Consider the following 114,618-nt stretch of genomic DNA (forward strand, 5'->3'; position numbering starts at 1 on the left):
TGTTTGAAAAATGCAGGTACATAGAAACAGTTCATTCTTACCTGTTTCATGCAGCCCTGGAATTTCATTATTAAACGAGCAAGGCACTTTCCATTTTGCAAAGGGCACTTTCAGTTGAAACATTTAGAGTTTATGGGGATATTGTGAAGGAGCACCAAGGCCAAGACCAGGGGCCACAGAGGCATGACATGTGTAATAACAGTAGGCTATTTATCACTATTTTCTTGTGACGTGAATTTGAAGGGGGCAACATTTATTTAGTACATTGAAGGGTTTGTCTTTCAAAACTTAGTCTTTCATTTGAACTTCAATTGCACCATCATTTCCTAATTATATCCAACAAATAAATTACAGTTTTATTTCATTTCTTGATTGCTCATCCACTTATGGTGCAAAGGATTTAAGTCATCGAAAAGCGATAACAAATCTTGCAATCAATTTGATTTCATTTGCCCTTGGGTCTGGATAATCTATGATATAAATTATCAAAACAAATTTAAAGGGCAGCCTCCCCAAACCAGTTGCTAGTGATTTTGGTTAAAGGTTTACACATGAAGGCCTTCATCAGTGGGATGGCTGAAGCCCTCAGTCAAGGGCGCTGCATGGTTGACCACAGTACTCTAAAGTAATTAAATCCAGTAAATCAAGGAAGTTACGAGGGTTGTAGTATACCCTCATGGCCTGGAGGAAGGATGTGCCCTGACAGAACGGCACATCAATTTGACAATTTGGTATGCTCATTTAAGGTACACTGTATTAAATATCTGCACTCTCCCTAAATAAAAATAGAATTGGTCGGCTTGCCAAACTCCAGTTATAACTCCTGACGACTCGTCCAAATTCTGTCCAGGTGGACCTGCTCTGGCTTGTTCTTTGCTTCCAAAAGCTTCAGGCAAACCCTGTAGGCCCCTTTGTGTCTTGTTCTGTTGTTAAATAAAGTTGTTCCTATCCACTTTGGAGTTTAGAACAATCACATCCATGCAACCAATCTCAACAGATAAAGTGGGCAAACTTGTCATGGCTGAACAAAAAATACTTTTCTTTGTTTTGTTGTAGATTTTCTTTTTTTTTATACTACAATAGTATCTGTTTAAAGAAATAAGATTCAGAACAATAACAAAATTAATGCTTTTAATGAAGATATTAAAATCCACTTACAGTGTTTTGATAAATCCTTGCCAATCCTGTTCTCAAGGAGGCGATGGTGTACAGTTGTACCCAGGGGCTAAACTGCACTGTAAGTAAAACGTAACATACAAACGTGATGTTTTGATCCTATCGCAGGCTTTTACCATTTTTACCCTAGGCTACATGTAGTGTGCAAGGTGCTTTGAGGACGCTGCCAATCTCGCTGAATTCCACCTTTACACCTCGGGCCATTTTCTAATTCTTTTATTTTAAGTGCTCTTTATTTGATTGTTCATAATTGGTTTACAATCGTAATGTTGCTAATTTGAAGAGTGATAAAGTATGTCAAATAAAAAGGAAAAAATGCCCGAAACAACTTTGTGGTCTCAAGTAACAGTTTGACACCCCATAATTTTTGTAGGTGATTATTATACGCAAACCTGTGAGGTGCACACTTACATACATTTTTTCATTATACTAGGCTGAAGGGTACAATTAGACAAATCCAATAAGCCCCACAGCTCAACATACATGTAGCAACTGTCTACAGTATGTGTTAGATGGACCTCCCCTCACACAAGACAAGAGCACTGTGTCTCACCCAGTACCGAAGGGGGATGAACTTTTGGGCTTGTAGTCAGGGTAAAAAAAAAAGGCGCGTGGCTTATAAGATTGGTTCAAGTAACGAAAAATGGACTCGTCAAAATTCAAAGAAAAATATGTTTGGATCCCAGCATCTAAGGTCTTTTGTGCATGGCGTGCCGTAGGGTGAGACGCATTGTGTCATACTCGCAACCCATGTGGGTGCTGTTGATAGACAGTAGGGTACATATGAAGGTGGGTGTGTTCATCATGCGTAATTTTTAGTGGGCAATAATTAAAATGGAAATGCACGCAAAGCAATGGGCATTTTTTTAACGGATAGCACAGTATGCAATGCGGATACATGGAACTATATGCTCGGTGTGTGTCTTCATGTAAATACACATTGCGCACTACGCGTTATGCACAAAGCATGGCGGGCACAAAGATTTCCTGCTGAGTGTATCCTACAGGTCTATTTCAACATGTCCCTCCCCCTCCCCTCAGTCTACGTACATTGTACACGATACATGTACATTCGGAGTGCGATTCGTACTTTGTAATGCATGCATACTGTACTGTAGGCCCCATGATGACATTCTTACATGAATGTACCACATCAATTATGTGATTCATGAGGTTTTTTTTATACAAGGAGCACTCCTCGTGAGCGCACCACACAGACACATAGGGTCCTGTTATTGCAGAACATTCCTGGAGTGTAGCATGGGTGACTCATAGACTGCCATTGGTTAATGGGCAAGCCAATGATGAAATTAGCATTGGATGTGGTTTTGAAGGCTTTGTTATGTTTGTAGGGAGTACAGTCACTTAGTAAACAGGGCTGACCTTATTGGAAAACATAACAAAAAATCTTAATTCGTATTTTCTATTTGCAAAAGTTATTCTTTCTTTGCATGTTTTACATTTTGTACATTTATTACCTGTGCAGCCATATCCCAATTGTACAGTGTTTATGCCTACAGTGCCTACAGTATACAAGTAACAATTGTTTCAAAGGTTCGTTTTATTTGATTAGACATTGTACATTTATGTACATAATTAAGGTAAGAAAATGTACAAAAAGAAAATTTTAAATATGTAGGCCTAATGAGTGTATGTAAATCTGCATACATCATAAATGTGTAAACATTAACATAGAATTAACAGGACATCGTGACAGAATAGTAACAAGTTTTAATTTGTTATCATAGCCAAAATATTTGTTTTTTTTACAATTTGTTTTTTTATCTGCAAGTTATCATTGGTTGATTTTTTTCTTGCCATACCTTATGATAGCTTTATTTTTTCTTGAATCTATAAAAGTAACTTTCGTGTCAGATCAGCAACAAATTAGGCCCAGCAAAACTACTTGTATTTGTAGGCCTATGCATTGCATGTATGAATTGCATGTATGAAAGCTAATAAAGATACGTACTGAAGTGTTTTTCCTGTAGTACTTGACCTGGTGTTACAGAAAGTGATACGAAAAGAAGATTAACATTCCATGCTGTCATCGTTCTTGCTACACCAAAAAATGGCGATCAACAATTTTTGTTGTCGTGCATTCCAATTCTGAAAACTTGTAAATTGTATGTTGATTGACTGATTGAATTTATTTTGGTAAAAATACATTGTACAGTGCTCAAGAACATGTCAAAAATACAACCACAACAACAGGAGAAAAGACAATTACATTAGATTTAGCCGTAATAGAACACAAGGAAAAAACTAGTGTTTTTTAATAAAAAGTGCCTGAGTTTGTTGAATACAAGATCTGCAAAGAGTTACTCAACATTGCTCATTTTGGTGTATTTGTAATCAACAAGTGTTCCAATGATTTTGGCTGTGCACAAAAGCGTTGTAAGTTGTAGGTTGCTCCGTCTAATCAATCATTTTGCAGATTCATCAGTAAATTTATGACATGTTTCTGCTACTAAGTGGCCAGCAGATGCTACGAATGAGACTTGTTTTTACAGTGAACTATTTAAAACATACTATTGTCATTCATGCATGATTGTACATGTACAGTGATGTCTGTACATGACACCTTGTACACGTCACAATAATGCTTGTAGAATGCCATTTTTGCTGTTCGAATAATCCCAGTCTTTTGTGTACATTATCAATTAGTATACGGCAAGGTTTAAGAATATAAAAACTGGGTGTCCAAATTGTTTATTTACATACAATACATGCAAACGACAAGATGAAACGGGGTGTCCAAAACGACTATAATATACAGGTGCTTAAAAATTGCGGACCCCTCTGAGTTCAGTATTGAACAATTCACCTCAATTGCTTACAATGTAAATTCTTACCAGGGATGTCAATTGTGATTTGGAACAGGAATTCAAAGACCAATCTTCCCAATGTACTTAATTTACATTGATCGGTTTCAATTCAATATAATGCACATTCAAGCCAAACATTGGTTGATTAATCAAGCATTTTTAGCCCCCTTTTATTATCCGAGGCTCTTTTACACTGGAATTTCAGGGTGCTTACACATGTTTTCTCGCATACAACAAAACAAAAATTGCACATTTTTTGCGCTGTACAGGTGAAGAGAGTTATTGGGGTGGTTTCAATAATATTGTTGTGAATTTTGGTATATTTTGTGTCTTGTGGAGTTTTCACCCCAAAATGAGCCTTTAAACTGTTAGCATTTGATCAAGACTTGCACATTGTACTAAAGTTAACATAAATGAAAAATACACAATTTTGTGTTTTTCAGTGAATTTTGATGTGGCCTTTGCTGGCCTTGAACTTAGGAAAAGCAAGATAGTCTGTCCTCGACTTTGATTTTGAGGAGTCTGTATTCATCATTGCTACATGTATATTGAGCACAGTGGTGAGCGTGACAAAGGTGGTGGTAACTTGATTCAAAGCAGACACCTTTAATGTTCCATTGAATGACTGTGAGTTTAATCTGAATCCCATTGATGGGTCAAGGGCAGAATCCATTCCCAGCACAATGACTTCTTGTGTCTGCAAAACTACATGTATTGAGTTTTGATGTATGAATGTAGGTACTTGTATGTAGTCTATAACAGATATTCACGCCTTGGATGTTCAGAATACAGGCCTGAAATTGCACAGAGGCTATGAAGGCCATGGCATCCGTTGCCCTGGTCTTGGCCTTGGTGCCCCTTCAAAGGCTTCCCATACTTTAACATTTTCCAATGGAATTGCCCTTTGCAAAATGAAAACTGCCTTGCCCTCTCGAAGAGAAATTCCAGGCCTCCAAGTAGGCCTACATGTACGTATAGTACAATTTACCGTCTGTTGATTTTTACATCATGATAGTCACATACAATGTGACCTTGAAGAGTTTTTTACATAGCATGTTCACATCGTGGGCAGTGTCGTGATGTTTTCATTTTGCACCCTTGTTTGTTACGGACAGGCCATTTCCTTTGACTAAGGTTTATTGCCCAATCACCTTCAATGCCATGAGATTGTTAGTAATAAATGTAAATTCGGGGAAGCCGATGAGATGACGGTATTAAGCGGTTTAGAGATTCTAAACATTGTTGTCTGACCTTTCATCACTCTGCATACATGGAGGACATCCTTGTGCAAATATCATGTGGTAAACACTGGGTGCATTAGATGTGCTTCAAGTTTTATTTCACGAGTTGGTTTTCAGAATTGTACCCTTAATGTGTAGACAGACCAGGCTTGTTTTGTATTTGCTGTAGACACACTTTACAAATGTAACAATAAGTGGTTTACTGACAAGGTAACCCCTGGGGGAAAACTCTGACTCCAATTTGTTGGTGGCATCCCTTTGAAGTTTTCTCACAGAGGTGTACATTGTAGGCCCTACATGATACATACTGTTCACATACAAATAATGTGATACATTTATGGAAGTGTTGTGGACGAGCGGTTAAGAGCACCGAATTCAAACTCTGGTGTTTCTGATCAGGAGAGTGTGGGTTTGAATCCCCAGCCGCGACACTTGTGTCCTTAGATAAGACACTTAACCATTGCTTCGTCCTGAGCCGTGACACTTGTGTCCTTAAAGGAACACGTTGCCTTCGATTGGTCGAGTTGGTCTTTGAAAAGCGTTCTTTAACCGTTTGTTATAAAATGGATATGGGTAGAAAGATGTTGTAAGTAGAATACAATGATCTACACAAATATGCATCTAAATTGCGTGGTTTTCTTTTAACCTCGTTGACTAACATGGTCGGCCATTTATGGGAGTCAAACTGTTGACTCCCATTTAACTGTGGGAGTCAAATTGTTGACTCCCATAACTGGCCGACCGTGTTAGTTCATAAAGCAAAAGGAAAACCTTGCAATTTTGAGTGACACTTGTGTGGATCATTATGTTCTACTTTTAAAACATTTAAATGAAATATGCATTTCATATAAAAAGGTTTAAAACGCTTTTTATAGACCAACTTGTCCGATCCAAGCGACGTGTTCCTTTAAGTAAGACACTTAACCATTGCTTCGCCCTTCGGATGGGACGTAAAGCCGTTGGTCCCATGTGTTGTGTAACGCATGTAAAAGAACCCAGTGCGCTTATCGAAAAGAGAAGGGGTTCGCCCCGGTGTTCCTGGCTGTGGCTGCTGTATAAACCCTTATAAGGTGCTAAATAATTGGGTCTCAAAATTCATCACTATCAATTACCTATCTTTCTGAAAGTTTGTATACTCAGCGCCTCTAGGTAGATAACGTGCGCTATATAAAAATATAAGACTTCGTTATTATTATTATTACATATGCACTGAAATCCCATGCCTTTACTGTAATACTTTATATAACATTACCATACAATAAAGTTTTTAAAAACTAAAGTGTTATACAGTGTAATATCTTCATGCAGTATTGACATGCAATTTTGACATTGATGACCTAGATAAACTTTGGTTTTCACAGACACCATTGTTTACAGATTGGTTTGTAGACAGGACAGCTGCACAAACACACACCTCTTTTACTCAGTAATATCACAAAGAGACACTGTATTAAACAGTTCATTACTCAGTCCATTAAACTTATTATGATAAAGATATGATTGAAGATCTCCACTACTAATATTATACATGTAGGCCTACTTGTTAAAATGTCAAAGTTTAATGTCCAAAACAATGGTTTCATAAATAGTTTAATACAAATACATGGTTTTCTTCAAATATGAAACTTTTGCTGCAGAGGTTGGAGTGTCTCTTTGTGAAAATGTTGACGAAATAGTACATGTACGTGTGTGTTTGTAAATTGTTTTATTCTCAAGTGTTGCAGTTTCTTCATTGAGCGCCTTTGAACAACTCTTTGGTTTATTGCATTTTGTCGATAGGCCTACAGTATACAATTGTTGCACGCTTTGACGGGGTCAAATATTTGAATTTTAGAACAGTCTCGGAATGTAAGATACTCTACATGTAAGCAATTGTTGCCAAATGCACTCCAATGCAGTAGCATGGCTTGATGTTTATTTTCGGCAATAATTACACTGTACAGTAAATAGGGCCTATATTAAGTTGCACATTTACGCTCCCTACCCTACAAAAGAACAAACAGAATCCAGCAGCTTACAACAGAGTGATGTCAACAACAAAGCTGCTGTGGAGGTCGTCTCTAAAAGCCATGATTCAATTTTCATCAGGAGATAAAAGAAGGACAAAAGAACCTCAGTGACATGTTAAATTCCTTCCTCCATGTAGAAGCTTGAATTGGATAATCAGAAATGAAAACAGTCGGTGAAGGTCTCAATGGTTTTTTTCCTCTTTAAAGACACTGGACACCTTTGGTAATTGTCAAAGACCAGTCTTCTCACTTGCTATATCTAAACATATGCATAAAATTTGAGCTCAATTGGTCGTCGAAGTTGCGAGATAATAATGAAAGAAAAAACACGCTTGTCCCACAAAGTTGTGCGCTTTCAGATGCTTGATTTCGAGACCTCAAAATTTAATTCTCAGGTCCCGAAATCAAATTCGTGGAAAATTACCTCTTTTTAAAAAACTGTGTTACTTCAGAGGAAGCCGTTTCTCACAATGTTTTATACTGTCAACAGCTCTCCATTACCCGTTACCGAGTAAGCTTTTATGCTAACAATAATTTGAGTAAATTACCAATAGTGTCCAACGGCCTTTAAAACTGTCAGCTTTTCATCATAAGCCTTTGTCTCAAGTAGAATATCAAGTAATGCTGAACCATCCGTACTGGATAGTTTCTAAATGTACTAGCACACTTATACAAACTCAATTCCAACCAACCTTTTGTTAGGATTTTTGTGCAATTGTGCAAAAATAAAAGCTTAGGGTAAGTGTATAAGGTGTTGTAATTGTTAGCAAGATTTCTGTGACGCAAGGAAGTATTTAATATATTTCTCTGAAGGAATGGTGAACTTCATGATAATGAAATTGCATACAGTCATTGTAATTTCACCTTTGAGAGGGCAAGGCCATTTTCATTTTGAAAAGGGCTCTTCCATTGGAAAAAGTCTATTGGAAACGTTTGAAGGGGCACCAAGGCCAATACCAGGGCAATGGAGGACATGGCCTGGTGAGACTCCAGGCCTGTAATTTTTAGTGACTTTTGTACTTCCGGGTGCGTTGTTTAAAGGATTTGGGTACTTTTTCAAAATGTCCATGGGTTTACATTAAACTTACAGGGTTTGAAGTTAATGATAGTGGAAAGCTTCCCTTCAAATATTACTTACTAAAGTGCTGTAGTTTTTGAGAAATGAGTAAAAAAAATGTAATGAAAATACGTTTGTAAATGATTAAAATAATTTACGTCTCATTAGACGAAAATTATTTTCATGACATTGTTTTACTCATTTCCCCAAAACTACAGCACCTCAGCACGTAATATTTTCAGGGAAGCTTTCTGCTATCATTATCTTCAAACTGTGTAAGTTTAGTGTAAATCTGTGGACATTGTGTTTTTTGTCCTACAAAAGTTACATAGACCCTTTAAGGTGCGACTGTTCATTTATCGACATTCAAATTGCCCAGCCAGTATTCAATCTCCGTCTCACTGCAGTGTTCACTTTTCCCAGCAGCAGCCAGTGCTGTGGCAAACCGTTCACTGTCTGTGTGGCCCATGCTGTCATTTTGATTATTTCTCACCACACCATTGGATGATGAACACCCAGTGTACCTATACACAGCTGCTGTGATTTGTTTCGTTCAAACTACGAGGATCAACACTAATAACAAGCATCTAACTTGAACTTTAAAGATACATGTCCTTGTTTTTGGTTGTTTTGGCAGTTTTCTGATATTATTTTTTGTGGCAGTGAGTTATTTCTTTACTCAGCATGGCAGTAAATTATAGACAATTTATGATACACTTCGGAACTCAACTGTCAAAGTGTCAAAGGTAATCAAACAAATTACTTGTATTTCATAATTGGTTTATGGTACTTAAAAGCGCTGTTTATAGCAACAAGCATTCCTTAAAATCGCTAGAAAACGTTTTTGTCAATCACTTCTGAAAAAAATGGCTCATCAGCTATTTTTAAAGATTCATGAGGACTGATTGCATTTTTATTAAGCGGCTGTCTTGTCATGATCAAAGCAGGCTTGTGGCTGTACATGGAATTAGGAACGTTTACCCTGTCACTGCATGAGGGCGCCCTCCATCTGTATCAAAATATGCAGAGAGTGCGCACGCGTGCAGTAACTTGGCATTGAGTTCACAATTCTATGTTCAATTTACAGTGTATTTTTAAAGGAATTGAAAAGTATAATTGAAGCTCACAGGTTCTTGTTATTGTAAATCAGTGTATATTTTTTAATAGACCCCCTGCACTCACGCAACGCAGATCCTGTCTGCTATTTTGGGAGTCAAAATGTACACAAAAGAATTGACACCCAAAATGGTGGTAAAATGGTGGGCGGCAGTGTGCAGAGGTAATGTAGGTGCGTTCCTGCATTGAGTCTTTCATGGGGCTAATAAGCTAAACATTTATTTAAAGACACTGGACACTATTGGTAATTATCAAAGACCAGTCTTCTCACTTGGTGTATCTCAACATATTCATAAAATAACACACCTCCCCTGTTAAAATTTGAGCTCGATTGGTCGTCGGAGTTGCAAGATAACTATGAAAGAACAAACACACTTGTCACACAAAGTTATGTGCTTTCAGATACTTGATTTCGATTCCTCAAATTCTAAACTTGAGGTCTCAAAATCAAATTTGTGGAAAATTACTACTTTCTCGAAAACTATGTAACTTCGGAGGGAGCCATTTCTCGCAATGTTTTATACTACATGTATCAACCTCTCCCCATTACTCGTTACCAAGTAAGGTTTTATGCTAATAATTATTTTGAGTAATTACCAATAGTGTCCCCGGCATTTAAATCCACATGTGTAACATTTAATCAGTTAAAATTACCTTGGCAGCTGGTTCAATGAATATGTTGCCAGTTATTTCCGAAGTACAATTTATGTACATAACTTAGTATTTTTTCCTGGAAGCCAGACTAAACAACTTGATTATGTCTTTCCACCGTTCTGATCGATGTAATCAATCTGATGGCTTGAAGGGGAAACAAAAACCTGGTCCCTTTCCAGCAGAATTGAGAATCAATTTCTTTGCATAAAGTGCACAATGGAAGGAACATGACAACAATCCTGGTAACCTAATCATACAATCTGATAGAGTACCTTTATAAATAGGGTACCAGGGTAAATGCAATGCATTTTATATGTGGAACAGATTATAATGAAGAATGGTCTTGCATTTTATAATGGGGTGAACTGTATACTTGGACAATGTATACCACATCTATATTTTTCTCTGTCCATATTTATGTTAGCAATGACTTTGATTGACTTGATGTCAGAGTTATGCCAGACGTGGAATGCGGTCCCTGTTGACTCTGAAAACAGGCATAATAAATTGTTCTGAAATATTTGTATTGGAGGGGCTGCAGTGTCAACATGAGTGCAAATCATTGCGGAATATAATAATATACTGGACATAATGTGTGCTTATAAGTTATACTGTTGAATGCATGTAGAGACCGTAAATTGAACTGCAGGATAATGAGTCGTATGGAACACTCATCTACATGGTCTGATCTTAGAAGTGTCCAGGGCAATATTGTCGTGAAGTCTTTGACATCCAAGAACATGCATCTTACTGCTTAGATTACTGCTTACTGCTTGGGGATTTAGGAGACATACATTTAGGAGACATACACGTTTTGGCGACCGTTATTTTTAAAACTTTTATGCTCTCCTGGGCACCTCACTGTTGTTTTACTTTGTTTTCTTAAATATTTTTAATGTATGTACATGTGCTTGTGAATGTGATTGCCTGAATAAATATTATTAGAAAGTGAGGAAGTTTACCTTTAAAGAGACTGGACACTCTTGGTAATTGTCAAGGACCAGTGTTATAACTTGGTGTATCCCAACATAACATAACAATGTGAACATTTGGACTCAATTGGTCATTAGAGTTGCAAGAAAACAATGAAAGAAAACACAAATTTGTGTGCTGTCAGATGCCTAAAAATAATAAAATACTTCAGGCCTGAAGCTGAGAAGAAGTGAAAGTAGAATAAAATAATTATAAAAATGTTATTCAATCATAAAATATGTTATTCTTTTGTCTTTTTGAAATTATCATTCATAGGACAGACTATAAGGTGTTTCTTGCATACGTACGTGCATTTTGGAAACTTAAATAATGGATAAGTCTTTTTAATAGGCAATCATGGATAGCACACTTTATGTAAGTTTGCTATCAACTGTTAATATGACCTTGACTGCATGACAGCTCACAGCTCCAACTGGTAAAACAATTATGTTAGGAAGTGGTAAGATGCAATTAATACAGTTTTTGACATGTTTCCATTATAATTTCCTCAGAAAAAAATGTGAAAAACTCCCCCTAACATTTTAGTGAAAAACTCCCCCTAACATTTTAGGAAAGCGATGAGCACTATAAATGCAATGAAATCAGTTGACAGTTGCTTGCAAGTGTTCAGTCTCTAAGCTGTATGATTTCTAGTTGTTATGTCAAAATATTAAATGTCATTCCATTGTTTGTCATTCTGTAATCACGAACGCTTACTTGTCACGCGAAGTTGTGTGCTTTCATATGCTTGATTTCGAGACCTCAAGTTCTAGATCTGAGGTCTCGAGTGTGGAAAATTACTTCTTTCTCGAAAAGTATTCCACTTCAGAGGGAGCCGTTTTTCACAATGTTTTATACTACATGTACATGTACCAACCTCTCCCAATTACTCATTACCAAGTAAGGTTTTATGCTAATAACTATTTCAAGTAAATACCAATAGTGTCCACTGCCTTTTAAGTGAGGGAATATTTGATTAGATGCCCAGTTTTGTATAACTGTTTTCACTCCTTTCCTTGGCCATTGGCTGTGACGGACCTTTCAACAGAGTCATTTGAGTCTTCCAGGTTCAGTTTCAGTTGATATCTTCAAGGATATTTGGGAATACTTGCTTTGGTGGCTATTGACAGTAAACAATCTGAATATTGTCCAGAACACACTGTAGACCAGGCACTCTGCAAAATGCCACAAAATCTAAATTAGTCTGCGCAAAAGGCTGTGAAACATGCTAAACGTCTTATTAACCAATACTGGGGTGGATTTCACAAGTAAGACTAGTCTTATCTCGAGTTAGGAAGAGTTACTCGTCCAGCTTAGGACTAGCAATACGTTTTTAATATCTCCTAGGACTAGTCCTAACTCTTTGTGAAATCGACCCCAGGACTCCAATATTTAAAAGTTTTGGAGGGTCAAAACAGTTTGGCAAAATATAAGTACGGCAATGACATGTGACAAAACATATTCCACCAATTAAATTACATGAAACTAAAAACGTATACTGTTATTACTTGGTGTCCAAATGTAAGGCCTTGCCTGTAACGGTGGCTTCGGCTACAGCTGTAGCTAGATCAGCACACCTGCCAGTCGTTGCGGTACCTGCTGCCAAAACATAGGATTCAAACTGCCTCTAGCTACCGGGCAACCTTGGTAGTCTAGTTGGTAAAGGCCCATTCACACGAGCGCTGCAAACGAGGGTCCCGTGCGATTTCATAACATCGATGTTATGAAATCGCAAATCCACGTCGTGTGAATGCTATGTATGTTACGAAATTACCTGGGTCCCGTGTTGTTCATAACACAGATTGAGACCTCCTCCAAAAAATCGCATCGATGTTATAATCACGGGGAGCCATCGTCTGAACCGAATGCCTGCGATCGTAATGAGGGACCGCTGCGTTGACACGTGAAGAACTATGGAGGAAGAAATGGGCGAACTACAGCATGCATATGTACATGTACATACAGGTACATGTATATCTGCTCAACGCTGGACTACGATCCGTTTGGCTGGTGGGTTTTGTGGCCGGATGCTAGACCAGCCCAAACCTTGAAGCAAAAACATTGTTCAAACGGAAGCAGAACGTCATTTGGCAAAGCTTTTCGATGTTTTAATTCACCATTTGTTATGTCTCATCAATAATTTCATATCTAAAAAACATTTTCATTCAACAATGTAGCGTTTTTAACGTCCAAAAATCTATTTGAATCATGGAATTTTGTGTTTTTCTTCGACTCGATCATGACTCGACGTTGCTGGATCGCTGCATTTCAAGACAAGCTCAAACCTTGAAGCAAAAACATCGTTCAATCGCAAGCAGAATACGTCATTTGGCTAAGCTTTTCGATGTTTTAATTCATTATTTGGTATGTCTCATCAATAATTTCATATCTAAAAAACATTTCCATTCAACAATGTAGTATTTTTAACGTCCAAAAAGCTATTTGAATCGTGGAATTTTGTGTTTTTGATTTTTTTAGCTTCAAAAACGTAACCCCCTTCCCGCCGGCCGACGGGATGAGAGTTACGTTATCGCAAATGTTTTTAAAATATTCTACATTTTATGTGACTTAACTGATTTCAATGAAATTGATTTATTTTATTCCTTTTAACTGTAAGGTTTTTGTTTTAACTCAAGCCTCTTGCTTGTAGACTTTTGTCCATGCAGTACGCCTACCCAAACGAGGGACGTATGTTTACATGTGTGTGTGTGTGCGTGTCGTGTGAATGCTCGCTAAAAAAATCGCACGCGGTAAAGGTGACAGACGGCTGGCGCCCTTAACCAGGGACCCGCGTTTGCAGCGCTCGTGTGAAAGGGGCTTAAGACACTGCTCTAGAATTGCAAGGGTCGTGGGTTTTCGAATCCCATTCAAGTTAACATGCCTGTGATATTTTTTCACAGGACTCGGGAAGTACTGAGTATACAGTGCTAACACACATCGGTGTATGGGTAAAAAACCAAAATTAATATTCCTTATCCCTGATGCAAATTTAACATCGCTTACACCTGCCAGTGTTGAAGAATAGTCAGAGGTGTGCGATCTACATGTAGCCGTAGCTGTAGTCAAAGTGGCCGTTTCGGCCATGGCCTGAGAAAACCATTCACCAACTACATGCAAACAGACAACTTGTTAGAACTTACATGTAGTTAAAAACAAATCGGGGGTAAAGCTTCAATTCGTTGAATTACTAATACTGCCTGACATTTTGTAATGAGAATATATCATAGCTAAGACAACGCCAACAGTTGCACAATTCTTTGTGAGTTTTGATATGTGTAAATTGGGGCATCACGGAGAAGCTTCACATTTTAAGCACACAAAACAGGGGCCCAGTCTACTAAAGTACTAAAGCCACTCACGTTGTTCACTTTGACACTGTTATAATGTGAGGTTTATTTAACCAGTCAGGTTCTTTGGGCACTGCTTTGTATGCCAGGTGATAATTGATTGCCACCATGCTTGGTATGTATAAGCAAGGTATAAGTGGGCGCTAATACCTACCAATCACTGTACACACATGGACCCTGATAGGAGGAAAGTCAAATTGTATTGTTGTATTCATTGAGTGGTAGTGGTGGTTTGCTTACCAATTAGGGTATGGTTACTATCAGATTTAGCTGATAATGCACTTCTGTCATTGCATTGCAATGCAATTTACTAACTACATGTACACGTACGTTAGGCCTACTGGCTGTACACAATGAGTAGGTTATTTCTAAGACACTGGACACTATTCTCACTTGGTGTATCTCAACATGTAATGCATAAAATAACAAATCTGTGAAAATTTGGGCTCAATTAAATTGGTCGTTGAAGTTGCGAGATAATAATGGGAGAAAAAAACACCCTTGTCACATGAAGTTGTGTGCTTTCAGGACCTCAAAATCTAATTCTGAGATCTCGAAATCAAATTTGTGGAAAATTACTTCTTTCTTGATAACTATGTTAGTTCATCCGTGGGAGCCTTTTCTCACAATGTTTTATATTATCAACAGCTCTCCATTGCTTGTTACCAAGTAAGTTTTTATGCTAACAATTATTTTGAGTAATTGCCAATAGTGTCCAGTGCCTTTAATTAGTGCTATTGATTATCAATCTTTTTTCTATTGCTGTAGTCTTGTGTAGTCTTGGTTCTCAAGACGTTTATAATAATAATAATAATAATAATAATATTAATAATAATAATAATAATAATAATAATAATAATAATAAGACTTGTAATGCGCACATATCCACCCTGCTGGGTGTTCAAGGCGCTTGTTTAATTCATGGGGACTGTAGCAGGCCTGGAGGCAGAAAGTTATCTGAACAAAAAGTATTTCAGATACTTAATGGTTTAGTTTCCCTGCTCAATACTGATTAAAATTTTCCAACTGTATGAAAAATACATCAGTATCAAGTCAGTTAGTCGAATTGAGGTTATTCTGTGGCGTCGTCGCACTATATGTTTTTATTTTGCTGAATGGGCAGACATACCTGGCAATAATCCCATTGAAATGGTCTAATCCAATTACATTGAGCTATTGCGTGTCTCTCGGATCCGTTCATTTGATCCAAGTGTTTACAGGATTCAGAAAGTCAGACGAGTTTTTATTTTCATGGTTGGGTATGAGGCTGCATACTATACGCGGACATGAACCGGTACATGTTTCATAATTGTACATGTGAGCCTATCGCAGTGTCGCCTGACAATATACAGAACACAGTCGGGCATTTTTCCCCCTGAGTAGTAAGCAGTCTGATAATCTTTGCACATATAGTTTTGGAGTCTTATAGCACCAATAAGGTGCTCATGGGGCTTGATAAAAGATTAAAAACTTTCAAAGGTAGTCAGGTTTTGTAGTTTATGAATTATGACACCTATTTATGTAGTGCAACCTTAAGGGTTTAGAAAGAGCTGTTGCCACTGCTAGAAACACCGGGAAAAACCCTAGTGCTGGAATTTCTTTTTGAGAGGGCAAGGCCATATTTCATTTTGCAAAGGGCACTTCCTTTGGAAAACTATAGAGTCTATCATAAAGTTTGACTGATCACATCACCCTAATTGACTAAGTGACTAAATTGAGCTCTGTCAGTTCTGTCTGTAGATCCTTCTCTATCTGTTTCATTTTGATTACTGCCAAAAACTGCCAGTATGTTCTTTGGTAACATGTTGATTTTTATAATATCACATTACGTTGTGTACAACAAGTCTGAAACAGTCGAAATGGAAGTGCAGAATTGCCAAGAATTTCTTGTGAAAGTGAAAGGCAGGCCAATAATGTAGGTACCGGTAGTCCTCTCGACATTTGTAGGCTAAAAAGTACACAACCATAACCACAAAAGAAGTTTGTACTTGCATGTTTTCAGTTGATGAAAAATAAATTTTATGGTGTTTTCTTCTACTTGTCTTTTTTGGGTAATTTTCTTGGGGTGGGGCCATTTTAAATTATTCTTGACTATTAGACTCATTCCAGCTTTGCCAGAAAAGGGCACATGCACTTACATTCCTTTGCTTTGCCATTTGATGTATTGACCTGACTCTTCCTGTAATGTAATCTACCATAAATGGTGTGAAATTCCAACCAGTCATGCAGCGCAGAATTATGGCATAAAAATATTTTCCTAGTATTGTCATAATACGCTGTGTGCTAAAAAAGATAACATTTCATACAAAATTAAACAAAATTATGAGCGTGAAAAAGCATTTATTTCCCGAAAATGTTATTATATTTTTTTGTGTTCCATAATTTTTGATGTAATGTATACAGTTTCAATAAAGCGAGAAGAACACAAATTTTTGGAGGCAAACTTGGTGAAGTCACAAAAGTACATGCACAGCTTGCTTGGGGGTTCTATGCTTGTAAGTTGTAGGCTGTTCACTAACAGTGGTTAGTGCACAGAATTGTATACAAAGTTTAAAACAAATCATGGATCCGAAAATAATATTGTTAACAAAATACAAGTTATGTTACCGTGTTCCATCCGTTTATTGACCTATCAATATTTGAAAGAACTGAGACAAACAAGAAAAACACCTATTTTTGGAAAGCAAACTTTTGTTGAAGTCTACAAAGTGCAGCTTGGCAATACGGATAACTAGGGTTTATCTAGGGTGTTGACTAGCAGCGCTTCTTGTTGATGAAGTGAGGCATGCAAACTGATTGATTGTTGTCCATGATTGCATCAGGCAAAAGGGGATCCTCGATTGTCTCTGAATGGAAAGGATGGAATGGTGTAAGGAATCTCAACCAAGGTCCAGCCCAGGGTGAATCCACTCAATATAGTTTAAAGGCAGTGGACACTATTGGTAATTACTCAAAATAATTATGATCATAGAATCGTTCTTGATTACGAGTAATGGGGAGAGATTGATAGTATAAAACATTGTGAGAAACAGCTCCCTCTGAAGTGACATAGTTTTCGAGAAAGAATTGACTTTCCACGAATTTGATTTTGAGACCTCAAGTTTAGAGTTTGAGGTCTCGAAATCAAGCATCTGAAAGCACACAACTTCGTATGACAAGGGTGTTTTTTCTTTCATAGTTATCTTGCAACTCCGACGACCAGTCGAGCTCAAATTTTCACAGGTTTGTTATTTTATACATAAATGTTGAGATTTGTTATACCAAGTGAGAAGACTGGTCTTTGACAGTTACCAATAGTGTCTACTGTCTTTAATGGAATGAAACAAGTTATGTGTACATACATGTAGATACACATAAGAAGTAACTATAAACACTAAAAAGTAAACTTGCTGGTGTAACCATGTATAATATCTTTGTTGAGTGAGTGTTGGCTCTGAAAAGAGCCAAGGGTGTGGTCTTCGACAGTTCGAACAGTATACTCTGCTCATCTCCTGAAGACGAGCAGAGTGTACCGTTCGAAACGTTGAGACCTCACTGGCTCTTTTTGATTCCTGAAGACGAGCAGAATACTGTTCGACACGTTGAAACCACACTTAGGCCGTGTCCGAAACGACGACTTCGGCTACAGCTACGTCTAGATCAGCGCGTCTACCAGTGTTGAAGAATAGCAGACGCGCGCGATCTAGCCGTAGCTGTAGCCGAAGTCGCCGTTTCGGACACGGCCTGACTCTTTTTAGAGCCAACACTCCCTCAAAAGAGATATTAAACATGGTTGTACCCCCAAATTCACTATTTAGTATTACCAGTACTTCTTATTCTTCACACCATGGAAAGCTTCAAACACCATTTAGATAGACATAATTTATGCCAACCTTCACAGTGTACATGTAGCCTACTTTTAAAATGTAAAAACAAGAAAACTAAGAGCATCTTGGAACACAGGGCATTTTTTCAGCAGGCAATCTTTAGAAGCAGCAGTTGTAGTGTACCAGCATGTTTACAAACGTATCTAGGTTGGGGTTTACCCTGCAAAAGAGAGCGCAATTACATGTATGCCAGTGAACAATTGTGTATAAGATGTCTAATCATATATTCAAAGGCGATCAGGCTATGCATTACATAGTACCTAAACCACAGAGGTCAATATTGAAATGCAGGGGCATTTTGAATTAGTAATTTAACTAAATGTAATTCAAAATGCCCCCCTGCATTTCAAAATATCCACAGTCTCGAAACGATCTCATTTTTCAAAAAAATTATAATATTATGGAATATTTTACCACAGCCTCTAATACAATCATGTCAGACTCTAAAACTCATCAACTTTTCAAGGATAATTTGAGCAGTAACTTTAGGCTTACTAAAACCAGTGCGCAATTCATAGTTATTTATTAAGTGACATTCTCCCGACCTTGTTAATTTCCCTGGTTGAAGTTTTAGGAAGATTACCATAGGATAACCTACGTACCAAGTGCCAAGCAGTCAAAAAGCTGGTTAAAAGATATGTGCTAAAGAATGTATCAATCAGACAGCCAATGATTAGTTCAGATGGTTTGTCATCGTTGAGCAAATTCTAAAAAGTCTAGTTTCTTTTTGTTTCAATGACATGTTTTTACCCTGTTGATCAATTTCTATTATTTCGCTTTGCAGTATGTTGATAGGAATCCACAATGAACTATTAAATACAATGTACTATTTGTATCTTGCAATTAATGAGGCTCACTTCTTATGACCGTGAACTACAGTTTGTCCGTGCCATTTTGGTTTGAAAGCTGTTCAAGAAGATGTTTCTTTTGATGTTCTCAGATTCTTAAATTGGATGTCCATGACTTAAACAAATTCTCCATTGATGTCTGTGTTGAGTCTAGATCGGTGGATAATAATAATAAAATAATAACATGCATTTATATAGCGCTTAATACAAGGTTTCTAAGCGCTGAACAGGAAGTGTAAGATAACAAAAAATTACAATTAAAAGTGGGATGAAATAGCAGACACTGAATAGACTAGATGGATGATGTAAGGAACTCAATTATATGCGTGTAGCTCAGAGCAAGTGGAATTTAATATTCAGCTTCAGACAGAGATAGGCAGCCAAAACAAAATCTGAGATAAAGAAAACCTAGAGGTACAGTCAATGTCTGGGCCCGGGTAAATTGTAATTAATATCTGCCTGCGATTGAGCATCGGGAATGTCGTCCATGGTGGCTTGCAGCTATTTACGTATTGTGCGCACCCCACATGTTTTTTCTTCTTCATGGGTATCTGGAGACCCTCTAGCTACAACAGTTGTACAGTAATTTGTTTTATTCAAGAAAAAAAGGCAGCAGGGTTTGTTTGGGGGTTGATATTTGTTGAACTGTTTAATCTTTTGTTTGTTTCAAATGATTGTGAAGAGATTGAAACAAATTAGAGTAGTGCGAATGACGTAAATATTGAAGGAACATTTATGTGAAGATGTGAACATGTTGTATATTTCTGTTGTATTAAGGTAGAGGACACTATTGGTAATTACTCTAAATAATTGTTAGCATAAAACCTTATTTGGTAACGAGTAATGGTGAGCTGTTGATAGTATAAAACATTCTGAGAAACAGCTCCCTCTGAAGTAGCGTAGCGTAGTTTTCGAGAAAGAAGTAATTTTCCACAACTTTGATTGCTCAACTCTTTCATCACAGCCAAATTTTAAAGGAAGTGGACATTATTGGTAATTACTCAAAATAATTATTAGCATAAAACTTAACTTGGTAATGAGTAATGGGGAGAGGTTGATTGAAACATTGTGGGAAACAGCTCTCTCTGACGTACATGGTGTAGCATAGTTTTCGAGAAAGAAGTTATTTTCCGCGAATTTCATTTCGAGACATCAGAATTAAATTTTGAGGTCTCGAAATCAAGCAACTGAAAGCACACAACCTTCTGACAAAGGTGTTTTTTCTTTCAGTAGTATCTCGCAACTTCGATGACCAATTGAGTTCAAATTTTGTGCATGTTGAGATACACCAAGTGAGACTGGTCTTTGAGAATTACCGAAGGTGTCCAGTGTCTTTAAGACCTAATCATATTACAGAGCCAATTTCTTGGAAATCAAACCCCAGGAAATTCCAATGGTTGTTTCTCAGTATGGTGCAATGGAGTTTGTACGAGGGAAAACCAACATGAAGTCACTAGAGCTTTATGATCGGAAAGAAAGTCTCACTCCAGAGACAAATCAGACCAAAGCTGTATTTAAAGTAAAACTAATATTTTGAACCCTAGTTTCACATTGAAACTTATGTTTTATGTACAAGATCTCTCTAATTTTCATTATTGGATAACTGCTCAGGCTTGGAATTTCATCTCTGAAAGGGCAAGGCCAAGGCCATTTTCATTTTGTAAAGGGCACTGCCATTTGAAAAAAAACTTACAGTCAATGAGAAACTTTTGAAGGGGCACCGAGACCAAGACCAGAGGCAATGGCCTCCTTGGCCTGTGTATAATTCCCAGGCCTGATTGCTGTGAATGGTTTGATTTGGGAGGTAATTGTTTAAATGTTCTTCAAGACTCTGGCCAGACTCTTGGGGGCCCGATGGGAGGCAAGCACCTGCCCGAGCCCCTGAGACGCCTACGCTTCACGCCCCCACAAATACTGGTGAGCATCCCGGGGGTTTGAGAGTTATTTTTACTTCACGCTGCAAACAATCAGAGAGTAAATTCACTGCAAAAAAAAAGATAAGACAAAAACAATATTTTTAATATAATAAATATTATTTGCGTATGATTGTCTTAAATACGCAAAAATGTGTGATGATTTTCTTAAACAAACTCATTTATTAGTATACTCTGGGTGAAAAGAAAGTAGTTTGTTACATACATAGACTAATTGCACGTGATGTCACAAGACCCACGCAGTACCTTCACTAAGATCAATGACGACCTTTCATTGGCTGATAGTTGTGCGCAGTGCATACATGATGCGCGCATGTTTCCATTGTTTGGTCTCATTGTTTGGGGTCTTTTGCGTTTAGTTTGTCTCTGGGAGGAAATGAATACAGCCTATACACCATGTACACCATCATTACAGGTACAGTATGCGCATTGTGTACATCCTATGTACATGTACATAGGCCTACACACGTACATGTACGCTTATGAGGAATTTAAATTGCAGGCCTACGTATCACTACCTGCTTGGCCTACATGATCCTTGGAGTTTGAGCATGGAGGCTAAGCTTGGAGGTACCAGTATACGTGTCTGCAAACATTAAAACTAATCCATTTCATATTAAGAAATGACGAGATTAAAAATTATTTACTTATGCCTCCTTTCAGATGCATCTTCTTCACTACGCAGGCACCCAGGGGGGTGACTCACACATTTAAATAGAATTCAATTAACCACAGGCAACTTGTCCTATATCTCTTGCTATGAAGCCAGTGAGTGTTGACAGACTTGGGATGTATTATAACACACTTCATTAGGATGTCACTTACGCATTGGTGCACATGGTACTTGGCCAAGCCCTGGATCCTCAAACCAGGAATTTGGGGAGGAATTTTCACAGGCTCTGGGATTGTCCTTGGTCGTGGCAGGGGAGTATTGGAATTTTGTGATTTAGTTAGCATATTATTAGCATACATTTTGTGGGGGATTGAGATCGAATTGGGCAGTGAATGTAATCACAGGTGTCTGGTTAGACAGCTACATTGTACTTGTTAGGAAGGACTTCACAAAATCAACACTGTGATTGAAATTGGAGATTGTTTCACTCAGTGACTGCCTAAAGTTGTAAAACACATAAAGCCCGTTTCATGTGAGATCTCTAAACGGTGGTCAATTGCAACAAAATTGCATCGATGTAATCAAATCGCAAATGTGCGTCATGTGAGATGAATCTGTGTGATGAAATCGCCATGGTCCCGCCTTATAAACAACTGTGATCAAGACCTCAAAAAATCCAACCTGGTTTAGAATCGCCAATGCAAACTTTGGGACAGACAACGTGCACGCGACCCAAATAATGGTTGTTAGTTTTTGGTTCACGTGTGAGAGGGGCTTTCATGAAGTTACAGTATTTTACAAAATATAGCATTACATTTAAACAAAATAGCATTATTCAATACTGCACAAACTTGTGTTTGCTTATTTTGATTTCACTGCAAATTGAAATAGTAGGATTCTTCCCATGCACAAGCTGATATGGGCTGATATGCTCGGAGCCTCCAATTGCTGCCGATACTCAAACTTTTCGGCAGACTAGGAAGTGCCTGGTTTTGGAATGGAAGGACCATCTGTCCCTACATTTTTTAGTCTACAGTATACTATTTCATGACCCCTTTAACAACTGCATTACGAGTTTGTCTTGTTTAATGGCTATCAGTACACTTGAATTTGAACATTTGTGACATTCAGTTTGTAAAACTTTGTGTAAATCTGTTCCTCACTCTATGGTGGTGTAACTGTATGCTACATGCATGGTACAATGTGTGTACTGTTCATATTGTGCATAACTCCCACATTCAGAGTGGTTGAAGGGGGGGAGGGTTTGTACCCATCATGGATTTTAAGTTTCATCTTTTGATCATACTTGTAGCTTTAATACATATGATTGTACCATAGTGTATTTAAACAGCTATTCATAAGTACCTCAGACAATTTCGCTATTCCTATTGGTGGAGAGCGCGTCACATGGGTGTGTATAAACCTTTGTGTATGACCAGTAAAAAGTGTTGAAACATGGGCGTGACACGCGAGCTTGCACACCTGTGATAATAAGACAGTTTCTTCATTCCTATTGGTTGAGAGCAACTGCTGAAACAGTTGTGCCACATCACGCGATGCGTGCGACGCGCACAGCATTCCCTTATAAGGAGTTGTTTACCCGAGGGCGGCGGAGGGCTTTACCATTTCCTAGCTGAAGGGGTGTTGTGTTGAAACAAATCATTGAACAATTATAATTGTTGCATTTATTTTACTTTTTGACCAAAAAGTGTTGATGTGTTGACCGAAAAGGTATGAATGGGAATCAAAGTGTGTTGAATCGGTTTTCAACTAGTGGTTTAAACCCGTCGAGGCCTGGTTCTTTATAATTTACCTTGACTTAGTCTCGGTAAAATCATCAAGAACCAGGCCTCGTTTGTATTAAACTACTAGTAGAAAACCTCTTCACCACACATTGATTCCCTTATTTATAGAGAAGGAAAACAAATCAGTGCCATGTAATAATTTGAATACTCAACTCTAAATTGTCGACTCCAAAAACAAGGATTGAGGAAGGCATGGCTGGTTGGTGAACACGCATGCATTAATTTAAGGCTTATCTGCTTTGACTGCACAAAGCCTGTTGTTTAGGAAGATCATCAGCTTCTTCAATGTAGTACCTGTACATGTAGCTGGAGGGATAGTCCACTCTAGAGCTTCATGCATGCATTGCTTATTGATCCTATGTTGACCTGAATGTCAGGGTAACGTAAACACTTAAAACCTCTCCCTTTCCACTCCTATGAGTGTGGAGGCCTTCTAGCCTTGTGGATAACCAGTCAGATTTATTAACACTACATGTACATGTATGTGGGTTGTCAATGTTTGCTGTAATTAAATGTCAACTCGTTGGAAGGTCATAATCTCTGTGGTTGAATAATATTCATGATGTAGTTTACAATGTACCTGCTTCCTTGCTCTATGGTACCTGGGCACTACAAAGGCATTTTCTCCGTGGTAAGGGGCATGCTAATATGAGGAAATTGTAAATTTCTATTGGAGCATTTCAAGGGCACCAAGGCAATGACCAGGGTGTATGAGGCAGTCGCCATTACTGCCTCCGTAACGTACATGTATTAGGCTTGACTGTATGGTTAAACCTTTGCAGCACATTTGTAATTTATAAGCAAGGAATTTCATTCATTTACACAGTAACAGGTCTTTGAAATTCACCCTTGTAGGGGCACAGCAACTTTTTTCTGGGGCCCTTCTATGAGGACAATGTGAAGATGTACTGAAACATTGCAGAGGGCACCACAGCAAAAGCACAGGGCACCACGGCAATTGCTGTGAGTGCCGTGGGCTAATTGTGAGAACTGCAGCAGAGCCAATTTCAGATTTCAGACTTAATAGCCAAATATCCACCAGGCCACTGGCTAGAGTAGAGTTTAGTGATGTCATTTCAGCATTCCATCTTGCCTTGGTGCCATTCCTTTGCCCGATTGTCTGAGCATGGAGTCTGGAACTTTTCAGGCGTTGAACCAGTAATGCGCTCTCTAGTTCATGCACAGGATGATAATAATAATAATAATAACCCGTTTTTATATAGCGCTTTTCACACCCGGAGGGCATCCCAAAGCGCTTCACATTATTACCCCTGGTCACTGGGCCTTAAATCACTCCTTAAACCATCTCAGCTCCCTGGTGGGGAGTATGCAGCCTGTGCAACATAAATATGCGCTACTTGGCTAAATCAATCACAAGAACCATCTCTGCCCTCACAGGACCCATTTACCTCTGGGTGGAGAGAAGCAATTAGTTAAAGTGTCACGACCGGGATTCGAATCCACACTCTGCTGAACAGAAGCACTCTGCTGAACAGAAGCACCAGAGCTTGAGTTTGGTGCTCTTATCCGCTCGGCCACGCCACTAAATATTGTATCTAGTTCATTCTATTGTGATACAGACGCACACACACTCATTCTAGGCATGGATGGTGACAGACATTATGCTTTGAATCAGTGTACATGTACTGCTTGTGCGTTGTTGGTGCGTGGACCAACAAAGTGTGCCCAGAGAAATAGCACTGGAAATCAAGGCAACATTCTGTGTAACATCACAATCAAACAAGTACAAGTCCTGCATCAATGAAGGCTGACATATCCATTGAAACATTAAAAAAATACAAGGATGTTTGAAAAGGTGAAACTACATGTACCATGGTTTATAAAGGGCATAGGGTGACCTCGTACACATCAACATGTTTTCAGCAAACATTTGGACAAAGTGTTCTTCGGACTGTCTGTAGTAGTATACAGTATTTGTTAGATGTGTGCAGCTTGTAATTTTACCTTTAGTATCATGATTACAATGTTTGTTTCACTAAATATTGTATAGTTTATTCTATTGTGGTACATGTGTATAGATGGATGTTCATGGTGAGCACACCTGCGAGTGTGTTGATGCACCTTACAGAGTTGCTGTCAACAGAGGGGGCTATAACCATTTTGTTATACTTGTACTTGACATAAAAGCTGTGTATGGATAGTTGGCACAATAAAGCTCCAGCCGTATTGAACAATCAGGAGTCAAGAAAAGTAGGAAGAATTGAAGATCTTGAATGGACTCTGATATACCATTTGCCATACTGTACTGTACATGTAGTTGTAGCTGCAGCTTTTAAAATTAATATTCAATTTTCTAAATTTGTGTTACACAATTTTGTGACTTCTAGTCTACTTTTTGATCAACGTACACCATTTTCTGAACGCTTGTGTTGTGAAAGTAGGCCTACTTATCGGAAACTGGGTTTGCTTCCTGCTTTGGCAATGCATTTCATGTTAAAGGAGGATTTAAAATTTAAATAAGAAAACGATATTGGTAGGTCCAATGATTCTGGAACAACTACATCGTCAGAAAAAAATTGAAGAGCAAATGATTTCAGAATAAAGTTTAAATTAATACATGCAAAATTGAAGTGTAGAGGGCACTAAAACTTATACAGCGTGTTTTGTAAATTTGCCAAAAGAAAGTTACAAAATACAATCAAGTTGGCTTTACTAATTTTAATTAATTACTACTTGAAGAAATTGTTTAATTAAACACATATAGACAGTCGTGATGCTTAGGACATTCATACATTCCCATATGTGACCATCCACCACCAATGGGCTGTAAAGTTGACACTTTTACTGTTATGGGCTCAATGCATTTTTGGAGAGAGTGTGTAATCAGCTTCAAAATGATACCATCCACATTTAAATCAGACTTTTCTTGACGAAGTTATGATTTCTCAAAGCCACATATTTTTTTATTCAGATTTCTCAAAGATTTTTTGAAAACCCAAACAATTTAATAGGCTCTGCAATGTACAAGTGCGACTTTACAGCCTATTGGTGGTGGATGGTCACATATGTAAGAAACGTTTGGTACTACAATGACGATTTACTGTACAATTATGTTTCATGTTTCTTCGTTGAAATACTTCCTACTTGTACAATGGTGCATTAGACATTTGGATTTTTGCATAAGTTGGCCCTGTGCCTACTATTCTTTGAGTGAGCAGAAAACAGTTCTAGCGCCCTCTGTTGAAAGTTTTTAGTTATTATATTGCCCAAACCTTTACTGTTCAGGTAATAGTATTGGATGAACAGGTTCAAGTGATTACGTAGGATGCCTGATTGTTCTTGTGAGGGCAATGCAGTTTTTCCAAAGTAAAGGGCAACTTTACCTCTATTAGGGACATAAATGTTTCTTCTTGGAACACCAGGGCAATGACTCTGTTGCTTCTGAGTAATAATATAATATATAATATAATAATATAATATCGAAGTCTTATATAGCGCACGTACATGTATAACAAGGTACAGTACTCAAGGCGCTGAGTATATATATTTATACAAACTTTCAGAAAGATAGGTTATTGCAGTGATGAATTCTGAGACCCAATTATTTAGCACCTTATACGGGTTTACAAGGTGCTATGGCGCATACAGCGGCCACAGCCAGGAACACCGGGGCGAATGTTCTTTTACATGCATTACACAACACATCGGACCAACGGCTTTAAGTCCCATCCGAAGGGATGTTATTTGATAATTCATGGTATAGCCTACAGACTAAAGCCAAACTTCTAACATCTGAGTCCAGAATGCCCAGCAGTTTTTAAAAATCCTGGGGAGAATTCTGAGATTTCTCTGCAGAAGTAAAAAAAGGTGCTCTATATACCATGTGTACATGTATGTATAAAGGGTCTACTATACATGTTACCATGTGAAGTATCTGCAATATCTACTTGTCAGGGAACGATTTCATCCAGCAATTTTGCATAGCAAAATATTTTTTACTGAACAAAACTGAATACTGAATAAATTTTGTGCACACTGAATGGCAATAGTGAGTAGCAAATGATGAATTTTGATTTGCAACCGACACATTTTGCATAGCATTTTGCTCTGCTATACAAGGGAAATTGTTCACTGTATGTACCGGGCCTGGTGGTCCCTAGCAGCCACATTAATACATCACCAGTCAATGATAACAGTTCCCCTGGGCTGCCCATTTAATACACCTTTTGTTGGGCCCTATTCACCTTAGGGTCACCCAGCCATAATTTGTTCACAGGTTTGAGGATGTCTGGTGTTTGGGTCCTATTGTGTGGAAACCCAACTGAGCAAAATCTTGGGCTGTGATCAGAAGGGAATGGAATGCCAGCAAGCTTTGGCTGGATAGTTTGCAACCAAGAATCTCTCACAGTGTACTTTTTCTGTGGCTGACTGGACTTTTCAAAGCAGTTTGGGTGTCAAGTATTTTCAATGTCTGCCTGTATGTCATGTGGACGTATTGCAGGTTTTATAGCACTATGAAGTGAACTTTTGCTTTGTGTGTAGACAACATTTGATTTCATTTTATCACCCATTATTATGACAGTTAAAGACACTGGACACTATTGGTAATTGTCAAAGACTAGTCTTCTCACTTGCTGTATCTCAACTTATGCATAAAATAACGAACCTGGGCAAATTTGAGCTCAATTGGTCATGGAAGTTGCGAGATAATAATGAAAGTAAAAACACTGTTTTCAGATGCTTGATTTTGAGACCTTAAATTCTAAATCTGAGGTCTCTAAATCAAATTCATGGAAAATTACTTCTTTCTCAAAAACTATGTCACTTCAGAGGGAGCTGTTTCTAACAATGTTTTATACTACCAACCTCTCCCCATTACTCGTTACCAAGTAAGGTTTTATGCTAATAATTATTTTGAGTAATTACCAATAGTGTCCACTGCCTTTAAGAACGAATACTCCTGCTGCTACAATATTAACATAGCCTACTTACAACTTTTCTTTGAATTGATTGCCTTTATTAAAATGAGTTTTGGTTATGAAGGGAAGTTAAGAAAATTTCAAACATCGTATACATGTATGTGTTTCATTGTCACATACATGTATGGGAAACCAATTCATTGAAAAAGAATATACACAAGGGTATAATTACTACATACAGTATATGTGATAAACGCATCACTATTTACACCACATGGTAATCGATCTCACAGATGCTAAAAAAAACACAATGCCAGAGTCAGTGTCACCCATTGTGCATTATGCAGTTCATATTTTTACTCTGTGTTTTGTTTGTATAACATTGCATGTCCTTGTCCTCTCCTTGGGTCATCTTGTGTAGACATGATGCTGCAGGTATGTAAGGTCAGTACACTGTAATCACCAAGCTATCATAGACAATGAGACGTCTTGTTCACAAACCATAGGAGGTAGTCTTGGTGCAAGACTGTAGTATTATTGTTTAGTGCCAATTACCTTACCTTACATGACAATTTCAAGTTCAAAACTTTTTTGCTCAGTGCTTTTACAGGTTGCATTGTTGCTGGTTGATTGTATTGTTTTTCGGGAGGAAAGTTTGAGCATACATGTACATGTAGCAATGCCTGAAATTTCATCTTTGAACATTTGGAAAAGGGCCATTTTTATTTTGCAAATGGCACTTCCATTAGAAAATCTAAAAGTAAATTTATAGGAAACATTTTGAAGGGCACAAAGGTCAAGACGAGGGGCAACGGAGACCAATTGGCCCCCTGTGGCCTGCGTGTAATTCTAGGCCTGGCATAGGCTAAGAAATTCAACAAATTGAAACATCGGGTGGGGGGGGGGGGGGCATGTACATATAGGCAACTTGAAAATGTTGCTAAAAATTGCCCTTTTAGGCAGTATGTATACATGTATTTGTTGGTTGACAAGTACATGTACCATGTACATATGAAGAAGTTATAGCCTACACACAAATCTTCAACCCACAATGAACATAATTGTACACATTTATGTACACATACCAGGGCTGTATGCTTCGTTTTTGAACAGGCAAGGGCACCAAGGCATTTTCTCTTTGGCAAAGGGCACCCTATGAGGAAATTGTAAATTTCTACTGTTCAGCATTTCAAGGGCACCAAGGCAATGACAAGGGGCAACGGAGGCAAGTTGCCTTCGTGAAGTATGAGGACTGACCTACACATTCATGTACAGCCCCCTTCTGCTTGACAGTTGTACAGGAACAATTTGTTGGCCTACCAACATGACAAACATTACATTGTATACTGCATAAAAAAAGGGACTACACAGTGTAGTTGTACATGTAGGCAATGTAATGTTAATTTTGTGTACATGCCATCCATGTCTTAATACAATGTAATGCTCTCAAGATACATCACGTACATAATTACTTTATGAAAATGTCTACATCGTACTTTACTTGTTTCACCCTTTTGTACTGTAGGCTGATCAATAGGGCACTGAAAGCCAGCCCTCTGATTTAATGATTTGGTCCATTCCATTGAGGACTGAGGGGGGAACCAATTATCATGGCAGCGGGTGCCTCTCCCATGAATTATAAAACCCATAATATGTCATAATTGCAAGTGAAGGAGTAGGAGCACAAAGGGTATTTGACACATAGTGGCTGCAGTCAGACAGGAATGAGGTATCCCCCTTGTGTGGTGAGCTCACTAGGTACTGTTTACTCTGTAGGTTGGGGTGTCAGCTACCTTCGCTTCATCCCAATGCCCTTGTCACAACAGGATACATGTAATGCTCATACACACAATCCATTCATGGGATAGAATGGAATACACATGTGCATAATCAGTGCTAGGTGGTAGCAGTGTATTGCAGCAGCAACATACTACGATCTTGAGGTTTTTTTCCTTTGCTACTCTGCGTGGATAGAGCTGTGCTGTCACACAGTGGTCTCTGGAGATCGAGAAAGGAGTGTATGCATGCATGCATGGCGTGCTGATCAAGACATTCATTGGCACTTCAGTCTAAATCCCTTTCTGTCGGGGCGCTCGCTGCAGCATATTTCTCAACGGGGAAAATCAAGTTTGCTTTTTTATTCATTTGGAACACCTGTATGGAATTCCTGAATGGTGGTTTGCCGGCAAGCTTTCAAGTAGCCGGAGCCGTGTGTTTCAAAGGAGCGGGTTTGGTTCACGTTAACTGAGCATCGAGAAAGAGACAAATGGGATTTTAGAAGCTGAACAGCCGGCTCTCTGTACCCCGTTTTGATGTGGGCTGGATGCCTCAGCAAGGCTACGCTGACGCTATGAGCTTCCGCAGGAAGAAGAGAAATAAGCAGTTGCGCAAGACAAGATGTTATAGTGAAATAAATTACGGTAAGATTTGGGGGCGAAAGATTTGGATAGAAAACACCACCTGTCAGTCACTCCTTATTGTATTTAAAGGCACTGGACACTATATTACTCAAAGGAATTGTTTATATAAAAACTTACTGGGTAAGAGCATGGAGGAAGAAAATAAGAGCAAAGGAGAGCTGTTGATAGTATAAAGCATTGTGCAAATCGACTCCCTCTGAAGTTATTTACAGTAGTATTTGCGAAAGAGGTTTAATTTCTCACTAAAATATTAAAAGACTTCAGGCCTGGAGCCTTTCCCCCCAATTTTCTTTAGGCATCTGAAATCACACAAATTTGTGCAACAAGGGTGTTTGTTCTTTTATTAATAAGTATTCTCTTGCAACTTTGATGGTCCAATTGAGTCAGAGCAGCTTTTTTTTAATGCATATTGGGAATACTGGTTGTTGACAATTACCAAAGGTGTCTAGTGCCTTTAAACCTTGCGTCTCCAATTAATGTCCAATCGTTTATAATTCTTTGTGTAGAGGTATGGTGCTTAATGTATTACTTCTGCAGTCATGGTGCTCGCTTGAATGCAGATACTACATGGGAAAATGGCTGTCATTCTGGATGTAGTGCGTGATATTTGTTTTGTGGTCGAGACGCTCGGCACAATGACATTTGATAAGCTCTCACCTGTCACCATAATGTACCGTAGACTGATTGGGTTCATGTAGGGTGACTCACAAACCAATTGCTACGTCGTTTTTTATTTTTTTAATCTCTTGCCAAATAATTATACAATACATTATGCTGGAGTAGTCTTCTTCGTGAGTTTTAACGGGGCCGCCTTCATACACTGTGTTATGATGTTTCTTTTGGAAACAATATAATTTTTGCATTCAGACTTCCTCCTTGCAGAGTGAACGCAAATATTTTAAGCCAGATACAAAAATCAGGTGATGAGACTCAATGAACTGTTGTACACAGTAAACTTCAAAATTAATTTACTGACATCAAAACAGCAACCGAGTGAAAGTCTCTTGCAGCGTGTGTTCGCATTTCAGGCCTTGAATTTGAATCTTGAACGGGGCACAGCAAATTTTCCTCTGGTGTGGAAAGGGGCAACTACATGTACATATGTACTATGAGGAAAATTTAGATTTGTATTTTGAACTTTGCCAAGGGCACCAGAACAAAAGCACAGGGCACCAGGGCAATTGATGTGGTGCCATGAGTTATTTGGAACTAGAAGCCTGCCATTTAGTTTTGGTTTTGAAATGGTGTAAAGGAATTCCTGTTAAATGTAGTTTTGTTTTTCATTTTGATGTCTAAGAAGCAAAGTTTTCCATTTTCACCTGGACTCAGGTGTAGTTTTACACAGAAGGAGAAGACCAATGCACAACTATTCTTGTTTTCAACAATGTATGCTTGAATGTGAAACCAGGCTTTCTTTTTTGTTGTTGCCCATGCACTATAGCATGAGTCATTTCGTCAGCTTATTTCCATCTACTGTGCATTTCTTTTATCTATGGAAATCATGCGTGGTGCATGTTTCCCTACAATCATGTTTTAAGAGGAATAACAATCCCTATCTTCAGCTCGCCTGATTTATTTTCATCTTAAATATTTCCCATCATGGAAGCACCTACCAAGGAGTGGTTTCAAGCCTTTTTTTTGGGGGGGGGGGTAAACTTCCATAAACAAATGATGTGTAATAAATTAATGTTAAAAAGCTCATCACACATAATCAAAGCTCACAATAAGTAGAATTGAACTGTCATGGGCGACAAATTGTTATGTCATAATACCACTATGGATGTGTTCATAGTCTTTGCAGTATCATCTTGCATGATGATTCAGAGTGATGCTCCAAGTATGCCTGCATGGGATCACTTTAAAATTCACGCAGGTGCCTCAAGACGGGTAAAAAAATAAACAGCATTTTAATGCTAGTTTATTTTTCTGTACTTTTATACATGTGGACCTATAGCTGAATGATATTATGCCACGTCATTTGAAAGAGTGGACATTACATAATCTTATAATGAGGAACCGGCAGTCAGAAAGCAGGAAGTTGACTATATTATAATAGCAAGATAGGGAAGCCCCAAAACAACAAATTCCTTGAAATTTAGTGGGAAGACTGTTGGTTTAGGGTCAAATCTACAATGTTAATTAGACAGTATCTTGTGTTGCGTCAGATCGTGGAGGAATAAAGCCTGGTTCATGCTTCCTGCGAATGCGACACGAATGTTGACGCCACAAATTCGCAACTAATATATCGAAATTTAAATTGTTGTCAAATTAAAATTCCCCTTTTCATTAGTAAAATTGCTCTGGTGGCCCTTCAATCAAGAGAGAAATTCAAGGCCTGTATGAAGGCCTACAACTTGTAGCCCCCCCCCCCTCCCTTTTGTCCAGCTCTGGTCTGGGCTTCATGGATTCCATGTAGGCCTACTTTAAAAAACAAACAATATCAACAAATGGGGCTTTATATGGACGACTTGTTACCATGACTCCATCTCTGGTTTGGGCTTCATGGATTTACTTAAAACAGCACATGTATGGGGCTCTAAAAGCACTATCGGAGCCTGAGCGGAAGCCATGATGTCAACAAAGAGCCTTATTATAATCATTTAGTAATAACAATAAATATTATAGTGGCTTCTTATACAGTGCTCATGTCTGTGTATAATTTACTGGGTGGACCACACACCATACAAAGGGACATGTGCACCACACTAAAAACCACTTTGTCAGATGGAATCAGTCAAGGTCATCATCATTCATCATTCATACACAGTGACTGGGTAGAAATAGTCAGGAATAGAATCGCACAGACAGCATTTGGTGCCCATCTGGGCCCAATTTCATGGCTCTGCTTACCGCCGAATTCTGCGCTTACGATAACGGTTCTCCGCTTACGTGCAAGCGCCGAATTTCTGCGCTAGCCTTGTAAGCGTAGAATGCCTAGTAAAGTGGAGTACGCACGCGCAGAAGCCAAAATTCTACGCTGGCCCGTGAAACACGCTTGCCGTAAGCACAGAATTCTCTGCCTCCGTAAGCGCCAATTCTGTGCTTACGGTAAGCAGAGCCATGAAATTGGGCCCAGTATGATCATGGTGGAGGAATGTGCTTTAGCCAAGTGCCATAACACCACTAAATTTGTCTGGTAATATGAAGTCGTGACGATTCAACCAAGAAATGGAACTCCGTCCAGCAGCTCAAAATTGTTTTGGACTTTGAACGTAATGATGCAGAGGCACTGCACACTTACGTGTTCAGGTTGGCTCAGTTGTTTCAAGATTCCCTTTCTTTCACTTCTGTGGACCCTGGTTCGAACCCTGGACCTGGAGCCTTGCATGTGGATTGGGTTGAGTCCGTTTGTGTACACAAATATACAGTGTAATTGCATCAGTTTTCTGTATGTTGGGTACTTTTTTCCCACATCTAGAAACTGATATTTCTTCATCGTCTTCTCTGCACATATATTCAGACCTGGTTCTACATAGTACACACATGTACTGTAGAAATACAGGCCTGGAGTCTCATCTTTGAGAGGGAAATGCATGAAACTTTTGATGGGGCAACAAGGCCAAGACAAGGGCAATTCTCCTTGTTATTCCAGGTCTAGAAATATCAATATTTTAGTCCAGTATTTATTAAAACCATGCTACAGTCACTGAGGGCCTCCCACCCTCTCCCTGTTGTATTCTTTGTCACCATGATAATGTGATACATAAATGCTTTGGACAGCCACTTACATTACTTATGTGTGTCGTGACCATATTCTCACCACTACATGTAAAAATAGCAAAATAAAATGTAAATTGTTTGCCACTTGCAGAACGGTTCAATGCTCATCAGCAATGAGGTACAATGGAAGTACAATCGACAGGTGAATTTGCAGTTCACAATTGTTTACCCAATTGTAAACACCTGCACATTATATGTATTTTTAGAAGTTTTATGACTAATATTGCACACTCCGCTCACGTATTAAGAGTTTGTGGATTTGGCATGGAACTGAACCATGGAACATAAACTGTCAGCTCTATAAAACTTACTTTGTCTATTTTTTTCCAGTTTTGCAAAAGACATGAACAATTGCAGGTTTTTTTGCTTTTGACAGTTACATGTAATCACTTAACTCTGGTCTTCATTCTACAAACACATTTTTGTGTGATGAGTTAATTATCTTCTCTTGTTCAAAACCTTCAGTTAGTAATCACACTCTTAATTATATTTACACAATCCAAGAGACCCTTGAGAAACGTTGTATGCAATGTGCGGGAATTGCACAGCAAGAAAATATTTGCATTTCCTCCGACAAATCCGGCGCAAATCCAATGGACGTGTATTCTCTTGACTTGGTCGAGCGCTTGAATGTGTTGTGATAGATGAAAGATTGCGAGCAGCTCATCATTATGCATTAAACACTCCTCTGGGCTACCTGTGAGTCACTCTTTCATTGATTGCGTCACATAAGGAGTTGGATCATGGACTTGGTACCGTTCTTTTGTGCGTAAATATTGGTGGACGCACACTGTACAAATACTACCTGCACGGTTGGTAGGCATTGTACTAGTCGGTTGGCATACTTCCAGTCGGTTGTATGCATAAATTAGAGTACAAAGTTAAAGGATGTCTCAATTTTTTTTTTATATATAATAAGTTCACAATAGAATTGGATAGTTTTATTGGTATTGTGAAAGCGTCTGGTAACCCTATCAGCAAAGAATCAGCGCTTGCGGAAGCAGGGAAGTCTGTGCTTACGTCAAGCATATTTCATGGTGAGAAGGGATTTTTTGCTTGTGCGTATGTGTACTCTAAATACTAGGCATTCTTCGCTTACACAGCTAGAGCTAGGACAGGAATGAGGCGCTTGCACTGTAAGCAGAGAATCATGATCGTAAGCGCAGAATTCGGCGGCAAGCAGAGCCATGAATTTCAGCCCTGCAGATTAGGGTAAAGTTGAAGAGTAAAATAATGTCTTTCTTGATTTACGCCCAGAAAAAAAAAATCTACCAATTTGCTCTCTGATCACCCGTCTTCAGCCTTCATTGTCGTAATTTCATAATGTTTATAGGCTTATTCATTGCCCTGCACAATTTACACACATCAGTGTTTTTAGTGACAATTTCCCATGCAAAATGCATCAGTTGCTACTCCAAAATCTTGATTTTGCTGATCAGCATTCAGCGTGCACAAAGCGTGCTCAATCTTGCTCGAAATTGCTATGCAAAATTGCTGGATATACACAGTGTGGCCATGCCTTTAGAGTGGACGTATATATTTTCAGTACTATTTGCAGCATAAATGGCTCCAAGCAGTGAAATACACAATGTAGGCCTACCTTTACTTCTCATTTGTTTGTTCTTTTTGTACATTACATACTGTACGAGAGCAGTAATTTATCCAGGGTTTTCAAACTGCCGGCCCTTTCGGTCTGTGGCTTCTTTGGTGTTGCGGATAAATTTGTTTAGATAAAACCTCTAGAGGTAATGTAATTTTACTCTGCAGCTGTGAGAGTAGAACAGGATCGTCCTCCTGCCCAGGGCATGCAGGGAAGCATGCAATGCGAACGATAGTCAAATTTTTCTTTAACTAAAAAATAATTCATCTTACTCGAAAAGAATTTGCAACGTTGGCGTCTGAAATTCAGCAAAGGACCAAAGAGGTTGTAGTGTATGTTGTCCAATCTCAAATTAAAGGCAGTGGACACTATTGGTCATTACTCAAAACAAAACCTTTCTTGATTACGAGTAATGGGGAGAGGTTGACAGTATAAAACATTGTGAGAAACAGCTCCCTCTGAAGTGACGTAGTTTTCGAGAAAGATGTAAGTTTCCACGAATTTGATTTCGATACCTCAAGTTTAGAATTTGAGGTCTCAAAATCAAGAATCAGAAAGCACACAACTTCGTATATGACAAAGGTGATTTTTCTTTCATTATTATCTCGCAACTTCGACGACCAATTGAGCTCAAATTTTCACAGGTTTGTTATTTTATGCATATGTTGAGATACACCAACTGTGAAGAATAGTCTTTGACAATTACCAATAGTGTCCACTGTCTTTAAACACAAAAGTTGATTCAATTAAACTATTCTTGCCTAAAACTCAACCTGATTACAAAAGAAAGTATTGCAAATTAGTTTGTTTCTAGTAATTGTTTTGATGAGGTTAAATTTGAAGGCTTCTTGTTGAGTATAACCAACTCCTGCCTGTCCTAACTAGGGCCTATTGTATAAACGATGTGACCTCTGAGCTCTGACGTCACTAGTAAACCATAACATGAATCGCGCTATACTGCCGGGCAAAACCTTTGTGTTTTGGCAGCCAGCTAGAAAGTACACGCAATCTTACCACCTTTTTGCCCAGCAAAACATGGCGTATACAGTGTTTTGTCAACAGAGGGCGGTTTGAATGTAAACATAGGTCACATCGTCTATTGCCAGGCGATCATTTTACGTACAATTAAGGGGGAACGCTGATGTATAATTTCTATTGAAAAGTTGATGTTTTTATCCTGTAGTTTTTAGGAGACATGATATTCTTCCTACTTTAGTTTGTTTTCATTTTGTTTGTCCATGGAAAAATCTGGAAACATATTAGTATTAATATGGCCTCAAAAGTCTTTAAAGAGCCTACACCTTGGAAGTGTCGTGGCCGAGCGGTTAACAGCACCGAATTCAAACTCTGGTGTTTCTGATCAGCAGAGTGTGGGTTCAAATCCCAAGCCGTGACACTTGTGTCCTTAAGCAAGACACTTTACCATTGCTTCGTCCTTCGGATGGGATGTAAAGCCGTGTGTCCCATGTGTTGTGTAACGCATGTAAAAGAACCCAGTGCACTTTTCGAAAAGAGAAGGGGTTCGCCCCGGTGTTTCTGGCTGTGGCTGCTGTATGCACCGTAGCACCTTGTAAACACTTACAAGGTGCTAAATAATTGGGTTTCAAAATTCATCACTGCAATTACCTATCTTTCTGGAAGTTTGTATCAGCGCCTTGAGTACCTTGTTTGGTAGATACATGCGCTATTTTAAGACTTCGATATTATTATTATTATTACACCTTGTGCACATGTACATGTAGGTCAACCCTTGTATTAGTGAGGCGGCATAACACAACATTTAATAACAATCGTGCATTTTGTGATAAAAGCAAGGGATTTGGGATATAGGTCAATTAATATGGTACAAAAATATTTGGATATTGGGCCATTTCAATTTCTGCACGTAGTGGCTTTGGCGGCCATTTTAAAAAATGGCCGCCAAAAGCCACTTTTATCTCTATTTTTAATGCAAAACCTACTTAAATGTGAGCTTCTTTGAGGCTGTGATACTGTTGAACTGGTCTGCAAAGGTAGTGGCAACTATTAACAAGTGACTACGTACTTCCTTTAGAAGGAGAGGTCAATTTGGCAGCCATCTTTCAAAATGGCCGCCAAAAGCCACTTTTGTCTCTATTATTATGCAAATCTTCTTAAGGTGAGCTTCTATGAGGCTACGATACTGGTCTGCAAAGGTGTTGGCAACTATTAATAAGTGACTGCGCACTTTGTACGGTAGAGGAGTCATTTTGGCGGCCCTTTTTTTCAATATGGCCGCCAAAATGGCCGCCAAAAGCCATTTTTTTCACTATATTATTATGCAAAATCTTCTTAAATGTGAGCTTCTATGCGGCTACAAAATTGTTTAACTGGTCTGTAAAGGTGTTGGCAACTATTAATAGGTGACGACGTACCTTCTTTAGATAGAGGGGTAAATTTGGCAACCATTTTTCGAAATGGCCGCCAAAAGCCACTTTTGTCCCCATAGTATTGTGCAAAATCTTTTTAAATGGGAGCTTCTACGAGGCTACAACACTGGTCTGCAAAGGTGTTGGCAACTATTAATAAGTGACTGCGCACTTTGTACGGATAAAGGAGTCATTTTGGCGACCAATTTTCAAAGTGGCCGCCAATATGGCCGCCAAAAGCCAATGTTGTCTCTATATCATTATGCAAAATCTTCTTGAAAGTGAGCTTCTATTGCGGCTACGAAACTATTTAACAGGTCTGCAAAGTTGTTGGCAACTATCAATAAGTAACTACAAGCAGATAGAGGTGTCAAGCAGTTAGTTCCATGTCATTTGACACAGAGCTCTGCCACGTCTTATTGGTCGGCAAACTGAAGTGGGCCCACCCTCAATTATTCTGATACACCTCATGACCCAGTTTGCATCTTCCTATCTCTCCAAACGGCCAAATCACCTCAGCCTGTGCCTCCCCAATACGATGCTGATCCCGATGCTGACTCTCCTCATCAGTTCCTCACTTGACAGCCTGTCAGCCAGAGACGCCCCACACATCCACCTGATAATTCTCACCTCTGCTCGTTCCATCTGCTGGATGTGCCCCACCCCCATGGGCCATGTTTCGCAGCCGTACACCATGAAGCTTCAGTCATCACAGGTCGTGTATTACCTGGCCCATCATCTTCAGGGGCTGCGCCGTTGGTGTCAATTTTTTTTCTCCATCCACTCCTCATGCGTGATGTCAATGCTGCACCCAGCATGTCACCCAGTTAGCTCATACATGTCGCCGCAGACCTCTGGACCCGCTTCTCTCTTCCTCACGCTGTGAACTATCACCCCAACATCTCTTACAGGAGAACGTGACGCTGGCAGCATGAAGACTACCATCACGCCACCCTTCCCACACACACCACAATGCCATACACCAGAGCTTGTCATTGACCCATCCCTGACTTGACTAACCCTCACCTTGGTCTTCCCAGCACTGATCTTCAGACCCAGAAAATCTCTCCATGTTGCCATCTTTGCCTGTAACTGCTCTCTTGTCTCTGCTATAAGAACCAGGTCGTCCGCCATGTCCCAGGCAACTCGGCTCAGGTCTTTGTGACACCACATCTAAACAGTAGCAAGCACCAGGGGGCTCAGAACCGAGCCCTGATAACAACCTTCACCTTAAAACTCCTACTATCCCCTGTGCCTGTCCTCGCCACCGTACTAGCACCAAAGCACAACATCATCACAGCTCTTGTCAGCCATTCCTTCCCAACCCGCTTCCTTGGTACCCAGTCAAAAGCCTTCTCAAGATAAACAAATCTGAGGTATAGCGTCTTAATCCTGGCCAGAAATTGTTCCTGCATGGCAATGACAATGGCATCAGTAGTTCCTCTCCCGGCATAAAGCCAAACTGCATCTCATCAATCTCCACCTGCTTCTTCAGCCATACCTCATGTACTCTCTCCCACACATTCATCGCCTGATCCAGGATCTTGATTGCTCTGAAAGAGCCACACTCCAAAGGGTCACCCTCGCCATGAACAGGGGAACCAAGATGTTGTGCTGCAAATCTGTGGGAATGTGTCATTCTGCCAAAATGCCGTCAACCACTATAAGCTGACACCTGTAGAGGCCTTCAACTTCTCACCAACCATGACACTCCGGATAGACCAGCGGCCTTCCCAGATTTGGTGAGCTTCAGAGGAGGCAAAAAGGACCCTCCACACTCCACTTTCCACCTCCCTGTCTCACTCATTCTCCACATTGAGCAACCGCTCTGTGTATTTTCTCAACACCTGCTGGTGACGGATAGTGAAGGTCACTATCCGTCACCATGCTACAATCGTCATTATTGACACCGTTCGCACCAGTCACAGTCACATCCTGCCGCTCCTTGCCATCTGCTTGGCAATCTTAAAGAAGTGCATTATATCCTCACCACTCTGTAGATCCGCTGCAAACTCCCTTCTCTTGGCATCGTGTGCCATCCACACCTGTCTCTGTGATACCGGCTTTGCCTCGAGAATGGAGCACTGACCTCCTAGTAAGAGATTGCAGACCATGTTCAGAGTGTGCAACATGCTAAGAAAATGGTTAAGAACAGTTCAAAGGTTTCATCAGAGAATGTCTTATGGAAAGGTCAAACCTTCAACGATGTGATCCATCCAGTAAGCTGAAGCTGTTTAACGCTTTACTAAACCAACCACCATGAGCGGAAAGCAGCAGATAACTTCACTTAAATCTGACCTGGCACTCTTCTCGCTCAGTTGCTCTATATTGACTGTCAGAATAGATACGGAAACCTGGAAGAATTTTGTTGACACGAGAACCAAGCATTTCTCCAGCACTCTATGGTGGCAGAAACCTGTATCTATGTACCAAAAGTGATCTTCTTGTGTGCTTGGAACAATTTAGTGAGGAACACTCTGAAGCTCCTATGACTAGCAGCGTAGTTCTTGATGGATCAGTTATCATACTGATGATAAGGCCTGCTGCAGCTATTAAGGACTTTGAGAAATATACAAACAATACCTTCAATTACAAACATTTACCTCACAGTTTCATAAAGCGTCACGTGTCGATCTGGTATCGCATATATTGACAATTTCCTGATAGGTACAGCTAGAGCAAAGCGTGAGAAGGGCATACGCAGACGTGCAGTTGCAGAAACTGCCATACCAAGAATTTGCAAGAACGTCTTCGTGTAGACAGCATCAAGACAGAGCTCTTTAGATTCCTGTCTCATCACGCTTCTCAATCCAGCACTTCCTTTCACCAGATGGGGCTGGACCGAGACAGATGATGGTCTGTTTGAACCGTATTGGAAAACACTACCAGATGCCTCCCAAGCCTGCTATGAACTCGTAAGATAAACCTGCAACACAAGGTTGTGTGGAGAAAAGTGCACATGCATCATATCTGCATTTGAATGCACAGACGTGTGTGTGGAATTTGAAGGGGCCTTGCTGACAAGTTGATTTGAACTGACCACAATGGGAGATCGTAGCTTCAATATTTCCATCATGGTTGTGAGCCCCTATGGCCGAATAATAGTACAGCAATCCCGACATCAAAATTTTTAGTTGATAATGACTAGTGAACCATTTTTTAGGTTCTTGAGAAACAATCATAATATTATTGTACTGATCTTAACATAACTTATGAGTTAAAGGGGTGTTAATATTTAAAAAAAAAAATGCAATTTTTAATTTAATTGGATAAAAAGGATAGGTTTATCATTCCAGAGCTTTTTGCTGAGTTTTTTATTTTGCTGTGTTTTTATTATGTGAAAAAGACGATTGCAAAATGGAAGAATTTGATGACAAGTTGCTAAATACCCCCCTTAAAGATGCAACATACCCCTTTAATATGATTTTAACATTGCTTGAATTATTAAACAATCATTTCAGAAGATGTTAAGTACCTTTTAATGACATTAGTAAATGCTGGTGTTGATTTGTATGCAAACATGCCCCTAAAACGGGTATTTGGCGGTCTTTTTTGGTGAAAAGTGGCCAAATGCCCCTTTAAGATGCAAAATGCCTCTTTAATGTGCTTTTAACATTGCTTAAATTATTACACAATCATTTCAGAAGATGATAAGTGCCTATTAATGACATTTGTAAATTCTGGTGTTGATTTCTTAGCCAATATGCCCATAAAACAGTAGTACTTGGCGGCCATTTTTCAAAATGGCCGCCATGGCCTCTAGGGACGGAATTTGCGATGGCCCAATATCCAGTTTTGTTCAGAATACTATTCTCTACATCTGTGCCAAATTTGATGCTTTTATCACAAAATGCACGATAGGTTAGCTATGCCGCCCCACTATATGCGATAAAAGTTCCTACTTTTCCCCCAAGGAACAAATATCATGACGGTTTTAGCGTCACCCGTTCCAATGTAGTCAATTGATCACAATAGTCAGTTTGCTGTATTTTATTATTCAAAGAAACAAATTACCTGCCTTCCAGTAAGAATATCATGAATGCAATCTTGAATCAGAAAAGCCTTCAGTCAACCCTCAAAAGTACATGGATTAATGCTTAATGGGTTGCCGCTGGTACTTAAGTAAATTAGGAAACCATAATGTGCTTCCCTTTCCTGGTGGCACTGCCTGTGGGCATGGGAGCTGTTATAGGAATACATTGACCACATGCACAATAATTGAGTATAACCACAGGCATGTTCAGTACCTGGAACAAAAACATTCTCCTTCATAATCTGTTTATAATACATATTCTATAAGTGTTCGCATAATGTGAGTACAAAGTATTATTAGGTTAAAACCCAAGGTATATTTGTGTATGGTATGTTTTGCTTTGTGGTACGTACATGTACCTTGGGAAATGTCCTTTGGGAATGAGCAAAAGTTTAGTGTATTTTTGTATGTGTATTTTTGTTTTTTTCCCTTCTCTTTTTTTTGGTACAAACGGTAAATTTAAGGTTATTATGTAGGTGCATTTGTTTTTGTTGCAAGTATACGTGTGTTGTTTGTTAGCTTGCTGTTTTTGGTCAGTGGGCTAGCTTACTGTATCCACATTTTTTTTTGTCAGTGGTTATTTCAGTGCGAGCCCCATTTTAGTTCCTTAACATTATCCCATTGGCCCCTTATTGTTTTCTTTTCTTCAATCATGTCTTGATTGTCTTTAATTTAAACAGTATTTTCACCAGTATGGAAATCAATTTCAATCTAAATTGAATTTGATTTGTAATAAATGCTTCCAAAGTACAAATTGCAGTTGGTTTGTAATAAATGCTTCGAAAGTACAAATTGCAGTTGCCTAACTTGCTGTGGATCACTAACAGTTAGTCCCAAGATACTCCCCATCCCAGCAAGCTGCAGGGTTCAGGATCGAACATCTTGTCTTAATTGATCATGTTACACCAGACAGAAGTGTCTTGTGTCAAAGCCTTTGACTTTTGTGGTCTTCTATATCAGTTAGTATTACACTGTTCATGCACTGCACTATCAGCATTCTGCTGGGGAGCAATATAATGTACTGCGTGTACGTAAACTGTAAGTTACCGATCTACCAGACAGTTTCATTAATTTTAAGAATACAGAATGTCACTAAAATTAAAGTAGAATGTACTTCTTTTTGTTGTTGTAAGAACATGGTGGTCCTTTCTTGTTGTCTTGTAATGTTCAGGTCCCGAAATCTGTCAGGATGTGTCCTGATTTCTGGTTTTTTTCATGGGATTCTTTTTTTGTTGACTATTAAAATGAAAAAAGAAAAAAGTGAGCTGACCATCATATCAAGGGAAAACATACACACATCACTATGTAATGTACATTGTATTATTTCCAAAATTGATTTAGGCTTTTAAAAAAAATGTAGCACCCTTAAAACATGCTAAAACTTATGGGGTTTTGTCCCTTGACCAACAGATATTTTCTTTGTTTATAAAAATGTGAATTGATCTTGATTACATAGTACATGTACATGTATTGTGTTTATAATTGTCTAACTTTATGAAAAGAGAAAGTCATTGGTCTTTGGTGGTCATACTATTGTATCTGTTTGAGAAAAAAAATGACATTACAAAAATATCCGTCAGAGAAATGATTGATTGAAATTTCTTAAAATATATGTGAGACCACATGGCTAAAATTTTCAAAGAAATTTTGTATATTTTGGGTGTGGGAATCGTGAGGATATTTGGATTAAAAAAAAAAAAAAACATCCATGTGTTTAAAAGCTTGAGGTATGTTAACACTTTCTATTGTGAATAATTATATGCTTTGGTTGGGTTAATCAAAGGCTGAACATTTTTTTCTCACAAAGATGATATAATATTAGACCCTACACACCTCTGGTGTTGTAATTAAGTCCACACATGGGGAGTGGATCAGTGAACTCTGTTATTTGTTAATAACAGTCATTGAAATTTGACCACAATAGTAGATATTGTTGCTATAGTGCATTGTTATGAGGTAATTGTGTCAAAAAGTACTTCACTTAGTAGTTCAGGGTTGTTGTAACAATCGTTATGGATCAGTGACTCAAAGGCAGGCGGTACAAACAGACAAATTGTTGTGAACCAACGGCCTTGTTTGGTGGTTTTGTGCACAACTTTTGGAGGTCTGGTGCTACACCATAGCCCACGCGACAAAACCACTCAGTAAATCACATTACCACAAGCTCTCAATTTCTCAAAACCATGAATTGTTGTTTCTGCACCACAGAAGATTTATAGGCCCGAATCAACATTTTATACTAAAAAAAAAGTTCTGTTGTACCCTGTTTATGATGTAGTGTGAAATCTGACCTCAGACATGACGGATTAAACAATCTTTTGTCAAACAAAAGCCGTATTCCAAACCCATAAATTTGATGGGGACCCATGGTAAACTGTCCTCCTGTCAACTTACCGCGACCATGATGTAAAACTTTATGCAAACGTCTTGAAATATAAAGTCGAAGTGGGAACGCATGGTAAAGTTACACCAAAGCCAGTCACAGTAACTTAATTCTGGTGAGCATATTTGTTTTCAAGAGACTAGTCTTCTCAGTTGGTGTATATCAACATATATGCACAAAATAACAAACCTGTGAAAATTTGAATTCAGTTGGTCGTAGAAAGTTCCGAGATAATGTAATAATGGAAGAAAAAAAAACCTTGGCACACGAAGTTGTGTGCTTTCAGATGCTTGATTTCGAGACCTCAAAATCTAATTCTCAGGTCTTGAAATCAAATTCGTGGAAAATTACTTCTTTCTCAAAAAACTACGTTACTTCAGAGGGAGTTGTTTCTCACAATGTTTTATACTATCAACAGCTCTCCAATGCTCATTACCAAGTAAGTTTTTATGCTAACAATTCTGAGTAATTAACAATAGTGTCCACTGCCTTTTAAATGCTGCTCTGCTGAAAGAGTTGAGCAATCAAAAGAGACAAACCTTGGTAGTATGAGGCTCCATATTAGTGAGGAAGGCCTTCGGACTGGAGGCCCCCTGACTGGAGCCCTTTAGAAATTATTTAGGACACCATCAACGAAGAGGAAGAATCCTTCAGTTCTGTGTACACTGTCATACCATAGGAAAAGCTATTATGTGTAATGGAACATTGATTTTTTGCAAACGTGTAGTGTCCAGATTGCTAGAATTACAGCCGTAGTAAACTGTCTCTGCATAGAAAACGCAGGTGCTCCAATTATATGATGTAAGAACATGTTTACTTAATGGAAATGTACGTAGGAACTACCTTTGGTACAGCCGGTTTGTTTTTAAATGGGTAGGGCCTTTGTTGTCGTATTTTATTTTGAAAAGAATTTATTTATCTTTTTATTCGGGGGTTGGGGACACAGAGGGTTGTTCCTAAAAAATACTGTCATCGTTGATTGTGTAACTTTCTGACTTGTATGACACGTGTACATGTATGTAGTTCTCTTTGTGTGTTTATAAGGCACTGAAACGCGGTCAAATTTAAAATAATGATAAGAGGAAATTTTAGAGCGTTCTTGCACTGTGTGGATACCACAGCGCTTTACATGAAAACAGTACAATAAGCAAATAGATAACGGCACTTACACTGGGAAAGACAGTTGTTACTTAGAAATCAACAACATTTGATCAGAAAAGTTTGTAGATGTTTCTTGAAATCTTCCAGTGACTGAACAGGGCTGAATGTATCTTTTTACTGGAAATTAAATTTAGGCAGGTTGGATGGAGCTTACAGTGTTTGTAATGTGCCATTCAAAGCCATTGGACCCTTTCGGTAAACAGTATTGTCCAAGGCCCACACTTCGTGTATCACAACTTCTATCAAATAACAAACCTGTGAAAATTTAGGCTCAATCGGTCATCGGAGTCGGGAGAAAATAACGGGAAAACCCATCCTTGTATCCGCGCCGTGTCATGACATGTGTTTAAAATAAATCCGTAATTCTCGCTATCGAGAATTGATATTGTTTTACTGTTTTCTCAAAAAGTAAAGCATTTCACAGAATAATATTTCAAGAGAAGTCTTTCACCACTATCTTCTGTAAACCCTGTAAGATATATATCTGTGAACTTTTTTTTTTTTCCTGTACCGAAAGGGTCCAATGGCTTTAAGTTCGAGTTGAAAGTGATTTCGAAATTCATACATGTAAACAGGGCCCAATTGAATGGCTTAGCGCTTACGATCACCATTCTGCGCTTACGTGCAAGCACTAAATTTCTGCGCCAGCCTTGTAAGCGTTGAATGCCTAGTAACGTGAAGTACGCACGTGCGGAGGCCAAACTTCCCCGCTAACCGGTGAAATACGCTTGTCGTAAGCACAGCATTCCCTGTTTCCTTGAGCGCAGATTCCTTGCTCTTATGGTAAGCAAAGCCATGAACCTGGTCAGTTGAATACAAGCTATACAACTGAAAACACCTTGAAAGCCCACAGCACATCTATAGACATGATTGAGGTCACCTCTCAAAACAAACAACAAATTTTGACATTGTGGATTTGTGTACACAAATTAATGCAGCTTAAATGGCTGAGATCTGTAAATCCTGATGGACAGTTTGTACAATGCAAACAGAATGTGTCTATACAGCCTGGACAGACTGACAGCAGTTTAATTAAATCACAAACCATTGTGGATATTGCTTGTACTGTGTGATTGTTTTTAAGTGCTAAAGGACACAAGAGGACCATTGGATTTTTCCAGTGGAGTTTAATTTTTTTTATGACAGGTACATAAATGTACATTTTTATCACTGCACTTGGAATTTTCCATACCTGTGGACTTGTAAATTATGCACCATTTTCAAAGTAATTCCTACACTCTTGTGTCCTTGGCATTAGCAGGTCATTCCTCCTCAAGGCCAGAGTGGAGCTGGCTGAAAGGAAAGTGGGAATTAATGACACAGGGCTGGAAAAGCTGTGTGTAGTGGTGTACAACGTATGTAGGAATTCATTCAGTCTACTGGTTTGCAATTGTCAAAAGGATTACGATCTCATGAATAACTGTATGCCTTTAAGCATTTGATGGCTGCACTGTCAAGGAAATTGTGAATTGACACTGAGGTCCTTGCAGTTTGTATTAAGTGTGAATGGGGGAAGTGTGGGAAATATGGAGAAACTAAAAGACATGATGACCAATGTGAATAAAAGATGTTACATTTGCTCAGTACTTTACTTTTACAGGACAGACTATACACTGCTTTCTCCAGAAGACGATCAGAGCATACATGTACTGATCAAAACATCGAGTTGAAACCAATGGTTCTTTTCAGAACCAACCCCCCCCCCCCCCCAACTCATTAGAGATAGTCATTACATGGTGTTACCGCAAACCTTTCTACATGTATATCGTATTTCCACCATGCAAAGTTTCAAATCCTACTGAGTATCAATGCTTTACACACATTATAGTGTATGGGGAAAACCAAATGATATTCTTTATCCCCAAATGCAAAATTTGCAAGAAGTAATATATTAATATAAATTTAAACTGCCTCTAGCTACTGGTTAACCTTGGTGGTCTATTGGTTTGACATCTACTCTAGAATGGCAAGCTGATGGGTTCAAATCACACTCAAGTAATATGCATGCATGAATTCTTTTTAAAGGAAGTGGGTACTTTTTGTAACTAAAAAAACACAATGTCCACAGATGTACATTAAACTTACACCGTTTGAAGATAATGATAGTAGAAAGTGTACCTTAAAATATTAGTTGCATTGGTGCTGTAGTTTTTGAGAAATGAGTAAAATAATGTCATGAAAATACGTTTTTACATGTTAAAATAATTTTCGTCTCATGATCACTGAGACGAAAATTATTTTCATGACATTGTTTTACTCATTTACTCAAAAACTACAGCACTTCAGCAGGTAATATTTTCAGGGAAGCTTTCTACTATCATTATCTTCAAACTGTAAGTTTAGTGGAAATCTGTAGACATTGTGTTTTTTGTCCAACAAAAAGTACATAGACCCTTTAAAGGACTCTGAAAAATACTGAATAACACTGTGCATTCGAGTTAGAGTATGACCAAAGTATAGGAAACAAGACTTTTTCAGGTTGCTACAACATGTGGCCACGATGGCTACAAAGATACTGTGTTGAAATTCAATGTTTTGAAAATATAATTTATACGCATAATGAGAAAACGATGGATAACCAGATAGTATGACCGCTACTATTAAAGGAACACGTTGCCTTGGATCGGACGAGTTGGTCTATAAAAAGCGTTTGTAACCGTTTGTTTTAAAATGCATTGGTTGGAAAGATGTTTTAAAAGTAGAATGCAATGATCTACACAAATTTGCCTCGAAATTGCACGGTTTTCCTTTTACTTAACGAACTAACACGGTCGGCCACTTATGGGAGTCAAAAATTTGACTCCCATAAATGGCCGACCGTGGTAGTCGACAAGGCATGTTTGTGTGGATCATTGTATTCTACTTTTACAACATCTTTCTAACCATATGCATTTCGATCCAAAGCAACATGTTCCTATAAATCTAATTGTCTGATTGAAGCTTTGTGTCGTTTTTCTCTCTGTCTAAATTGCCTGGGTACTGCATGTGTTCACTGTTCATGTACAGATTTGATACATTTGTCTAAATAAATGATGACGGTGATGATGATGATCAATGATGATGACTGTTGATGATAGAGATTCGTGTCCCTCCGTTACCAAAACAATCATTGCTGACCTTTTCGTCATCGCCTACTCTCTCAATCCATGTCATCCCAAAGGATCCTTAACAGTAGAGTCCAATGATCCTTTTATTTAAGCGCTTGGGGCAGAAATTGCAGCCAATCCAGCACTACTAGGGAAAGGCTCCTCTCTTTCACATAAACTTTTAAGGTTCTTTAAAGTTTAAGTAGTGATCCTGCTCTAGCTTCCATGTGCCGAAAGAAAACCTGAGGATTTACACGCTAGGGTTATGGTTAAGACTAGAAAAACACACCAGGGGTGTCGGAACAAGGGGTTTTAGAAACATAAAGATGTTAAAACATACATGTAGGGGTGTCGAAACATAGGGAAGTTGGAACATAAGGGTGTAACCATTTAAATGTACATACATGTAGGCTACATCTGTACGTCAAGTATTACCGATACACGCAACCTACATGTACACTGTACCTAGGCTACAGCTATACGACTGTGTGGTTTTACAATTAGACCCCTTGCGTCTGGCATCACAAGACCAAAACAGCGACCTGACTGAGGTCAGTGAAGACCTATTATTGGTTGAGAGTTTGGAATAGCCATACACGCCTCCTCGTCCATTTTTCGACCTTGCCGATGGCGGCCAAATCGTGGGGCCTATTGGATCATCCAAATGTGGACACTGATGTGGACACTGGGGTGCCTTTTGGCGACCACAGCCAAAACCCAACTGTCTAAACAGCATCGTCACCGCGCTCAACTGAACACGCAAAAACGCTCAATCATTGACCAATGTTTCTGGTTGGGGTAGCCAAAATGCACTCCAGATTAACACCAGAGGACCCCAACATACTTCTGATTAAAACCCCAATAAGCCGGGGGACCAGGGTGGCCATGGTTGTGTTCCTTGGACCCTCTTCAATTCTTTATGTAGTGGCGTCCGTCCCATGGGGTCTGGACATGTGAAACTGACCATTCAAATGTTGGAGTAAATACATTGATTAAGTACAAATAAGGCAATAAGAACTGTTTGAAGCTTTGCATGGTGTGGAGAAATAAGTAGAAACTACAAATAACTAGTAAACTTGCGGGTACAACCAGTGTAAATCTCTTAGGGTGAGTGTTGGCTCTAAAAAGAGCCGGTTGGGTCTCGACGTTTCGAACAGTATACGCTGCTCGTCTTCAGGAGAACTTGAGGCAATGTACAGTACATGTACATTGATGATATGCTTGCCATTGTGCCTCATCTAAGTATTGACCAGCAGCCAACGGTGCCTAATAAATCATTTGCTGTTAGGATGAGCAATTCATTTCCACACATAATGTTTACGTACGGGCCACTGAAGTGTAAAAATGAAACACGACAGCAAGATTGTTGTTTTCGTGTTTCAATGCACCAGACCAAACTAACACCACCCTTTGCTCATCACCAAGTTCCAATTTCGCTTCCATCACTACCATATGTTAGCCCATCAGCGGAACCACTGATCGCAGCGTGAAGAGATTGCTCATCCATACAGCTTGCTAATGAGCATGATGAGGCTGGTAAGCCATGCAGAGGGAGTCAACATCGATGATGAGAGTACTGCGTTTGCCAGGTTGCAGTGCAGATCTGTGGCTATCTCATCATGTCTACATGTACGTCATGTACATTAGTGACACCTGCATTCAGGAATCTTGTAATTACATGTACATTGTACTCTTTATCGTTGCTGGGATGTCCTTTCCACTGATTACATTGATCCAGTACATGTTCATGTACCTTACATAAAAACCCTGTAGCCATGTACTCTAGCACGTATAAAGCATTAGTGGCAGTCTAACTGTAGGCCTGCTATGTATTTCTACAATGTACAAGACCTACCCTACATGTACATGTATAGACACAAATACAGAAGAGCCACAATTTAAACTTGTGCATGTTGAATGGTGAATCAGGTTGGCTTAGTGGTTTCTTTCACTGCCTTTCACCACTGTGGACTCTGGTTCGAATCCCACTACAGACCGGAGGTACATGTTGTAGGGATTGGGTTTGAATCCCTACATTGTACACAGTACCTGATTACATGGGTTTCCACCCATAATGTACATACAACACTCGAATGCTAAATTTCTACATGGATTCTCCTTTGTGACCTTTCTAGTGAAGACTATATTCAAGACCTTTCTGCGTGAGAAGATTGAATGAATGTAGCTTGGCTGTGTGTTGCATTACATGTGGGTATCTGAACTTGTTCATCATTATTCCCCTACTCGGACTTTACGATCATCTCAACAGTCATTGCTTTCTGCTACTAGAGCTTCTTCCATTTTTTATGGCCACAGATCTTTTTCTTACGCCGCACCGTTTCTTTGGAATAGTCTTCCTGTGCATATTCGCCAAGCTAATACTTTACAATGTTTTAAGTCCTTGTTGAAAACTCATTTGTTTAAAGCTTCTTTTTTGTAATTTGCCTATTTGTATCTTGTATCTTTCTCTAATTGTTTATTTTATTGTTTCTTTAATGCGCTTAGAGGCTTTTGCATTAGGCGCTTTACAAATGTCTTATTATTATTATTATTGTACATTGTACATAACGTGTACAATGTACAATGTATGTTATCTACATATAAATAATGTATGCTGTACATGTATGTATAATAAAACTTGAGTCGTGATCAGATCTTCCATTTACTAATGGTTCACAAGATTTTGATAAATGGCGCACGTACAGTGTCTTGTGATATTCAGGATTTGGCTCTTTCCTGTACTGATCTGTAGGCTATCCTTTGTTAAAAAAGCTTTGTTTACCTATCAATATGTAAGTTTACTCAGTCGTGCAAGGTGTCAAATTCTATGTTTTATTCCAGATGTGCACAGACCCTATAGACCTATTATCATGCTGCCTCCATCTTGGTCATGTTCCTCGTATCGAATAAACAAACTATAATCATCTTACAAATAGGAACCAGACTATTTTGTTCATCCAGCCTCTTTTTGGTACCATTGATCTTATAAATGGGAGAATTTCAAGATGGCTGCACCTTGATTGTCCATGAATTGAATAATAATTATATTTAAGCCTAAGTGCATGTGTACGTGTAGCTACCATTACCAATAAGGTACTCAAGGGAATTTAAAAAAGAGAAACATGAACGGTTCTCTAAGAGTTTTCTTGATTACTGTCCCGTCCGATGGTAAATTTCCATCATTGCTAAAATCACTTAACCAATGTCATAAATCCTTAATGCATCCTCCCAAGAACCTGCACTATGGAGAGCTCGGATCTTGTCAATTTTCTTTACATTTGGACCTCCATAAAAGGACTGGTTGTAAGAAAGGAAAATATACGCAGCTACATGATTGCAATTTGTTAGCCTAAATAAGACCCTTGTTTAGTACTATTATGACATTTTGTGTAAACACAGTTCCTCCCAGTGAATGACTGAATGTAAATAATTACATTTACAATTTATACACGCGCTCGGTTCTTGTGCTATTTCTTTGTGGCATGTCTTTTGTAGGGTGTTGTTTCCTTTGTGCTTGTTCTTGGTCCAGAAATGTCAGAAATGATTGAAAATGTACTTAGTGATGTCAAACATGCTGAATTCTTGAAATGATTTAATTGGTTTGAACACATTAATTAGTATTTTGGCAACGAGGACTGGACCAGATGTACTGGCTCTCAGTAGAGCATGTACCAGAACACAACACCAAATCTTGATTCGCCTTTGTTTACTCGTACATACATGTAGGCCCTACATGTATGTACAACAGTACTAAGGGCCTTGTCACACGAGGCAATTTTGACAGGCAACTTGCTGGCTACCAACTGCAGTGCATGCTACAGGAACACTTTGGTAGCCACGTAAGTCATTCTTCAAGCAATGTCTTACGAATCCCAAGAATAGTACATGTATGTGAACATTCAAATGTGAATTACTTTTCTTCTTGGAGGTTGCCTGGAACTGGTTGCCCGTAAATTGCCTCGTGTGACATGGTCTTTACTTAAAAACTGTATATGTACATGTACTTACTGCGTTATGCCAATGTTGGCATGAAGGGCAGCAACATAGTTCCTTCACTCTTAGCCAGTCTCTGAATGGTAGCCCAGGTTTGGTTGAAGGTCCTCATTTCACCTTCAACCACAGTTGTACCTAGGCCTGTGTGCTTCGTTTTTGAAAGGGCAAGGGCACCAAGGCATTTTCTCCTTGGTAAAGGGCACCCTACATGGATTGTTGTATGAGGAAATTGGAAATTTCTACTACATGCCAGAGCATTTCAAGGCCAAGGCAATGATTATGGGACATAGAGACAATAGACCGATCCATTAGGCTCCGCCCCATTGCATATTAACCAATTACAGCGCAACGAAGGTCCGACATGCGTGCGCATATTATGCTTGGCGCGCGCGGCAGAGTTGTGCAGAAAGCCCCACGTTTCTTGCTCACACGTGCATCGTAGGCGGAGCCTACTGGATCGGTCTATTGCCTCTGTTGCCTCCAAAGAAGTACTGTACTTGTACTGTAGGCCTACATGTACATGATGTATCAGGCCCGGGTACCCTGAAAAACGGGGGTAAAGTGAACAACCATTAGGCCTACCAAACTTTGTTTGTTGGAAGAGAAATGATCTATTAATTTTTTTTTAATGAAGAACTGCCATGCTTTCATTGGGCTTATCCTTCTGAAATTTGTCCGACTCATTGTCACATTTTGTGTACTTCAATTTCTAAATTGTCATGATTGCTTACCAAGTATTAATGGTGTCGCCTTTCTTTTTGCTTTGATGCAGATTCATTTGTAAACAGCCAAGAATGGACACTCAGCAGAACAGTTCCAGAACTCAAACTGGTGAGTATTGAAGAAGGACAACAACTTTCAGGTTCTGTTACTACAGAAAATACGTCAGCTCCGATACCTACAATTGCATTTACAATGCGCAAGCGCAAGCAACTCCGCTGAACAAAAACAAAGCACCCCTCACTGCACTGCACGTCCCAAGTGTATGCACAAAATATGCCTTTCTTTTTACAGCGCCCATAGTGTCAAGTCGTTTTTTTTCTCAGCTCTCGGAAAACAATTTAGCGTTACACACTACATACGTTATAGGCAAGCGGTCCAGTCTTCGGACATCTCCATCCAGGAGTGCATCTCAATGATGTGAAGAAAATTCATCAAAAGATCAAAGAAACAAGTGTCACCAAATACCCATCTCAACATATTCTTGATTTTGGAGATTGCACAAGGATCATACCTTTCTTGTACACTCCATTGCAGTTCTGTGTAGACTTCATGCCCCATGAGAGAAACCCCCCAAAAAGCAGGGTTAATCTCAGAGACTACTCCCCTAATGAAATTATGGCCGCCCATGGGACTTCACATATTGGATGTGTCCATGGTAGTAGTCTGTTCCAATTCACTTGCATTCACTCTGCGCTAAGGAGCAGGTGGTGGCTGAAAGAAACCAAATTAATTACCAATTGACTTGTTACTCTTGAGTACATGTACATGTAAATGTAGACCGCAATTGAGTTGTTACTGTTTGAGTGTGTACATGTCGGCCTTTCACTCAACTGAATCTTTCATAGTAGGACTTTTAAAATTTTGCCTATAAATCAATAAAACAGTTGATAAGAAACAATCTTTGACCCTAACTATAAAACAAAAATCACAATTTTTTGTGTGTGCAAGGAAACATGTACATGTGGAAGTCCTACAATTTAAAATAAAATAAAAATATGGTAAAAAAAAAAAAAAAAATTGCGCAAGAGTTTATAAAACCAATGCAAAGTCAACAAATTCTGTAAGGCCCCCACATGTGAGTGTACAATTTAAGCTCATTAGTACTAATTTATGTTGATAACAAGTAAATGGACAATCAGGAAGCACTGGCATGTCCGCAACTCCCTCCAAGGCTACTGTCTCTATTGCTGACTCATTCATAACAATCTCTGGCTGAAAAGCCATTCATCAGATTCAAATGTGTTTTTTTTGTCAAAATTTTTCCAAATTATATTCTTCAAAGGGATGCTTTCTCAAATTGTTTATACCGTGTGTCTAAAAAAAACACCCCAAAAACGATACACTTTTGAAATGGCTGCCGAATAAAAAATATATGATTAGGGAAAAAGGTTTGGATGTTAAGGAGAATGGACGAGAAAGTGTAGATTCGTGAATAGAATGTACGAGCCAAAGTACATTGTATTCACGAATCTACACAACGACGGTTGGTCACATTTTATGATTATTTTACAAAATAAGTGCTTGCAATATTATCGAATACAACGTCAGTTTGCTCAGCTAACAATAAATTGTGTTACTAAAGTGATTTTTCTGAGCTGGAAAATGTTACTGTAAATTGAAGGTAACATATTTTCAGCTGTGTTTTGTTGCTACATGTATATATTTCAGTTTGGAAAGACAGTAGTTTTCAAATTGAACTATTTACTTAAGTTTGTAATGAATCTTACACTCGACTGTAGATTATGTTAGGAATCGCCCTGTACATTAAATCATCAACAGCTGCAGTGCTTCTCACGTACAGTTTCTTATTTTGTTTTTGTGGTCATTATTTTTTGGGAGTACTGTAATTACCTATCTAATTGGCCCTATATTGCTCCGTGGCCTTACCTACTTGTAAACCATAAGGGTGAATGCACACTACCAGGCAGTCATGTTTGGAAGAGGGGGGTGGGGTCTAAGGCTTCACTGTTTTATTATATCCTTCCTCCATTTAAATATTAGCACAGATGGAGCTTCACACACAAAAACACAATCTAGAAACTGGCGTGCACAAATGGAAAGTAAACAGTGATCAGATGGTCAGCCCTTTCATTGCAAAATAGCTTAATTCGAAAATTACATTTTGAGAAAAGCTTAGAGATTAGCTGCTAAGCCATAAAACAAGATGAAAGTGTAAAGAGAGGCTCAGGCCTGTATGCTTCGTTGTTGAAATGGTAAGGGCACCAAGGCATTTTCTCCTTGGTTAAGGGCACCCTATGAGGACATTGTAAATGTCTTCTGAAACATTTCAAGGGCACCATGGCAATGACCAGGGGGCACAGAGGCAATCGCCTTTGTTGCCTCTGTGAAGTATCAGGCCTGGAGGCTGAGATGTAACAATTCACATCCATGTACATTCGCCCTTTAAACTTTGAAGCACCCTCTATTTACACCGAAATGATCTTATTGTAAGAAATCAAAATTTTCAAGTTATACTGTTTTGCAATGGAAATGCCATGGGGTGGTGCCCCCCCCCATCTCCTCTCTTCCCATAATGACAATGAAGTGTCTGTTTAATGTCCTCATTAGTGAATTGAGACATTGTTTCCTGATGTGAAAACTAAAGGATGTGTTGTTTCTTTGCTTGACAGGGTGTGGTGGGCAGCTTGACCAGTGGCAAGTCAGCTCTTGTGCACAGATATCTGACTGGATCCTACATGCAGGAAGAGTCTCCAGAAGGTATGCAATTTATTATTTGGTTGAATACACTCGCACCGAGTTAGTTCTGTGAAAAAAAAATCACAGCATATTACTCTGGTGTGGTTCGAACCCTTGACCTTTGCCAATCTAGAATACTTACCAACTAGACCACTGAGATTGCCCGGTAGCTAGAGGCAGTTCGAATCCTATATTTTAGCAAGAGAATAATTGAACAAAAACAAAATACACTATTAATGCACAAATTTGTGTGCTTTCAGGTGCCTTATAAAAGGCTTCAGGCCTGAAGTCTATTAATAGTTGAGTGAGAAATTGTCTCTTTCTCAAAAACTACGTTACTTCAGAGGGAGCCATGTAAAAAATATCAACAGCTCTCCATTGCTCGTTACCAATTAAGTTTTTATGCAAACAATTGTTTTGAGTAAACCATTAGTGTACAGTTGATGCCTATAAAGATACATAAGTTATAAATCCAAACAGATTTTGTTAATAATCCAACTCATTACCAAAAACAAGCAAGACCCTGTGAGATGGAGGAGTCAGTGTGAGTGAGCATTTATGGAGGGGATTCCCCTTTCCAATTTGCGGAATGCCCTTTTGTTGCCAACATTCTTGAACTCAATGGCCATGGTGGAAGGGGAACATTGTCCACAGTCATGAGTTCTTGCTTGGACCACACAAACCACAACCAAATCTTTTGTGGTTTTGCTAGCACTAGCAGTACAACCACCATGAAGTTACAAAAGGATCTGGGTTTTTTGTAAATGATTGCTGGGAAAGGACTTGATTAATTAAATCAGGAAGTTAGAACTCTGTAAGCTAGCGGGAATAAGAGCAAATATTTGCGGTATTGGCAGCTTAAATACCTGTTGAACACTACAGACACTTTGTTAGGAGTTCAAACTATTCTCGTTTAACAATTCTCACATAACAATTCGCTAAACAGTCATTTAAAAAACAATTGTATCATATATTCATCTGCTCCCATGAGACAAGTTCGGTCTTTTAAACATGTTGATATTTGCCCCAACCTCTCCGCGCAACTGGTGACAAATTATTGTATAAAATATTTTGATATCGCTGTTTTCCTCCCCATCCAGGTTGCAATTTCATGTAGCATACAGAGCCAAGAAACATAATGCGCACAGCACACTACATCTTTTCTTTTGGCATTTACAAGTATAACGCTTTCCCGTTTTTTGGGGATTAGACATTCTTCAGAAAATGTTTAGTAGAATACATTGTGTTTATAAGCCTACATGTAAACGTCGTACGTGACGGGGATGATGCGAGTGATTACGAGTGCCTCATTTTTCATGTGAAAACCCCATTGTCACTCATCGCAGTCAAAGTTTTTTCTTTTGATAGATCACTGTGCATTACATATATGTTGATGTTGCAGTTTCAAACGCGCGGTCGCGTCAACACCTTTGTGTATGTGTTTGTAATAAGCTGCTTAGCATTGATGTAATGTTATTATGGTGCTACAGAAAGAATAAAATTCTTTACAATGACAGACAGAAGAGCATTCTCCCTTATTTTGTGCCAGCTTTGTGTAATTGGCAAAAAAACTGCAAATTTCAACAAGGTCTTCAGAATGGTTTGTACTTAGTGTTTATCTATGTTTTAAGTGCCCTAATTTGCATTCTGGAGAATTATACATAATTTTGTTTTAGATTTTGGTGTAAATAGTAAGTTAAAAAAATAATTTGAACCCCCCCCCCCCAATAAAAACCCAAAACGTGTCAGCGCGTATTTGCACGCAAGTCGTACATTATCAGCCTGTTACGCTGACTTTTGCATTGGGAGAAGAACCCTTAGTTCTTTGACACTTACAGATTCCATGATACTGGTTTCGAATGAGAAATGCTTTTTTGAAACGAAAAAAAGTTTTCTGATTCTACCATCACAGGAGGGCGCTTCAAGAAAGAGATCGTCGTTGATGACCGGAGCTATCTCCTACTCATCAGAGACGAAGGGGGTCCCCCAGAGCTGCAGTTCTGCTCGTGGGTAGACGCCGTGATCTTGGTCTTCAGCGTCGAGGACGAAATGAGTTTCCAGCTGTTGTACAACTTCTACGCCAAAATCGCCCACTACAGAAACACGGCAGACTTACCGATGATTCTGGTTGGTACACAAGGTACGAATGTAAAGTTTTATTTCATTTCATTTATTCTTATTGCGAATCCAAGGACTCTCAGAAAAGTGAACTTTATCACTGTATGCTAAGACAGGTCTGATAATTTCACACTGTGGCAACAGAGTCGATTGCCTCCATTGCCTTGGTGCTCTTGAAATGCTCTGCAGTAGAACTTTACAATTTCCTCATAGGGTGCCAATTACCAAGTAGAAAGTGCCTTGGTGCCCCAAACGAAGCATACATGCATGCCAAGAGAATGTTTCCAGTCAGGTAGAGACTAAAATACATTTTACATTGATTACCGGCATGTATTGATTGTACCTTTAAATAAATGCCACGTGCAAGCCTGTGAGCTACGTCTATATTTAAACACTTTTTTTACTGTGTTTATCACACATTTAAATATGTCCACGTGATGCCCTCTCGGCCAATCAGAAATTGAATCAACTGCCCCGGGTATTTATGAATGTATTTACAAGTTTGTTGTGCAGATGCAAATCAACCTTGAACCAAACAAACAAACTTGAAGCACTCATACAATGTACAGTCGTTGCACATTATACTGATTGCTTAGAGACTTTCTTTTGGAGGTGTTATGCGATAGAAATGCAGTTGTTATTATTTTAATTATCCCATGCCCTTGTACGCGTTAAAGGAACACGTTGCCTTGGATCGGACGAGTTGGTCTATAAAAAGCGGTTGTAACCATTTTTTATAAAATGCATATGGTTGGAAAGATGTTTTAAAAGTAAAATACAATGATCCACACAAGTTTGCCTCGAAATTGCGTGGTTTTCCTCTTACTGCGCGAACTATCACGGTCGGCCATTTATGGGAGTCAAAAATTTGACTCCCATAAATGGCCGACCATGTTAGTTGACGAGGTAAAAGGAAAACCATGCAATTTCGAGGCATGTTTGTGTGGATCATTGTATTCTACTTTTACAACATCTTTCTACCCATATGCATTTTATAAAAAACAGTTACAAACGCTTTTCAAAGACCAACTCGACCGATCCAAGGCAACGTGTTCCTTTAATGCAATTCTGGCCCCCCAAAAAGAAAAAGATAATTAGTTAATATGCCCGACAAAAGGAAGAATGACCAGTGTATTGAATATTTCTATCGCAGCACATAATATTCCTTTCAGCTGACCATGCCCCCCTTTCACCAAGACCAGGAAGTCAACCTCGCCATGTTATGAACTCATCCCTCACAAAATTTGCCCCTCCCCATCCCTGCAAGGTCCTCTATGGCAGATGGTTCCTTCAATTGTAACCCGCAGTTTCATCTTGTCTACCCCCCCCCCCCCCCCTACTTCCATCTCATCATCTTTGGCTGGCATTTCAGCAGTTGGATACATTTCCTTAAGACTATGAGTCAGACTGCTTCAGAAACGGCTTCTCCCTTTTACTGAGTGCAGGCTGGCTGCGGAGAGCAGCGTTGCCATCTTGAAATGCGGTACTCTACTTTAAAGGGCAGGCATTGCCGTGAATGATTTCCCTTGTATATGGTATAATAGCAGAGCAAAATGCTACACAAGTTTTATCAGTTGCTACTCAAAAACTCAGTGCTGTTTTTATTTTTTTGCTGTGCGAAATTGATGGGACGAAATTGTTCCCTGCAATATGTTGAGCAATCACTCTGAATATAAATGTCATTGAATGATTTCGGTTAGAAGCCTATAGTATAAAGCGATAGTATAAAGCATTCCTGAGAATATTTCACTTTGAAGTAATGTGATAATAAATCATGTAAATGTAAAAAGATCTCAGTTTTTACATGTTTTTAGGCCCCAAAACTTGAAACTGAGAAGCTTTTACTGTCTGCTACGTTTCTCAGATTGTGTATTCCTATTGGGGATCATTTTCCTGTATTGACAAGACGTTCACTGCGGATTTTTGTCGATATCTCAAAAATATTATGTACATGTACATTTACTTTGACATGTACCTGTATAGGATAAAATCAATCGAACGATTCCAAATACCAAAGATATACCCTGCCTTAAAGGCACTGGACACTACTGGTAATTACTCAAAATGAACTTGTTAGCATAAAAATTACTTGGTAAAGAGCAATGGAGAGCTGTTGGTGTATCAAACACTGTGAGAAACACACTGTGAGTAACAAAGTTTTTGAGAAAGAGGTAATTTCTCACTCAAATATTTACAGGCCGAAGGGTGTTTTTTCTTTCATTATTCTCTTGCAACTTTGATGACCAATTGGGTCAGAATTTTCACAGATTTGTTTTTGTATGCAAATGTTGAGATACATGTACACCAAGTGAGAATACTGGCCTTTGACAATTACCAAGATGTCCAGTGCCTTTAAAGCTGGTCATAGTGTAGACTTCGTGGCTGCATTTGATCAAAGTAGGAGATGTCTGTTTTTGGGGTTCTGGAGTTCATCTTAAGTGCTTGGGTTAATCTTTGATTGCTTCATCCTGGCTGATTGTGAATGATGTGGATGGTGAATCGGGATGGCAATTATCTGTTTTGAAAGCAATGAAGCCCAGCAGTGCAATATTGTAGCTCAGAGAAAAGGTCATTCGTCTAAGATTCTAGGAAACCTAGTTTAAAAACAAACCTTTTTAAATGTCATTGATGTACAGTATGCACCGTGTGTTTTTGACTAGTATTTAACAAAAACTCCAACAAAACTTCCAAGACGAGGTGTAAAATCAGAATTGGCGTATAATCAGAATGAGTGTTTAATCAAAATTGGTGTAAAATCAGAATGGGTTTTGGTGTAAAAACAAAATGGGTATAAAATTCATTCAGGTGCAAACTCAGAGTGGGTAGTACAAACAGAATGGGTGTACAATCAGAACGGTGTAAAAACAGAATGTTTGCAAACTCGGGTGTAAAAAACAAAATGGGTATAAAATTCATACAGGTGCAAACTCAGTGTGGGTGTAAAAACAGAATGGGTGCAAACTCAGACAGGGTGTAAAAACAGAATGGGTGCAAACTCAGACAGGGTGTTAAAACGAAATGGGCAAAAAATTCATACAGGTGCAAAATTAGAGTGGGTGTAAAAGCAGAACAGTGTAAAATCAAAATGGGTGTACATGTTCTATCAAAATGGGTATAAAATCAGGACAGGTTAAATGTAGTTTTAATTACGTAAGATGTAGTTGTAACTGCTGGTTTAACTTCTTTGACTTCCACTTCTAGTTACATTTATCAGTTTTTGCCTCCGATTGATTATAATATTTCCACTGGATTCATGTAAATAAAACGCAGTCTTTGGTTATAATGGGCAAAGTCTGATTTGTTCATTCGCCGGACTCGTCTCCGTCTAAACCATCCAAAGGTCAAGTGAAATCTACAGGTGATAAATGGGTTTCCTTCGCTCGTTGGGAGCCCGAAGAGAATTGCATACAACAACCACGGACTGACGGAGACAACACACTAATTATGCTGCTGTTAATGCTTGGTTGCTGATTTGTGCGCTATTGATTCCGAAAGCGTATGCAATCTTTTGCGCTCATCACTGGGCTGTGCCGAGTGCTAAGGATGGACGAGTCGGAAGCTCTATCTAAGACATTCTTAGTGGTTTTATTATTCAATTGAAATATGGAAGACTGCTGGACTTGTCCCGTCATGAATTGGATAGCCCCCGTGCGGCTGCGATGCTAAAATCTCTGGCCTCTTGCCTGTGTAATTCAAGCCCGATTGTTCATTTTACGACTTTGTATACATTCAACTCTTGTGCTCAACGAAACTCTTGTACTCAATAAAATTGTCAGAATATTTTTTTTTTCAAAGTGATCAAATATTATGGTTGATGCTTGGCTAGACTGAACCACAATCCATTCGTCTATAAAAGTATTGAATGAACCATTGTGTCAACCAAACATGCCTGGACCGTTTGTATCTAAAAATGTCTAATCCCTTTGTACTGCAAATTAACATTACAAATAAAAAGACAGAGTCAAATGTTTGGTAATCATACGTGGAAGCGGCATTCATTCAATTTAATTTACATAGGGCCTACGTCTACATGTTAAGTACAAATTTATAGAGAAATGTTATATTTAAAAAACTGTTAACAAATATTTTTCAAAATAGACACAGTCTACATCTACATGTACATGTGAGTACATGTACATAATTAATGTACAATATACAGTTTCATTCAAAGATGTCAAAGTGTACTAATTTTAATTCTATAAAGGTACAATGTGCATTGCCTAACCCTTAGGACATCTAATGAGATCAAATGTCCAGGTTTGCACACCTGCACTGCATGCATGTTGCCGTGTACATCAGCACAGTAGGCCTACACGTTTGTTTTGTAGATAATGTACATGTATCACTCAGTACAAAGGCCTGCATTTGCCTGTCCTTACTCTATGATCATACATGTATAGTCCGAATAATGAAAATTAATTTTGTGGTTTTTAATCATCTTTCCATCTTTTGTTTGCATTCGTTCACACCCCTGGAAGGCAACGGTAAACAATAACAGTTTTTTTTTAAGAGCAGATGACATGATATGATCAGATATTTACATGTTGATGTGTGTCTAACTGTACGTGTGCGTGTTAACATTGTGAACTGATTTCATGTAAAGGTAATTAGTGATGTGATTGAACCGTTGTTCAACGGTGTTACATGTAATGTAAGTTGGAGGTCTGTGTATACATGTTTGCATGCCTAGATGCCCATTCCCCCCCCCCCCCCATTTTGTCGAAGAATTTTATCATTATGACAAGCCTGGACCAGACCGATCAATTAAGCTCCCCCCCCCCCCATTGCGTATTGATCAATCACAACCCAATGCGCAACCAAAAGTCTGACACTAGAAAGTTTGACATGTCTTCGCGTATGCTTGGCGCGCTCGACAGAACACGCAATATGGTCGCCCAATTTGTCTGCTAACCTGTGAAATACACAAAGGCTTAAGCAAGTTGTTCTGCTACAGTAAGCATGAAAATTTGCTTACCGTTAAGCAGCGCTGTGATTCTGGGCCCAGTCAGAAGGACCAGTCAGAATTGTCTCCAAGGGTCCAGCTAGCTACATGTATATCAGTGTGGAAAAGCATCACTATTTAGTATAAATTTTTAACTAAAGCCCATTTCATACTTCCTGCGAATGCAAATGTGATCAAATGTGGAAGTCACATATTCGCAAGGAATAATTCACAGGGGTAATGTTTAACACTCTCTTGCGAATATCACTGCGAAAATTTAAGTTGTGCATCGCATTCGCATTCGCAGGAAGAAAGTATGAACCTTAACTGGCTTACAATACATGTAACTGGTCCTGCTGGCCGGTCACTGAAAAAGTTAAGGGTAGTGCATACAAACTATTTAATCAGTTTTTGTTTTTGTTGTTTTTGTTGTTGCTTGCTTTGGGTCTGTCATGAATCATACATGTACTATATAATTTACGAAACCACTCAATCAAGGTCCCATTAAAGTGTTATGACACGGCCCTACAAATTGATCTCTTATAATTTCATTCAGCTTGGGGCAATTAAGGTATTACATTGTACTTATAGAACTAGGGGAAGGACAGTACTGCAATGTAACCTGACACATGAACATGTTGGAGTTCACACAGCTGAACGGTCCCATTGATTATAAATCACAAGCTTTTAAGACAGTTTAATTAAAACTTCACTTTGCACACAATGCATGGATAGTGAAGAGAGTTTTACAGGTAACTTATGGTTTATTACTGTAGGTTTGCAGTTTTTGTTTTGCTTTAAAGACACTGGACACTATTGGTAATTGTCAAAGACCAGCCTTCTCACTTGGTGTATTTCAACATACATGTATGCATAAAATAACAAACCTGTGAAAATTTCAGCTCAATTGGTAGTCAAAGTTGTAAGATAATAATGAAAGAAAAAAACACCCTTGTCACACTAAGTTGTGTGTTTCAGATGCTTGATTTTGAGACCTCAAATTCTAAATCTGAGGTCTCGAAATCAAATTCGTGGAAAATTACTTCTTTCTCGAAAAACTACATCACTTCAGAGGAAGTCATTGCTCACAATGTTTTATACTATCAACCTCTCCCTATTACTCATTACTCATTTATGCTAATAATTATTTTGAGTAATTACCAATAGTGTCCACTGCCTTTAATTGTTGATCAAGTTTAAGACACAAAAGACAAAGTGGATGATTATGATTATTACTTACAAATGAAAATGTTTTTAAAATCATGAGTGTTGATCTGATTCCTCAGTAACTCCAAAATTTAAACCAAATCCATTCACCAGAGAAATGTTTCTGTATGAAATGCTGTTAAAGGCAGGGTCATACATTGTTAAGCTTGGTTACTAATCGAAAAGTTAATGACAAGAAAAACAAAAGAAAAATTTACAAGAACTTGTTTGGTGAGAAGCACTGCAGCTATTGCTATTACAAACTACTTCCCTTCAAAGTGATTTTTCACCCAAAAACATTTGAATCTGAGAAACGATTCATGCGTGAATCGTTTCTTCGCAAATGCTGCAGCCGGAGATGCAATTGGCACCCACTGTCACCTCTCTAAACGTGGATTGGTTTACAGTTCTTGCGAAAATATATATATATTTTTTTTAATGCCGTTATCTCAGCAAGTACCATGTAGACACTTCACTCTGCTGAAACTTTCACATGTGACTGGTATTGTATTTATCTGTATAATTTAGCCTAAAAATCAGCATAACATGGACAAATACCAATTTATGATTCTACCTTTAAGGATACAACTGAAAAAGGTCGTTCTCCTCTTTCTGTATACATCAGGGATATTCAACTCAAACTTTTGTCTGAATTCAGACTCTCTTGGTAATCAAAATGTGGTGTCCCCCCCCCCTAAATAAGTCATGCTCTTTGGTCTACTTCTCTAGTACTGAGAATAATACATGTTTCTCAAAAGCTTCTTGGAATCTATTATTCCAGGGGTGATCAAAATGTGCAGTTTCTCTCCTTTTAATGTACACTGTATATCCAAAGATCTGGACCCCAGTTTCAGACTCTTTTGTTGTCATTTCTGACTCTCATCCCTGATTACACAAGTGTATTCTGTTATATAGGATTTGAGGCATTGCATGGTGAGGTTTCAATATATATTTGGTTTGCGGTAACACCATGTGTGTATCTACTTGCCAGGTAGAGTTGTTCTTAGGGAACTGTCTTGCTTTATTCTACTGCCGTGGAGTAGATAATCGGAGGGTCGGGAGACTTCTCAGTTCTGAAAAGAACTGTCCTGTTTTTTTTAACTGAAAAGAACTGTCCTGTTTTTAGTTAAAATACAGGACAGTTCTTTTCAGAACTGAGAAGTCTCCCGACCCTCCGATTATCTACTCCACGGCAGTAGAATAAAGCAAGACAGTTCCCTAAGAACAACTCTACCTGGCAAGTAGATACACACATGGTGTTACCGCAAACCAAATATATATTGTATTCTGTTAATCTAAACATTTGGGTGGTTATATTCATGTATGGATCCAATTAACAATAATGACACCTGTCTTCAGTTCCTGGTTGTATTTTAGTCGACACCTCAGGCTCCTGGGCTTTCCTGAGGTGAAACAATAGTGAGAATGTTGAACTCCTGAAGGTTAACGGAAATTGAGTCCCTTCAAGGCAAACATAGCACATGTCTTTCCTCATGTGATGTTGTAGAATCCATTAGTACTTGTCAAGTGTTGAGTGTAGGCCTTAAGGTGGTGTCTTCTCAGGAATTGTCCTGTCTTCAGAATTTTTTCCAAAACCTCCTTGAGCCTTCACATTTTCTTGAAAGAGGTAAAGCAAACCAAAAAGGGGAAAAAGAAATAGTGAACATTGTTCAATCGTTATAGTATAGGGGCTTTTTTGTTCAGGGGTTGTCTTCTCTGGATTCATCCTGTCTATAGGATTTTTCTGAAAACCTCATTGAGCCTTCAAGTTTTCTTGAAAGAGGTAAAGCAACCAAAAGCAGGGAGAAAGAAATAGTGAACATTGTGTCTAAACCTGTAGATTTGTATTTGTGGTGAAACGCATGAGTCTGTAAACCTCCTAAATTGTAATACCTGAGAGATTCTGGGTCGAGATTAAAGGGGGACCAAAACTTGCAAGCCTTTTTTACAGGATTGAAAGCTCTCAGATTAATGAATAATCACGCATTACTTTTCTTGTTTTTGTATTTTTCAAACATTCAGATACTGTCAGTCAGAACACACCGAGGGTCATCGACGACTCAAGAGCAAGGAAGCTAGCAGCTGACCTCAAGAGATGTCCTTACTACGAAACATGTGCAATGTATGGTCTCAATGTGGATAGAGTCTTCCAAGATGGTGAGTTTAGTGGGCGTGTTTTTACTATGAAATATGTGCAATGTATGGTCTCAATGTGGATAGAGTCTTCCAAGATGGTGAGTTTAGTGGGCGTGTCTTTAGTGGGCGTGTCTTTATTATGAAACATGTGCAATGTACGGTCTCAATGTGGATAGAGGTTTCCAAGAGGGTGAGTTTAGTGGCTTGGTCAACTCAATGGCTCTGCAGCATTGGCTGCAGCTACAATGCAGTGGCTTTGGCTATGTGGCAACATTGGCTTTGCAGTGTCAATGGCTCTGCACCATTGGTAGCGGCTACAACACAGTGGCTTAGGTTTTGAGGCAAAGCTGGCTATGCAATCTCATGGCTCTGCACCATTGGCTGCGGCTAGCTATAATGAAGTGGTTTAGGCTGTGCAGCAACATTGGCTATGCAGTGTCAATGGCTCTGAACCATTGGCTGCGGCTACAATGTACATGTAGTGGCTTCGGCTATGTGGCAATGTTGGCTATGCAGTGTCAATGGCTCTGCACCATTGGCTGCGTCTACAAGAAGTGGCTGAGGTTATATGGCAACTTAAGCTATGCAGTGTACAAGACTCTGCATCATTGGCTGCGGCTACAATGCAGTGGCTTAGGCTATGTGGCAACTTTGGCTATGCAGTATCAATAGCTCTGCAGCATTGGCTGCGGCTACAGTGCAGTGACTTGGGCTATGTGACAACATTGGCTTTGCAGTGTCAATGGCTCTGCACCATTGGCTGCGTCTACAAGAAGTGGCTGAGGTTATATGGCAACTTAAGCTATGCAATGTAAAAGACTCTGCACCATTGGCTGCGGCTACAATGCAGTGGCTTAGGCTATGTGGCAACTTTGGCTATGCAGTGTCAATGACTCTGCACCATTGGCTGCGTCTACAATGAAGTGGCTGAGGTTATGTGGCAACTTAAGCTGTGCAGTGTCATTGGCTCTCCACTATTGGCTGTGGCTACAAATGCAGTAGCTTAGAACTAGTAACTTTGGCTATGCAGTTGTTATTTTGCTCTGCGCCATCAATTGGCTGCCCTTCATGTTCCCCTGGGTCTCACACTCTTTTAACAGTGCAGTCTAATCCTTCCAGCGGGCTCTAAGAAATGGAACAGTGAAGCAGATTGTTCATCAGTTTACTCAGCCAGCCACGGTCTGTAAACCAGGCCTAGGGCTGTGCTTAGTTATATGAAGGCAGCACAGTCTATTCCATGCACCAGTTATGTAGGCCATAGGGACATATATATTATGAGTCCCACTGGTATTGCATATTGTACATTCTATGCACCATTTGTAGTATACACAGATTTGACACAGACGGCTAACTTGGGCCTGCAAATAATATAGACATCTGCATGTATGCACAATGCTTTTCATTTTATACGTTGAATTCACTTTTTGGAGAAGGGTTGCCATTGACTGAAAGATTCGTATTGCCAATAATGTCTTCTTTGCGATGAGGAACATTTACGTACATACATTTTACACATCATATTATTTACAGAGCTCAAATTTACGCTGGACTGTAGGCCTGAGGCCAGTGGTTGCAGTGTCGAGCCAAAGTACACAATTCAAGTCCGGCAGTCTTGTATTTTTTCAATTAAATACAGACATGATAGTCTTCTTGCGTTAGTCTGAATTCTGAGTTTTTTTGCCTGTGGAAAAATCAGGAAAAAAATATGATTAAACTGCTTGGAAAGTCTGGTAACAGCCTCCACTACACTGTATGTGTACATTAAGGTCAGTATTCAGTATGGCTGACCGTGTTAGTCGACAAAGTAAAAGGAAAACCGTGCGATTTCGAGGCATGTTTGTGTGGATCACTGTATTCCACATTTACAACATCTTTCTACCCATATGCATTTTATAACAACAGTTACAAACGCTTTCAAAGACAAACTCGACCGATCCAAGGCAACGTGTTCCTTTAAATGCATGTTGTCTCAGGATTCAGGAATTGTTCTTTCATTTTGACACTGGTCTTGTGCAGCGGAAGTTGATACTTGTTCTTAAACATGGCAACATAATCAGACGAAAAAGTTGTGTAATCATACAAAACCAAATCAAATTGCAAGACTGTTTTGCCATCTTTTTCCAATTATGAATTGTTCCTGTAAGAGTTACATTGTTGAATTCAAATGAAGTTTATACTGATTGGATATTTAAATATTTGATCTGTTGCAGCTGCTCAAATAATCCAAGAGCGTAAGCATCAACACTTCTTGTCGTTGGGTCCTCTGTCAACATCAAGCTCCTCCCTACCCAGCACCCCACACTCCGTCCGAAGTAACAACTTTGGCATTCCAGGACCTTACCCCCAGGGCTCCAACACGGCACCCAGTACTAATCATTCAAATAGCGGAGCGCCCCCAACGCCGACTGCTGGGCGCAGGAATCTGAGCGGCGGGAGTCGGGAGGGGAGTCGGGACTCCTCGCAGCCCAGTCCGAGTAGCACGCCGAATTTCACGCGGAAATCGAGGCGGAAGTCCAACTTATTTACGGTAAGGCTGCCGCAAGTTATGGTCATGTTCCCTGTGTTTGATAGTAATAATGATTTCTGGTTTTGTTATATCCAAATGGAGGCCAGACTATTTTTGCTGTTGAGCCTCAGTGTCGTTTTATTGACTTTAATGGGAGAACAAAATCAAGATACATGTAGCCTCAGCTAAACTATTTGCGAAAAAAACAAAACAATTTTATCCATTGGTAGAGACCAAAGTTGATTTTACTCAAATCCATTAGTTAGCATTCATTTCGGATAATTTTTTTGATTTGTTTCAAATGAATTTATTACATGTACAAATGTTTTTCCTCGTTAAAATTGTATACACACATTAAACATTCAGAGTATCGCATGATCATTCATGTCTGCAGCTGAAAGTGACATCCACGGCCAGTTTGTGTTTTCTCGGAAACAAAATAATCAATTGTTTTTCTTCTAATTACAGCAACCAGGAAAAGGAAACAAAGTGACAGAAACCAAAAACGGAGCTGAACCCGTCCCGCGGCCCTCGCATGGTATAGGCAGTGGAAGGAGTATACCAATAATGCAGGTAATGAATGATATCCTCACGGTATGGTGTCACTATATTGCACTACATTAATGAGCACCTGAAACTAAACGTGTAATTTGACTCAAAACCAGGGCCCAGTTTCATAGAGCTGCTTAAGCAGAAAATATTGCTTAGCAATTGGCTGCTAAACAGAAATAAGCAGGATACCAGTCACAAATTGTACTTGTGGCATGATAGTTTAGCTGGTAACCTTATTCTGATAAGCAGTATTTTGTTGTGCTTAGTTACTAGTTCTGCTTGGGCAGCTCTATGAAATTGGGCCCTGGCTGGTCCACCAATGGTTGACCACTGTGGTCGACCATTTGGAACCAGCCTGAGGTTTCATGTATGGTCCCGGTAGCCTGTTCCATGCTACAACATGTAAAGTGCCGAAGGGAACTAGTGACTTTGTAGTGAAAATGCAGAAGGCAATTGGAGTGTTGAATACCAAACCAATGGTTGACTAGACTTCCAAATGTGTCGTTCAAGGGAATACATCACTGCGCTTGGACGTTGGTAGTCAGTGGTCAATCATGGGTCGACTAAAAAGTGCACACTCGAACCTGGGCATACTATTGCTATTACTGTGGCAAGTTCATTGCGTCTGTGGCTATTTTAGGTTGTCATAGTCGAGCGGTTTAGAGAATCAAATTTAAGTTTTGGTGGTTTTATCATCGGGGTGTGGGTTCAAATCCCGGTCGAGACACTTGTGTCTTGAGTAGTACTCTTCATTATAATTGCTTCTCTTCACCTACAAATGTAGGGATATAAATGGGTACCTGCTGTGGCATTTATGGACATTTAGTAATTAGTTTGAAACTTTCATGGATGCTGAAACGTATGGTAATTTTTTTCTAAAATAAGTTTTATTTGTCAGTACCTTTTTTTACTCAGATAACTGAAAAACTAAAAGCGGTTCAAAATATTAATTGTTTTTTATTTCTCCTTGTGTCCGATCAGGGCTTGCTGTACAAAAGAAGTAGCAAATCCCTGAACAAAGAGTGGAAAAAGAAATACGTGACGCTATGTGACGATGGCAAGCTGACCTACCATCCAAGCTTACATGTGAGTACAAGTAGAAGTGCTCAACTGAACCAACTGCAACGCATAAAAAAATACCGCTGTGTGGCTGATAGGTGGCTGCACAGAGATGCGAGCGTATTGACCAATCACAACGCAACGAAGGTCTGACAAATCAAGTCCGACATGCGTGCGCGTATGCTTGGCGCGCGCGGCAGAGTTGTGCAGAAAGGCATTGGAGAGGCTTGCGTGTTCTTGCACACATGTGCATTGTGGGCGGAGCCTAATGGATCGGTCTATTCCTCCTATGTTGCAGGACATGTTTTGTGGAATGCTCTTCCAAACAGCATTAAAGAAAGCATCATCTTCAAGAAGTTGTTTGGACTCATGTTTTTGCATAACCAATTGTTTTGTTTTTTGTTGTTTCATATATTTTGCCTTTGTACATGTACATGTACACGTATTTGTTCAGTAAAGTTCTTTGACCTGTGAGTAAGCGCCATATAAATATACAATGTATATAGAAGTGAAAGTGAAATCCTTTCTTCAGCTACAAATAACAAGGATCTGAGATGATATCAGATGGTTCACACAAAGTTCCGCTATGATCACCAATGAATTATGTTTGTCAATTAGCAGTCCACACTAAACTAACCTACACTACACTGTAACCACCAAAAGAACGGTAACCTGAAATACAACGCAGAAAGTTAAGACATTTGATCCAAGATTAAGGTGTTCACTTTTTTCTTTGAGACAGACTTCATGCTTCGTTCTTTTTTGGTGAAAATGGATGTGTGTTTCTGTTTAAAACAACTTTACACAAGATATATAGCATCTTAATCCTTTATAGACAGTTCGTTTCTGTATAATCATCACAAAACACAGAGACATTGTTAAATATTGTCTAATTTTTTCAGTGAAAATTTTCACAGTAACAATATGAAATAGAACATTTTGTTTTGTGTTAAAGACAGTGGACACTATTGGTAATTGTCAAAGACCAGTCTTCTCACTTGGTGTATCTCAACATGCATAAAATAACAAACCTGTGAAAACTTGAGCTCAATTGGTCGTCGAAGTTGCGAGAAAATAATGACAGAACAAAACACATTGTCACACGAAGTTGGTGCTTTCAGATGCTTGATTTCGTGACCTCAAATTCTAAATCTGAGGTCTCGAAATCAAATTCATGGAAAAGTACTTCTTTCTGGAAAACTAGAGCCGTTTCTCACAATGTTTTATCGACCTCTCCCCATTACTCGTTATCAAGAAAAGTTTTATTCTAATAATTATTTTGAGTAATTACCAATAGTGTCCACTGCCTATGTAATGTATGTTAACATACTGCATTGGAAAATTTCATATCTGGACAAGACCTTTGCTTTGACATCTTTATGTGAATGGAATAAGGTCAAACCTTGCAGTTATTGTGGCCGCCATGGGTATTTTTGTACAAGCCGCTTGTGGCCACTATGGTCTATAAAGGGTTGAATGCTCTCCTCAACCTGTCTATGATTTAACCCACAGGACTACATGAACAACATCCACGGCAAAGAGATCTTGTTGATGAACACCACAGTCAAAGTTCCTGGTAGGAGGCCACAGGTTGTCCGTAATAACCCTGGTGGGTCACCGAGCAAGAACGCCCCCGGATCCAATGGAATCTCCAACAATATGCGTGCAATGACGATATCGGGGCATACAGGTATTGTAGAATTCAAAATGGGAGGCATAACGAAAGGTCATTTCAGGTCAAGTGGATTCGGAACCGAGAAAATTTGTGTTTTCAGTTGGTTGGATTCCCGTTTGTACTCAAAAAGACAACCAAAGGAAGACCAAATAAACACATGAAGAAAAGCATTGGCACTGCAACAATGCCGAGCTCAAATTTGTGGGGAAAATCCACACAACGTTTCTCATATTCTTATTTTGGGATAAAAACTTATATCTTTTTTCGCAACTATAATACTTCAAAGTGAAATGATTCTCTAGCTGTTGTACTTAAACAAAGTAAGATTTTATTGCTATTAATTTTAAGAGTGATAATCAAACATGTACTTTCCTTTTAAGATAATCTTTCCTGCCATCTTTTTATCACTTAAACCTCATATATATCATATTGTCTCCTTCCCTGCTGGGCCTTTTTTTACAGGCGGGAATATGCACGCTAACCAAGCAGCATTTGCCAAAGACGGCGGGGTCAACTTCCACTCGTTCAAGGAGAGGCAGGAGATTAACGCTAAGTCCACGTCCCTACCGAGGGATGCCGTGTGGGACTCTGTGGTCATCTCCAACTCATCCGTTACCCCAGGTAGGCAAACTGACTCGTGTTCACTCAAAGATTGTAAAAATCCATGTAAATTTAAGTTAAAGATGCTATGTCAGATTTTTGGCCGATTTGACCTTTGACCCAAAAATTTTGATTTAAAATTCAATAGGTATTTTGATGTGGGTTGAAAAAGTTAGAAGCTTTCATTTGAGCCATTGCTCGAAAAAGTCCAACAATTATTAGTAGCAGTGAAATAATGTACTCAAAATTAGTTTTTGTCGGGATCCTGACAATATATCACGTGACCAATTCTTATGTGTTTTATAAGAAACGTTTTAAATTTTTGTCATGGTTCCTGACCATTAAAAGTAAAAGTTAAACTTTTTTTCGTTAGAGCGGGTGATACTTTTTGAAATACCATTCTCTCAAAAAAATCTATTTTTTAATGTATGGGGCCAAAAATCTGACATACATGTAGCATCTTTAAGTATATTTTTTCAGAGCAGCCTCAATATTTTGTTGTCAGTCAGACGGCTGACTTGCATATCCACCCAGGGCAATTCTCAAACCTTGGGAAAACTTCAATGTTCGAACTACCACCGCGTGCAAAGTACACGCTGCTCTAAAAAAGTACAGACATGAAGGCTGGTTCATACTCGCTGCGTTTCCACTGCGTACGCAGTGCGCGGAGCCCAAGCCGGAGACGAAGCCAAAGCCGGGGTTTCAAAAAGGCCCCTGGATAGTCTTATGTCAAGCGTGCACAGACATGCTCCTTATCGAGCATAAAGAGGGACAGATGGTACTGGATTTTATCCTCGCAAGCTCCCTTTTTCCGATAGTTACTTTGTAACGCCTAGTTCCAGACTTTTGCAATTTTGTTCAGACAAATGTGGCTTACAAGAATGAGCAGGCTGCCACCATTGCTTCTCATTGTATGAGGATCAATAGATTATGAAAGTGTGAGCATTCCGAAATTCCAAAAAAATTATGGCAGGTTGTCGGTGACTCAATTATACATGTACGTATACCGATATTTTCTCACAAGAGAACAACAAACCTTAGTGCTTATTATGAGAACAACAAAATTATGCTAAGTATAAGGTTACCTGCCAAAATACCAATTCGCATACAGGTACATGTACCATCTGTGACTGGTATCCTGCTCATTTTTGCTTAGCAGACAATCGTTAGTCAATATGTTCTGCTTTTAAAGTAGCACAACGAAATTAGGCCCTGGTATTTTGATGACAAGCAATTTGGCCAGCTGACCACCCGGAGGGCAGACCTAAGTGTCATGCTTGGATGGGTGTTCATGGTAACCCAATTGTAACTCCCCCCCCCCCCCCCCCCCCCAAAGGAACTCACAACTCACAAGACGCAGCTACTGGCTTTCAAATCAAAGTCACCGTTTGTGTAAAAGGAAACTGACCTGTTCTGCCCACATAAATACATGTAACAGCTAGAATTAGACCTTTTCTCACAAGATTAGGAATCTCTGAGCATTTTAACTTTGGACTCTCGGGTAGTGTCAAGTAAAATTTAGCAAAGTTGTTTACCTCCCAAGGGTTAATTGGAACTCAAGTCCTTTGTCATTTCTTATATTATTGAATTACTATACTAACCAGGCGTTTAGTATAACAGAGGGTTTTGCAACAGTAATAAATTGAACAAAGTAATAACTGACTTTCCAAATCTTCTAAAACCAAAACATTGAACAGCAACTCAACTGGGACATTTTGATTTGTGACAGAAATTCCTGCTTTATAAAAGTAAGCATCTTTCACAAAATAATGTCAAGGTTTGTATTTGTATAAACTTTTACCTTTTTTGAATGCCTCAACTGACTCAATACAAAGGCCAACAAACTTGAAAAAACAATTCCGCAGATTCTACTACCAGTTTGGAAAAAAAAGATAAAGATCTTGATGCCATTTTTGTACATGTACTTGTACTGGCAGGAGATCAAAATTTAATTTCAACTCCAATTTTGTATTTGTTCTTTTATTTTAATGGTTTTCAATTCAAAGGCTAGTTGCATGATGAAAAATTCTAATTTGCACAGGGCATATACATGTAGCGTACTTCATGTATCTTATCCCTTTCCGGCTGATATAAGAAAGCGGACCGTTTAAAGGTCCCCGAAGCACCAAACTAACATTAGCTTTTCGCACATTTAGAATTGCCAAAGTTTGATTTCAGCACTGCATGAGTAGCTTCTCAACTATTTTGCAAAGCTACATGTTAGTAATGATAGGACTGAATTGATGCTGTAAAATAAAACTTAATAATAAATAAAAATAGTAATCAATAAAATTGCATCGTACAACTGGCTGATGAATGACCTGCTTAATGCCAAATGGTTACAAACGCTTTTCAAAGACCAACTCAACCGATTCAAGGCAACGTGTTCCTTTAAGTTACCATGGTACTGTTAACTCATGATAATTCATGTTATTCATTGTCCACTGTAGTAACTTTCCATCAACAGCGCTTTTTGGTGTAAAATGTGAATGCATCCCCCTCTGGCAAACAATGCTCTGTAACCACACACAAAATACATGGCGTGGCTTTCCAAATGGCAGCACGTTGTTTAGTTTTTGCAATGAGACTTTAATATAGAGAAGAGTTACATACTTATTAGACATGTTGATTGACTTTTAGATTGGCCAATGCATGGAGGTGCAAAGCCCAATGGGTTGTTCTGTTCAAATAATTATTCACGACCGTCGAGTACAACAAAAATTCTGAGCTGGCTTACCCGCATCAACTTCGTGAATAAGACGTACATGTACTACATGTAGGTCAGGGATGAGATTGTTCAGACTTTTGGGCTGAACTCAGACTTTTTAAATGTATGTCGGCCTGGTGAAGAAAATCAGACAATATTTTTTTCCACAAATAAAGAAATCCTGCTCGTTTGTCTACTTCTCTAGTGCTTTGGATACTGTTTCAAAAAGCTCCTTGGAATCTATAACCCCAGGGGTTACCAAACGGTAGAAATGGCATCATTTCAACATACCTTTGAATTTGTATCCAAAGCTTTAGACTTTTTCGTTAGTAATGACTCTCACCCCTGGTAGGTGGATCCTATTGTTTGCATATAGTCATGTGTTCTGTTTGTCATTTTTATTAATTTATTAATTTTCTTGTGTCATATATCCTTGTATAAGAATTACTAAACCTTCAGATGGTTTATATTCTTAATAATCATTAAAAAAAAGGTTTACATGGCGCAATGTAAAGGAAAAGGCCTCATACTTTGAAACCGTAGTTCCATAAACCTTGCAGGAAAAATGCTGAATGCTGAAGTGCCGTAAGCATCACTGAGTGACGAATATGAGCGCTAAACATGTATAAGATGCATTTTTTTACACCCAATCTTTGTAACAACATGTATGTGAATATGAATGAATTCTACCCAAAGCAAGTTTAAAGGATTCGGGTACTTTTTTACAATGTCCACAGATTTACATTAAACTTACAGGGTTTGAAGATATTGATAGTGGAAAGCTTCCCTTCAAATATTACTAAACTGAGATTGTGTAGTGTTTGAGAAATGAGTAAAACAAGTCACAAAATAATTTTTGTCTCAGGAAGACGAATAATTAGTTTAGCATGTAAAATCCCATTAACCAGTTATGATGTTATACCAAAACCATAGCATTACTGGTTAATACGTTTTTACATGCTAAAACTGAGACGAAAGTTATTTGTTTAACTCATTTCTCAAAAACTAAAGCACCTCAGTAAGTAATATTTCAAGGGAAGCTTTCTACTATCATAATCTTCAAACTGTGTAAGTTTAATGTAAATCTGTGACATTGTGTTTTGTGTTAGAAAAAGGTACATACGTAGACCCTTTAAACCACAAATGCTCACTAATGATTATCAACTTCTTATTCTCGCATGTGGTGTCCCGGTTTCTACTATTATTCCCACTTTGGTAAGGCCAACAGTTTTTTATACTCTGCACAGTGTTTTTTATTTTAAGGAAGATCTTTGGCATCATGTCTGAGCGTGAGACGGGAACGGCATGTGGTTTGATTTTGTGTTTACTGAAATGAAACGCCGGAACGAGTGAATTTTCTTTAGAGTGATTTTGAAATTAAGCATGACCGGGATGAGCAATCTAGCGTTCACTTCATCTTTTTATTTATTATTTATTGATCATTACCATCTGAATCCAGGATCCATTGCTACAAATGTCACCTGCGTTTATATTTTGAATATTATTGTTAACTTATTTGCCATAATAGTACAAAACAAAATACAAGACAATATACCCCGAGATGGGCAAGGGACAACACAAGCAAATACATACTACATGTATGATCCGCAGATCTGTTGCCCCCACATCTTTACTATTACAAAGGAATCGAAGAGTATTGTTATTTTGACGAATACTACCATCCCAAATTTATTTTGTTTGAGATAAACAATTAAGGGGGTCACCACAACAAAATGTGTACAGTATCTCCCGAGGTGGTACATATGTAGCTATGCTCGATTTTGAAATTATTAAAACATTGTATCTTGTACACAAATAACCAAGTCTGCACCGATGTTTTACACTATACATTATTATTGTGCATTATTGTGCTACAACGTTTTTGCAAAATCGAGATGTAGCATTTTTGTTCTGACCCGACAAGTTTATCTGTGGACCAATCATAAACACTGTTAATGTTTTTGTACATGTTTTAAAATGCTAAATATTGTTGTCTGGCCAAGCAAAATTTTTAGATTTTTGTTCAAATGGGTACTATCCCATAATTTCGAAGTTCACAAATTGTTTCAGATAATTTCAGATAATTATCAATGTGTTTTATGTGCACAATGGTACAGACACTGTTCAATTAGTTAGTAAGGTTTTATTTTCAACCACTTTGAGCTAGTTGTTTAAAGACAAGTTTTTCTATAGACTGGACTTTAACCTGCAACCTCCAGATTGCTTGCTGTCCTCTTCCAACTGAGCTATCCAGCCCTATGTTAGGGGAGCTCCCCATTTGTGTCTCTGTGTGATTTTTTTTTTTTAAAGGCAGTGGACACTATTGGTAATTACTAAAAATAATTATTAACACAAAAACTTACTTGGTAATGAGTAATGGGGAGAGGTTGATATTATGTGACATTGTGAGAAACGGCTCCCTCTGAAGTGACGTAGTTTTCGAGAAAGAAGTAATTTTCCCCGATTTTGATTTCGAGACTTCAAGTTAAGAACTTGAGGTTTCGAAATCAAGCGTCTGAAAGCACACAACTTTGTGTGACAAGGGTGTTTTTTTCTTTCATAGTTATCTCGCAACTCCGACGACCAATTGTGTTCAAATTTTCACAGGTTTGTTATTTCATGCATATGATGAGATACAGCAAGTGAGAAGACTGGTCTTTGACAATTACCAAAGGTGTCTAGTGTTTTTAACAACTACTGGTCGCGCGTGATAGGCTTTTGGGTTGAACACACCCAAATAAATCAGAATTTCAAAAAACTAGTAGCAGGTTTACCTTAAATAAAGTACAGTGTATGTAGTGTACACTGTGCTGAAATCCTTCAGAGTCTTGTCAAGTCTTGAGTACAAATAATAATAGTATGCATATACCATTCTAAGGTTTGTGTTCTAACTCATCTTTAAGGAAATGATTTACATACTGACATAGCACAGTGGTTGTCGAAGTATGACTAACACACAATAACAGCATGGAGTGCATTGCCGTTCAATTAATTTGTTTGGGGTTACTTATCGTGTGAACGCTTCAAAGAATTTGCCAATTACTCATCAAAGGTGTTGTTTGTTGTTTGTGTTTTATGGGGGTTTTGTTTAGGCCTTGAGACTAAAGAAGATATTACCAAATTATATTGTTCCATTTTCTTAACTTATATATATGGTATTCAGTTGGGAATTGCCCTACAAGTTAATGACCCGGGCCCAATTTCATAGAGCTGCTAAGCACCCAAATTTGCTTAGCATGAAATTTCTTTCTTGATAAAAACAAGGTTACCAAACACATTTCCATTTATTGCATATTGCTTGTTACTGGCATTCAGCTGTTGTTTCCTTATCCTGAAAATCACGTGAAAATTTGGTTGGTTGTCATTATCAAGTCAAAAATTTCATGCTAAGCAAATTTGTGTGCTTAGCAGCTCTATGAAATTGGGCCCTGAAACTGATTTGGTATAGAGCACTAGAGAGCTCTTGATAATTCAGCACCTTGAACACCCATCAGGGTGGATATGTGCACATTACAATTATTATTATTTATTATTATTTTATAAAACAATGCAGTTATTCAAATAGACACTACAGAAATTTCCCAAAGTTGTTGCTGGCACTCGTAATAAATCTTGATAACAACCCATCAGTAACAATTTCTCAATTTCAAACAATTTTAGATTGATGCATCAATTGTTTGAGGTTTTACCTTTTTTGTAAGCTCCAAATAACTAAGTTTTGTTGTGACATTTGGTTTGAAATAAACTGAGATGAAAAATAAATATGTATACTTTTTGATGTTACTTGAATTAGGTATTGCAAATGGCATGGACACTCCGATGGCGTTCCCCCAAATGGGTAATCTCGTAGGAGGGAAGGAATCGTCTAAGAAGAAACACAGACGGATGAGGAGCTCTGGAGGAGGCAAGAATGTGGACACGTCAAATCAACAAGAAGGTTAGAGACGATCTAGGGAACAACAACTCCCATGGGCCCAATTTCATAGAGCTGCCAAGTACAAAGAAGATTTAACATCTATTATATCCTTGCAGTACCCGCTGCCAAAACATAGGGTTCTAACTGCCTCTAGCTACCGGGCAACCTCGGTAGTCTAGTTGGTGAGACACGGCTCTAGAATTGCAAATGTCGTGGGTTTGAATCCCACCGAGTAACATGCCTGTGATATTTTTTCACAGGACTCGGGGAAAGTACTGAGTAAACAGTGCTAACACACATCGGTGCATGGATTGGGTGTAAGATTCTGCGTGCGTTCTCAGGAGACATTACATCACTGTTCAGCGGTGATGTAATGTCTCCTGAGAATTACAATAAAGGTGTTTGAAAACGTTTGAAATTCAAGAGTGACGCACGCAGAATCTTACATTGGGTAAAAACCAAAATTAAGAATGTTGTTCTTAACTATAAAAATACAATGGCTATGTTTTAACAGGTTTCCTTATCACAACTCCAAAGAAAATGAAAGGAAAATGGTCACTTCCTTCTTGATATTTATGTTCTACAAATAACGATTTTCAAATCAAATAGTATTATGCCGAAAGTAGTTTGGACAAGCTAGGAAAAAACACATTACGTGCTAAAAATAAATTTTGTCTTATTTTGAAGCTCTCGTTTAGTTTTCAGCTGTTGGCATTGTAAAGATACAACTACAGTTAAAGGGAAGGTACACGTTTGGTAATACTCAAAACAAATATTAATTTAAAAACTGACTTGGTAACGAGCATTGGAGAGCTGTTGATAGTATAAAACATTTTGAGAAACGGCTCCCTCTATAGTAGCATAGATCTTGAAATAGAGGCAATTACTCACTAAATAATAAAAGACTTCAAGCTAGAAGTCCTTTATTCCTATCTGAAAACAGACAAATTCGTCCAACAAGGGTGTTTTTTCTTGCATCAATTTCTCCCAACTCTTATGATCAATTGAGATCAAATTTTCACAGGTTTGTTAATTTATGCATATGTTGAGATAATGTACCCCAAGTGAGAACACTGGTCTTTGACAATTACCAACAGTGTACCTTCCCTTTAATAAAGGAGTACAGAGGGAAAAATGGATCAACCAACAACCCTTTGCAGACATGCAAACTACAACAGTGTAAAATGTTGGTTTGTTTGTGTGTGTATTTTAAGTGTTGTTTATTTATCGATTGGTTAATTGATTGATTTAGCAGTGATTGATTGATTTAATGACTTATTGATTAATTAATTAATTGATTGATTGATTTATTGACCGATTGGTCAATGATTGATTGATGATTGATTAATTTATGTATTGGTTTGTTAATTGATTGGTTGGTTGATTAATTGCTAGATTGGTTGGCTAATTGATTGATTGATTTATTGGTAGATTGATTGATTTATTGGTAGATTGATTGATTTATTGACTGATTAGTAGATTGTTTGAATCACAATAAGTACTGATTAGAACTTTCTTTCTTATATTTTGTACAGATACAGACGAATATGAATTTGTCATCGTTTCACTTGACAACAGGCAGTGGAATTTTGAAGTCTCATCTGCTGAGGTAAGTTAGCATTTATTAAATTTTCCCCCCAAAATACCCGAACCATAGTCCATCTCATACCTTGGGGTTGTAAATTGTAACAGTTGGCGCTTTTTTCTCGGTCATTGAGACATTTATAGCATGTGGCCATCTTGTCTGATGCGTGTGTCGTGTGTGTCGGCACACCTGTAGATGTGTTGAATATAACTGTTTATCGGATAAAAGGGAAGGCGTTATACCACCTTGAGCTGTGAGCAGACAGTCTAACTTGTTTCACACTTGTTTGTTATGGTGCGCCTGCAGTGGGGGACTACATCAAGGCATGCCAGCCAGTCTGGGGTCTGTTCTGGATTGGCAGCCCTTAAAGGCAGTGGACACTGTTGGTAATTACTCAAAATAATAGTAAGCAAAAAAACTTACTTGGTAACGAGCAATGGAGAGCTGTTGGTCATATAACACAGTGTGAGAAACGGCTCCCTCTGAAGTAATGTAGTTTTTAATAAAGAGGTAATTTCTCACTCCAATATTAAAAGACTTGTTTGTTATGCATCTGAGAGCACTCAAATTTGTGCTCTTGCAGTTTTGATGACTAATTGATTAAAAATGTTCACAGATTTATTATTTCGTGCATATTTTGGGCTACACCAAGTGAGAATACTTGTCTTTGACATTTACCAAAAGGTGCCCAGGGGTGGATTTCACAAAGAGTTAAGACCAGTCTTATCTCGAGTTAGGACGAGTTACTAGTCCTAACTTAGGATGAGCCATACGTTTTGTATATCTCCTAGGACTAGTCCTAAGTTAGGACTAGTCCTAAGTTAGGACTAGTCCTAACTCTTTGTGAAATCCACCCCAGTGCCTTTAACCTCAGTCTGTGAGGAACGTTTAACAGCTCGGCACAAAAGGCTACACGAATCTCATTTTGATAATTTGGTGACACATTTAAGAAGTGTTTGACATCGTAGCCTGTTGGGTATTGTGTTTGGGATTGAGTTGGGTTACAAGGTCAAGGTTGCTATGTGTGGCTGTCATGCTTTTGTATCAGTTTGAATGCCAGTATTGTAGTAATGTACATGTACATAATAAAAGTGCCATAATTATATCCAATAAAATGCTCATAGGCGCTGTACATGTACATTACAAAGGTTAGAACACTATACATTATTAAAAAAGCAAAAAAAAAAAAGAAAAAAAATGCTAAAAAGATAAGAAATTGATACAAATCAAACCAGGCAAAACTTTAAACTTTTACAAAAGGTACATGTACATGTACAACTCACAGCAAAAATGCATGAATCGATGTACACAAACAATTTAACAAGTCTAGATGTATTCAACACTAAACAGATAAGTTTTGAGAAGTGGTTTAAAAACAGCGTTGGAGTTCAAATTTCTTAAGTCTGCAGGAAGACTGTGTCTTACTCATTATCATAATTGGAATGTATTGCTAGATGCCTGTGGGGAGAGGGTGGGTGTGGGGGGGGGGGGACGGCTATGATTGAAAGGTGTTCAGCCTCAACAAACAATGGCCTTTTTGTAAGAATTTAAATGAACCTGCCTTTCTGCAATTCATCATCAAACAACAGTATGTTTTATTTTCATGGCTAGGTTTTTCTCTTCTACAATACTAGTCTTTAGTATTTTTCTGTATTAACTTCTCTGTGTTTCTTGTTGTGTTTTGTAAGGCCACTGTTTTCGTTACTGTAAATTTTTAATTTTCATGTGTTTTTATGCTAGATAGTTATTGTTGTTATTATACAAGTATACAGAGTATAGATGACGGTGCATGTACATGTATAAGTAAGATGAAAGCAATAACAATAACTACATGATAATTACCTTCTCATACATATATGTACATTAATTGACATGGTGCTTGTTTGTGTTATTGTTTATTACTTGTGATATGTTTTATTAGAAAAATACCATTTCTGCATTCCTACGTGTTTTTCCCATGAGTTGATCTATTTGCATAATATACTCGGTGCGTCAGTTATGGTTTTTGTTTTTTGTCTCTTCGTAGGAGCGTGATGTTTGGGTGACGGCAATCGAACAGCAGATCCTAGCATGTCTACAGGCCAATGTCAGCGCCAAAGGCCTCATGACCAACGTGGAGAGGTCGGCTGCCGTCGAGACCATTCGTAAAGTTGCTGGAAATAATATGTGTGCGGACTGCAGTTCACCAAGTGAGTGAAAAAAAAGAACAAAATAATTACCCCCAAAATTTTTCAAATCGTTTCTTTAATGCATTTCTGCTTTGTTGCCAAACTGGGCCCAATTTTATAATGCTGTTTGGCAGAAAATTCTAAATAGCAAATTCCTTTGCTAAGCAAGAAATTATTGGTGTACCATTCACATCAATGGTAAATGCACATTAGTTTGACTGGTAACCTACTTTTGGTAAGCAAGAGTTTTCCGTGCTTATAAAGCTTTTGTGCTTACATGCTTTATGAATTGGGCCCTGCTGTGTTATGTAATATTGATGTTGTCATTCTGCAAAGCTCCTTCTTGCCATTGATATTATTATTAATACCTTTCATATAACTGTTGTTATTATCATAATTATTATTTTTGTTCATTGCATTCCTCTTTGGAGGAAGTCTAACATTGTTGATATTTGTTTGTTTATTGTTTTTGTTCTGGTTTGTATATATATTGTCATTTGGTATTTCAAGACAAGCCTCCTTTTGTCTTTTGAAATTACCCTGAAGTAGCTGGCTGTGGTGTCACTACAAGGTATCATACACCACAAGCTCTCTGTATTGAGTTTGACACCATGCTTAAATGGAATTTAACTGCAGTTACTGGAATCTAACTGCAGTATTGGGCAATAACAGCCAAATATATTGATATTCGTGCTTGCCTGGCTCACTTCATTAATGGTCCCGATTTAATATCAAACTTGTATGGTACAGTGTATCAGTCACTCTGAGTGATACATGTACATGTCTATTAATAACAATGTTAATTTTTTAACTTCGTTGAAGGCTTTCTTTGTAGAGTTTTATTAATTTTTTTTTTTTTTTTTTTATACCCATACACGGATGTGTGTTAGCAAAAATAACTTGTAGAGTTTTATAGTGGTCAGAGTTGATGAGTTTTCTACTTGACTTTTTGTTGTGCTTGCGTATATAATAATGCCAGTCAATATGCGTATAGTTTTTTATATTGAGAGTGTGTTGCAGAACAAGCAAGAGGTGTGTTATACTAGATATTGCCTTATTTGCATTATTGCCATCGTTTGCATTGTAATATGCTTGTCATAATATAGGCCTACTATCCTTCTGTTTTATTTTTTTAATATTTATGTATAGGTTTACATGTTTATCTGTAATTTTTTTTTATTTTTATTATTTTTTTTTATTTATTTATTTATGACTGCCCTTTGAAAGTCATCTTCGAGATGACATGGTAACCATTAGCAAATAAATGTGCCTCAAACCATCCAATCCTGTACATGTATGTTACCAAACAGCTTTAGTATTTATCTTGCCGTCCCGTTACCAAATTGGCGAGCCATGTTTACGCGTCATGTGTTTTCATCACTTTATGTTTGAATCTTATGGCAGATCCAGACTGGGCTAGTCTCAACCTGGGTGCTCTAATATGCATCGAGTGCTCGGGGATCCACAGAAATCTGGGCTCACATGTCTCAAGAGTGCGCTCATTACAACTCGACGAGTGGCCGTGAGTATTCCTATCGAGTTACTAAGCCAAACTAGTCGTCCATGCAGGAAGAAGGATCTGTAATTGGAATATGCACAATCTGAGAGTCATTACTGTCAGTAATGACTCTCAGATTCAAATTTTAGTGGATAAAAAAACAAAAACATTTGTTGTCATTACCACAACACTTCAAAGTGAACTGATCCACAAAATGTTTGATACCAGTTGTACTTCTACATTGTAACCAAGTAAGTTTTTAATGCCACCAGACATACATGTACCTACTCTTTAAAGGATTTGGGTACTTTTTCAAAATGTCCATAGATTTACAATAAACTTACAGGGTTTGAAGATAATGATAGTGGAAAGCTTCCCTTCAAATATTACTTACTGAGGTGCTGTAGTTTTTGAGAAATTAGTAAACAATGTCATGAAAATACGTTTGTAAATGATTAAAATAATTTTCGTCTCATTACACGAAAATTATTTTCATGACATTGTTTTACTCATTTACCAAAAACTACAGCACCTCAGCACGTAATATTTTCAGGGAAGCTTTCTACTATCATTATCTTCAAACTGTGTAAGTTTAGTGTAAATCTGTGGACATTGTGTTTTTTGTCCTACAAAAGTTGCATAGACCCTTTAAACTGTGTGTGTGTGTTATTGTGACCAACAGGCCCGAGTTAACAGCGGTCATGCTGTCCATAGGCAACACGGTGACAAACAATGTGTGGGAGGGGTCGTTACGGAACCAGACGAGGCCGCCTGTGGCATCCGGGAGGGAGGAAAAGGAAAAATGGATCAGGGCAAAATATGAGAAGAAGGAATTTGTAGCTCCACCACCGTTCACAGACAGACCGCTGGGACAGGTAGGCTGTTAAATTGATCTGCGTTAGTTTATTTATTTGACGCCACTGCAGTAGGACGCCCTCGCTCGGAGGTCAAGATGAGGTTTTGCAGAGGATAGTCTGGAAGTGGACCTTATGCATTGACATCACCCCGGCGCCATCTTTGAAGTGGAACATGCGTTCCATCGTTTCATTATTGTTATACTTCCAAGATGGTGACGATGTGACATCAATGCTGAAGTTTCATTAGTAACATTTGTCACTATTTTTGACTGTATTTAAAAAACCAAATTTGTTTAGTGCAAAGGATTTGGTGTAAGTTTACGATATGCAACTGCATGCTCTTTCAAAGCAATTTTCTCAATTTCGGCCTGGCATTGGTACAGGCATGAAATTCTTCCTATTTAATTATGATTTCCAATAATTTTGCCCTTTGAAAACAGACAAATTGTGATTGAATATCCCTGAAATGTCCATTCAAATCTACACCATGGCTATGCCCTGTCTTGCCCCAATCTTCCTAGCTTTTGGGGGGATTCGGGAGACACATTCCAAAAACTGTTGGGACAGACCATGTAATCATGTAACATCTACAAGACTGAAACTTCTGAATTGAATGCTTACTAATCCTGCACTTGATTTTCAACCCGTATAGCAACTAATGGAAGCTGTGATCAAGGAGGATGTACGCTCCGTCATGCTGATACTAATACATGCCAGTCAGGATGACGTTAACTACCACTACGGTGACGGAGACGGCAGGTCAGCATTACATCTCAGCTGTGCCATGGGTAATGTGGTCATTGCGCAACTCTTAGTCTGGGTGAGTGTTCAGATCATTCTTTCAATCACCCAGGGCCCAACTTCATGGCTCCAAAAGCAAAAATTGGCGCTTGCGGAAGCAGGGAATTATGTGCCTAACAATCGCATTAGTCCGTGTACATTTTTATCTTTGCAACCTGTTGACTCATTTGTGATCATTTCTTTACAGTACAACGGAGACGTGAAAGCAGTAGACGCTGACGGCAGGACGGCTCTCGCCTACGCCCGGAGCATCGGGGCGGACGATTGTGTAAAGGTCATGTTGGCCAATGGCTGCCCGGATGACGGGGGCGATGTGAACACAAACAACAGCGCACTCAGGAGGACTCACGGCAAAACCATGGAGAAGATGCAATCAAGCATCATATGACCAAGTTTTTCGGTCCAGTTTTTTTTTTTTTTTTTTACAAACAGTGTGTCTACTACGTGTACGTGTGTGTTTTTAAAAGCAACTGCTCAGATTTAGTTCTGCCGCCTCTGTGTTGATTGGCTGGAAGGCTACCTAAAGATGATTCGTCTCTGTTGTTACTCGACGTGGGGATGTAGACTCGGTGGTCATCAGTCAATGGGGTGTGGATGGTGGAAGACCTGCAGTGCACAGCGGCCCGACTGGGCTGTGATATCGTATGGAGAATGGTCAACAGGCCGGATTAAAAGCTGCGGAATCCCTGCTTTGCTGAAAGCTACAGAAAATATGTCTCATTTTAAACAAGAACACCTTCCACTGAGTTGCGAGCGTCACATCACTAAACTATGAAATTGTGCTTATTACTTGCTGTACAGATACCGTGTAGTTACAATCTGGGTCCATTTCATTGAGCTGCTTCAGCACAAAAAAACCTAAGCATAACAAAGTTACGCTTACCAGAACAAGGTTACCAGCTGAACTACCATGTCACAAGTAAAATTTGTTACTGGTATCCTGCTCATTTCTGCTTAGCAGAAAATTGTTAAGCAATATTTTTTGCTTAAGCAGCTCTATGATATTTGGCCCTGGTAATGTTTGGACGTTAGATTCAGGCACTGAACAACAAGTCTGTATGAACGGCTTTATTTCACGTGTAGATTCATCTTACGGTGTCGTGCAGTTTGGTCATATAAATTAACAGCGGTTTGAACTTGTCCTGTTTTTTAAATGATAATTAGCAGGTCATGCGTCACTCAACTGGCCCAGCGCCTTGCCTCATCCAAAGGTACTGGGATGGGCAAAGATATCAAGCACGCTTATTGGTTATTATTGCTCAGTCCCATCATGCATCACACTCAACTCGCATCACTCACACTGCACGCATGGCGTAGTTCCTGAACAAGAATCTGTGCAAGCTGATTAGCCCCTCCCAGCGGTCTTGGAGCTAGGGGCTGAGCTAGCCTGAACATCTGTATCACACTTCGAGACTCGTGAATAACGCCAGAGACCTGCCTCCAAACCGGCGTGTACTTTCACCTTTGACCTCATTCATTCCACATAGAGATACGCACTCAATTTCTATTGCGGACGTGACAGCAGTGTACTGTTTTGGCATCTATGGAAAGCTCATGTCACTGCACGTTTATATGATATCATTGTGTCCAATGGAATCACTGGATCTACCAGCAGGGACCTGTCTTTATCCGACAGGGGCCCAGTCTAGGGCTGAGGGAAGGCCTAATACTTGTAGTTTTTGATCAAACGAGGGGGCTATCAATTGTAGATTCCCTAGCATCACAATTACAGTTGATCTTGTTTTGACTGCCTTTATGTTGTGTACTTGCATCAATGACCACACAACAGAAAATTGTAACAACAACCATAAAAAGCAGTTTGTTTTTACTTATTACACATCACATGAATTTTGTTCACACACGCACTCCCCCTGTTGAAAATACTGCAGATTTCCTAACACCTGTAAGCAGACATTTTGTGCTCACAGAGCAACCCTTAGCACAGTTTCTATTTCAAGTACATTGCTAGCCAGAAGTAGCAAAGCAAAAGGCTAAATTGTTAGCGCTCTTGTAAGGAGATGACAATGTAAACCCGTAAGCCTTTTTGAGGTATGGCGGATGTGATAGGAGTGTACTGTTTGGTTTGGGCGTATATACATGTACAGACAAATTTACCCAAACCTTATAGTTTTGTAGCAGTGTGTCCGCCATATCTCAAAAAGGCTTATTGTGAACGCACACACACGCTGTCAAATCTTTTAGTTTGTTTATAAATTGCGCTTTTACTTACGCATTTTTGTTTCTGCTACAAAAAGTAGCTTAGCAGTAAACAGCTCTATGAAATAGGGCCTTGTTAGTTGGTGGTATACATCAGCAGTAACCATGCCCACTTCATAATGACTGGCTGCAACCAAAGCCCATAAAGTAAAGCTAATGGCTATTTTTTCATCTGCACTATTTGCTAGCTCATGTCATGTTCTCAACAATCTCAAAGTTGGACCGAGGTATGGGTCAGGTATCATCTAGAGAGATATAGATCCCGTGCATATGATATCACAAGACCCCAATAGCGCCCTCGTTGACGTTAAAGGCAGTGGACACTATTGGTACTTACTCAAAATAATTATCATCGTAAAACCTTTCTTGATTACGAGTAATGGGGAGAGGTTGATAGTATAAAACATTGTGAGAAACAGCTCCCTCTGAAGTGACGTAGTTTTCGAGAAAGATGTAATTTTCCACGAATTTGATTTCAAGACCTCAAGTTTAGAATTGTTGAGGTCTCGAAATCAACCATCAGATAGCACACAACTTCGTATGACAAGGGTGTTTTTTCTTTCATTATTATCTCTCAACTCCGACGACCGAATGAGCTTAAATTTTCACAGGTTTGTTATTTTATGCATATGTTGAGAAACACCAACTGTGAAGACTAGTCTTTGACAATTACCAATAGTGTCTACTGTCTTTAATGAAGACCTATCATTGGCTGAGATTTGTGCGTGCACGTTTCAATTGGTTGACCTACATTGTACGGGATCGCGGCCAATGCAAGGGTTTCCATTGTTTATTCCACAAATGCAAAAGTTTGTTTCATGTTCGGCTGGCGATGAAAAAGATACTCTGTACATTTTAAATTCTTGCCAAAAATTTTTTTAATACTATCCTTTGCCCCGCTTAAATAAGTTTGTTTTTTGTGTGTGGACAAAATAGGAAAACTAAGACAAATATTCCATGGCATACAAAGGTCTGACCCTACCTAGAAAATTGTCTTTCATCATGGAGACCATGATCCAACGAGCTTGAACCAAAGACCGTACAAGTCTTGTTGGTGTTTGATCATTTTTGATTATTAATTTTTTACTTTTTAAACCTGCATACTTAAACGGGACCCAATGTTTATGTGCAAGACTTGGATAGGAGCACACAAGTTCGGAGCCAATCATGGACAGAAACAACTCCATCATGTTTAGATGCTATTGTTTGTAAGCCTTTTTTTTGTTCTTTGCACTTTTTCAGTCACATGAAATTTCGAATAAAATTTGTATTGAGGTTAACACCGTTTTAGACAGGCGCTCATGAGTCGTACCGGACCAAATTCTTAACTAAGTACATGAAAGAGCACATTGGTTTCAGATGCCGATTTTGTCATAAGCCGAACCTAGTGTTTCGCCTGTCTGAAACTAAACTTGTTTGGTTCGACCTAGAGTCGCTCCTAATCTTTTTGGGTCGGCTCGACTCTGGCGGGCCTGTCTGAAATGAGTGTAAGTTATTCGAGGAAATATTTAAAAATACTTGTAAGAAAGTACAAAATTCCTGTAAATGTAATAGAGATACTGAAATGATGTTGGCCCTAGTCACTAAAACACCATGCAATGTGTGTATGTCACATGTTTTTTTTGTACCAGGAAAGTACTGACAATTCCTTGTAAGGATTTTTAAGAAACGGGTCTTTTTGTCGTACAGCACTTAAATCAAACGGAAACGAAGACCTTTGGGGATGATTAACGTCTCTGATCCAGTCTCGATTTTTGTACTTACTAGACTAAACAATTTATTTGCCTCACAGAGAGCTAGTTTGAACATAATTTGAAATGAGGTGAACATTGATGCAAGCTTTGTCAGATTTACCACATGTAGTTTTTAGAAATGATAAAAAGGAAAAGTGGATTTGGAAACTTTGTACGGTGAGATATAAATATTCTAGGAATTTTAACCGGAGCATATTGAATTGTAAACACAATCTAAAACACAATCTCCCACATCTAAAACTGAATCTTCCTGCTTTGTCTTGGTTCTCCCCATAGGGGTTCTTGGCTAGTACAGTGATTAAGCTCACTTTTCAGAGAGTCCTTGTAGCTTCACTCCAGAATTAATTAATGAATTAATGAATAAATGAATGAATGTATGTGAGGTAGACCCTACCAGGACTACTCGAAACTTAAAGTGAGAAAAAAACAACTGAAAAACGTTATATATATTATAAATATTATTGACTGTACAGAGATTGACTTCTATGTGATATATATACTTTGAACTAATGGTTATAACATGATTTGTGTAAAGTACGTCGCGCGATAATCAACTAGTATTGTCGCTGTTACTGTGACTGTCACACGTAGAGTGTCATGTGACTGTTGGCACATGAATTGTCTAGTGTCATGTGACTGGAAGCACATGACTTATAAAAACAGATGGTGCTGTAGTGTAAAACCATCTTGTGCAATGGTCAGTCGACCAACAAAACTAACTGGCAGTGCTTTTTGTACAGATTTGTAGATTTGAAGTCCACTGCCAGACTCACTGTAAGTTGTAAACAAGATTGTTGATATTTCCAGATGTAGTTATTATTGTGAATTGAGACAAGTGGTTGTTTAATTGCAACCTCACCCCCCCCCCCATTGATTTGTGCTTACACCAAATGGAAAGCTATGAAATGAGTTTCTTTGTTCTCTGAAAACTAAACCAGACCAAGGGATGGAAGTTGACCTCGATTTAAAGTTGTTTGAAGTACTTAATCCAGAAAAATGTGTGTTAAATATCACTAGAAACTTGAACGGTTGATAAATGTTTCCTGTGGGATAGAACTTAACCCCTTTTGACACTACTCTAGTGCAACCTCGGGGAATAACCATCGGCCTTTTCACACTTGGATTAATTTACCCCTGATCCACCCCAGCAAATTGGCAAATCCTGGGAATAACCCCTCTGGGGTAGGGGTAAACGGTAAAACACTGGTGTACAATATTTTTTAAATGAGCAAATGGAACCCCACGGAACTGGGACCTAGGCGGAAACAGTGTGAAAGTGCACTTGAGTAACCATAGAGTAACAAATTCTTGGGCGTCCCAGGGTCTGTATACCACAAGGATAAGAGAACACAGTGTGAAAAGTGTTTTGTTATGTTTTTTTTTTAAAGTTTATTTGGGTTTCTTCCCCATTTCTGACTCCATTTATAGAGTTTTACTATTTTCAAATCTGAAGAGTCCAAACACTAGTGGTCCAAACACTAGTTTTCACAATTGTGGTGATGTAAAGTAGATCATGTGAAATGTAACACCTTGGAAAATGTATTTGGTTTTTTTTTGCCCCCAATAGGCAAATAATTGTTCAAGTAACTAAACTTAAAATCTCATATTTTTTGTGACGTAAATTCTGTGGAATGACATTCATTGATGGTCTTATTTAAAGACAAAGTGCAGAATTTGCAAATAAGTGTCAATAACAAATTAGTGTCAATAATAAAAGCTCACCAATAACAGATTATAATAGCACCGACTAATCCCGAAAAGAAATATTTCTGTCTGAAATATTTTCAAGAGTCAAGAAAAAAAAACCTTAGGAAACCCCCCCATTTGCTTATTTTTATTACAAGAATCAAAATAAGCGCGATGTGAATATGAATGAAATTCCTGACTATGCATACACAATTTGTTGGTTTTACCACAAAATTTGAAGACATCTTTACATGTTGGTCATAAAGTTGGTTTATTGTAAACTAAGAGGACGAACATGAATGAACTCTTTCAAACACAATTCCATTGTTCGCTCTCTTTAAAATGCGAGTCAATGTACATCATCCAATTTACAGGCATCCGTCTCTCAATGGCTACTTAGAGATAGTTTGTCTTTTCTGTACTTGAACTTAAGATTTAAGACAAACACAAGCGCAGACATCTTTAATATGTGTACATGAATATGTATTTTATTGGCAAATAAATCATCATGACAAAGCAAAAGGAGTAGGGGACTGAAATATTGGTTCTCATTTGACAGAAATTATGATCAGCAATAAATCATGACCCATGTATAGAATAAAATAGTTGGTAAAGATCAAATCTGAATATGAGGTGGCGATTGAAAAAGAACGCTTTTGTAGATTTTGACTGAGCAGATTCATTTTTTGAAAACAAAAGTTTTATCTTGTATCGGGTGCCTTTAAAGACACGGGACACTATTGGTAATTGTCAAAGACTAGTCTTCTCACTTGGTGTTTCTCAAGCTAAATTGGCCGCCAAAGTTGCGAGATAATAATGAAAGAAAAAACACCCTTGTCACACAAAGTTGTGTGCTTTCAGATGCTTGATTTCGTGACCTCAAATTCTAAATCTGAGGTCTCGAAATCAAATTCATGGAAAATTACTTCTTTCTTGATAACTACGTTACTTCAGAGGGAGCCGTTTTATACTATCAACCTCTCCCCATTACTCATTACCATGTAAGGTTTTATGCTAATAATTATGTTGAATAATTACCAATAGTGTCCACTGTATTTAAGAACCTGAAGAAAAAAACAACAACAAAATAATTCATGAGTCTTGCGACACTAGCAGAGTCTTTCTCAATCAGAAGGTAAAACTTAACCTTTGAGAAAGACTCTGCTAGGGTCAAAATGACAGACCATTAACTAGTTTTGCGTGGAGTTTGTAGGCTCCTTTGGTTGCTAAGCAGTTTGCCACAGCTACATGTAGTTCAATTTTCTGCTCAAAATTTGTACAAACCTGTTACACAGTTAGTCTTTAAGGTTTGTGCTAGCCACATTTTAGACCAAACGATCTCAGGATGATTGTCAAAGAAATCAGAACTTTCTGATTACTAAATGGTTGGTTAATGTCCCTTTTGTAAGTTACATGTAGTTATGGTTATAACCTAATACACTTATGAAAAAAAGTACAATTTACATGTATCATGTGCCAATGAAATATTTCGGCCATTTGTGGCCAAGGGACAATTTCATAAAGCCTGTAAACAGATATTTTCTGCTAACTGGTTAGCCATTAACATAAATTCTATTTTTAATAACTGCTTAAGCAAAGCAAGAGGCAGGTTTTCTCATGAGCAGTAAGCAGATAACTGACGCAGTATAGCAAGTCCAATGTGGATCCACTCAAAAATCGCGTATGAAACACACGTGTGCTTGCACAATAATTTGCTTAGACAGTTAAACAGCTTTATGAAAATTGGGCTTGGGTGGTACATGTACATACATGTAGGTCTAAGACACTATTATTAAACTAAGTCCTAGGGGATTGCAAATGCAGTTTTACAAGGATAGGTAGCTCGTTATAAGAAGCACTGCATGTAACCATGGTAACCAGACACCAGAGATACATAAAATCAACACTTTCTTATCGCGTACTGATCACAAATGTGTACAGCGTCTCATTTCTGTACTTAACAATAACAAGTATTACTGTAAAAGCAATTTCCTTCTGTTTTATATTACGTTACCAAAAGTAAACTGATTTATTTATTATGTAGCGATAGAAATTATGCAATGAAAGTACATGTATATTGTGTACATTTCCAGATGAAGAACAGTGAATGATTAAAAGAAAATGGCTGGTACAAATATGAATAAAAACCTGTGATATGATGAGGAGACGTTCTGGAAGTGGTATCGTTCTTTATTTTTGGGCATGCTTTTGGCGTCACTGACGTCTCTGGGGTGTTGCTCAGATTGCTTTTCCAAACACCAAGGTATCCATTTAAACCCAACCTACATGTATACACAGCCGTTGCAGAATCCATTGTAGTTTGTATGCATACATGTACACGTGTCGTTTTTTTTCTTTCAATGATGTAAAGACACGTTGAATCATATTGATCAAAGTCATACAAAACAAAACTCAAATTATTTTTTAGTTATCATGATTTCAGGAGACATGTATATCACCGTCCGTAAAGCCAGCACAAGAAAAAAATACAGTTTATAACATATATAACATCGGTACAGCAACACAGTGAGTGTAGGACCACACTCTACCACTGCTGGCGGCAAACTAAAGTCGCGGCATCGCCCAACCTTTTCCGGGAATAGTGCAACTGCCTTGATAAAGGCTACTTTTAAAGGCAGTGGACACTATTGGTAATTACTCCAAATAATTATTGGGATAAAACCTTTCTTGGTGACAAGTAATGGGGAGAGGTTGATGGTATAAAACATTGTGAGAAACGGCTCCCTCTGAAGTGACGTAGTTTTCGAGAAAGGAGTAATTTTCCACTAATTTGATTTCAAGACCTCAGATTTAGAATTTTAGAACTTCAACGACCAATTGAGGCCAAATTTTCACAGGTTTGTTATTTTATGCATATGTTGGGATACACCTAGTGAGAAGACTGGTCTTTGACAATTACCAATAGTGTCCAGTTTAACATAACTTTTTAGTGCCACAACACTTTAAAAACACAGTGTGTTGTCTGCCAGACAGTTTCTCCTGGGTTTTGCTTATTAGGCAAGGTGAAGTTGCCTTTCCGTGAAGCAGTGTCTAACTTTATACAACTTCCGACCTGTGAGAAGGATTCTGTGGAGTTAAATAACCAAGGTTGATCTCCATCTACTGGTGGTTGGCTGTCTTGTTGGTGGGCATCAACTCCTGTTCTCTCTGTTTCCACAGCCTCTCTTGTGAGCTAAAGAAAGATGCAATGAGAAGAAAGAGTGATGAGGAGTTCACACAATCGGAAGAGCAGTTCATAATAATCTTTCTTTTTTTTTAATCGGCTGTCGTGGCCGAATGTTGTTAGCCGCATTTGTATTAATGAAATTGCAAAAAGTCTGGAACCAGGGGTTACAAAGTAACCCCCGGAAAAAGGGACATTACAAACATAAAGTCCAGTACCATCTGTCTCTCTTTGTGCGGATAAACAAATCATAGCTCGATTAGGAGCATGTCAGTGCACGCTAGACATTGGTATGTCTGGGTGGATATGCAAGTATGGGGTGTCGTGGCCGAGCAGAAAAGAGCACCGAATTCAAGCTCTGGTGATTCTGTTCAGCAGAGTGTGGGTTCGAATCCCGGCCTTGACACTTGTGTCCCTAAGCAAGACACTTAACAACAGTTGCTTTTCTCCACCCAGGGGGTAATGGGTACCTGTGAGGGCAGAGATGGTTCTTGTGATTGACTTGGCCGCATATTTGTTGCACAAGGCTGTATACTCCCCAGGGAGATGAGATGGTTAAAGGAATGAGTTAAGGCCCAGTGACCAGGGGTAATAATTTTAAGCGCTTGTGGACACCCTTTGGGTGTGAAAAAGTGCTATATAAAAAAATTATTATTATAAAAAAATTATTATTATTATTATTGTTATATCGCGCTTTACAAACCATTAAGCAAAGTCTCCCATTAAGCAGAAAATGTACATGTATAACTATGCAAAAGCTTGAATTTGTGTATGTCATTCTCAAGTCAGTGCTAACTTTCTATGCATTATTCACTCTTTATATTAATAGCTGGAAAAAAAAAAGACAAAATACAAATGACTTACTGTCTTTCCAATCGTCCCACTCTCTGGCTTTGGTGAGTGCTTCTGGGTCGTCGTTATCGATGGCCTCCTCTTTCTCCTGTTCTTTCCTCTCTGCTTCTTCCCTCTCACTGACTGGAGTTGGATTCCTTTAAAATCAATCAGTACGAGCGTTAGTCAAACGGTCACTGTCAATTTCTTTTTCACACTTGTTAGTTAACTTTCTCCTGTAGCGCCGAACGCGCCCATTATTTAGATGGATGGGTGCACATTAAAGGGTCTGTAGACGTTTGGTAACCATGACAATAAAACATTTACAGTGCACTTGGAAAGAAGTACAGCAGCTTTGGATAGCATAATTCATTTTGCGAAACTTTTCACTTTGAATTACTACGGTTATGGAACAAGTTATTACTTTTTATGCTTAAAATCAGAATTCGGGAGACTTCTCAGTTCTGAAAAGAATTGTCCTGCTTTTAACTACTTTCCGGGCGGAAAGTATAGAAAATTGGCTGGGACTACTTCTTTAGCTTATAGGATCGTAATTAACAGTTCTTGAATTGGTCTCAAGGTTTCGACTAGCTTGCTCTAGTCTTCGTCAGGCGACAAGGTAGTAGTTAAAAAGCAGTACAGTTCTTTTCAGAACTGAGAAGTCTCCCAAACTTCCAATAAATTAAATCCGCGGTAGTAGAATAAAGAAAGACAGTTCTTTTAGAACAAACTCTACCTGGCAAGTAGATACACACATGGTGTTACTGCAAACCAAGTATATTAAATATTCACTGATACCTCACCATTGAATTCTCTCAAAACCTACATGATTAGGTTATTTTTTGTATTCATGAGCTAGTACGGTATTATGTGCAGCTTACATGGAGTTGGGTAGGATCTTTCCCTCGGCTATTTCCTTCTGGTAGAACTCTTCCAACGTCATGGTAGGTACACTGGGATAACCAGCTCCAAATACCTGAGCCTGTATTGCATCTCTGGTAAGAATGAAAGGCTTCATTGGCTGTGGAACACACAAGGTGGATACCGTTAAGTTAATGGTTTCTGTACAGAACCAGCGTTCTCCCCCTAATAAAGGCACCTGACGTCATTTCGGCAGGGCACCCTCACCTAAAGGTCAAAAGGAGGTTGTTCATTGGCCAATACTGTGCGCCGTGCCTACAAATCTGTGCGTCTGGATTGTTTCGTCACCGTTTTTCCTCTAAGATGGCGGCTGGATGACGTCAATGCATAAGGCCCATTCCTCAAAATAATATTTAGAATAAGAACTTACTTGGCAACAAGCAATGGAGAGCTGTTGATAGTATAAAACACTGTGAGAAACAGCTCCCTCTGAAGTATCGTAGTTTTTGAGAAAGAAGTAGTTTCTCACTAAAATATTTGATTTGAATTAGAGACCTCAGCTGAGGTCTCAAATTCAAGCATCTGAAAGCACACAACTTGTGTGTGTTCTTATTTATTCTCTCGCAACTTCGATGACCAATGGGCCATATTTTTGACCGCGTGAGGGCGCTCTCAATCACTTCCGGGGTATATTCATTCATACGCAAAACAGTTTTTAAAGATTGGAACACATTATAACCACAGACATCTAATCCATCACAGACAATAAGACTTTAAAAGGAGCCGTTATAATCCACCTCTAAAGCAAATTGAAACTACGGCGCAACAAAAGTGACAGAACGCCTATTAATTTGTGCAGGGCGAATCGCGTGTACCCCCGGAAGTGATCAAAATACTATTTATAGCGCCCCCGCGCGGTCAAAAATAAGGGGCATTAAGCTCAAATTTTCACAGGTTTGTTATTTTATATGTTGAGGTACACCAAGTGAGAAGACTGAGGTTTGACTAATTGGAACTAAAGGAACATTCATAAATACCCCAGACAGTTTCTCTATTCCTATTGGTGGAGAGCGCATCATGTGGGGGTGTTTAAACGGTTGATAATGACCAGTGTTTATAAATGGCTGGCTTCCGCGTCAGGCGCGCAAGATTATCACGCGGAACGCAATTCATAGCTATTAAAAACAGCGCGTAATCTACTTCTAAGCGCGCGCGCGTAATCTATTTCTAAGCGAGCGCACGTACACACAACCCACGCGCAATAGACTCTTCACAAAGTTTTTTAAAAAAATATTTCAAACCTCAAATTTTCAACTGTCAAAGTGTCTGTAATTGTATTTTTTTAACGTTTTTTTAACAAAAGGGCATTTATGAATGGGAATAAAAGAGTAGTGACTCGTTCTTAAACGTTCTTTAAAACCTTGTAGGGTCGTTGTCTTGTGCTAAATGCCCTCGCCTTCAACTCGGGGTTTTATCACACGACAATTCGACCCTGCCGGCTTTATACGGCCGTGTAAGAACTCGTCGGTCGCTACCCTTTTATTCCCTAAATTAAAAACCTAAAACCTCTTTTCCTTTGGTCCTCGTACCTGCTTAGGTTTGCCCCTTGGAGGCTCTGGCTCAGCACTGGCTCCCTCTTTCTGTCTTGCTTTCATGCTAGCCATGTGTTGTAATATCTGAATCTCCTGCTGGATACCAGCTAATTCTTCCATAGCTGTATTTACCCATTTCTTCAAGCACAGGATGTAGTACTCTCTCTATAGCAATAATGAATAATAAAAATAATTGTTTTTTATATCGCGCTTTACACACCCGAATGGCATCTGAAAGCCCTTCTGACATTATTACCCCTGGTCACTGGGCCATTTAATTCATTCCTTAAACCATCTCAGCTCCCTGGGGAGTATACAGCCTGTGCAACAAATATGCGCTACTCGGCTAAATCAATCACAAGAACCATCTCTACCTTCACAGGTACCCATTTACCCCTGGGTGAGGAGAAATAATAGTAAGTGCTTAGAGACACAAGAGTCACGACCGGGACTCGAACCCACACTCTGCTGAACAGAAACACCAGAGCTTGAGTTCCATGCTCTTATTCGCTTGGCCACAAAACATGCGAGTAAATAGCACAAACATTTAGTCACTACAATAACTTATACAGTTGTTGTGAGAGTTCATCTTTAAGTAGACCATTAACATGTACATATTATGTTCACTTCATCACAATCTTAACCTGCACAAAATTCAACACCACACTCCGTCAAACAACATCTTCGAATATCTCCAAGAGGGAATTGAAGTCACACTTGTTTCACTAGTTTTTCTCTTCACCTGTTCTAGACATGACTTTTGTGTCACTTGGTTGTCTTCTGTATGCGCCTTGATCAGTTTTCCTGATAACTGTGCAATATGAGTAAATATTTGTCTAATTATTAGCAGGCTTGAATCCTTGATTCTGATTGGTTGATCCATAGCAACGAGTGTGATAATCACATAAAACAGCCCATATTTATCACACCCTGCATCTTGTGTTTCTTACTCTTCGTATTGCCCTTTTATAAGCTATACGCAAAATGCACAGCTTGTAAGAAATTTATAAAATATTTGGCGCGTTTGTGTCAAATGCTGATCGTTACATGTGTTGCCTGAAGTTCGCTTGAAGATAAAATCATTATGACACGCGCACTCCTGGAATACAAAAAACATAGCGTGTCTGCGTTCCATATATAACTCAGCCTTGTTGGATATGGGACTCAGAAGTGCTTTATTTTTCCGTATTCAACTTGCGCTGGTGTGATAACACATTATCAGTGGATTCTATTGATGCAATTTTACCTGTACATCTTCAGGTCTCTGTCTGATCTCTGACCACGCCCCTAGTGCCTTCAACTTCTCTTCTGTCTCTTTGGATTGTTTGTATCGTCGTATCTTGTCCTCTCTGTTGGCTTGCATCGCTCTGAGGTCAGGTGGACCTCTAGACGGCTGCTGAACCCCGGGCTCGGTATCGTCTGGTACCTCCTAAAAGAAATTATTTATTTATATTGCATAAATTCCTTATTTATATGTTCAAATGGAAGTCACATAAACTATATTCCGAACATGCTAAGAGAGTGCGCACAGTATAGTTGATGGTACCAGATATCTAGTTAAGTTCTTGTAATGAGTTGAGTCTGTCTGTAAACAGGATCAACGTGCTACAATTGGACCTGGTCTGTGGGCACCATGTCTAGCACCTCCCTAGTAGGTACGATCCAAGAACGGCAATTCGGTTTGTAGTACATCTTTCTTGATTGAAGTACATCCACTCCGTCTGGACAGGATGGTCGCCAGAAAGTTTTGAGCAGGCTCTTAGTTCTGGAGCACCATTTCTGATCAAACCCGTTCGAGCCCAAAGTTGCTACTACGTCGACTCCGTTTTCACACCATAAACCTGTTCGGTTACATTTTTCAGAACGTAGTGGGAGGAAGTTCAGTTTGATAGGGGCTTAAGATTGAGTTTGTACATTCTTGAGAAAGGTGGAGGACCTACCTCTTGGGTCACACCGTACTGTCGACATCTCCCAAGGAAATCTTTGTAGTACGTCTTACCACGCTCAACCACAGCTAGTCTGTCCTCTTCCACTAACTGCAGGGAAAGACTGCCTAGCAATGCTGGTAAGAGCAAATACCTGTAAAATATACAAACTTTTTTTTCATCTAAAAATCGCTCACATGCGTATTCTTTGGAATTACAACATCCATTGTTTAAACAATTCTTAATACTTTCATTAGGTCCTTGTAAATGAAATGGTCAATATCACAGGCCTGGAGCCACTGAAGCCATGGCCCCTGTTGCCCCTGGTTTTGGTCTTGGCCTTGGTGCCCCTTTCAAAATGTTCCCATAGACTTTAAGATTTTCCAGTATAAGTACCCTCTGCAAAATGAAAATGGCCTTGCCCTTTCAAATATGAAATTCCAGGACTGATATGGACTTACATGAACATGAACAATTATTTTTCTTTGCAGAATAAATATATTTTTCAATAAGTAAATCACCTCCATCTGTTGCCATTTGTCAATTTGCATAACATGTACACTGTGCATATTTTAACCATCCCTTTTTGCGTCAGGGTTATAAACAAAAGTAATGGTGCCTTAGGAATGTCATGGCCGAGAGGTTTAGAGTATCAAACTCAAGTTCTGGGGCGGATTGCAATACAACGGTCTTAGTCAGCGGTATAAGACCAGTCAGTTATAGCCGGCTATCTGTCTTAGACGGTCTTAGCTTAGTCAGTCATTAAGCCTGTTGCAATAAGCCGGTCTTAGATAAGTCGGCGAAAAGTAATGCAATACGAACAAATGTCCCATTATACCTAGCACTTCTGCAGTCACTGACGGTACGTCATTCTTCTTATTGCTTTGGTTTAAATCATTAGATATAAATCTGTGAGTTGTATAATTTTTTACTCTTGGGAACATATATTTACGACACACTGTATCATCACCATAATGCCTCTCTTGGGTGTAATCTATTTCTAAAATACAATCTCGTCGTAGAGCTCTTTGCATCAAATCATCTACATACAACTAACAAATGCAGCGCCATCTTAAAAAACCAAAACAAAGACCGATTATAGCCAGCTCAAAGCAGGCTTAAGATTTAAGACTGGCTATAATTAAAGACTGCGCTATTGCAATCGGTCTATAACTAAAGACTGTCTAAGCACGTTTCAAGTTAGCCGGCTATATCGCATAGACTGGTTTAAGACCGCTTGGTGCAATCCACCCCTGGTGGTTGAGACATCAAAGTTGGGGTTCGAACGAATCCTGGTCATGGCAATGGTGTCCTTGAGCAAGATACTTTACTATAATTTCTTCTCTTCACACAGTGGTATTAATGGGTACCTGCGACTGCGAGGGGAGAGGTTGATATTGTGTTTGAAAAAAAGCCATGGGAGCACCATTGCAGCCCAGGGCATACGAGCCCAGGGCTATATACAATGTACTAGTCCAGGGAGGCGCTATAAAAAAAAAAATAAATCAAAGGAAGAACGAAAAGTCGAACCTTACCTAATATCTGTGGTTGGTATTTCATCCAGGTCTTCATTTGAGCTGAAGAGACTGAGTTGACTGACCATCAACGTAGCTGTCTCTAGCTTGTTAATGCATTCATTCAATGCATCCTGAAAAGAATTGAAAAAGCAGCGTTAAAAAATGTGTCTGGGTGTTATTTTTAGACATCGTGTTTTAAAAACGGAGCACCTTGTTTTTTCTGTCACTTACATGTACATTTATTGTAAGTGAACAATTTGGATCACATAGATTTTAAATACTCAGCAAATTTGGACACTTATTAATCCAATACTTTGCTAAAACCTTGTTGAGAAGTACCAACAAATATGATATGATTTATGTACCATTAATCCCACTTTCACATCAATATCTCGAAGGAGTATTCACCAATGAATTTTATTTAAAGTCAGTGGACACTATTGGTAATTACTCAAAATATTTATTAGCATAAAACCTTTCTTGGTGACGAGTAATGGGGAGAGGTTGATGGTATAAAACATTGTGAGAAACGGCTCCCTCTGAAGTGCCATAGTTTTCGAGAAAGAAGTAATTTTCCACGAATTTGATTTCAAGACCTCAGGTTTAGACTTTGAGGTCTCAAAATCAACCATCTAAACGCACACAACTTCGTGTGACAAGGGTGTTTTTTTATTGCATTATTATCTCGCAAGTTCGACGACCGATTGAGCTCAAATTTTCACAGGTTTGTTATTTTATGCATATGTTGAGATACACCAACTGTGAAGGCTGGTCTTTAACAATTACCAATAGTGTCCACTGCCTTTAAAAAGTACCACAAAGGAAAGTTTTCTGCACCTTGAACATCATAGCCTACTTTATGATTTTTATTTCAATGTTAAAACGCAAATAATGAATTGTATAACACCTAAAACTTTTATGCCATGGGGATCTTCAATAATAATAATAGCCTACTACTTAAACTTTGTATACATTAATTATCGTAGCGTCATACGTTATCGACCCTCATGTTTTGGAACCCCAACTTTGATTATCGTTTACCGCGAGATTGTGCAAGCTGCACCGGTGACAGAAGCTATGCAGTTTACTCACGGTCTGTATTTTCATCAGGCTTAATCATGCTGAGAATAAAGTTTCCTGTCGTTGGTTATGCGTTGCTCCAATGTCAGTTTTTGATTGTGAACAATTTTTCTGTTATCCTACTGAAAACAAATGACACCAGGATACGTCCGTAAACCTTGTCATGCTTGCAATACTACATTTCTACGCACTAGACGTTAAAACAGAAAGGTATTGAAGGGCTAAGTTTTGATTTTGAAGGATGTTTCCGCATCTGCCCACCACTTTTTCATTCGTTATGATTGATTATACAATAATTAAATTTTAAAAAATGTCTAAATCTATCTTATTATTATTTTTTATATATTACTAAAAGTCAAATTATAAACAAAAATATTAGTAAAAAAAAATACGTGGGGGCAGGATACGGAAATCCCCCTTCTCTTTACAATACAATTTAGTGCACTTTACATTGTGTTCACAATTGATGACACATGTTTTTATGCAACGACAGTCGAGTCATGTCATTGAGTTGACTCATTTTCATTGTATGATGACATATGACACTGTCAGTGTCAGACAGTGGAGTTTTATTTGTCAGCGTTAAAGAACACTTTTTCGTTTATTTACACCACATCTAACAACAACTAAACATAGAGACACCCACCTGGTAAGTTTTAGAATTGGTTGGATTTTCAGAATCTTGCAGCTGCTGCTGGCATCGCCATGAATCTTCAAATATGACAGACAACTTTGGTGCGCCGTCGTCTGCCTTTTCGGCCATTTTGAAATGCGCCCTCTATAGCCACCTCTAGTTTTAGTCGCCTGAACATCCCCTGACGTCACATTGTGAGGCTCGTGAATATTGATGGACCTTTCTTCGTCAAAGTCCGATTTTTTACCAACCGAGGATGGAGAACTATGGAAAGCCATCAATTCAAAGTAAAATAGACAGCAACAGTTTGTAATAATGTTACACAAATATTCAGAAGTAGTGTTGAATTTGTTCTGGAAGCAACCAATGGGATGTAGTTGGTCTATAAAAAGCGTTTGAAACCGTTTGTTATGAAATGCATAATATGGTTAGAAAGATGTTCTAAAAGTAGAATATAATGATCCACACAACTATCACTCAAAATTGCACGGTTTTCCTTTTACGTCGATGGCTCCCAATTTGACTCCCATAAACTTTCATTATCCGACGAAAATTCAACCAGTATAACTTGCCAGTTTCGATTAATACAATAAAAATACAAAACACTATACCATAAAAATAAAATTTAAATGAAATTACTTTGCGATAAAAAAGTACATTACAATAAAGTGTAGTTGTCCATAAAAACAAACAATATTTTAAGAATACAGCAGTAATGAATACACAAATTAAATCCAATTTATAATGCTGTGTAAAACGAACACAAAAATAAAGGAGGTATACATTTCGTCAGCGGTTTCACGAAGTAGCACTCACTGCTATACCAGCAAAAAACAACAATCAAAGAAAACGGCCTCTGAAGTTGAATACTTTTTAGAAACCCGCCTCCCTTCAAAACTTCCAAGTATTTCCATTTAAATTGTTCAATGTAGATACTTGATGACTTGAACTTATCAATTAATCTTATTTTGACTCATTTGCATAATTAATTATGAAACTAGACACAAAAGAAGATGCGTGCTACTTCGTGAAACCAAAAAAGTGCAAAATATGTCTTTTTGAGTTTTCACGAAGTAGCACTCGCCTATTAGTGGGGCGGCATAGCTAACCTATCGTGCATTTTGTGATAAAAGCATCAAATTTGGCACAGATGTAGAGAATAGTATTCTGAACAAAACTGGATATTGGGCCATCGCAAATTCCGTCCCTAGAGGCCATGGCGGCCATTTTGAAAAATGGCCGCCAAATACTACTGTTTTATGGGCATATTGGCTAAGAAATCAACACCAGAATTTACAAATGTCATTAATAGGCACTTATCATCTTCTGAAATGATTGTGTAATAATTTAAGCAATGTTAAAAGCACATTAAAGAGGCATTTTGCATCTTAAAGGGGCATTTGGCCACTTTTCACCAAAAAAGACCGCCAAATACCCGTTTTAGGGGCATGTTTGCATACAAATCAACACCAGCATTTACTAATGTCATTAAAAGGTACTTAACATCTTCTGAAATGATTGTTTAATAATTCAAGCAATGTTAAAATCATATTAAAGGGGTATGTTGCATCTTTAAGGGGGGTATTTAGCAACTTGTCATCAAATTCTTCCATTTTGCAATCGTCTTTTTCACATAATAAAAACACAGCAAAATAAAAAACTCAGCAAAAAGCTCTGGAATGATAAACCTATCCTTTTTATCCAATTAAATTAAAAATTGCATTTTTTTTTTTAAATATTAACACCCCTTTAACTCATAAGTTATGTTAAGATCAGTACAATAATATTATGATTGTTTCTCAAGAACCTAAAAAATGGTTCACTAGTCATTATCAACTAAAAATTTCGATGTCGGGATTGCTGTACTATTATTCGGCCATAGGGGCTCACAACCATGATGGAAATATTGAAGCTACGATCTCCCATTGTGGTCAGTTCAAATCAACTTGTCAGCAAGGCCCCTTCAAATTCCACACACACGTCTGTGCATTCAAATGCAGATATGATGCATGTGCACTTTTCTCCACACAACCTTGTGTTGCAGGTTTATCTTACGAGTTCATAGCAGGCTTGGGAGGCATCTGGTAGTGTTTTCCAATACGTTTCAAACAGACCATCATCTGTCTCGGTCCAGCCCCATCTGGTGAAAGGAAGTGCTGGATTGAGAAGCGTGATGAGACAGGAATCTAAAGAGCTCTGTCTTGATGCTGTCTACACGAAGACGTTCTTGCAAATTCTTGGTATGGCAGTTTCTGCAACTGCACGTCTGCGTATGCCCTTCTCACGCTTTGCTCTAGCTGTACCTATCAGGAAATTGTCAATATATGCGATACCAGATCGACACGTGACGCTTTATGAAACTGTGAGGTAAATGTTTGTAATTGAAGGTATTGTTTGTATATTTCTCAAAGTCCTTAATAGCTGCAGCAGGCCTTATCATCAGTATGATAACTGATCCATCAAGAACTACGCTGCTAGTCATAGGAGCTTCAGAGTGTTCCTCACTAAATTGTTCCAAGCACACAAGAAGATCACTTTTGGTACATAGATACAGGTTTCTGCCACCATAGAGTGCTGGAGAAATGCTTGGTTCTCGTGTCAACAAAATTCTTCCAGGTTTCCGTATCTATTCTGACAGTCAATATAGAGCAACTGAGCGAGAAGAGTGCCAGGTCAGATTTAAGTGAAGTTATCTGCTGCTTTCCGCTCATGGTGGTTGGTTTAGTAAAGCGTTAAACAGCTTCAGCTTACTGGATGGATCACATCGTTGAAGGTTTGACCTTTCCATAAGACATTCTCTGATGAAACCTTTGAACTGTTCTTAACCATTTTCTTAGCATGTTGCACACTCTGAACATGGTCTGCAATCTCTTACTAGGAGGTCAGTGCTCCATTCTCGAGGCAAAGCCGGTATCACAGAGACAGGTGTGGATGGCACACGATGCCAAGAGAAGGGAGTTTGCAGCGGATCTACAGAGTGGTGAGGATAATAATGCACTTCTTTAAGATTGCCAAGCAGATGGCAAGGAGCGGCAGGATGTGACTGTGACTGGTGCGAACGGTGTCAATAATGACGATTGTAGCATGGTGACGGATAGTGACCTTCACTATCCGTCACCAGCAGGTGTTGAGAAAATACACAGAGCGGTTGCTCAATGTGGAGAATGAGTGAGACAGGGAGGTGGAAAGTGGAGTGTGGAGGGTCCTTTTTGCCTCCTCTGAAGCTCACCAAATCTGGGAAGGCCGCTGGTCTATCCGGAGTGTCATGGTTGGTGAGAAGTTGAAGGCCTCTACAGGTGTCAGCTTATAGTGGTTGACGGCATTTTGGCAGAATGACACATTCCCACAGATTTGCAGCACAACATCTTGGTTCCCCTGTTCATGGCGAGGGTGACCCTTTGGAGTGTGGCTCTTTCAGAGCAATCAAGATCCTGGATCAGGCGATGAATGTGTGGGAGAGAGTACATGAGGTATGGCTGAAGAAGCAGGTGGAGATTGATGAGATGCAGTTTGGCTTTATGCCGGGAGAGGAACTACTGATGCCATTGTCATTGCCATGCAGGAACAATTTCTGGCCAGGATTAAGACGCTATACCTCAGATTTGTTTATCTTGAGAAGGCTTTTGACTGGGTACCAAGGAAGCGGGTTGGGAAGGAATGGCTGACAAGAGCTGTGATGATGTTGTGCTTTGGTGCTAGTACGGTGGCGAGGACAGGCACAGGGGATAGTAGGAGTTTTAAGGTGAAGGTTGTTATCAGGGCTCGGTTCTGAGCCCCCTGGTGCTTGCTACTGTTTAGATGTGGTGTCACAAAGACCTGAGCCGAGTTGCCTGGGACATGGCGGACGACCTGGTTCTTATAGCAGAGACAAGAGAGCAGTTACAGGCAAAGATGGCAACATGGAGAGATTTTCTGGGTCTGAAGATCAGTGCTGGGAAGACCAAGGTGAGGGTTAGTCAAGTCAGGGATGGGTCAATGACAAGCTCTGGTGTATGGCATTGTGGTGTGTGTGGGAAGGGTGGCGTGATGGTAGTCTTCATGCTGCCAGCGTCACGTTCTCCTGTAAGAGATGTTGGGGTGATAGTTCACAGCGTGAGGAAGAGAGAAGCGGGTCCAGAGGTCTGCGGCGACATGTATGAGCTAACTGGGTGACATGCTGGGTGCAGCATTGACATCACGCATGAGGAGTGGATGGAGAAAAAAAATTGACACCAACGGCGCAGCCCCTGAAGATGATGGGCCAGGTAATACACGACCTGTGATGACTGAAGCTTCATGGTGTACGGCTGCGAAACATGGCCCATGGGGGTGGGGCACATCCAGCAGATGGAACGAGCAGAGGTGAGAATTATCAGGTGGATGTGTGGGGCGTCTCTGGCTGACAGGCTGTCAAGTGAGGAACTGATGAGGAGAGTCAGCATCGGGATCAGCATCGTATTGGGGAGGCACAGGCTGAGGTGATTTGGCCGTTTGGAGAGATAGGAAGATGCAAACTGGGTCATGAGGTGTATCAGAATAATTGAGGGTGGGCCCACTTCAGTTTGCCGACCAATAAGACGTGGCAGAGCTCTGTGTCAAATGACATGGAACTAACTGCTTGACACCTCTATCTGCTTGTAGTTACTTATTGATAGTTGCCAACAACTTTGCAGACCTGTTAAATAGTTTCGTAGCCGCAATAGAAGCTCACTTTCAAGAAGATTTTGCATAATGATATAGAGACAACATTGGCTTTTGGCGGCCATATTGGCGGCCACTTTGAAAATTGGTCGCCAAAATGACTCCTTTATCCGTACAAAGTGCGCAGTCACTTATTAATAGTTGCCAACACCTTTGCAGACCAGTGTTGTAGCCTCGTAGAAGCTCCCATTTAAAAAGATTTTGCACAATACTATGGGGACAAAAGTGGCTTTTGGCGGCCATTTCGAAAAATGGTTGCCAAATTTACCCCTCTATCTAAAGAAGGTACGTCGTCACCTATTAATAGTTGCCAACACCTTTGCAGACCAGTTAAACAATTTTGTAGCCGCATAGAAGCTCACATTTAAGAAGATTTTGCATAATAATATAGTGAAAAAAATGGCTTTTGGCGGCCATTTTGGCGGCCATATTGAAAAAAAGGGCCGCCAAAATGACTCCTCTACCGTACAAAGTGCGCAGTCACTTATTAATAGTTGCCAACACCTTTGCAGACCAGTATCGTAGCCTCATAGAAGCTCACCTTAAGAAGATTTGCATAATAATAGAGACAAAAGTGGCTTTTGGCGGCCATTTTGAAAGATGGCTGCCAAATTGACCTCTCCTTCTAAAGGAAGTACGTAGTCACTTGTTAATAGTTGCCACTACCTTTGCAGACCAGTTCAACAGTATCACAGCCTCAAAGAAGCTCACATTTAAGTAGGTTTTGCATTAAAAATAGAGATAAAAGTGGCTTTTGGCGGCCATTTTTTAAAATGGCCGCCAAAGCCACTACGTGCAGAAATTGAAATGGCCCAATATCCAAATATTTTTGTACCATATTAATTGACCTATATCCCAAATCCCTTGCTTTTATCACAAAATGCACGATTGTTATTAAATTTTGTGTTATGCCGCCTCACTATATGCTACAACACAGCATTTTGTATTGATTTTTGAAACTAGGTCAGCGCGCGCGCGCTCACACAACTTGCGTGCTACTTCGTGAAAACGTTTTTACCACACTTTGACTCGAGTGCGTGCCATGCATACAACGGTAAACAGAGGTTCGGGTGCTACTTCGTGAAAACAAAAAATGCCACGTTTGTGCCAAAATTGAAAACACTAATTAGCTTAATTAAAAAAGTAAAGCTGTCTCGAGCTTCGAAACATTATGGAATTGTAGGTCTTCGTGCATTATCAACAGAAATGTAAAAAAAATAAAAATGTGTAAAAAAATCCTTAAGCACGTAGAGTGCTACTTCGTGAAAATGCTGACGATTTAAGCAACAACATAACAAGAAATTAATAGTTTTCTTTTCTCAAAATGCCGGTTTTTTATACTATTTTGCCATAATTCTGTGCCGCTACAAAACCAGTATTGGTCCAGAAAGAGTTTTCTATACAAAAAAAAAAAAAGAAACTATCATATAAATTACTTTGCAATAAAAAATATTACGTGACAATAAAGTGTAGTTGCCCATAAAAAAAGAAATAAATAAAGAATACAGCAGTAATGAATACATAAATTAAAACAAAATTTCAAAAATGCTATGTAAAAATGAATACAAAAATTAAGGAGGGATACATTTTAGCACAACATTAAAATACATTAATAGTATTCTTTTCGCAAAATGCCTGTACCATAAATAACTTGAATGTAGTTCCTTTATGTCGGTTTAGTAATTAATTTTCTTCTTTTGTCCTTAGTTATTTATTTAACTTTCGGGCATTTATTTTAATACAATTATCTCTATTGGGACAAACCCAGTTTTGGCCCATTATAGGTTTTCTACCATTTTGCAAAAACATTGTGTGCCGCTACAAAACCAGCATTAGCCCAAAAAATAATCTCCTACCACACCGCCAGTGCATGCAGTATTGGCCTAGGGCAATTTCTACCATTTTGCCAAAATGGTTCACCGCTACAAAACCAGTAGTGGCCTATTAAAGGTTTTCCACCATTTGCCGAATTCGTGTACTCCCTTTTCTGGAATTTGAGATTCATTCCTGCATTTGCCGTCAAGACGAGAGGTCGACTGTAGGGAACAGTTATGTTTCCGTTTCCTTAGTTTGTTAAGTTAGCCAAGTACGTTTTATGAGTTGCGACTTCTGGGGACTGAGTTTAAATAAATGCTCCTACCACCTGTAACAGTATGGTGTTCAAGCGATGAATTGGTGAGTTAAAAGTGTAGAAAATAATTACTGTAACAAACCTTCAGAAACGCTGCAATGAAAATACAATGTGTAATGTTCAATTGCCGTAAATTTGTTAATATTAGAATGTCCAAATAGTGGAAATGCTAGAGAAATACGGCATTATTTGTTTCACATGTTTAAGATTGCATCTAGTTAGCACTGAACATATTCTTTTGTGCATTTATTAAGTAAATTCAAATTCATGACCCGCTTGTAGGATTTGTATCGAATACCAGTCAAGCTATTTCCAGTTACAAATGATGTAGGCCATACCGGTAATTTCTAGAACATTAGAAGACTTCAGATAAATAGTTATTCGGCAAACCACTATTTTCCATGTTCCACATTTTCCACAAACTTCACAATATTATCAGAATGTTTGGCATATATTTTTGTCTTCAGTTAAAATGCCGACCACCGTGACGTGAAGCTCATATAGACAAGGTTATTCCACCAACGTTACGACACTGTTATTTATTGAAGATACGGAATATTTAACTATCAGTATGTGGAGAGTTTTATGTAAACTATAAGTTATAATGAGGCAACTTGTGGTCCTAGAAATCCTCGTGCATGTACTAGATTTATGATGTTTGGAATTGCAGTTACGATGTTTGGAATTGCAGTTAATACTCCCGTACACGTATTGGTTTACTAAGAAATAGTTGAACTCCCATTTAAAGTATCTATAGTTATACGAATTATAACTGTTTGATTGTAATGCAGTGATCTTCGTGGTCAAAAGATCGTTAATATTAGACGAAGACGAAGATTTAATATTTCGCTGAACCAGTTGTAGTTAAGGTTTTTTTTATTAATCAGTAATAATGTTTTCTATATATTTATTGTGTTTTACAGACTGCCCCTATTATCTGGTAGCCTTAGAATCGGGTTTAAACTTATTAGTGTAACAAATTGTTATTTGTTGTTCTAAGAAATAAAACAATATTTGATCAGACCTGCATAAAATTGTTCCAAGGCCTTTCCTTAAACTCTCCCTGGTTACACCAGTTTCGATGAATACAATAAAAATACAAAACACTATACCATAAAAATAAAATTTAAATGAAATTACTTTGCAATAAAAAAGTACATTACAATAAAGTGTAGTTGTCCATAAAAACAAAAAATATTTTAAGAATACACAAATTAAAACCAATTTATAATGCTGTGTAAAACGAACACAAAAATAAAGGAGGTATACATTTAAGCAACAACATAACAAGAAATTAATAGTTTTCTTTTCTCAAAATGCCGTTTTTTTTTACTATTTTGCCATAATTATGTGCCGCTACAAAACCAGTATTGGTCCAGAAAGAGTTTTCTATACAAAAACAAAAAAAACTATCATATAAATTACTTTGCAATAAAAAATATTACGTGACAATAAAGTGTAGTTGCCCATAAAAAAAGAAATAAATAAAGAATACAGCAGTAATGAATACATAAATTAAAACAAATTTTCAAAAATGCTATGTAAAAATGAATACAAAAATTAAGGAGGGATACATTTTAGCACAACATTAAAATACATTAATAGTATTCTTTTCGCAAAATGCCTGTACCATAAATAACTTGAATGTAGTTCCTTTATGTCGGTTTAGTAATTAATTTTCTTCTTTTGTCCTTAGTTATTTATTTAACTTTCAGGCATTTATTTTAATACAATTATCTCTATTGGGACAAACCCAGTTTTGGCCCATTATAGGTTTTCTACCATTTTGCAAAAACATTGTGTGCCGCTACAAAACCAGCATTAGCCCAAAAAATAATCTCCTACCACACCGCCAGTGCATGCAGTATTGGCCTAGGGCAATTTCTACCATTTTGCCAAAATGGTGCACCGCTACAAAACCAGTAGTGGCCTATTAAAGGTTTTCCATCATTTGCCGAAACGGTGGGCAGCTACAAAACCAGTTTTTGCTAGGAAACGGTTTTTTACCATTTTTGCATAAACTATGTGCCTCTACAATACCAATAATGGCCAATGCAGGTGTTCTTTAATATTGCAAAAAAAAGTGTCTCGCAAAACCAGGTTTGGCCAGTGCAGGTTTTTAACCATTTTGCCAAAAACCGCTACAAAACCAGCACTGGCCTACTAAAGGTTCATCATTTTGCCGAATTGGTGTGCCTTCACAAATCAACACTATGAAAAAAAGTAAAAAAACTACAGTCATGCCAATTGGTACCATCATTGCCAAGTACATATCCTTCCCCAAAATCTCAACTCCGGGAATAAACACCAAAATACTATGCTCCGTGTAGTTGGAGCCCGCTACGAAACAGAGAGTGAGTATAGGGAAGGTGACGTTTTGCAACTCATGCAACATAATCTTGTGCATGCTGAACATTATCAAAAGACAAATGAATAATATTCCATACTGATTTCAAATACACTTTCCAATCCAATTCTACAAAATGATTATTCCGATTACCACCCTCACCCCAACATGACATTTAGCCACATTTGTATAATACTAGAATATTATCCTCATCTAGCGTGGTGCCGCGCGAAGCGCGGCATCCCGCTAGTGTATATTATTAGAATTTAGCCTATCTGTTGGAACTGCAATCAAACTCCACTAAGGGATTGCAGGCACATGGTGGCTAGAGAACAAATCCCCTTAGTGTTGAACCTGTCGAGTGTCACAGTGCGTTTAATTCTTGAATTTCCTCCTGCGTGACTACAAAACTTAACACTTAATTTCCACAATGGAGGCTCTCGACAAGCCAGCTTCTTCGTATTTCCAGGCTGCCGACTACATCATTTTCGGCTCGATGATGTTGATTTCATTAGCAATCGGGTTGTACTACGGCTGCAGCGGTGGGCGTCAGCGTACCTCTACCGAGTACGTTCTAGCCGACCGTAGCATGACATTCTTCCCGGTCACACTTTCCCTGCTCTCAAGCTTCTTCTCGGGAATCTCGATGCAGGGGATCCCGGCCGATGTCTACTATCACGGCCCAGTGGTCATCTGGCGTGCCATTCCCCTGACAATTGGTGGGATACTGGCCATTGCATTCTATCTGCCGTTGTACTATAGCCTTGGATTGACTTCTGTATATGAGGCAAGTTTTCCTCAAATTACACTCTGAGAACACCGGGGTCTGAGTTGACCCGGACGGGTTTCCGGGTCTGTCTGACCTGGAAAGTGGTTAATGGTCGAATTCTGCGTGATATTGACAATTTCTGGGTAATTTTGACACAGATTTTGGGTCATTCAGATCAAGAAACGGGTCAGGCCCCACTGCACCCAGATCGGGTCAATCTGACCCGGAAGTATTATTCCTGTAAATGAGATTTTCTCAACATAAAATAACAAGCCTGTAAAAATCATGAGCTCAATTGGTCGTCGAAGTTGCGAGATATAAAAAATGAAAGAAAAAAACACACACTTGTAACACGAAGTTGTTTGCTTTCAGATGCTTGATTTCGAGACCTCAAATTATAAATCTGAGGTCTCGAAATCAAATTCGTTGAAAATTACTTCCTTCTCGAAAACTACTTTAATTCAGAAGGAGCCGTTTCTCACAATGTTTTTTTACCATCAACCTCTCCCAATTATTCGTGAGGTTTTATGATAAT

The 114,618-nt window shown here is 38.8% G+C and overlaps 3 protein-coding genes across 4 annotated transcripts in view; 2 read left to right on the top strand and 1 right to left on the bottom strand.

Annotated features, from left to right (window-relative positions):
- Window positions 1-30,171: 30,171 nt before the first annotated feature.
- Window positions 30,172-87,299, top strand: LOC117288123 (arf-GAP with GTPase, ANK repeat and PH domain-containing protein 1-like). 2 transcript variants are annotated; one of them, XM_033768823.1, is made up of 18 exons: window positions 30,172-30,766; window positions 53,902-53,960; window positions 56,483-56,570; window positions 58,462-58,689; window positions 63,146-63,151; window positions 66,838-66,972; window positions 69,162-69,478; window positions 69,926-70,030; window positions 70,991-71,095; window positions 72,581-72,758; window positions 73,206-73,364; window positions 79,844-79,987; window positions 81,502-81,575; window positions 83,578-83,740; window positions 85,124-85,241; window positions 85,900-86,092; window positions 86,727-86,894; window positions 87,063-87,299. In XM_033768823.1, the coding sequence occupies exons 1-18, from the start codon at window positions 30,670-30,672 to the stop codon at window positions 87,261-87,263; spliced, it is 2,538 nt and encodes an 845-aa protein (XP_033624714.1). In that variant the 5' UTR covers window positions 30,172-30,669; the 3' UTR covers window positions 87,264-87,299. The 2 variants fall into 2 exon arrangements, with proteins under 2 accessions (XP_033624714.1, XP_033624715.1); XM_033768824.1 differs by lacking the exon at window positions 63,146-63,151.
- An 8,093-nt stretch (window positions 87,300-95,392) lies between these two features.
- LOC117288305 (immunoglobulin-binding protein 1-like) lies at window positions 95,393-104,285 on the bottom strand. The gene is made up of 8 exons (XM_033769113.1): window positions 104,169-104,285; window positions 102,461-102,573; window positions 100,941-101,079; window positions 100,247-100,429; window positions 98,998-99,165; window positions 97,429-97,568; window positions 96,581-96,705; window positions 95,393-95,725 (listed from the first exon to the last, which is right to left on the bottom strand). The coding sequence occupies exons 1-8, from the start codon at window positions 104,283-104,285 to the stop codon at window positions 95,685-95,687; spliced, it is 1,026 nt and encodes a 341-aa protein (XP_033625004.1). The 3' UTR covers window positions 95,393-95,684.
- Window positions 104,286-113,744: 9,459 nt separating this feature from the next.
- LOC117288050 (sodium-coupled monocarboxylate transporter 1-like) overlaps window positions 113,745-114,618 on the top strand; it is a 16,469-nt gene continuing 15,595 nt past the window's right edge. Inside the window, exon 1 of the mRNA XM_033768732.1 lies at window positions 113,745-114,101. Within this exon, the coding sequence (XP_033624623.1) occupies window positions 113,745-114,101 (357 nt within the window). The remainder of the gene's footprint in view (window positions 114,102-114,618) is intronic.

This window comes from Asterias rubens, chromosome 3 (genome assembly GCF_902459465.1).
Source record: "Asterias rubens chromosome 3, eAstRub1.3, whole genome shotgun sequence".
Lineage (NCBI taxonomy): Eukaryota > Metazoa > Echinodermata > Asteroidea > Forcipulatida > Asteriidae > Asterias > Asterias rubens.

Coding starts and splice junctions, on each gene's coding strand:
- LOC117288305 (XM_033769113.1), bottom strand. CDS start 104,285: ATGGCCGAAAAGGCAGACGACGGCGCACCAAAGTTGTCTGTCATATTT. Junction 100,430..100,940: donor AGTACGGTGTGACCCAAGAG/GTAGGTCCTCCA, acceptor AATTTCTTTTAG/GAGGTACCAGACGATACCGA. Junction 95,726..96,580: donor GTGGGACGATTGGAAAGACA/GTAAGTCATTTG, acceptor ATCTTTCTTTAG/CTCACAAGAGAGGCTGTGGA.
- LOC117288123 (XM_033768823.1), top strand. CDS start 30,670: ATGCCTCAGCAAGGCTACGCTGACGCTATGAGCTTCCGCAGGAAGAAG. Junction 70,031..70,990: donor GGAGTATACCAATAATGCAG/GTAATGAATGAT, acceptor GTGTCCGATCAG/GGCTTGCTGTACAAAAGAAG. Junction 73,365..79,843: donor CAACTCATCCGTTACCCCAG/GTAGGCAAACTG, acceptor TACTTGAATTAG/GTATTGCAAATGGCATGGAC.